Raw genomic sequence first — 143,318 nt, 5'->3', positions numbered from 1 at the left:
TCTCTTTAGGACTGCAGCATGAGGAATGGCATCATTTGGCCGGCCGACTGAAGCTGGATCCATTTAAAAGATAGCGAGATACTGTCGACAGCAATAGACAGGGTAATTGCAGAGCGACTCCCGGGGTATAAATTACATCACTCTAAGTGGTGGAATGGCCTGAAGAGAGCGGAAAAATTCCTGACAATTTACTTGTCCCGCTGCCCCTTTGACTGCTTATCACCAGTCAGCAGAAGAAAAGAGCTCGGGTTGAAAAAATTAAGTATTGATCAAATTAACAGTTTTTACTGATCTCTTTAAGGGGGAAAAAGGACTGGAACAATTAAATTTAGAACACAAAAGGCGAGGGAGGATAACTTTTGACCCCAGGGTGGCAAAGCTCCCTGACACCGACAAGCAGAAAAGAGAGGCTTGCGAGGGCATTGTCTCTCCGGTGGATGGCAGCCATTCGGCAGGGGTGGGAGGGAGGGAGGGGCAGGGAGAGCAGCCACCCTCGCCCAGGGACCCCTCTTTCCTGGGAGACATCGATGGATCCCACCTTCAATGGTCTTATAAGGAACACAAGGTGGCGAGTATATCTAATAAGCCTTCTTCCTCCTATTTTCCCCACAAGAACAACTCGGTGAGATGGGTTGGGCTAAGAGAGAGAGAGAAAGAGAGAGAGAGAGAGAGAGAGAGACTAGCCCAAAGTCACCCATGGCTAAAGCGGGACTAGAACTCCCAGTCTCCGGGTGATTGACAAAAAGTCACCAAGCTGGAAGGGAGGGAAAGAAAGAAAAAAGGAAGGAAGGAAGGAAGGAAGGAAAGAAGGAAGGAAGGAAGGAAGGAAGGAAGGAAGGAAGGAAGGAAGGAAGGAAGGGGGAGGGTGGGAGGCAGGGAGGGAGGGAGGAAAATGGAGGGAGGAAAGAAGGAAAGAAGGAAGGAAGGAAGGAAAATGGAGGGAGGGAGGGAGGAAAGAAGGAAAGAAGGAAGGAAGGAAGGAAAATGGAGGGAGGGAGGGAGGAAAGAAGGAAAGAAGGAAGGAAAATGGAGGGAGGGAGGGAGGAAAGAAGGAAAGAAGGAAGGAAGGAAGAGGGAAGGAGGGAAGGAGGGAAGGAGGAAGGGAGGAAAATGGAGGGAGGGAGGGAGGGAATGAAGGGAGGGAGGGAGGGAGGGAGGAAGGAAGGAAGGAAGGAAGGAAGGAAGGAAGGAAGGAAGGAAGGAAGGAAGGAAGGCTTATTCTCTTAAGCAATCAGATATTTGCAACAGCAGTTTGAGAAGAAGAGAGAAAGGCCGGCCTTTTAGACTGGCTGGCAAAAATGAGTGAGGGTCCCCCTCCATCCAGCCCATTGAGGAATGCACCAGGGTCTCATTCTCTGCCGGATCCCTTCTCTAAGTTCCCTTTGCAGGAAGATTCCGCCCAGGATCCGGGACTCTGGGCTTCCGATGGAGCCGGCTCTGATCCAGCTTCCTCGATGCAGGCTGTGAGGTGCGGGGCTTCTTCCTCCAGAGGGTCTTCTCCGTTACTCTTATCACTCTGGCATTTTTATGCATCGTTGGACTGAATTACATTTTAAGTAGCTGTTCTAAGTTTGACGACATTCATTCAGCCCGGAGTAATTAAATCAATGAAACTCAGCCACAATGCAGCTTTTCTGGAGTGACAGGAGCAGAAGACGGCCAGAGGGCCACTGCGCCAGTTAATGGGAATTAAAAACAGGAGAATAATAAGGGAGGGAGGGGGAGTCTTTGGGGGGGGTGGCGAATGCTTTTAAACAAGGACTTGTAATAGCAAACATTTCTCCCCATAAGCTGCTGGCTAGCACTGTGTTTTGCACAGACCTCACTCCCTGCAATGGAAGAGGTTCTTGGTTCCCTCTGGTCGTTTTGCAGAAGAGAATAAAAAGACTCGGGGCTTCAAATGCACAGCATTGTATGGCAGATCTGCCCTGGGGGGTCCCTGCCGTTCTCTATGCCAGGCAGAAGTAGCTGCCCTTCTGAAAGCTGGTCTTCGTATCTTCCCCCCCACCCCCTTTTGTTCTGGATTTGTCCTATTGGCATCTTATGACTCTCACTTTGTTGGGTCTGTCTTATGTTTTTTGATTCTATCTTTTCACTTACGATTTATCACTTCGTTGCTTGTATGTACACTGAGAGCTTCAGCACCGGAGACAAATTCCTTGTGTGTCCAATCACACTTGGCTGTTCTATTCCGTTCTACTCCTATTCCTACTCCTATTCCTACTATTCTATTCTATTCTATTCTATTCTATTCTATTCTATTCTATTCTATTCTATTCTATTCTATTCTATTCTGTAATTCTATTCTATTCCATTCCATTACATTACATTCCACTCCACTCCACTCTATTCCTAGTATAGTCTAGTGTAGTCTACTCTTTCTATTCCATTCCATTCCATATTCTACTCTACTCCACTCCATCCTTCATTCTTTCTGTTCTGTTCTGTCCTGTTCTTTGTTTCGATTGCACTCTATGAGTGACCCAGAGTCCAATGCAATAAAACTGTCTTCTGCCTTCTTAACATTCTCCAATCTTTTCCGTATTTTCCATCATAAATCCCTGCCAGTTGCCAAGCATCCAAATTTTGATCATGTCACCATGGGGATGCTGTGATGGCCATAAGACTGAGGACCTGAGGATAAGTCACTAACTTTTTCGGTGCCAATATAACTCTGAACAGCCACTGGCTGTAAGCCGAGGGCCACCTGCACCCCAGCAAACTGAATGGATGGAGATGGAAACCATCCTACAAAGGGTTTAGCCAGACATCCTTTCCTCCTTTAAAAAAAAAAAAAAAACATTTACAAGTCAGAAGATTCTTCTTTTAACTCTTCTTGATCACATAAATGCCCATGAAATCCAAAAGGGACCCAGACTGCAAAATGTTGCCTGGTTATATTACTTTACAATTAATTTACGGATCTGTAAACAGATCGTTACATTACAGGTAAGGGAACAGGACAGGACAGAGTTAGGACTGCAGAAAAAACACTTGCAACCAGCCAGCCTTCCATTAACAACCTGTATATTGTGTGGGTCAGAAAGAGGACTGGGGAAAAAACCTACAGACCCCTCATATCCTGGGCATAAACTGTTTCAACTTCTCCCCTTAGGATGCCGCTATAGGGCATTGCATGCCAAAGCAACTAGACACAAAGACAGTTTTTCCCCTCCTGCCATCACTCTGCTGAACACCTAATCCCCCCAGCAGCATCTTATGCCTAAGGATATTTACCTGTGTGGTAGGGCTGCATTACTATTATCCTTCTCATCTGTTCCACCATTCTCTTATTGGTATCCTTATTATGATTGTTATCCTTTGTTATGATAATTATTATTGCATTATTGTTTTGCAGGCACACCGAGAGCTTATGCACAGAGACAAATTCCTTGTGTGTCTAATCACACTGGGCCAATAACGTATTGTTTTTCAGCAGTAAATTTCTCCTAGGCTGGGAGAAAACACCATGGTAGGAGACGCTCTCTGTGGCTCACGAGTATGAAAAATGGCAGAAGCCGGATAATCCTGGAGTTCCCTCCGCCTGCGGTATTTGATGACTTTCCTCTGCATAGTAATGTGTCTTTAAAAAAGAGAGAGAACGAGAAAGAGAGAGAGGAGGAGGGAACCGGCTGATATATGTTACAAGGAGTGTATCTGTTTCACTGAGACAGAACATTTTAATTTCCTGACACCTTTTAGTGATTGCTTCAATTTCCAAAGATTTTGATAAAATCGCCAGTTGAAGAGGATCAGGATTGAGTACGCGGCTCCAGCAGCAATTTAATGAAATGCTCCCGTTTCACAGTGTTTCATTTGACATAACCTAGCTCAGAGGTCTAATAAATGCGGTGTGATAAATGCTGGAGCTACAATTGTCAAAATACACTTGTAATTGGGTTAATATGCCTTAAAATACTACCTATCCGTTATCTTTCTTCTTTCCCGTTATATGACTTGTGCTGTAAAGACCTGACAGTGGAGCTGACTCTATTTTAATCTGCTCCTTTCTCTGTGGTGGGAGATTTCTTCTACCATCTTCTAAGAAGATGGCCACGTTTTCTCTGCGGAACCAGCCGTGCCCAAGCATGTGGGCAGAGGCCTTCCAGATAAGGTGCATCCATGTTGGTTTCTTGGTATAGTTTTGATATCCTCCAAAACCCCTGGAGGCAGGACAAGAAGCAACGGATGGAAACTAATCAAGGAACGGACCAACCTAGAACTGAGGAGAAATTCCTGACGGTGAGAACAGCTTCCCTCTAGAAGTTGTGGCTGCTCCATCACTGGAAGTTTTTAAGAAGAGACTGGACAACCATTTGTCTGAAAAGGTATAGGGTCTCCTGCTTGAGCAGGGGGTTGGACTAGAGGTCCTCCAAGGTCCCTTCCCACTCTGTTATTCTGATAGGAATCTGAAAGATTAGGCTCAGCTCTTGAAACCCAAGATAAATGTAGTTTTTTGTGCATAGACTCGTTCATAATTGCACTCCCCTATACATACCATTGTATTCTGTTCTTCAACACAAAGGCCTAACGTCTTCCAAATTGATATTTATTTATTTATTTTTATTTTTATTTATTTTATTTTATTTAGATTTATATGCCGCCCTTCTCCGGAGACTCAGGGCGGCTTACAATGTGCTCAGCAATAGCCTTCATCCTTTTGTATATTTATACAAAGTCAGCTTATTGCCCTCACAAACTGGGTCCTCAATTTACCTACCTTAGAAAGGATGGAAGGCTGAGTCGACCTTGAGCCTGGCGAGATTCGAACCTGCAGTAATTGCAGGCAGCTGTTCTTAATAACAGGGTGCTTTAGACCACTGTACTACCAAGGCTCTTTTTATATGACAAATATCAGTGGAACAGCTTGCCTCCCACAATTGTGGGCGCTCCATCACGGGAGATTTTCAAGAACAACTATTTCTCCGGGATGTTATAAGGTCTCCTGCCTTGAGCAGGAGGTTGGACTGGAAGACCTCCAAGATCCCTTCCAGCCCTAGGATTCTATATTTCTAGGAAGCTAACATGAAGTAATGCCAGCATTTCCAAAAACAGGCATAACCCTATCATTGAAACAAAGAACTCCTTAACATGAGATTTCTGTTTTCTTCAAGGTGAACCTCACACTCCTAAAGCGGACCAGGCCAGAAACCCAAAGGAAGAAGATTGACAGATTTTGACGGGTGTGATGGTGTGTTGGTGGGTTTGACATCCACCAACAAGACAGGTTGCTTAATTTGGGATGGCTTTAAATCTTTCCAGCTGCAGAATTTCCTGTCTGTTCAAGATTTTGTTCTATTTGGGCTTTTCCTTTGAGGGTGTCCTCTTCCTGTCTCATAACTGGCATACAGTTATGTTTTTTGAATAGCGCAATTAGCACTCACTTCCTGTCATTTGTACCTAGCATTTGACATTCCTACCTCATCAACACTAATGGGCCAGCAATTAGTGCTGATTACTGGTTATTCTTTCTATTCCACTGATCGACAGATTGGCAGAAGCATCCCTGAAGCAGAGTCTTAATACTGGAACCAAAAGACAAGGAAGTTGTCTTTTGGTTCTTAATAATATAAGCTTCTTAATAATTACCATTAAAAAAACTGTAATGGTCCAAGGCAGGTTAAATATATGCAGAGTCAACTGGACACAGAAGAATTCCAGTCTTCATATGTAAGAGGCCAAAGAACGTAAAATTATTTTAATAGTTGGTTCGTCACACAGTCAGCCAGATGTTCAAACTGGACTTGGCATTTTTGTCCACCTATCCAGTCCTTCCCTAAGACCTGGGAGAGGCAGATGTGGATGTTTGATGGTGTTAGAGGCATCGTCGCAGGATTTAAGCTGTTCCGAGCAAGGCTGCCTTTTGTAATTGACTGACGGCGAATTTGTCAATGCCAACAGTGGTCAAGTGGTGCTCCAGATGTTTTAGGATTGTTATTATTTTATGCCTGGCATAAGAGTGTCTCATAAAAACAGGAACTTTATCAGATGCATCTTTATGATGGCATTCATTGCATGATACACATTTCATGTCTATCATGAAATCATCAATAGTAATAATAATCGTGCATCCACCACATTATTGTGGAAACCTTTTTATCACCTCTCGTGGATGAAAATTGTAAGCCGCCCTGAGTCTCCGGAGAAGGGCGGCATATAAATCAAATTAAAAATAAATAAATAAATAAATAAACCAGCTCCGTTTCCAAAATGAGGTAATGCCAACAGATTATGTAGGCACGAAACTGATAGTCTACATATTTTAAGATACGGTAGTCAGTCCAGATAGTCCTTGACTTAAAATCACATTTGTGGCCAGTTTTTAAGTAAGTCGCACCTGATTTTACAAAATTTGGTAATTACCAGTAATTGGTTATTAGGCAAATCACTGCGATTAAGTGAATCACAAAGTTGTTGAGCAAATCTGATTTCCCCGCTTGTCTTCCCTTGTCAGAGGCCAGTGGGGAAGGTTGCAAATGCCAATCTTGTGTCTCCAAGATGCTACGTATATAAATATGTACATTCGTATTGATTACCAGATGCTTGAATTTTGATCACGTGACCATGAGGTTGCTGAGATGGCAATAGACATGAGAACCAGTTTATAAGTCATTTTTTTCAGTCCTGTTGTAACTTTGAGTGGTCACTAACCAAATATTTGTAAGTCAGGGGCTAGCTGTGGTATATTTGCCTAGAATTAAAGGTTTAACTATTATGCAACTGAATACAGAATCCTTCTAGTTATAATGAATACACAAATTAAAGATCAGTACATATTTTTAAAAATTAAAAACCAGATATGACCAGAGGTCAGTGGTGGGTTGCTCCCGGTTCGCACCAGTTCTATAGAACTGGTAGTAAAACCGGTGGGAGGCTCCGCCCACCAACCCTGACGTCATCAAAATACTTCTGTGCATGTGCAGAAGCTTCTGCGCACACGAAGCAAGCGCAAGTGCGGCCCCATTGCAAACCGGTAGTAAAGGTAAGTAGAACCCACCCCTGCCAGGGGTGTGAATTTTATCTTCAGAAATTTGCAGAAAAAGTGGATATGATTTTGGCCATGGTTTGCTCTCCAAGCTTGTTTCAATTTGGTTTCCGAACATTTCGTTACCAGACTACGTAACGTCATCAGCAGGATTGTCTTGTCCTATTCTCCTTAGCTTATAAATGTCTTGTGTGCCAGTGTGGTCAGTTTATAAGCTAAGGAGAATAGGACAAGACAATCCCACTGATGATGTTACCTAGTCTGGTAACGGAACATTCGGAAACTAAACTGAAACAAGCTTGGAGAGCAAACCCCGGCCAAAACCTAAAACTCGAGCTACAAATATCTTCTATTATTTCAAAGTGGATGTGACTTTCGGCCTACGGGACAGTTTGAAACATGGCACTGCCCAGCTAGTGCATTACTAAACTGAATTCATTCCTTTATTTGCTAAAGACTTCAAAGTACCTGGGACATGCCATTTATGAATCTTCTGATAATTCTTTTTTTGTTCTCCTGGTTTTATTTTATTTTTTTAATACACCTTTTTTTACCTGCATTACTTGGCAAGTGATATCTCCTTGCAGGCTATCTTGTTGTTGTTAGTTGTGAAGTCATGTCCGACCCATTGCGACCCCATGGACAACGTCCTCCAGGCCTTCCTGTCCTCTACCATCCTCTGGAGTCCATTTAAGCTCACTCCGACTGCTTCAGTGACTCCATCCAGCCACCTCGTTCTCTGCCGTCCCCTTCTTCTTTTGCCCTCAATCGTTCCCAGCATTAGGCTCTTCTCCAATGAGTCCTTCCTTCTCATTAGGTGGCCAAAGTATTTGAGTTTCATGTTCAGGATCTGGCCTTCTAAAGAGCAGTCAGGGTCGATCTCCTCTAGGACTGACCGGTTGGATCGCCTTGCAGTCCAAGGGATTCCCAGGAGTCTTCTCCAGCACCAGAGTTCAAAGGCCTCCATTCTTTGGCTTCTCAGCCTTTCTTATGGGCTATCTAGAATATAGTGAATTGGGTAGGTCTAGCCTAATGAAGAGAAGGACTAGGGGAGACATGATAGTTGTGTTCCAATATTTGAGGGGCTCCTACAAAGATGAGGAGTCCAACTATTTTCCAAAGAACTAAAAGGCAAGATAAGAAGCAACAGATGGAAACTAAACAAGGAGAGAAGCAACCTGGAATTAAGGAGAAATTTCCTGACAGTGAGGACAATCAACCAGTGGAACTGCTTGCCTCCAGAAGTTGTGGATGCTCCATCAAGAAGAGACTGGACAACCATTTGTCTGAAATGGTATTGAGTCTCCTGCTCAAGGAGAAGGTTGGACTAGAAGACCTCCAAGGTCCCTTCCAAATCTATTATTCTATGTTCTTATGAGTTGCCATTGAATTTGTTGACAGCTGCTAAGTTGCTGATTTCACGCTGTAGAAATAGATGTAAATGCTATGATGTTTAAACTTTATGAAGTCCAATGGCATGCAACACTGACTGCATATTTTCAGTTAAAAGAAGAAAATAAACAAATATAAACCTTTTAGGCTGCATGAGACACATTGCGAACTTCGTGAAAAATGTTAATGATTATTTGTGCAATTTGTTACAACGAAGAGGTAGCAGTAGAATTGTGAGTTCTTATTCTTATTCATCTTTTTGTGAATAATCTTACTGATGCACGTAGTAAGGCTGTTGATTTATTGTTTTTATCACACTATATTTGGGGAAGATGCATGAATATGAAAAGCAATATTAATGGGCTGGTTTATGTAACTTATTTTATTTCTATTTCAGGCTGGTTAATATCTATTTCTATATTATTAATAGGTTGAATCACGAGGAGCTTTGTCACAGTTTAGTTCTACTAAAATCAATAGGATTTTAAATTAGTCATGAATAACTTGTCTCAATTAATTTCAGTAGAACTAAAGCCAACCCAATATTATTCAGATTAACACAGGTCTCTACTAATCTTTCCTATATTGTTTCTACTTTATTCATCTGCTACGTAGTCACTTGTTTGGTTGAATGAATTAGTTTTTCCTGCTAAACAAAAAGAGACATACATATATTTACACATGTAAACACAAACCAAATTTATCTTGGCTTAAAAAAAATTAGGATTCCTATAAAGAGACAACAGTGATTTTTTTCCCCCTTTGATCTATGGGGTACTACACAAAACGTGGCTTCTTTTGTGCAATTCTGGGTCTAAACTGGTCAGCAAAATTGGCTTTTAGCATGTTGTGGTAAACATTTGCAGGATCATGGAAACAGGGAGAATGTTTTTTTTTTTTCTGTTAATCTATTAGCGTATCTAATTTCAATTGATTGTCTCCACTGAAGTTTCTCTTTATATTTGCAGTAATAATGAAAAGAATTGGACAATGTTTTTTTCTCATTTGGGCCCCTCTAAGTGGGAAGTTGACCCAGATGCCATCTTCTTAGATCTGATCTTGAACAACAACAAGAATTACATATCAACCCAGGGATAAGTCTAACATTTGCATTCTGGTTAATGAAAAACTGAAATGGCTATTTGGTAGCTATGATTCACGGGTACGGTAGTTCTGTTAAAATGTGGCACCTTTAGCAAATATTAATTAAAACTTGCAGAAAAAGCATTGCTGTAACAGGTTTCAATAGCTTATTGCTTGGTTTGCACAGTATAAAATGGATTACTCTCAAAAAGATTACACTGGAACAGTTTCCGTTCAAGGTTGCTTTAATTGGCCATAAAATTCAAACCATTATTTTTAAAAAATGTCTGACTTTATTGTCTGACTTTTCAAACTGAAGAGTATACCGAGACAGCCATCCTCATCACTCTAAAACATTTTGGAATATTTTATCCTAGCCATCTTTCTATTTAGATTTCTTCTTCAAGCGTATATGGTATAAATAAGGCTCGCATTCCAGCAGACATCAATTTACGAAACGTGGGGGAAAAAAACTCCAAAAAAAGTACCTCCAGTTTCAGATCAAGGATGATCTGAAATGAATTGATGCGTTCTGACTGGTGAGTCAAAATAATTCACTTTTTTCCCACCCCAGTGTTAAACCAAGTCAATTTTACCAAACTATATTTGATATCTTATTGTTTATTTTCAGTTGGCAGGCAGCAATTTTCCAGAATAGCTCGTGATCTACAGCTCTGATATCTTACAGGTCACATGCCATTCAAGAAAGGTCAACGATTCATTTAAAGTTAATCATTCTTCACATAAACAGGCAAATACCGTTTCGTTCCCAGCGCCCTGAGCTTCTCTGCTTTGATAGGCCTTCATGCCCACACCGGGGAGGCTGCCTTATTTGATGCCTGAGAAACACTGGATCGAAATTATGATCAAATACCTTGATACATTTCCAGAAAAAGCAAATTCCCCTAAAGGGGATTTCATTTAAAGTCTCTTCCATGTAGATCCTAGACTTTTGCCCTGATCCTTTCTCATCAGCAGTGATGCCAAAATAGATCTGGGTTTAAGCATTGAGGCCTGTCCAAGACATGTCCGGAGACTGAAGAGGGGGTCAAACTATTTTCCAAAGCACCTGAAGGCAGAACAAGAAGCAACAGATGGAAACTAATCAAGGAGACAAGCAACCTAGAATGAAGGAGAAATTTCCTAACGGTGAGGACAATTAACCAGTGGAACAACTTGCCACCAGAAGTTGTAAATGCTCCAAAGCTGGAAGTTTTTAAGAAGAGATTGGATAACCATTTGTCTGAAGTGGTGTAGGGTTTCCTGCCTGGGCAGGGGGTTGGACTAGAAGACCTCCAAGGTCCCTTCCAACTATTCTATTCTATTCTATTCTATTCATCCTATCCCAACCCATCCCATATTTTCTATTCTATGCTATGCCATTCCATGCCATGCCATCCCATCCCATCCCATCCCATTCTTTTCTATGGCTTTATAAAGTGATAGTAACACGTCACATGATTTTGATTCTATGCCTCTGTTCATACACTCCAGGTAAGGTGTGTGTGGACTCGATGTATAACAGAAGAAGTTGGGAAGGTCCAACAGAGGCTTATTTGATATGCAGTGTTGGGTTTTTTGTTCCTCTTAATGTCCCCCCACCCATCCTCTTCATCAGAAGTCAAGCTGATGAAGAGAAATGGGATCTCACATCGGTTGTGTTCCATTGCTGGTGGGCTGATCACCCTAAAGGAAAGGATGTGAAGAGCCAAGGTGGCACAGTGGTTAGAGTGCAGCACTGCAGCTACTTCATCTGACTGCTAGTTCAGCAGATCAGCGGATCAAATCTCACCGGCTCAAGGTTGACTCAGCCTTCCATCCTTCCGAGGTGGGTAAAATGAGGACCCAGATTGTTGGGGGCAATATGCTATTTAGTATACTGTCTTTGGTGTAAGCTGCCTAGAGTCCTCGGAGAGTGGGCGGCATAGAAATATGACTAATAAAATAAATAAAATAAAAATGTGTATGTTAGGAAGGATGATGGATTGAGTTTGTTTAAAGCCAACATTACGTAGTTTTTTCTTAATGGATCTCAGTATTTATAACCCTTTGAAGGGGACTGAATAATGGGGGCTCCCTTGGTGTCCCTTGCTGGTCAATGGGTGGGGTGGGGTGGGGGGGATGGCCTTTGACAGAAGACATTTCTGTCCCAGAATTTCTGTTGCAAAATGAGACCGTTGTTAAGTGAGTTTTACCCTGCTTCACGACCTTTCTTGCCCCAGTTTGTCAAGTGAATTACTTCATTCGCTGACTTAGTAACTCGGCTATTCAGCTGGTTGTGCAAACTGAGCTCCAAGGAAAGAGGGCAGGACATCCGACAGCTACGAGAGCAACCCGGAATGTTGGCTGAAGAAAGAAAGAGAAGCCGCTAAAATCATTTTGTCCCTAAGGTCTTCTGAAGATGACATTGATCTCAAGATAAATTAGACTTTGATAAGATCTCACCACCTAAACACAAAGTTTGCAGCTTGTAGGCAGCTAGTGATCCAGAGCTCCTTGAGATGCCCTAGGAATGGAAGAAATGTTTCTTTAACTGCATTTGTATGGAGAAGACCAAAACTTCATCCAGCGAGGCCGTGGAGCACCGGGGGCCTCGCTTACAGACTGCCTCCTTCTGCAACCTTTTGAGGTTATGACAGTGCTGAAAAAAATAACTCTATGACCATTGAATCTTAGCAACTGCTAGCTATCTTTAATACGGTGTTCCATGGCCCACACACCCTCCTTACTGGTTCAATAGAAGAATTTAGCTTAGTTTTTAGGAAACCAAGAGCACAAATTATTTTAGTTTACCCCATAGACAGGTACAAAGTCCCCCCAAAAAGTGGCTGAATTTTGTTTCATTTCTCCATTCAGGTGTTCACAATATATGTTGAATTAGAGGTTGCAAACTTTTTCAGCCTTTGCTTATGCTATCTGGGGCTATAGCCTAGTTTGCTATGTGTAGTGTATGTGATCAGATTTGCTAGGGCAGATAATAAGGTAGTGTCCCAAGTAATTCCCATTTTACAGCTAGATTTACTGTAGATTATCATTCTAAAATATGAAGGCTAAAACACATGAAGGACCGTTGCAGGAATTGGGTATCTCTAGTCTAGTGAAAAGAAGAACTAGGGGTGACAGGATAGCATCTTCCAGTATTGAGGGGTTGCCACAAGAAGAGGGGGTCAACCTATTCTCCAAAGCATCAGAAGGCAGGACAAGAAGCAATAGATGGAAACTAATCAAGGAGAGAAGCAACCTGGAAATAAGGAAAAATTTCTTGACATTAGAATTAGCCAGTGGAACAACTTGTCTCCAGAGGTTGTGGATGCTCCATCACTGGAGGTTTTTAAGAAGAGATGGGACAACCATGTGTCTACAATGATATAGAGTCTCCTGCCTGAGCAGGGGGTTGGACTAGAAGACCTCCAAGGTCCCTTCCAACTCTGTTATTCTGATATCTGTAGCAATAGCCCTTAGACTTATATACTGCTTTACAGTGCTTTACAGCCCTCTCTAAATAGTTTACAGAGTCAGCATATTGCCTCATTTTACCCACCTCGGAAGGATGGAAGGCTGAGTCAACCTTGAGCCTGGTGAGATTTGAACTGCCAATTTTCAGGCAGCCGGCAGTCAGCAGAAGTAGCCTGCAGTACTGCCCTCTAACCACTGCGCCACCATGGCCCATCTATGTACAAAGTAAGACGTGTGCTTTAACTCAGGGTTTGGTGCTCCATTGATTTCCATGTGAGAGCAAAGCCCACATCTGGGCTGATACGGTGGATGATACCAGGCAGGGGACAATCTATGTGAGACCTTACGGTTCAAAGGATCACCCATTTCCTTCGGTCGTTCATCATCTTTTGCCTCGTAGCTCACAAGAGGCTGACAGGATGTGCCAGAACTGAGCAACATCACTTGCTGAACTGTAAATAATCTGGAAATTAAATCAATAAAGGACTGGCCTTCATTAGCACGGAATCTGCATAGAAACCTGTTCTGGATAGTATTAGAAGTTACAGAGACAGGGAGGGAGGGAGGGAGGGAGGGAGGGAGGGAGGGAGGGAGGAAGATGTTTGTATAATGTCAAGTTGCATTTATTATTTGGGAAAAAAAAACATCCTGAAATATTAGCAGGGAAGCAATAACTTTCTTAAGACCAAACCAAAGTCTAAAATTTTATTTTCTAGCTTTCACAGATACTAGAAGTATTTTGATTGCCTCCATTAGAATAAGCTGAAAGTCTTCCAGTCTAAATGAGAAGTCCTTCTTGAACTTTATTTATTTATTAGACTTATAAGTAGTTTTTAACATTTTAACCTGCATAGTTTTAATATTTTAATATATTTAATCATTTTTCCATCTGTTTTATAAACGGAAAGCCACCCAGAGCCACCATATAGAGGGGATGAGCACCATAAAAAAGTAACAAATAAATAAATTCCCACCCGTGTCACCTAGAGGTGACTATTCAGTCCATCTGTCTCTCTCTTTTTCTACAAGTTGAAGGGAATATACAGCATTCTGATGTCCCAAAGGTGCTTTTTTCAAAAGGCAGCTGGACTTTGTTTTTCCTTGAAGACATTTCACTTCTCGTCCAAGAAGCTTCCTTGGTTCTTTGGAACTGAAGAAGCTTCTTGAATGAGAAGAAAAATGTTTTCAAGGAAAAACAAAGTCCAGTTGCCTTTTTTTTTTAAAAAAAGGCACCTTTGGGACAACCATGACCTGGATGACCGAGAAATCTCCATAGATAGCATTTTCTGATGCTTCCCCCCAACTCTCTCTTAAGACAGACTCGAGATCTGTCAAATCTGTTAGACTTTATGATATAATATCATAGAGGGAAGTCAGATTTTTGCTGGTGAGTTGAGATAAAGATAACTGGAGGTTTCCAAAAAGAGATTAGGCAGCCATTTGTCCGGAATGGCATAGGGTCTCCTGCTTGGGCAGAGGGTTGGACTAGAAGACCTCTGAGGTCCCATCCAACTCTGTTGTTCTGTTATTTAGGCAGGATAGAGGTTGGGATGGGGGGCATCACAAATCGGTTAAGGTTTCCATCATGGCTGGAAGACCCTTCAGCCCATCAAGAAGGAAAGCCCTGAGCAACAGAATACAAAGGCCCAGGGTGGAGATGTCCAAACCGCAGCCCCCCGTTTCTCCTTGACTGGATCAGACCCTTGTCTTCCTTCTAAGCAGTTCAGGGTGAAGTCAAAGTTCATTGCTATGCGCTCTGTACTTGGCGCGATGATGGTTTTATATTAGCCATTGACTCAACCTTCATTGATCCTGGAGAATGTATCGCACAAATCATTTTGCACTAAACTGCTCAATCAATGAAGAAATCTCCTGGAAAATTTATATTAAAAGTCACTGTTTGCCTAAATGAGTTCCCAGTGCCCCGTATTGAATATTTTGCTGATGAATTGAGCGAGTTTAAATTTGAACATTGCAGACCCATTAAAGAATGAATTCTTAAATCAAATCCTGCCATTTATGATTGAAATGAGATTTCCTCTGCCATGGACTAGCTGCTATATAAATCAGTTGTGCATTTTATACTGTACTATAAACAAGATATAATTCTTTTAAATACACAACAAGTCCCCTAAATCTTTTGATGCATCTTGCTTTTATCTGATGTTGTTATTGCTATATTTACACCAGCTTTATGAAAGAAGAGAGCTTTTGAAGGTTAAGAAAACCAAAGAGTTCCTTATTAAGTTTCCTTAATTTTTCAGAATAAACTCATCAGCGCTGATTGCAGCTTTTACTGAGAACAGACCATTTCCACTCCTTCCTTCAAAATGTACCCACATCTGGGTAGGGTTGTAACTTCTACAGCATTTGTGATGTGTCTGTTCACTATTTTATTTAGTTCATTTAAGACAGGGCAAAGTTGACATATATGCACCATCAGTGGTCAGTAGCACCATTTACAATGTGATCATCTCATTTCTGATCAACTAATAATGCCTAAAAAGGCCCATTTTATTTATGTATTATTTCTAAATTGCTCCTGGTCTTTATATCTAAAAGAATAATTTTACATGTTAGGTTGTCTCCCAGTGCAAGAACACAAAGCTAATAAAAAGCCTTAAAGCATATAAAATATAGAAAAGAGCCACCCTCTCCAGCAGCTATCTTGGTAACCACTTCATGTGTTGAAGAATAAATCTCTTTTTGTGACAAAGAATGCAACTGAGTTAAAGGAACGTGTTGGTTGCCATAAGAAATTCTGCAGAAAGAATGCAGCTGTAAAATAATCGCACATCTAAACTGAGAGAATGAGAACATATCAAACAGCTCTGGAGCCCTGAGAAAGGGCTTGGTACTAGTTGGGATTCTGATTAATGATAGAGGAAGGAAAGAAGGAAGGGAGGGAGGGAGGGAGGGAGGAGCGTGGATGCATGTGTGGATGCATGGAGATAGATAGATAGATAGATAGATAGATAGATAGATAGATAGATAGATAGATAGATAGATAGATAGATAAGAAGGAAGGAAGGAAGGAAGGAAGGAAGGAAGGAAGGAAGGAAGGAAGGAAGGAAGGAAGGAAGGAAGGAAGGAAGGAGCGTGGATGAATGTGTGGATGCATGGAGATAGATAGATAGATAGATAGATAGATAGATAGATAGATAGGAAGGAAGGAAGGAGCGTGGATGAATGTGTGGATGCATGGAGATAGATAGATAGATAGATAGATAGATAGATAGATAGATAGATAGATAGATACACACAGACAGACAGACAGACAGACTGACTCTCCTCAAAACAATCTGAAGAGGTACATTTAGGGTTCTTCTAGTAAAAATTTTAAAATAAAAACGAACGAAGTCTGAAAACCTGGCTTTGCCATCCGCCCTGAGGTTCCAGCAATGTGGGATTAGAACCTGTAAGGTGGTTGCATTGGTAGGAAAACTGACTCTGCACTTCAGCAAATTATGTTTTAATGGTTTCATTGTTTTTAAGATTTTTAAAGCTCTTTGTTATGGTTTTGTTGTTGTTGCAGTTGTACTATTTTTTTTTTATTTTGTTTGCTGCCCCCTATGTGAGATGGGCAGCTATATAAATTTACCAGATAAAAATTGTTGCATCATTTCTAATAGAAATTATATAGAAAAGTACAGCAAGGGAAATACAGAAAGCTGCAGGCCAAACACAAACAACAGTCATAGAGTGAATGAGCCTTTTACGAGGAGTATTTTATGGTGGTTAAAATAAATGTGAAAAAACGAAGACTAATTAATGGAGGAAAAGAGATAAAAGCTCTTATAAAGTCCATTTGTATCAGTGTGAAAGTTGTTCGGTCCTTAAATATAGACCCCATGAAAACATTTTGCTTCATTTTCTCATTCTGGGACACAGAGAATTTGGAAACCAGGTTAACCAATAGACTCAGATCCTGAATCCATTCCTTAAAGTCGGGAGGAGAAGTTTCTTTCCATTTCCCTAAAAATTATTCATGAAATGACAAAGCCTCTGTTTTAGGAATATCATTCAATATCGCATTAAAGGCCCTTCACGGTAATATTTCTTTCCAAAATTAATCTGGCAGGTAATAATTTGAAATCAAAATAAGGTCACTGTTTGACAAGCTCAGACCACAGGCATTAAAAAGCTTCAAATTTTTCTTGGAAGACCAGTTCAAAAAAATGGAACATCCAACCCTTTTCAAACCTTATTTGAGGGCCCAAAAGTACTTTTTCAAGAGGCAACTAAACTTTCTGGTTTTTCTTTGAAGACATTTCGCTTCTCATCCAAGAAGCTTCTTCAGCTCTGACTGAATGGTGGGGAAGGGAAGGATTGATACTCCTTGCAGACAGCTGGTCATTTGCATCCTTTTAGAGGGTCGTTGAGGCCACTTGGAGGTTTATCTGTGTCATCAGGGTCACCTGAGTAGTGCAAATGGGTGTGGAGCCTTCTTGGAACTGTTGCAAAGACTGTGTTGTAGATCTAAAATCAGAGCTGAAGAAGTTCCTTGGATGAGAAGCGAAACGTCTTCAAAGAAAAACCAAGAAAGTCCAGTTGCCTCTTAAAAAAGCACCTTTGGGACAACCAGGACCTGGGTGACTGAGAATCTCCATCGACACTTGTTTGAGGAGATCCAATAAGCATAAAATCATATGTTCTGAGGAGAGATCTATTGAAATAAGGTGCTTGGGATGGCAATAACATTGCTTCTTCTACTGCCATCAGGTGCTTTGGAGACTAGGTTGACCCTGTCTTCTTTGTGGCCGCTCCTTGGATAATGCTTTACCAGTTCAGGACAACATCAGAAAAGCAAATCCATTCCATGTCAGGCATGGACGCCATCTTTTACGTTGGGCCTTCAGGCCTGCCACATTTTCTACTGTGGGAAAATGGGAGGGGGGATTATATGGAGTATGGGAGATACCTAGCCATAATAACACTCTTTTCTCAGAGAGTCAAGGACGTCTTGCCCTGGCACCTGGAGTCAGGTGACTGGGAGGCATCTCCAGTTGGGACAGTGCCTGATGGGATCATGTGATGGACATGTGGGTGCTGGGCAGGGTCTTGAACTTTTCTTTGGGTGGGGAAAACCTGGAAACCTTCAGATTCGGGTTTTTCCAGGTGTGCCAATATGACATCTCTAATAAAATGGAACTTTGAGGAACTTCAAGCCTCAGAGTCTTCTTTCGTTGGGGGTGTTACTTGGAACCCTGACACTGGAAACAGGAAGCTTCTTCTGCTGAAGGTGGCCCAACCTTGTTTGGCTCCACATAGTCAAGGCCTTGTTTCTTGGAATCTCAGTTTTAAACACAGAACTGAACGAAATCACAGGAAGAATGGATCTAAATGCCCAGTGACTTCAAAGAACCAGCTTGTTCTGCTGATCTTCTTTCAAGTAGAATAAACTTCCAAACCCTTAGGCAGGTGGGTTATGGGGTCTTCTCCATTTAAAGGCATTTCTACTTGAGGTTTGGAGCGTTTCCCACCCTAAAGACCCCTTTAAATCAGAGATGCCGCGGAAAGGTTGAATGGCTCACTTTAACCAGGTTGTAAAAATTCAGCACTGCAATTCTAGTAACGGATGTTTTTATGTCTCTGTGGGCCTCTTTCATCCAAGGACAAACATCAAGGGTTTTATAACTATCACTTGATCATTTCTGTTCAAGTAGAGGAGGTAGATTCTCAGGAAGATAAGAGAAGTATTATCTCTACCCAGGGACAATAGAAAGGATATTGAGCTGATAACATCTAACTAAAGGTTCAATTTTCCACATGCCAAATTGTTTTCATGATTAATTGATTTACATCAACTGGCCTCATTGGCAAAACATTTTTGTTTTTGTTTTGTTTTTTGTTTTTTTTAAAAAAAAACATTGCTTTGGGTATTTTCTTCAAATTAAATCATAGAAGCACAAAATCTAGAATCTCTGTTGAGACAATATTTTTTCCTAAGAAGCACTTACAATTTTGGGTCAAAAAACATTATGGTGATTTTCAGACTCCCAGATACTTTCTTATGAAAATATCATGCGACAGACAATTTTGAATATATGAAATTCAATCCTGATCCTATTAAATCTTCATTGCTGATAATGAGTCCTGAATGGAATCAATTGGCTTTTCAAACATGTCAGCTTTTGATGTTTGTTCATTTTAAACTAGCTTTCCGTGTCATCTGCACAGCTACTGTAAATTGAACTTCCAACATTTTTGATGCACAATGAATTTTGGATTTATTTGGCTTTTTGACAGGTGCATTTATCACAACCTCTGAACCTTTTGCCCCAATGAATTCAGCTCTGCTACAACTTTCACACTAATGCTTTCCTTTCGGTTCAAATTATAAATTCATTTCTTTTGCATCTTTCACATTCCTTGAGTTGAAAGATTAGCATAAAGCCCTGGTTTTCGGTTATAATGGAGCCGAATTTAACGCCTTGAGTACTTTAACTCATCACAGGATTAGATAATTATAGTTGAGTGGCCTAGCTATTCTATAACTTAAGCAGAAATTTCAGTATCATCCCAGTCTGGATTCCTTTTCCTGTAAATTATGGAGACTCTTTTTTTGTTCATTCTTTTTCATCCTAATTAAGAAAAAGCATGTCTTTTGAGAAGGAGTGGCCGAATAATAATTGCTTTCATGAGCTCAAGCCAATATATTTCCTTTGTCCTTTTAGCTTTCTAAATCACTTTACACGAATGGAGTGCTCGTGTGTAATTGGATGAAGGCGCTTAATTCACATTTTTTAAGAAAGTCAAATTGATATTAGTTCATCAATCTAATAAAGCCTTGGAATATCTGAGAGTAAAGAAGGATATCGGTTCTTTAATTAGGAAAGGAATTTATTCAATAAGTTATTGGAGGAACCAATTTACAGAGCTTAATTTTGCCACAGAAGCTGCCGGTGTCTTTCCCTCCACGTGTGGGGTGGGAGACTTTTCCAGAACTGTGAAGGTGATAACCTTGTGATAACCCACGTGTTCATCAGTCAAATTACTGTCCCCAGTAATGATAATGCTAAAGCTCTGGAACACCAGGGCAGCTAATCTGTATTCAAATTACACTCAATGAAACAGCCAGCACAATTCGAGTAATAACTCACTGGAACTGAGAGGTGAAGGGAGAGGCTCAGGCCCTTCATGCAGATTGGACATTATCATACATTTCTTAGGTGTTGGACAGGTCTGCATGAGAGGGCTGTTAATGAAAATATCAATCAAAACCTCTGCTGACTTAATGGTCAATTTAAATTAATTAATTGGAAAAGGGGGGAAAAAAGTTGAGAGGAGCCACATTGATTGTTTGGCTCAAAGCTGTTGGGCGGGAAGGAGAACAAGGAAGCAAACAAGGTTTCTCCAGGGTGGAAAAGGGGTACTTTCACATATATACACACATGCATACACATACCCAGGTGCACAAAGAAGTGGAGAGGTAGATGGGGGAGTGGTAAAAATCTAGGTTCCCAAAAATCCAAAAAATTGTTACAGGAAGGTTGAGGCTAAGGTGAAATTCTGTAAACAGAGCTCAGAATGCCACACTGGGAACTTTAAACATTTTGGGTTTGTCTCAGAGAAAAAAAGAAAAAAAATGTTCTAAAGGATGATCAGGATTTGCACATCATACTTTAAATGGCCAAATTCATCGGCTGTTTAAGACTTGCAACTCTGATCTTTGCAAGGAAAGCCTTGGAAAGTGGGAATCTTCTGGTGGAGATCCATGCATTTCTAGGTTGTAGGGATACAATACTCACTGTCTCGACTCTTTTCGCATCATTCTCTCCCCAATATTATGGTTCTACTACTGTGATTTTGGTGTATAAGTAGGAGGAGGGAGTCAGGGTCAGGACGCTAAAATGGATTTGGAGAATTTTTCTAGTTCTTAATTTATTTTTTTCCCCCTTCCAGGGATTATAGTCCTACAAAATATCCTTATACTTTGAAATCAGATTGTGTGAGTCACGAAGAATTGAAAATTCAATCCACTGATTAAAATGATGAATCCGCTGAACTAAACACTACCTTCTTAACATGCTTTTAAAATGGCAAAAATCACCCGCAAATTTTATATATAACAAGTAATGTCTTATTACACCTGATGTGGTTCAGAAGGAATCTGAAATCTGGACTTAACCAAATTTTGCAACCGTAAGATCAAACAGGACAATTAGGGTAAATTTTTTCAACTGGATTCAAGTGTTCCCTGGATAAACGTAGGCACTGATTTTACTGCTTATTACACAGGGGCAAACATTTTCAAAATTCACAACACCCTTTGTCATAACAAGGCATAAAACAAACAAATTGGTGCCATTGCATATGTGACATCAAGGAGTCTAAAAGCAGAAGATTTTCAAAAACCTTCAGTGGGTTTTTCAAAATTTGGACAGGATGAAGCATCATTATGAATACCTAGGCCAGATCATTGCAGTTTTAAACACATCAGATTTCAGATTCCTTCTGAACCACATCCAGTTTGAATAAAAAGGTTTGGTCAGAAAAAGTGATACTTCATTGTACAAGAGAGAAGCATGGAATTGAAGAAGCTGCTCCAGAAACCTGATAATAGTCCCTACTTCATCTAACAGAGGTTGGGAGCTTCCAGATGTACACACAGCTGTTCGCCTAACACCCTACAAAGGCCCTCTGGTGGCTTTGCTTTTCGTAGTCTTGTTATTTCCCATTCAGTTTTGAAAGAAAGAACAATATTATTACTCCTCATTCTGCAGGTGGGTAAGCCAAAGGCTTAAGCCAGGGAAAGAATAACTTGGTTGAGGCCACCGAGGAAGCAAAGCTGGAACAAGAGACTCGTGACCTCAAAGCACCAGTTGGAACTGCAATATGAGAACACCAGGAATTGGGAGTGGAGTGGAGTGGAGTGGGCCTTTAATTCTGAACTTAATTCTGAAATTGCTGCATAGAAAAAGGTTGCGAAGAATCAGAAAGATAAAAGTCGTTGGGTTCCCAGCCGTATCCTTGGAAATATCTGGAAACAAACAACCCAAAGAAAGACTTTCGCCCGTCCCTTGCATTAGGGGCACTGATGCATTTTGCCTTTCCCTGCAGTCTCAACCAAGCCAGCAAAAACATTCAAATTCTCCTGCCTCTTGGTTCTTGATTGCAGAACAAGTCCCACGACAGCTCGTGTCTCCTGCGAGTAACTGGCAGCATCTTCTGGAGGCATCTAACCAGGGGTGAAATGCAAAAATTTTTCTTACCGATTCTGTGGGCATGACTTCGTGGGCGTGGCTTGGTGGGGGGAGGGTCATGTGACTGGGTGGGCATGGCCAACTTTTTTTTTACTTCTTACTTTACTCTACTTTACTTTTTACTTTTTAAAGCATTTTTTGCTACCTATTCACCCGAATCAGTAGTAAAAAAAAAATGCTTTAAAAAAGTAAAAAAAAAAAAAAGGATCGTGTGCACAGCTGTGATCATTCGAACCTTTTTTTTTACTTTTGAAAGCATTTTTTTACTACCGGTTTGCTCAAACCGGTAGTTTTCATCACTACCAGTTTGCCCAAACCACAGTGAACGGGTAGTATTTCACCCCTGCATCTAACCATGGCTGGGCCAAAATAGCCGACTTTACCGTATCTCACTTCAGTGATTGCTGGTTGGTGCTCTGAAGACATTGTTAAGTCACTAAGGCAGAAGTGGCAAGTCTGCCCACTTTGTTAAAAGTTTCGCTGCCCTGGAAAAGAGGGTTGTGTTTCTCCAATATGACGTAGAATTTCCTTGGGCTGCATTTTTTGAGATCACTTGTGACCCAATGAAGGTCATCCATTTCTGACTTAGTTCATTGTGATTGACTTAAGACAGTTTCCGGGCATCCTCTGGCCATGGGAACTGTGCTCGGTTCCATCCTTTCATGCGTTCAGAAGCGAGTGTCTTGAGAAAGATATTAAGAGACTTAGGAAGACCCAGAGAGAAATGGCAAGATAGATTGTGATGAACATGGACAAAATAAATGTAAGATGATAAAAGAGTTTACGGCCTTGGTGGCATTTGTTGTACATACCGAGAAGAAATACGAAGAAGTATGATGGCTTTTGACTGAAAATTCTTTGTCCCATGTGGGTTGCTTTCGGGCTAATCCCTGTTAATGTCATGCTTGGTTAGTTGACGTCCATTTGATCTGTCTTTTGGAGATTTATTTTATCAATAAAGGTGATATTATGCCTCTGAAGATAGTTAGTATCATTTATACGAATTGTCTATTGACGGACACATTTAACAAAGGGTGTTTATGTGCTGAACAATCACATATTTTATTTATCCAATAACCACATGATCGATTTTTTTTTAAAAGGATATCGGGTTGAAGGACTTCTTGGAGATGTAAAGATTTGCCAGGATTTGAATACGTCTAAAACATTCAATTTGTGTCAGGACCGTGTTACATTTTATTAGTATTGTCCTTTCAGAGATCACATATTGATACCGAGTTTAAAAAAATCAAACCCAGCATGTTGACTTAAGATGATTGCCTCTTGTGCAGGAAAGTTAATTAGTGTACTTAAATTGATATCTACTGTATAAAGCGTGTTGAGGCCTCCAGTGCCCTAATCAGAATAAGAGAGTTGGAAGGGGCCTGGGAGGTCTTCTAATCCAACCCCCTACTCAAGCAGGAGACCTCATACAATTTCAAACAAATGATTGACCAATGTCCGCTTGAAGAGTGATGGAGCACCCACAACTTCTGAAGACAACTTCTGTTCCACTGGTTAATTGTTCCTCCTTAGTTCTAGGCTGCTCCTCTCCTTGGTTAGTTTCCATCCAGTTTCTTGTCCTGCTTTGAGGTACTTTGGAGAACAGGTTGACCCCCTCTTCTTTGTAGGAGCCCCTCAAATATTGGAATACTGTGATCATGTCACCTTTAGTCCTGCTTTTCACTAGACTAGGCATACCCAATTCCTGCAACCCTTCTTCATTTTTTAGCCTCCAGTCCCCTAATCCTCTTTGTTGCTCTTCTCTGCACTCTTTCTAGTAAACCTTCAGCAACAGCTTCTATGAAATTTGGTTAGATTTCATCTGAAGGGCTTGTTTCCAAAGACTTCCAATTCTGCAAGATATATAGGAAAAAAGAGAGCAAAAGACTAGCTCAGAACTTGGCATGAAGCAGGAGGTGGATATATTTTTCTATGATCTTTGATACCATCTGGTGGTTTCCATCCAGAAGTGTAAGAACACAATCATAGCCTAGATCCATTCCAGTTAAGTAGGATTATCCTCTGTGCCACATCCCAGGTCAGCAGAACCAAAGCTCTTCATGTGATCTATGAAATTCCATATTTTAGGAACATAATTCAGGCTCATGTTGAAGTCTTTGAATATATTTCCTTCCAAATATTGATTTGAAAGCAAAGGAAGCTTGTTGTGTTACTTACAGCCTCAATGGAGTTGGAGCAAATGCAGAAAATCAGTTTCCACAGTAGCCAATGCTAAGGGATCCCAAAAATGTTCGTGGATTTATTATAAAGTCACCCCTGAGTTCTCTGTTACACAATAAAAGGAAACACTCAACTCATTGCTTTAAAAACCATGTGCTCTTTATGCTGTTATTGTTTCAAATAGCCCGTCAGGAAATTTTTCCTTAGTTCCAGGTTGGATCTCTCCTTGGTAAGTTTCCATCCGTTACTTTTTATCCTGCCCTCAGGTGCTTTGGCAAATAAGTTGACCCTCCTTTCTCTGTGACAGCTCCTCAATTACAGGAAGATTATCACTCTTAATCCTTCTCTTCACTAGACTAGACATGTGCCTTGTTCAGGAAAAAAAATTCTCACGCAGAAGGGGAAGGCAAGCAAGGAAACTTCCATTTCACCTGCGATTATTCTTGGGTGTAGATGCTCCTGCAAAGGGTAGACCACAAAGTTGAATTTCTGGAACATTGGTGCCATCTAGTGGTGGATTATAATAGCATCCATTGTCCTGCAAAGATGGCACCTATTTTTTTGTAAAGCTTAACATTTGGGCCATACTGTAATGTATGTTCTTGCTCTCTGCTGTATGGAGTTATGTCAACATTCTCACATGCTGAAAGAGAGACTCTGCTCCCATCTTTGTTTCTTAGATACGGGCTGCAAAAAGGATTACTTCAGACTCGCCTTTTCATATCACTTGGGGTAAGGTTAAGTCAGATAACATTGGAAAAGTGGAATCCAATTTTCCTCTTTCTTCTAGCCTTTTTAAAAAAATTATTTTGCATTTTTTTCACAGCTTTCAATTTCTGAAAATCGTTTCCATAACTGACAAGAAGGAATGATAAAGTTGGCAAAGGGAGCGCCTGCTCATCCATCACTGCTCTATCTTGTTCCAACTCATTTTGCATGTCTAGATAAATATATTCGCATATTTAAAAAATGGAGGGAGCAGGGAAGATTCCATACTACCTACTTAGCCTCAAAAGCATAAACCAATTTCATGAGCTTTTATAGGAATCACTTTCGCAATGGGCCCTTACAGATACCTGACCCCAAGTCAACCAAGACACGAAAGGCACGGAGACTGCAGAAGAGAGCTTCAGCCAGGAGAAACCTGCCATTCAGTTACAGAAAGTGACTTATGGCAGATTTTAACCCTTACGACTGTCGTAGTGTCCCCATGGTCACATGTTCAAAATTGGCAGGGATTGATGATGGGTCATCATCTTTGCAACCTTCTAACAAGCAATTGGGGAAGGCACATTCACTTGACTCTTACTAATTTAACAACTGAAGTGATGAACGGAACAACTGTGGCAGGGATGGTCATAAAACAGGGCAAAACTCATTTTAACTGCCTTGCTTAGCAACAGAAATTTGGGGCACAATTGTGGTTGTGTCGAGGACTATCTGCACCTCCACAAGGCCAGCCGTTGTGGACTAAGTAGCAGCATTGGGAAATTCATTCTGTCATCAAACACCTTGGGGATTAAACATTTCAGTGGATTACCCATCACTATTGTTCTGTTTGAACGTTTGAGAAAAAGGATTTCATTTCAGTTAGCCAACCCTGGAGTCCATCACAAGGCAAAACGGTTCAAAGGTGTAGAAAGAAAAAGAAAAAGAAAAAGGCACCCCCCCCCCAAATTTCCCTGTGGATGCATGTAGAGACCCAGTGAGCTGAGCTTGGAGAGAGAAGGCAAAGGCCATTAGCCAAACATGAATTAAGCCCAGTCAGATAAAAATGAGAAAGGAAGCTGAAGTATGGCTAAACAAAAGCCGATTGTGGTTTGAGGTTGTTTTTTTTTACAGGCAAGGGGTCAATTTTCTCAGGGATCTTTTGCTGGTGTCCTCGCAAATAAAACTTTCCATATCATTCAGGTCAAAAGGTAAAAAGAGTGGTTGAAAACATGAGCCGAATGCTTCTAGTTGAACAACTACATAACATTTACAAAATTAGGAGACTCCGATCCAAATTAGCTTAGCTAAAAATCTCTGAAGGATTACCCCCACCCTTATCAATTAGTTTTGTGCAACCAAAATGAGACTTTGTGTGTGCGCGCATGTCCATAAACAATTTTAGCTGGCATTTGTCAGGAAGGCATCATGAAAGGATGGCGTCTCCTGAGGTGGTATCAAAAAAAAAACCCACATACAATTTGTCCCAATTAAACATTGGTATTTCCCATGCCGTTTTTTGGTGTGCCTGTTTAAGAGCAATAATGCACTTAAGCACAAATGCTCAACTCCACATAATCAAAGGACATTTCTTGAAGGGTGAATGGACTATTGATTCCAGAAGGCAGAAAGCCAATCAGTAATGGTTCAGCTGTAGCAAAACAGGCCAACAATGACCAGGAAAAGGGATTTTTTTTTTTTTGCTCTCCCACCTTCCAAGACCAGTCACGGCTCCTCCATTGGTTCTTGGAAACTTGTGCAGTTCAGTCTTGTGGGGGTTAGACTTAAAAAGCTGCTTTGGGGTCTGCAGATCCCAAAGCAAGATATAGTTTGAGTCAGATACTCCAAAAGTTTTGCACCAAAGGCATTCCTTTTGCAATCCAATTTCATTTCTTTCACTCAGAAATGCACCCATCGGATTAAATTCAGTGGAATAACCCAAACTAGGTGAACACAGCTGCAATTTCAAAGTAACTTTTTAAAGAATTAAGATATATCTGATCACTGGTATAGTCCTCTACTTACAACCGCAATTAGCCACACGAACAGCTGGTTTGAGTTACTTGGATCTTTATCTGCACCTCCTTTCAGAATGCTTGAAAACGGCAGACTTTTATTCATGTTATACAAAGACAGTCTTGCTTTATTTATATTTTATTCCATACAAAAACAGCAACAATAGTAAAAAAAAATTATATTAAGAATGAATAAAAATAACATTCCCAAGCTCCCTTCAGTCAGCCGTCCTTAAAAGTACACACAGCCCTGCAGAAAACTATTTACAAGTTATCGGCTTAAAACTCGGTGAGGTGTGCCACCCGAAAGAGGCCGTTTATTTCTCCAAGAGGCCTGCATGTCCTGGGAAAAGGTTATTGCCAATTGTTTGGTAATTCTGAAAGAAATAATTTGAAAAGCATAAATTCTCACATTGTGAAACTTACAGGGCAGGGTGCAGAACCACCTTGTGTCATGGTTAAAAGACATTAACCAAGTGCTAAAACTATTTTACTAAAATTTCATGTTTTAAAACTGCTAAAACTGTGGCAACGTTGCCCATTCGGGTTTTTCTTAACTATAATCCAGTCGCTTACAAAGCCCCGTTTCATATGCAGGTATATAAATTAGGCAGTTACTCAATTACATATGACTCCATTCTTATGCTTTCAAAGGAGGTCAGAGAAACATTGATTTTCTTCTTAAAAGTTGCCGCAGCTCTAGATGGTAACGCAGTAAAATTTCTTATTTCTGTTTGAATCTACTGGAGTTGCCCCTTCCTGAAAACGGACCCTGCTGGACACACGATTCTACCGGTGACATAAGCTTCATACCAGAAGGTGCCTCTAGCTGGATTTAGTCATTAAATCGATGCTCAATTCTTCTTCTCAGTTTGGTTGGTGTCTGTACAATTCACCTGCAATAAAAGGTTACCAAATTAACATACCAGGAACTTCATAATATTATTGGTTAATTTTACTCAAGAAATATGCTGCATTGATTGGGCACTACATGGAAAAGCATAGGCTCCTAGGGCTGGAGGGGGCTTTGGGGGTCTTCTAGTCCATGGTAGGAGCCCTTAGGCCATCCCAGACAAAAGAAAATTTGACAACATAGTTCTCAATACCCAGAAGTACAGGTAGTCCTCAACTTATGACCATTCAAATATACAACGGAACCCCCAAATGGGATTTACCGCATGGATTCAACGTTCTGGTATTTACTCACCCCCACCATGGCCATGTGACCCCGTTTTGGGTTATTGGCAACTGGCTCCAATGGCTGTCTGCAGCGCCCTGCGGTCCCATGACCATGATTGAAGGTTTTGCCAGAAGCCACATTTACCCCGGTTTTCCAGCAAAAACCATCCCATAGCAAACAGTGAGTCTGCTGAACAGTCATGCTGTTTCCTTAACAACCAGGATTCTTGCTTTAACTACCACCACAGGAAAGCAGGTCTGGTCATATGGTGACCTGTTTTACAACCGTCCCAACCTATGACCGTAATCGCCAGGCTCAATTGTAGTCCTAACTCAAGGACTACCTGTAGTGAACAATCTACCCTCAAGAAGTCACAATTATTCTCAATAAAACTGACAAACACCCAGGTGCATACTCTCACCTGATTTTTCTATACACACCACGGACTCATTCAACCTCCCTTCGCTCAGGAGGTATAACCTTATTTTTCCCCTGATCACTTCCCACCAAAAACTTACAGCCTTATTTAATATTTTAAACTTTACTCTGACAGTTGCAATGACCTACGTTAGTCAAGATTATTCCAATGGCTGAAGGGGTGTCACTGTAGCACATTCAGTACAGTTTCCACAACAGAAGCCCACTTAATTAAAGCAGTGACTGCACGAATGGCAGAAAACATAAAGAAAGGGAAGGAGAACAGACAGCGTGCATGATGATTGGGAAATGAAGCAAAAAGAGGAAATTAAATTAGGGTGAGAAGAGAGGCAGTTAGTAGATGGAAAGATAAGAGGGGAAAAAACTACTTCGGAATGGCCAGGGATAGACTACTCCTACAAACGCCACACATCTAGCAATTTATGCAAGCTGATGCAATATTACAACTTAAACCAAGCTTCGAATTACTTACATTGTTGTCTTGGGAACTTCCCTGTAGCACCAAGGAATTGCTTCCTACAGATTCTGTTTCCATATCACCGAGATCAACAGGGCTACTGCAAAAATAAAACATGGAATTAGCAATATTAGAAAATAAATCACTAATGTTGGGATTCAAGAGAGAATTTAGCTTAACCCATTTAGCCTCTCTTTAGCCACAAAACCTGCCTCCCGATTTACCCAATGACCTCAATATTTAGGCAAAGTTTAGGCAAGATTTAGGAAAAGTTAGGCAAATAGGAATTGAAAGTATAAATCACATGAAATTTCCAATGATTTTGGAATCATTGATTTCCAATGATTTTTAGTATTACATTTAAATAATTTAGAAAAGTATTCCAGCAACTTGTTTAATTGATGTTTTGATATAAACAAAACTTTCAGAAAAATAATTGTTTTAAAATAACTGCATGTACTCTATTGCACCAACTAGGTTCTGGAAGTGGCACAAAATTCTGATAACCGGCTACTACATCATGTTAAATGGTTTAGTTTATTTTTAAATAAAAAAAAGACAGTTAATTTACTACAAAGAAATCGTTATATCAACATGCGTAGCACTATAGCTGCCTACATTTTGTAGAAAATTACACGTAGTCCTCACTTAACAACCACAATTGAGACTAGCAGCAATCTTGCTAAGCCATGTGGGCCAGTGAGCAAAGCATCAAAGGGCCACAACGGACTTAAAAGCCTCGTCTCCAATGTGGCTGTTAAAAGAAATCACCTGTTGTCGTTAAGCGAGAAATCACACGACCACAAGTTGCCCTTTCACTGCCAGTTTCTCCACTGACTCTGCTTATCCAAAAAAGTGTAGGAAGGGCAGTCATGTGACTCTGTGATGCTGCAACCATCACAAATGCCTGTTGGCTACAAAGGGCCACCCACACCCCGGGGACAAAATGGAAGGACCACTCATAAAGTTACTGTTTCAGCACAGTTGTAACTTTGAATAATTGCTAAACGAGGCAGTCATTAAGTGAGGCCTAACCTGTACTATGGTTATTAAACTCAATTCCACAAAAAAGAATTATGCTGTCCTTAAGCTAAACTTGATAAGAAACAAGCCTGATAAATTTCAAAAACTTGCTCCTGCTGAATGATTCCTGAATTAAAATAACCCTCAACATTTAAAGGCTTACGATTTATGCGCCCTTAAGAGACACTGCTGCTACTTACAGTTCTTGTGCATCGGAACCTTCTTCATGGGGAGGGTCCCAAAAATGCAACGCAACTTTCCAAAGCCTGATCTGTTGATCCCAAGATCTCCGACTGTACTTTTTAAATTTATTTGGAGTCCTTGGATGGACCCCTGGAACTCGTAGACACCTTGGAAAAAAACAGTTCAGCTACTTTTAGTACACCACCAACCTTCAACAATTTAGCACTGCAGCAATTTCTGGATAAATTTTTCCAGAGCAAATAAAACAGGCCTTCATCCTCCAACGAGCTTACGCCACCCTCCCCTCAGATATGCCCTACTGCAGTTTATATTTGTTTCAATATTTACATAGAGGAATAATTTAGTGCAAATTTGACATCAGAGGCATCCAGTTTCTCAGAATATTCTGCCACAGCCTTCAATGTAGCCATTCGCGAGAACAGAAATGAGAAATTATAGTAGCAACTTACTACAAAGTGGGTGAGCCAGAAATCATTTGTGACATTATGGCCAACTTTCCAGGGACAATTTTCTGAGCTCTTATTTTATCCTTTTCCCTTTTGCTCCCCTGCCTCCATCAAAAGCAAGGATGTGTTTCTTTCTTAGAAGTATGATTTATACATCTGATTCATATAAATGCTATAAAAGATTCCGGTGATTTATGAGACTAAAAAAAGGCATAGGTACTTCTTGGGAAGAAAAATTCATTGTCTTTACTTACAAATTAAACGATATTTTGTACTGAAAAGAATCTCCACTCTGTGAGTAGAGAGCTTACCTAGGAACTTCTTGAATATATCTGTCATATGCCAACGTATTCTTCCCATAATTTATTTGTTTTTGTCTCCTCATTAGAACAGCCTCGTCAGTCTCCAGTTCCACAGCTGCTGTAGATTCCTTGGAATCCGAACTGGAAAATATAGTTTTATTTTTCATTTATTCTCGTTTCATGGCTTTGCATTCTCAGACACAAGCCAAGAGATTTGGGGGCCCACCCATGCTTTTAGTAAATGGTGGGATTCAAATTTAACAACCGGTTCTCTGCCCTAATGATTTCTTCCAACAACCAGTTCACCAAACTGCTCAGAAAGTTAACCACCGGTTCTCCCGAAGTGGTGCGAACTGACTGAATCCCACCACTGCTTTTAGTGCTATTCTGCCCTTAACATGGGAAATATCTCCCCTTTTCTTCATTTCCCTCATATCTTCTCATTCCCACTCACTTTTAACATAGCTGTACTTCAATTATTCATTCTCGTCAGCCTCCATTTCACAGATCATCCCTGGTAGATTTGCTATGAGCAATGATTTTTTTTACCTTCCAGTAGAGGTCTTCCTTTCTCTTCCAAATTCATTTATCAGCAGCTTTCTTTTGTATCTGTAAAACATTTGTTTTTTAAATAAAGTTATTTTCAGTGCATGTATTGCTACAGTGCTGTTCTGCTACAGCATTGTTGGTGTTTTATTATTTATTTAATAAATGTAACACTTAACAATATTCTCACATTTGTTAGATGGTAAGACTCTTACCCATATTTTCCTGACCTACTGGATTATCCACAAGAGCTAGCTTTTTTATAGCGCATTCTTCAACTTGTCTTGCAGCATAAAATTGTTTTCTATTTTGAACACAAGTGTCTGCTACATGGAAAAGGGGTAATACCTTCCCTACCTTACTAGATCTCCCTATCTCAAAGAATAAAGATTTGTTTTTGAGAAACTGAATTTAAACAAATTGCAGCTCTGTACCTTGCCATTTCTCTGTTGACGTTAGTCCTCATTTCATCTTCTTCAACTGCACTCCCCCAGTCTGAACATCTCGAATGGGGCTTGTGGCCCTCTGGGGTTGTGAAACTGTGAACACCAAGTTGCAGGAAAAACAAAGTAGCATCTTTGTCACAATATTCAAAACACACAACATAGCGTGCCCCATCTCAACTGTGTCGCAGGTTAAGCCAAGCCATCCATTACTGAACCCTTCATGTGTCATGAAGAGCTTTTGAGTTACTCTGTGCAGAACAGTGCTTATCCTCATCTGTTTGGGATAACACCAGTATGCTACTTAAAAATATTTAGTACAGTGCTAAAATATTACCAGCAACTAAACATTTTACGGCCACCTCTGCCTTAAGTAGAACTTCACTGTGCTTAATCGTGAGGAACTATTTCTGTACACCCACCTCTCTGATCTGCCATCTGCCAGGCTGTACGAATCATAGTCAATGGTTGGTCCGCTGGGCTCGTGCGTATTCCTGTGCTTCCCATCTGCATCGCGCTTCCTGCCTTGACTCCATGAAGCAGTTGATCTGCCAAGAGACAATGAAAAAGAAGGAACAGTCAAGGAAAAGCAATTACAAAAAATTATAATTTTTTACAATTAGAAGTTTCAGAAGCTGGCCTGGGGATCGGCCAGTTTGAATTGTTCCTAGCTCTTGAATGCAGGTAGTCCTCGGTTTAACGACAACAATTGAGTCCAGCTACTAAGTGAGAAAATTGTTCAGTGAGTTTTGCCCCATTTTACAAGTTTTCTTGCCACATTTGTTAAGTGAATCCCAGCAGTTATTACGTGAATCTGGCTTCCCCATTGGTCAGAAAGTTGCAAAAGGGGATCACCTGACCCTGGGGCACTGCAACAGTCATAAATATGAATCAGTTGTAAGACATTAGAATATAGATCACATGACCATGGAGATACTGCAAGGGTCGCAAGTGTGAAAAATGTTCGTAAGTCACTTTTTTCAGATCCGTTCTAACTTTGAACGGTCACTCAATGAGCTGTTGCTAAATCGAGGACTGCCTGTATGGCATAAAGGTGGGGGGGGGAAGAGCTCCATCCTGCTACAGCTGCTCCTCGCCTTACAAACCGCCACTGGGGCCGGAATTTCGGTTGCAGAGTGAGACAGTTGGCAAGCAAGTCGTCCCGTGCTCATATCCAATTCTGTCATGGTGGCTAAGTGAATCATGTGATGGTTACGTGAATCCAGCTTTCCCCAATTGACTCTGCTTTGTTTTCAGGGCGGTTGTAACTTCGAAACGGTCACTAAGCGAGCGACTGTAAGCTGAGGACTTCCTTATAATGAGGACTTTGGAGGGGGAAAAAGCAGAAGTGGGAGGGAGGCTGAAACTCCTCCTCTTCCTCCTCCCTTTTACGGAGTCTTACCCTCTTTGTTTTTAGGAACTGCCACCCAGAGCCAGGCAGCTTGAAATAAAGCCGTTTTCAAAACTTTCCTTCCCAAAGAAAGCAGCTTCTTCCCCCCCCCCCACCATCGGCCCCCATGAGATCCACCCGAGGGGCTCTTTTTTAACCTCACCTGAGGGGTCTCTATTCTATCTGCCTAGGATCATATATATATATATATACATATGCATTATATATAGCCTCAGAAAATATATTGTTTATGCAAAATACGTTATTTAACATGACGCGGGAAAACACCCGAGATTTTAATTTTTTGCATATACACACCCGCAAAAACTTAAGACATATATTGTACAATATATATAGCTGGACAATAGCTTGAATTAAATCCAGATAAAAGCTGTATGTATGTATAACCTATCTGTACACACCATTTTTATCTGGATTTAAATCAGGCGGTTGTCCAGCTTTTGGCATCCAAGACCCCCAACAACAACCCTGTGAGGAAGGGGCGACCCTCCCCCCCCATCACCCAGAGGACCGAGGTGCGTGAGGGGGGGATTTCAACACGGGGCTCCCCTCAGGCCATCCCCGCCAAAGCCGGGCTGATCTGAGGCGCCTTATTTGGGTCACAAGGAAGCGAGAGAGAGGGCGAGGATGAGAGGAAAGGCCTCCGGGGCTCCGCGGACGAACCGAGGCCGATCAGAGCCTCTCCGAGGCAGCCACAGGCCGTCGACGGCCCTCCCGGCCTTTACCTGCTACGAGTCCGGCCGGCCAAGGGGCTTCGCTGGCGAAACGACATGACGAGGGCGAGGCGTTTCCGACGATCCTCACCCGAAGCCGCCAACCTCGCAACTGAGGCGCGTCAGGTAGCGCCGCGCGCGCCAACCCGAGTGGCCGCTACCACCTCGAAAATGGGAGGGGGGAATCCTAGAGGGGAGGCTTTTCTCCCCCACGTTCACAGCTCTGGGACGGATTACCCAGCCGCCTTCCGTGGATGAAATTTTCTCCGCTTCCGAGCTCTTACCCTGAGGTACAAAAGGCCTCGGGGCGGCTTTTATCCTCCTCTCTTCAGAGCCGGGCTCCCCCCCCCCTATTAGCGGCGTGGCGATGGTTTGCTCCGGCGCGCGGAGCTCCGCCCCCTCTTCCTCCCGCCCCCCTTTTGCCTTTTTGAGCGAACGGCGCTTTGGCGGGAAAAGTTTGCAAGCCCGGACGGGCCTCTCTGCAGCCCCCCCCCCCGAGGTTGCACGCTTTTCTTTGCGGCTTTGCGGGATGCTTTCCTCGGCTGAAGCTGCTTCCCGACGAGGGATCCATTGCTCCTTCCTTATTGAGCAATTTTGCCAATTTATTTTGGTTTCCTAAAAGCATTTGAAGAGGGAATATTGCTGCAGGCTTTGGAATTCGGCCACCTTACTAATACTTGGTGCTTGCAAGAAAACAGGGCTGTCTTAAAGGCGGGCAGAATAATTGCATGCTGGACCCCGAAAGGGTGGTCGCGTGCCAAGATGCTGCAGATAGGATACTGCTGCAGCATAGATAAGAACAAGCTCCTTGGTAATGGATAATATTAATAATAAGACCCCCGAAAATAAGACCCTGTCTTATATTTTTTTGAACCCCGAAATAAGCGCTTGGCCTTATTTTCGGGGAGGTCTTATTATTTTGGGGTGCATGGAGGAACCCAAAGGAAATGGCGGGGACCGGCTGATCATGCGTTTAAATATTTTCAGGAGGGGCTTATTTTAGTGCATGCGCTCAGAAGCCCGATTGGGCTTATTATCAGGGGAAGTCTTATTTTAGAGGAAACGGGTAGTGTTTAAAAAACAGCATTGGCAGGAATTCTGAAAGTCATTCTGATTTTTAAAATGGTCTTGTTTTATTGGATCGGTGCGTCCCGTTTTTAGTTAGGAACCGAAATCTGGCATATATACTGTATTGTGTAAAGTCACCCTCTGGTCTTGTATAGAGGTTCCTAGATGCCTGGCCAAAATAAGAGCTGTTTGCTTGCATGGGATTTAAAAGTTGTGTCTTTCTCCTACACTGCAGGACATTCCCCAAAATTACAGGCTGAGATCGTCCCAAAGATGTTTTTTTTCAAAAGGCAACTGGACTTTCTTGTTCTTGAAGATGTTTTGCTTCTGTAGAAAGTCAGCACCCACCCACCCTCCTAGAGAATGAAATATTTTGGGGAGTATTAAAAAGGCAGGATAGAATGTTTTCCCTAAAGGAGAAATGGGGGGGAAATCCTAAGGGAGGCAGAAACCAGCCCCAGTCTCCCTGACCCAAGCAGAAACTGAAGAGGCCAGCTTTTAGAAATGCAAATTTGGTAATCCGGTCAGAAAGACTGGGTCAGACAGAGACTCCAGATAAGTAACACAATTAGGTAAGCGAAAGGAATTTTCAGGCAGAGCAATCAACCCATGGAACAGAAGTTGCCTTTGGAAGTTGTGGGAGCTTCATCACTGGAGGCTTTCAAGAGATTTGACTGCCATCTGTCAGAAATGGTGTAGGGTCTCCTGCTTGGACTAGATGACCTTCAATGTCCCTTTTAACTCTGTTAATCTGTATCTATCTAGCTCAGACAAACACCTAGGATTTGCATTTCCCCTTCTGCCTACAGAGCCAACAGCCATTAGAATATTAAAGGCCATGTTCTTGCACAGAACAGGAATCTCTAAATACAAAACCATTTTGTCAACTGTCCCAGAACTGCACGCTGTGTGTGTTTTGGTTCTGCCAATCAATAAATGGACATTTCTTTCTTAAGCAGCCTCCATTTTTTCCCCAGCTTTAGAACTGGATCTGGACTTTTCTTCCAACACTTCTCGTCAAGGAAAAAACAAAAGTCCTATTGCTTTTTGAAAAAGCACCTTTGGGACAACCAGGGTCTGGATGACACAGAATCTTCATAAAGATACAGGCTGAGATTCATCTATTACCCTAGTATAAACCCCATACAATAAGATAAAGTACTATCAGATACTATTTTATTATGTTTAACTATCACTAACACAATCATTAGTGTTACCAATACAAAATATTTGTAGCTAAGGGTTGAAATGAGGGCTCCTTGGTGCTGAATTTGCTTGTTTTCTTGCAGACATTTTATTACCCAACTAGGTAACATCATCAGTGTTAGTAAGGAGTGGGCTGTTCTCATTTTATATTGTGGTGTCTTGCCTGTTGGAGGCAGCCTTAGAGATTCCTTGGTTGGGCTGTTTACTGATGGTTCTTTGCCAGTTTTTTGATTGGGGTATTGCTTACTTGATTGTCTACAGAGAATCCCGTCATCCAGGTCATGGTTGTCTTGTCCCAAAGGAGCTTTTTCAAGAGGCAACTGGACTTTCTGGTTTTTCTTTGAAGACATTTTGCTCTTGGATGAGAAGGGGAACCGTTTTCAAAGAAAAACCAGAAAGTCCAGTTGCCTCTTGAAAAAGCTCCTTTGGGACATGCTTACTTGATTGTTGGTCTGACGTTGACCTTGGAGTTAATCTATGCATATTACTGGTGGAGAGGTGCTGGAATCTTTTTCTCTTTTGGGCTGGTTGAATGTCTCTTTTGCATAGCCTACAGAGATTGTTGATGTCTCTGTGTCTATTGATGGCTGATTTGTCAGGGTGCCAGTCAGGCTTCTAGAAAATCCCTGGCATTTCTGGATTTGGCCTGGTGTAGGATGGTCACATTTTCCCAATTGAAACTAGGGTTAAATCTGTCTATATCTTGTGAAATTAAAGAATTTTTGTCATGCCTTCTGACTGTCAGCTCTGGTTCCCTTCTGGTACCAAAGCAACAACCCAATCTCCCACAAGAGAAGCTGTGTAAAGACTTTATTTAGCCCAAACACATTGTAGGAACCCAGAACAGCAGAAAAAGGAAATGGAGCATCTATACCACACATTCCAATAAAATGGATACCCACACAACTTTGTCAAAAAGTCCCTGGAACCAAATGACCCAGCAACCCCAGAAGAAAAAAACAGAAGTCATCTACAACACACAATGTAAGGACTGCAACAACCTCTCTGTAGGGCAAACAGGCAGAAGTCTGGCCGAAGGCATCCACGAGCACCAACTGGCAGTCGAAAAGGCATGACGAAAATCCTTTCATTTCACAACATAGAGACAGATTGAATCTTAGTTTCAATTGGGGAAAATGTGACACAATCCTAGACCAGGCCAAGTCCCAAAATGCCAGGGAATTTCTAGAAGCCTGGCTGGCACCCTAACAAATCAGCCATCAGTAGACACAGAGACATTAATAGCCGGAAAGAGACTATGCAAAAGAGACAATCAACCAGCCCAAAAGAGAACAAAAAGGACTCCAGCCCCTCTCCACCAGTCAATCAGCACCCAGATCAGCATAGATGAACTCCAAGGTCAATTTCAGACCAACAATCAAGTAAGCAACACCCCAATCAAGAAACTGCCAAAGAGCCATCAGTAAACAGTCCAGCCAAGGAATCTCTAAGAGCACCCCTCACCCACCCAGACCAGCAAGACACCAGAATGTAAACTGACAGCAAACAGCATAATGTTGATGTTTTGATGTTTGATTTTGTAATGATAATGTTACCTAGTTTGGGTAATGAAAGTTTGCAAGAAAACAAGCAAGCTCAGGGAGCACCCAGGAGCCCTTCCTCCTCCTCCCACCCTCCTCTTCTCCCTCCTCCCCCTTCTCCACTCCACAATCCCCACTCCCTTCTACACTGATGATGTTACCTAGTTGGGTCATGAAACGTCTGCAAGAAAACAAGCAAGCTCAGGGAGGACCCAGGAGCCCTCACTATCGTTAGCGTGTTGTTGGGCCATGATGTGACATAAACTACCAGAGGTTAATAATATGAACTTCTGTACCTTGAAAGATTATTGACCCCTGAATATCCCCGCCACCATTCCTCCATTTTCAAAATATTTTTTTTGTAATTTTTATTTCAATATGTACTTGAAATTGATTGAAGGTTGGAGAGTTTTGCTCCTCAAACTTTTGTTCTAGTTTTAAAAAACGCCCTGGATTAATCAGCCTGCTTACATCCATTTATTTATTCATTTAAATGTTTCCGCCCCCCATATTCCCCTAGCAAATGGGCAGTTTGCGATTTATAAATAATAAATAAAAACAATAAGTGCTTTAATCTCCGAACTGGACCACGCGCATGCGTGCAAAACGCACAAAGGCTAAACATCAAACCGCTCGCCGCTTCCGGCCTTCCGCGTCCAAGTGCGGGCCACGCCTCCCTGGCAAGCTCCTCCCTCCGGTGGGGGAGGGGGTTTCCCGCGGATGTCATTCGGCGCATGCGCGAGCGCCCGGGCGGCTCCGCCCCAGCGCCTCGTGCGTGACGTCAGTCCATTCCAAGCTCTCCATTGGCGGAGAAGAGGCGACGTTCAAATTTGAAACGGGAGCTGGCGTTGAGGGGGGAGGGTCGGGCAGCGGCGCTCGGACGGCGGTGAGGGAGCCCGGCTGACACGCGTCTTCAGCCCGTTCCCACGTTGTTTTCTTCCCCCCGTCCCCGTCCCCGCCCCCGGCTGAGCGTAGAGGGGCTCCGAGCCCGCTTCCTCAGGTGAGTTGGTGGCGAAGGGAGGGGGCTCGCGGGTCAAGAGGGTCGTGGGAAGGCAGCCCTGGACTCTCTGCCCCCCCGGCCCTCTGGCCCCCCCGGCTGCCTTAACAAGCCGCCTTCCTTCCCCCTGGGGAAGAGTCGGGGTTAGGGTTAGGGTTGGTGTGAACAGACTCGGAGGTCCTAATTTATTTTACTATTTTTACAATAAAATAAAAATATACACACGCATACGTACATATATATACATACATATATTTTTGTTTTTGTAGATTTTCACGGGTACAAGTATACAACCAAGACTTGCATGAATATATATATATATATATTGTTTTAATTTGTATACCGCCCTTCTCCAGCAGGACTCAGGGCGGTGAACAGCCAGAATAAAACAGAACATACAAAATTTAAAAACAGTTTAAAAATAAATATTTTTGGCCGCAATTTAAAACAACCCAGTTAACCGGGCAATAAAAAGAAAAATAATAAAACAGTAACACTGCACTTTAAAAGAAGGACCACCTCCTGCCTGACAAAGTTATGCCAATTATTTATAAATATCAAAATACTTGTCATTTGTATGCTTGCAGTATAGAGTAGTAGGGAGTCCTTGCTGCTCTCTGAGTGTGGTTATTTTCTTGCAGCTGTTCCGTTACCCAAACTAGGTAACATCAACAGTGCTAAATGTATAATTATGAAATTTGTTGTTACCTTGAACTAAGGGATTAATTAAGAGTTGTAAAAAGGGAGCATTGTTGCCAATCATTTTCTTCCTGACCCCGGAATGTCTTCTTCTCCAGGAAAACGGCCTTGGGTGCATAGTCTGGCTCAAGCTAGAATTCCTTATTTTCAATTCTGTGTTTCAAAGGAGTATGGAGAAAGGCCCCGTCCTGACCGCTGATGGGGAAAGCTTATTAATGCTGTCATTTTTGCAAACCTGAAGGGGATGCAGGTTTCAAAGCTGCTGCCAGCAGTGAATTAATTGAAAGAAGCGGGGCACCTGTGTTCAGAGGTTGTTGCATTCCAAGGCTGCTATCCTGAAGCAAAATTCTCAGATAATGTGCTTTACGTGCTTTGCCTTTTAGGATGAGCCTGCACGCTTTAAATGGAGAAAATGCCGGTGAGGACCTAGCGGCCGGAAACTGTGTGATGCTTTTGACGTCTGCAGAGACCACAGGCAGGACTTCTATCCTTCGGCTGTCGCAGAAAGAAAATCTGCCACCCAAAGGAATAGTGAAGCCTATGAAGGTACGCATGGAGGTCTATCAGAGCCATTTTATAACAGAAGCAACAGGGGGAAAAGGCATCTTCGGTTTTGTAGCCGGGAGACAGAACACCATATACCAGAAGATTCGGCTGAATACCACTTCAGAAGAAGCGATTAGTTGGGGGGTTGCAAAATAGATGCGTTTAGGCCCAAGTGGGCTTGGATATTTGGTATTTCAGCATGTTTTATTTATTGTTTTTATTTATTTGTATCCCACTTTTAATGTTTTTACAAATAACTCAAGGCAGTGAACATTTATACATACTTATTTTCTCCACAACAACCCTGTGAGGAGAGAGAGTAAGTGGCCCAAAATCACTCAGCTGGCTTTCGTGCCTAAAGTGGGATTTGAACTCATGGACTCCAGCTTTCTAGCCTAGTGCCTTAGCCATTAGACCAACTGGCTCTAAACTGGTTTGTTAGCTCAGCACTGTGTAGAAGACATAGGGATACAAATAAATATTTATTTGTTGCTTAGTTTTTACTATAGCTCTGATTTGTGTTTAAAGTTTTCTGGATTTTTTTTTTAATTGCTGGAACTTTTAACAGAACTATTTTTGGGCTCCTGGCTTGAGTGTCTCTTAGCAATGGAATAGCTGAATATTAATGTCTTCTTAAATATGTAAAAAGAAAAATGCAGCTGTAAGATTTTTCCCTGCTGTTCTGAACAGGGTTATTCCCCCCCCCCTTTTTTTTTTTTTTTTTTTTTTTGCAGGTAACTTTCCAAACACCACTGCGGGATCCTCAAACTCGCAGGATCTTAAGTCCAGATAGAAAGAAAAAGGCTGAAATTTCTCTTGTCGCAGACAATCTTCTCTTGCCTACATGCACTGCTGTGTGAGTAATGACTTCTCTAATATGTGTTTGGAGAATTTTTGACCAAAAAAGTGGCAAGACGACAGTCTGTTTCCCCAAAAGCATGTCATTCCCTTACAGAATTCCCCCTCTGAAACAAGGAAGAGTTCCTTCCCTGTAGAAATTGGCACTTTTCTCCCTTGGAAGCCTACGCAGAGAAAGAGGGGCTTGTGCTAAATGTACTTAGTTGTTTAAAAGCATATTTAAATATGGCGGCTGTTCTTGGCCCTTCGGTCTGGAAAGGAAGGATAGTTGCCTTAGCTTGGACCTTCTGCGGTCAAACATCTTGATGCTTCTTGCCTTCTGTCCGATGGGCTACGGGAAGACCTTTTTCGTTTTTCCACACATGTCAGGATTCTTCTAAGATCATTTGTGAGTTGAGTCTAGGAATGGGTTATGCAAGGATGGTTTATATTCTGTTTTGAGCTGTTCGTTTTTACTTTACTAGACCAAATATTCTTTCTATACAAGTTAGTAAAGTTCTGGAATAATAGTGGGAAAATTTGAGTTACAGCCTGTCTTAGGTATGAAGCCACCTGTATGACTTTGCACAAGTCATTTCCATAAGTTTCTCCTTGTAGTCGCCAGAGTCATGTCTAATATAAAGACTCGAGAAAAACATTGTACTTTTTAGTCTTCCAGAGAAACAGTTCTTAATCTTTTATTCCGCCAATCGTGTTTTCAAAATTTTAATATATAAACTTAAAATCTGCTTTTCCTGGGGGTGGGTGGGAATATTATGATCCTATCTTGAAAACTGCACCAATGCATCAGATTCAGAAATTGGAGCATAATTATTCAATGTGGTACCTATATATTTGGTGTATATCTGTAGGGTCATTGTGCTCTAGGGTCTCCAACCATAGCCACGTTAAGATTTGTGGACTTCAGCTCCCAGAATTCCCCAGGCAGCTTGCTGGAAGCTGAAGTCCCCAAGTCTTAAAGTGGCCACGGTTGGAGAGCCCTGCTCTCTGAGGTTTGTTGTTTTCTTGCAGAGGTTTCATTCAATATTTATTTCCAAATTATTCCCATGGAGTTCAGATCAGATCAGCTATAGGTGTTAAAGAGTAAAATCAAAGCACCCAAGGAAACACAAATACTCTGCTTCAAAACAGGCTCTCAGAAGTGGGTAGCGTATGTCCTGGTCAATAAACAATGGGCCCCATGAATTACAGCCTCTTCTCCTTGGTCTTCCTGAGTGCCAAACAGAAACCGCCTTTTCTTCAATTTCCGTATCCTCTAAAACTAAGTAAAGTGAACGCTGTGTATCTTTTCAGCAGGAGTCAACCCACAATGACCACTGAGATTCCTTCAGGAAAAGAGAAGGTGCCCACAGAAGGAGAAGTCCTGATTCCTGATCTGTCAGATGATCTAAGCTTCCTGTCCACTGTCCATGATGTTGAGCCATTTCAGAGCTCAGGCAACCTCCTGAATTTTTCCAACGGCCAGAAACTGCCCCTTTGGGAAGATTTTACTGGATTTTCCCTTTCAGGTGGTTCGTCATCTTTTCCTCAAAGCGTTCCTGAAAATCCTCCATCTGAGGAAGCAGGCTGCACAACCAGGAATCTTTTCTCCCTCCTGGACTCCTTATTGCACGATGATGACGTTTCCAAGCAAATTCTAAGTTGCGATCATGCCCCAAACCTTGTTTCTACCAGAACTTGCAACTCTGAGCCCTTACCAATATTCTACTTACAAAATCCTCCCTTGCAGCCCATTCAAAAATTCGGGAGCTTTGAAAATCTAAACAGTGATGAAATAAAGAACATTGAAAAGGAGACTAGCACTGAAACGAGAGAGAGCTGGGCTCCCAAACTTTCTGACTGCATGATCTTTGATTCTGACTTTGACACTTTTGGGTGTGCGCCCAACATTCCAGCCACTGAATGTCCTGCACCCGGTTTAGAGAAATCTGATGTCCCAAAAGATGAAGCAGACATTCCGCAAACACAGGAACCGAAAGTACCAGATACATTTGAGACAATGGAATTAATCCCCAGAAGCCTGTAAGTGTTTGGGGACTGTAGCCGGGCTAATCTGAGCCTTGAAATATACTGTAGCGTGTATTGGTAAAGCCCTTGTAATCAGGGAAGGCCAGAAATTTACCTTTCGGTGTAAATGAAGTGGTGTGCATCTAGTCAATTGTTCTGGGTTGCATTATCAGTTTTTTTTAAATTTTGCTCAATATCCAGTTCTTTTAGCCAGTCCAAAGTTTTGTTTAACTTCATTATGCTAGATTTTGTCCAGTTTTTAAGCATAAACATGTTTCATCAATATTGCAAGCAATGCAAAGTTTCTTTTGAGCTGGAAAACAAAGATCTCCACATGGAAAGTTTTAGTCTGTTGGAACATTTTGATTAGTTTGGATTCCGATCGAATACAAATTATAATATGTTTTGTGTGTTTTACCGTGGGAAATAATTAAGCCTCTGATCCCATGTTTAGATTTTCAACATCACAAAAGTACATCAATGGATAGTACCTTCATAGTGTTGCCTGCTGTCTAATTTTTTGAAAAAAATGGTCAGAGGGCTTTTTTGAATGGAATGAACTGAAAAGAAGAAGCCTCGTGGCTTCTTCTGAACTCAGAGTACTTGAAACCATGGTTCTGAGCCTAGAACTTTTGGGGCATACTAGTAATTTATACTGCCAGTTATTTGAAAAAAGCTAATTTCCCCCCAAACCTTTCTTAGCTGTACGATACAGAGAAAGCAGGAGAACCACAGAGGTGTTGAATTGCAAATGACTGACTTAAAAAGCACAAAAGATTTGCCAGCCACCTCGAGTCACTTGGTTGAGTTAAGCAGCTACAGGAATGGAATAAAATGAAATGTCAAACATCGTTTCTGTCAAGACGTTCTAATATCAACCTTCTCTGTTGCTCAGGAAAGAGATTAAAGATCGGATTTTAGCGAAGAGCCAGGCTGTGGCTGAAAACGATGGCGGAAGTGAACCTCCAGAAGAAACCCAGGTATCGTCCCAAAACTCATGGTTGTGTTTATGCCACGCGGGCCTTGCAGAGAGAGAGATCGGCCCTGCTTCTGGGGGCATTGCAGAGAACGCCACTGTCTCCGATTCTGCAACACCAGGTCCTCCGTGGGTTCCCAGTTAAACTGTTGGTCCGATTTATTCCGAGGCTATTATTCGTCAGGTTCTTTGACACTTTCTCCACAGTGAAGTTGTGTTTGAGCTGCTGCTGCTTCTGCTGATTTCACGAGAGGCCGGGGGCTGGTCTGTGGGATTGGCAAAACGAGATTAGCAGGACAAGACTTCTGCTAGGACAATCTGCCTGCAGTGGAATAACCGCCCGTTGTGCTGTTATAGCACAGCTCAGCAGAATGAAAGGGAGAAGTTTAGCCATGCGTGCGATTGGAAACAACCTCTGCCTACTGAACATGTCTCTTCCCCCCCCCCAAAATATTTTTTACTTAGGAGAAGCCAAAAAGCATCTCACCTGAGGCCTGGGACCAAGGAGACGTGCCTCTGAATGGGCAGCTGCCTGCAGGTGACCCATTGCCCCAGGCCCTTTGCGGAAGGACAGAACCGGAGAGCGAGAGTAACCTGCTCTTTACAGAAAATGAAGAATTCAGATCCCCCATGGAAGGTAGGTGTGAGCCTTAAGTCAACATTGGAAGGTTCCCATGAGCAAAACTAAGTAAATAGTCACATGTCCCTGTTTATTTGTTTTTGCTTGTCCTGTTTCAAAGAAGCCTGGAACGTTATTTATACAGAGCACTCCGAAATCCTGTAGACAATAGCACCAGACTAATAAACCAAAAGATTTTGCCCACTGTTTCAAAAGAGAGAAGAAAACTAAGTGCTGCAACCATAAGCCCCCGGGCAGTTTCACCAGGCTGAAAATGCCGTTTTAATGAAGGCGAGAAAGCCATGGTCAGTTCTTCATTTAGAGAAGCAGTTGTGTTAAATCTGTTAATCCACGTTAGTAATTATTTCAGAATCGTCTTTGATTGGAAGCTTTGGCAAAGTACTTTCTGTTTGGTAACAGCAAATAGTGAAACGGATGACACGGCCAATGGGAAGAAAGGCAGCTATCAATTGCAGGAAGGGTTTACTTTTATTTGTCTCTGAAAGTAATTTATTCTGCAACAAAGTTTTGATCTGTATTGCGTCTCATCTGTTTCTCCTCCTAGTTCTCGGAACCCAAATAGACTATCTAGAGCAATTTGGAATGGCCTCGGTAAGTAAGATTACTTGTTCAAGGACACTGCCCTATGCACAACCGCCCACACAGACACAAAATAGGTGCGAAGTGGCAGCCTGTGTCGACTTCACACGTGCGTTTCTTCCAGCTGAAGGAATCTGTCTTGAGAAAGCAGTCCCTGTACCTGAAGTTTGACCCTCTGCTCAGAGACAGCCCTAAGAAGAAAGGCCCCGATCCTGACCAAGCGGCTTTTCCAATAGCTGCATTGCTACAAAATGGGTAGGGGTTGCCTTTATTTTATTATTATTATTTTTTTAAGTGAGAATTTTAGAAGCTCATTTAGAGACCTCTTTAAATGCAGTATTTACATTTCAAAGTTGCCTTTCTATGACTCGATTGATTCTATGAATCAATGGTTGAAACAACCTACCTCAGAAATTAAATGGAATTAGATGGGGGGGGCTCCATCAACCCAGGGGTTGGTCTTACAGGGGTCTGGGCCCCTATAAGGGCTCCACGGCTGCCATCCTAGGAAGTTGGGGGCCAGACTCGGCGACCCCAACGAGGAGGTTAAGCAGAAGTGTTAAAACCCCTCCGGCTTGGCTGGCTTCCTCTTCTGGGCAGGGCAGGGCTGCCAGCTTGACAAAGGCAAGAGGCGCCAGTGAGAGATTACAGGGTTGGTTGGTTTTCAACCATTGAACTTTTGAGCCAAGTTGAAGACAGGCAGGTGCTATTACTACTTTAAATCTAACAGGTAAGGGGAAAAAAAGCACACCTGATCTACAACATGTCTGCCCTTGTTTCTTTCTAAGCAGAACGTCTACAAAAACTGCCTCCACTGAAGTCAAAGCACCGGAACAGGAAGAAAAACTGGTGGAGCTTGACAGCCTCATTTTCCCAGATCTGGTAAGTGCCATCCAAATAGTTCTGGTGGTTTGTTCCCTTTAATGTTTGTAGAATGGAAGCCAACACATCATCAGATTTGTCTTGGGAGATTCTCAGTCCTCCGAGTCCTGGTTGTCCCAAAGGGGCTTTTTTCCCCAAGAGGCAACTGGGCTTCCTTGGTTTTTCTTTGAGGACGTTTCGCTTCTTATCCAAGAAGCTTCTTCAGCTCTTTATAACTCCTTCCATCCTTCAATATCCAGCCAGAGCTGAAGAAGCTTCTTGGGCTGAGAAGTGAAACGTCTTCAAAGAAAAACCAGAAAGTCCAGTGGCCTCTTGGGGGAAAAAGCCCCTTTGGGGCATTGTCAGATTTAAAACATCAAGGTATCGCTGACAAATGAAGTTTGGGCCTTCGTGCTTCCCATTTCATGCCATAGAAGATACATAGAAGCGTCTTTAGATCTGCTCAAGACGATTGGTCAAAGAAACCTCTATTCCCACATAGGAAGATGCAAGGAATTAGGTTTACTATTGGTAATCCTCGACTTATGACCACCATTGAGCCCAACATTTCTGTTGCTAAGCGAGCTGTTTGTTCAGTGAGTCACTTCAGCTGTTAAATGAATCGCACTGCAGTGGTTAAGTTAGTAACACCGTTGTTAAGTGAATCTGACTTCCTCATGGACTTTGCTGGTCAGAAGTTGCAAAGGGGATCATGCGACCTCAGAGGGACACAGCAGCCGTCATAAGTACATGCCAGTTGCCAAGCCTCTGGATTTTGGTCCCATCACCATGAGGATGCTGCGATTGTCCTAAGTGTGGAAAGCGATCATAAGTCACTTTTTTCAGTACCGTGGTCAGGAAATGACCTGTTGTAAGTCAAGGACAACCTGCAGACCATTGAGGAAATGAGCTTTTCTCGAGTAACACGGCAGCTGTTCTCCGTTTCTGGCCACAGGCAAAGGCACCTGCAGACATCCCCGCCGATCAAGAGGTGCCCCCGTTCTCCTGCGCTCAGCCTTTGGAAGCTGTGGCAGATGTGCTGAAACCCAGTGAGAAGGAGACGGAGGAAGCTTTGCAGCAGGTGAAGCTTGAGAGGGATGCTGCTGTCCAAAACCTCACTGCCAAGGTAAGAAATTTTCCGCTCTTTGTTTCGAACCTCCCCCCATGCCCATTCTACCGGAAATTGATACATCATTTTCTTACGTAAATACCATTCAATGGGTGGAGCCATCTTTTAGGCCAGGGGTCTCCAAATTTGACAATTTTAAGACTTATGGACTTCAACTCCCAGAATTACCCAGCCGGAAGACTTGTGGACTTCGACTCTCAGAATTCCCCGGCTGGCCGGCTGGGAAATTCTGGCAGTTGGTGGCCAAGTTTGGGGATCCTTGCTTTAGACCAGCCTGGGCATTCCAAGCCCCCCAGGCTATCTCAACCCTTTGGCTGTCCCCATGCGGCCCATGGCGGGGACCACAGTAGCAGCGTCCTGTGAGGAAATTAATTGGCCCCTCCTGCTGCATTCCACTTCAATGCAAGCCATTCCGCCTTTGTAAGCGTTATGGCTCTAAATTCTGGGCTCTTCTGGAAACCTAACACGACAAAGGACCGTCTTCCACGTGCTTGTTTTGCAAAGCCATCCAATTCCACGGCTGCCATTTGGTCCCCTCAATGGTATGCTCCAGGGCCTTGTGGTAGATTTTTATATCCTAGGGGTTTTATCCAGCTTCCCCAGTGGAATTTCCCTGACAAAAGAAGACTGTGGTCCTAGGACTGTTGTGCTTCTGTTGGAGAAAACTTAGGGAAGCCAGGGGAAAAACGTGGCCTAGCTAACTTTCATTCCCTCCCAAAATCCAACCACCCACCTCTTCTTGCTAAGGGCTTAGGGAATTTTTGCTGTTTCAGATCCAAGAAAAGCAAACAGAGGCTTTGGAATGGAAGAAGAAGCACGACAAGATCTATGCTGAAAAGAAAGAAATGGAGTAGGTATCAGTGGTGAGGAGGGTGTGTGCAAGAGAGGCTGCCCTTTGTCTTTCTTTTTTCTTTTCTTTTCTTTTTTGAACGTATGTTTTATGGGTTGGGCTTTGCCTTGTGATGAGCAGGAGGAAGAAACTCAGAATAGCTGCACCTTGACTGAGTTTTCAGTACAGGCAGTCCTCGACTTAAACCACAACTGAGCCCACAATTTCTGTTCTTAAGTGAGATATATTTTAAGTGAGTTTTGCCCCGTTTTATGACCTTTCTTGCTAAGTGAATCACTGCAGTTCTTAGTAACCCGGTTGTTAAGTGAATGGTTTCCCCTGTTGACTTTGCTCGTTAGAAGGTCACTGCAACCATCATAAGTCCATGCCAGTTGCCAAGCCTCTCAATTTTAATATGATGATGGGGATGCCACAATGGTCAAAAGTCACTTTTTTCACTGCCATTGTAACTCTGAAAGGTCACTAAACAAACTTTTGTAAGTCAAGGACTACCTGCATACGAGGGGAGGAAACTCAAGCAGGGGTGCATAGTTATACCATGCCCGCAACAATAAAAGGAGCATTTCTTTAATCCTCACGTCATGAAGAGCTCTGGTCTAGTTTTGTGATGCAATTATAAATTGGTGTTTCTCTCCACAAAGGCCAGCAAAAGACTCAGCATTGGATAACGATGGCCGGGAGAACGGCTGCATTAGGTCGCATGCTTTTGCTTTGCATTGTTTTTCCAGAGATGGATGGATGGGTTTATATCCCTCCTTTCTTATTTTTATATAAATAAGGTGGTAAACATACCTAATCCTCTTTCCTCCTATTTTCCTCATCACAACAACCCTGGCAGGTGGGTCAGACTGAGAGTGACCGGCCCAAAGTCACCCAGCTGGCTTTGATGGCTAAGGCAGGACTAGAACTCCCCGTCCCCTGGTTTGTAGCCAGGAGCCTTTAACCCCTGGATTTAATCTTCCTTTCCTCACCAGCAGTCGGTAACAGATGAGGCTGTAGATGCCTCTCCTGATTTCATTTTGCCAATTGTTTGTCTTGCCCACCTTTTGTTTTGAGAGGGCAAATGACCTTTCTTGCTTTGTCTTCTCTTCATCTCCTTCACCGCCTAGTTTTGCTAGGAGGGCCTGGGAGTGAAAGGAAAGGCCGTCTTCAGAGAACGGCGACGTCTCAAAGGCACTTGCTGACAGAAAGTGGGACCTATTCAGCAGTGTGACATTTGATTAAATATCCTGATGGCATGTTAATATAATTTTCTTCTTTCATTTTCAGAAAAATTGTTGCAGAGTTTGAGGACATCATCGTACAAGTGATGGGTAGGTTCAGATGAGGTGCTGTAAATATCTCTTTCTGAGGAAGGAGCAACATCCCACAATCCCCTCTGGACTTGGCATTTTGTGCCTGAGACTTGAACGAATGAAACTACCTCATCTGCAGTCGGCTAGAAAACAGACTGGATGGCTAGATTAAGGTGTTGTGACACTACACAAGTTGTACTGCCAAGTCGTTATGATGAGGGCTAAGGAAGACTGGGAACATCATTCAGTGATAGTGGGAGGGTTTCAGGTCGGGAGACCCTGAGATTAGATTCCCCTGCCCAAAATTTCTAGATTTTAAGATGTCCCAAAGGTGCTTTTTCAAGAGGCAACTGAACTTTCTGTTTTTTCTTTGAAGATGTTTTGCTTCTCATTCAAGAAGCTTCTTCAGTTCTGACTGGGTGGTGGGGAAGGGAAGGATTTCTATTCTTTGCAGGCAGCTGGTCATTTGCCTCCTTTTTGGAGAGTCGTTGAGGCTACTTGGAGGTTTATCTGTGTCCTCTCTCTCTAAAAGGACACAAATGACCAGCTGTCTGCAATGGATATAAATCTTTCCCCACCAGCCAGCCAGAGCTGAAGAAGCTTCTTGGATGAAGAAAAACCAGGAAGCCTAGTTGCTCTTGGAAAAGCACCTTTGGGACAACCATGACTTGGATGACTGAGAATCTCCATCGACATTTAGATTTTAAGATCAATAATTGAATAGGTAGTGTCTTAGTTGGGGGGAATTTCCTTCTGGCTTTTTCTATATTTCCTAGAACAGTGGTGCCCAACCTTTCTGGCACCAAGGACCAGGGAATTTTTCCCATGGACTGGGGGTGGGGGTGTTGCGGAACCTTAGATCCCACGCATGCGCGGATAAAGCTTTGCTCTGCTCGCCCTCTGCTTGTGCAGCCCAGTTCCCAACAGGCTGGGGGCTCCTGTCCTAGAAGGTTGTGCCCATTGAACTGACTTTTTTTCCGCAGAGGATTGTCAGACCCAGAAGGAGCTTGCAAAAAAAGAACTGCAGAAAGCCTTGGATGCAAAACAGCAGGCGGTCTCGGACCTGAATGCCTTGGAAAAGTCTTTCTCTGAATTCTTCAACCGGTTTACAAAACAAAAGGAGGCCATAGAAGGATTTCAGAAGGTGAGCGGATTTTTTTTTTCCTTCAGCTGCTCTGCTCTGAGCTGCTTTTGACTCCCTGAAACTTTCGTTTTTTTCATGACAAGCGTTTTGGCTTTAAAGGAAGGAAGCTTTAGGTGTCCTTTTCGTGAATGAGGATCTTTGCAATCGACAACAGAGCTGCCTACATTGCTAATAAAATATAAATAACTACAGTTGTGCCAAATATCAATCTTCAAACATTTGGGGATAATTGTATATTTGAAGGAGTATAAATAGATCCTAAAACACTTTGCTGTCTTTCTTTGGAATGCTGTTAATAGCTCTTTATTTTCAATAGGAGGGTGCTATTTCTGCTTTTTTTTTTTTTAAAGATATTTGCTTTTTTACATAGGGAACCAGTATTGTCTCCTGGTTAATTACACTAATTGGTCAGAAGAGAAAGGTGTCATTAAATGAACATTTATTTTAAACAAATTCCAGTTTCTGTATCTGATCAGATATCTAGATTTGCTCTACTGGAGAAAAACAGGTTTGCCTAAAGAAAGTTTTTGCCTCAAAAACAGGCAAAATGCTACCTTAAATATCCACATAAGAATGTTTAAGAATCTAATTACCAACAGTTTAGCAATGGTGATGATGCTGGTGAAAGGAGCTAAGACTGGCATTTTTTATTTCAAAATCTAAGTGCTTCTTAGCAGAGCCAGAATTGAAAGCCTCAAACTGAACAAAGGTATAATATTCCCATTCAAACGAAGAGGATTGTTTTGTGTGATGGCTTTGTGTTCAAGAAGACAGCGGGGAAGGTGGGGGCTTGTCCTGGCCAGTGAAATCCAAAGGACCCAATCTCGTCCTCTAGAATGAAGACACGCTGAAGAAATGCGTGGAGGATTACCTTGAGAGAATTAAGAAGGAAGAGCAGAGATACCAGGCCCTGAAGGCTCACGCAGAAGAAAAGTTGGATCAGTGAGTTGGGCGTCTGGGTCCTTCTGAGTTGGGGAGAAAGCAGAAACCTTGACTGAGTTAACGTGTGTGGCTGTTTTGTTCCTTCCCACGCAGAGCCAACGAGGAGATTGCCCAGGTGAGAAGCAAAGCCAAATCGGAAGTGGCTGCCCTCGATGCCAGCTTGCGCAAAGAACAGATGAGGGTCCAGTCGCTGGAGAGCAGCATTGAGCAAAAGGTCAGTCCAACCGAGAGCCCCCGCTCTTCCCAAGCAAGGAGGCCGACCAGGGAGGCAAGACTTGTCTCCCACGCTGGGTGGGGTTTTTAAAAGAAGAAAACCAGTAATGGCGAATTTATGGCACGTCCGTCACATTACGTAGCAATTCTAGCTAACTCTTCATTGATAAGCCTGCAAGTCAGTCGGACTCATCTGTGGGGCATACGAAAAAACTGCCCTCCAAGCTGACATTTGGAAAGTGTGGGCTATTAAAATTCAAGTTGAACTCTACTTAAAAGTGTACAGCTCCTTGTATAATCGACATATGCAACTACATTTTCTTTTTTATAAGTACCACACACGTACATGTACACAGAGAGAGCTGTTCCTATGAAGGAGAACTCCGTTAATATAAATGTTACTTTCTAAATTGTATTTATGCAACATCTACCATACGATGCTTTCTTTTTGTTTCTTTAACAGGTAAAAGAAAACAAGGAACTCACAAAAATTTGTGAAGAATTGATTTCTAAGATGGAAAAATTGTGCTAGATCTCTGCATTCCTCCCGTTTTGTTCTGTTTTCCAATTTTGGGGTAGATTATTTATTAAGTGTATTTCTACGCTTCAGTGTCACTAGTTTGACTAATATTATTTGATATGAAATAGTTTCTTTTTATTCCCACTTTCTGTTTCTAAAAAGTAATTGAAAAGGCCTACTGTGGCTCTTCTGTGGATAGCAAGGTTTGGGGTATTTTTGTTTTTAGCCTGCAGTCTTTAAACTACCCAATGTTTGATAGGATATTTTCTACATTCTTGAACTCAACTTTATTGTTTCCTTATATGTTTCTGATAGTCAGCAAAGAAAATTAGTTTCATTTTGTATGAAACAGAAAATTTATCTTTCATTTAAAAAATGAATGCTTCTGATATATTGCACAGACTCTATAATAAAAATTGTTCATTAACAATTTGATGTATTCATACAAATCAATTTGCTGAAATTGCAAAATAAGTCTCTGGTTGTTGAGCCATCTCTCTCTCTCTTTCTCTCTTTGGTCTTTAAAATAAAAATGTTTCATTAAATTTGTAAATTTACTGGGTTGTATATTTTATAACTAAATGAATAAATAGTATGCATTTAATGCAAGTAGAAAACTCAATTTATAACTCCTAATTTTTTAAGACCATGTCAATATTTGTTAGGGATGTTGAGATTTGTTTCAAATTTTTCCTAGCAAAGAATATACCATAAAACTAGTAACATTTATTATTTATTTGTTAAATTTATTTGCTGCCTATCTCGTCATGGGGCTACTTTAGGCGACTTATAACAATAAAAAGAAATGGAAAGAATGAAAGCCATAATAGAACCAATCAAAGGCACGAGTAGGAGAGGCTCGTCCTAGCGGGATGAGGTGGATCCTCGGGTGGCCTGGGCCTCTGCCATTAAGGACTCTGAAGGTCATAACCAACACCTTGAACTGCCCCCGGAAGCAGATGCGTGGCCAGCCAAGTTTGTTTAGCAGACGTGTGTCATGGGCCGCCTTGGGGGCCTCAGAGATGGCTCTCGCTGCCGTAGTTAGCACCAGCTGAAACTTCTGAATGGATGTCAAGGGTAGCTCCATGTAGAGTACATTGCAGTAGTCCAGAGAAGAGAGGACTGAGCTTTGAGTAACTGAGCGCAGGGGAATCATGAGCCAGGAAAGGTCACCGCTGGTGCAGAAACGAGCTGTGCAAAACCTCTCCTAGTCACGCCATCATTTGCTCTTCGAGTAGGAGATGTGAGTCCAGGTGAGCCCCTAAATTGCAAATTGGATCTGAACGGGGTAATGCGGCCCCGTCCAGAATTAAAGATGACAAAACCTCAGATCATGAGGTTCCATGCCCTCAAAGCCATTCAGTCTTGCCCAGCAGAGTTCCGTTGAAACCTATTGTCCCCCAATCCCAGGTCCTTACAACTTCCAAGCACCACGAAAAGGTAGTGTGACCTCATCACTCTGGGCACCAGGTGTGGAGCTGAGTATCATCAGCACAATGGTGATATGTCAACCATAATGACGGATGATATCACCCAGTGGCTCCATGTAGATGTTGACTAGGCAAGGAGAGAGTGCCACAAGTGAGCAGTCGCTTCCTTTTCCTCATTGAAAAGAAAGGAAAGTTACCAATTTCCTAAAGGCATAATTATGCTATTTTACACTTAAATAATTATTCCGTTCCCAACCAGGAGATGTCACTGTTGCCACACTGATCGTCTTTTGATTTCTCAAGAGACCAAGGGATCTCTGTTCTACTTGGGAAGCAAAAACCCCGTTGATTTCTAAGATTATAAAATGGATCCTATTTCCTACAGATCCTCAGAAATTTAAAGCATCAGATCTATATTCCGTGTAACAAATGCTATAAAGATACTTTACATTCTAACATCCATGTTGTTTTACAAGTCAGCATTCATGCATTTCCTCCTTTTGCCTAAATTTTTCAAGTCATGCTGGAGAGATGAGGGATGTATGCAGGTAAACATTCAACAAATGCAGTTCCACCATTATTTAAAAGAGAAGCTCTTGCTTAATTGTTTTCCTGAGGTGATCGCGTAAAGCAAAACTCTTACCCAAATCCATTTCTACCTCTAGTTAACAAACAGAAATTCCACAAAACGACCAGTTTAAAGATGGGGAATCTCAGCACGGGAAAGGACTGATTTTAAGATTCCTAAATGAAAAGGACTGGCCCCACAAACTTCAGATCCCTGGGTTTTGTTCAGACTCCAAAATCGGACAATGCGCTGGAGAAGGAAATGAAGTGGGACACTTTGCATGAAACCATTTTTTTATATCATAGAAGATAGAATAATAGGATTGGAAGGGATCTCGGAGGTCTTCTAGTCCAGCCCCCTGCTCAAGCAGGAGACCCAACACCATTCTGGACAAATGGCTGCCAGTCTCTTCTTGGAAACCTCCACTGGTGGAGCACAACTCAACACAACTTCTGGAGGCAAGGCGTTCCATCCATGCATGTGTCTACATCCTTTGAGGACATGCTTACCGCCTTCCTAGCAGATCAAACTCTTCAGTATGGTGGTGTTTGGTGCCTTAAGAACAATCTAAAAATGTTCATTGTGCATCCTGCCAGAATTTTCCAAGTTTTTTTCCCCCCCAAGTGATTAGCTTGAAAGAATTACTCTGCTCAAATCTAAGGTCATTGGTCCCCAAGGTGGTTCAGCTTGATGCCCCATTGCCTGTCACTAATTCTTCTCTAGGCCTGGATCAGACCACAATCCAAAGGGTACTCTGTACTTGGGGCCTTCTCTCTCTCTCCCAGATTCTCTTTTCTGTCTCTGAGAGATAGATTGAACCTGTGACAGGAAGAATATTAAATAAGCTTTTTTTCCCCTCTGTGGGGTCCTTGGTGCTCTCTGGACTTGGTAGAAACATTTCATTACCCCACTAAGTAACGTCATTAGCCTAGAAGGACGTGATATTCGTTCTAGCAAAGCCTCCTAGCACTGATGATGTTTGGATAATGAAACATCTGCAAGAAAACAACCATGCTCAGAGAGCACCAAGGACCTTTCCTTTCCTCCCTTCTCCTCCCCTCCCCTCTCCTCCTCCTCCTCCTCCTCCTCCTCCTCCTCCTCCTCCTCCTCCTCCTCCTCCTCCTGCTCTCCACAAACCCTACTCCATTCTAGTACTGATGATATTCTCTAGTTGGGTCATGAAACGTCTGCAAGAAAACCACCAGCTCAGAGAGCACCAAGGGCCCCACCGTTCAACCCTGAGCTGCAAATATTCTCTTCTATCAGTACCAATTTCTTCTTTCATTCAAGGGAACGGCTTTGTCCAACCTGCAAAATTAACCCGAATGTGTGAAAGCATCAAGAGGTGAATGCTTGTCTGATTCATACTTCCAGCTCCTAAATCTGACCGCTTGCGTGAGTAAGTTATTTTCCATTTAGAAGCAGCTTGTGCAAAAACCCAACTGCTTTCCCCACCCTTGGTTCAACGTGGGTATCTGCAGGCTGGCTTGAAACAAATCAGGTGACTTCAGAAAGGGGTCAGAGAGATTCATGGAGGCTCAACCTGCCTTTGCCTCTGAGGTGTGTTGAAAAGAGATCAGAATTGGTTCGGTGCTTGGTACCTGTTTCTAGGCGAGGAGGGTAGGAGGGTAAATTGTATTGATGTTTTGCTGATCTATTTTCCGGGCTTTGCGATTCCAGCTGCTTATAATAACAGAATGTTGGCTTAGAAGAGGCTTGGAGCTGGTCCTACAGGTTGCCACAGTTTTGATGCTGTGCTTTGCTCTGTGGAAAGTGAAAATACTGTAGGTGTGTTCTTCTTTTTAACGTTTTTCACTTCTGGGGTTATATTTAGGAAAGGTGTATGCCGTGCGTATTCATTTTATACTTTTCAACAAAACACACACACACACACACACACACACACACACACACACAAAAGCCCTTGGGTAATTTCACTTTTTAACTGAGCAAATGTTCAAAGGATTTTTAATGTGGGCTGGTTCCAACATCCCAAATTTATTAATTTTTTTTGATCCCTCAAAATAACTGGGTGTGTACCAGCCTCTACCTTGCAAGAAACAGCTTGCCTTTTCCAGTGTAATGTTGACGTTACCTTTTGCCAGGGAAATGCTTCAGAGAGATGCTGACACGCACACACGCCCTGCATGTATAGGGGTGGTTAATTAAGTAGGGAAGGGGGGGGGAACCGGTAGCATTCGGTTCATACATGCCTTAAGGGGAAAAATAATAATAATAAAAAGAGCAAGGTTTCCATTGGAGACGAACTATGCTGCTTAGGGAATGGAATGGAATGGAATGGAATGGAATAGAATAGAATAGAATAGAATAGAATAGAATAGAATAGAATAGAATAGAATAGAATAGAATAGAATAACAGAGTTGGAAGGGACCCTGGAGGTCTTCTAGTCCAGCCCCCTGCTTAGGCAGAAAACCCTACACCACTTCAGACAAATGGTTGTCCAGTTTCTTCTTAAAAACTTCCAGTGTTGGAGCATTCACAACTTCTGGAGGCAAGTTGTTCCACTGGTTAATTGTTCTAACTGTCAGGAAAATTATAACGTTATTATAAATAAAATACTGATGAATAAACCTGAGCATTTCTATACCTTTCAAAGTATTCAGCACTAGAATACAGGCAGTCCTTGACTTATTTAGTGACTGTTTGACACTAAGAAGGACTTCCCTTCAAGAAGCTTCTTTAGTTCTAGAACTGAGCTACAACTAGAACTGTTCAACTAGAACTGAAGAAGCTTCTTGGATGAAAAGTGAAATGTCTTCAGGGGAAAAAACAAAGTTGTTTTTTGAAGAAAAAAGAACCCTTTGGGAGAATGAGGGATATGCTTGACAAATTGTGCTCAAGTACTCTTGTTTTCACCATGGTTGTCTTTACAACACATCACATCTCATTCGGTTCCTTTGGCTGATTTTAGACTTTCACCCAATTTTACATCTCTACAACTGTTTTCACGAAGGAGTATTGTCAAAGAGGTGGATGTAGAGAGTAGTGTCAGGTTTTTGGGGGTAACCTGTTCTTCAGTGGCTCTTATTTCTCCAGATCTCAAGGAATGATTGATAGCCATGGTTTTAAAACAGCATCCTTGAAAATTGCCACTTGACGAATGATGGACAAGTGAGCCAAGAGCCAACAGCATTGCTATAGGAGTTGCGTCATTCGAATATGTTCGGATAAGTGTATGTGTGTGCTTGTACATTTCGTATCAAATATTTCTTGTGCTGAAAGTATTTGCTAGCAAGGAGCCCATTAATCAACTTGGTTTTCCTGTTTTGCCAGCAGCAACTTAATATTAAAGCAAGTGAAACTGTTTTTAAGGTTTTGCTTCAAAAACAAGCTATACCAATTTGATCATAATTTAATTAAAAAGTAAATGATTTATTTGCCTGGGCAAGGAACCAAATTGTTATGAGTGTAGTAAGGATTAACTCCTTGCTTTCATAACAAGTTTGAGGAGAATTTCTGCCAGTCTGAAATACATATTTCCAACTGGTGTTGTTTCCTCAGCACTGTGTGTTTCGAAATGCCATGGCTGCCGTCTTCTCTAGCATTGTGTCACAAAGGGATGCTGAAACCAGCAAGGTGTTGCCTTAATGTCCGTTTCCGTAAGGAAGATTCCACTGACTTTGGGGTCACAATAGCTCAAGGCTGGGTACCATTTGACAAAGGTCACAAAATCTGCTCAACCAAATGGGATGTGTGAGCCTATTGTGTGAACTCAATGAGGGGAACCGAGTGTGTCTTGGCGTGCAGAGATGTCAAGATGATGACTACACTGCATGATTGACACCCTGCCCCGTTTTAATGTGTGTGTGGCATGCAAAACGGCAGAGATTTTTATAACACCGTCTTTACTTTTTTGATCCTCTGTTAATAACCAGCCAGATATGTTGACATGGACTGCAGAGGCCCCTGGAGTGCAATGTGAACTCAAATATATTTAGATGTATATTTTATCACACTTCTGAACTCAGGTAGAGTTAGATTTCTCTCACCTTGTTCATTGAGAAGGTTGTTGAGAGTATGGTCGCGCAACAGTTTCCGCAATTCCTGGAGGAAACATCCTATCTAGATCCGTTCCAGTCGGGTTTCAGGTCTGGGCACAGCACAGAAACGGCATTGGTCGCGTTGGTGGATGATCTCTGGAGGGCTTGGGACAGGGGTTATTCCTCTGTTCTGGTCCTGTTAGATCTCTCAGCGGCTTTTGATACCATCGACCATGGTATCATGCTGCACCGGCTGGAAGAGTTGGGGGTGGGAGGCACCGTGTTACGGTGGTTCTCCTCCTTTCTCTCCGACCGGTCGCAGTTTGTGTTGGCAGGGGGGCAGAGGTCGACCTCGAGGCCTCTCATTTGTGGAGTGCCGCAGGGATCGGTCCTCTCGCCCCTTCTGTTCAACATTTATGTGAAGCCGCTGGGCGAGATCATCCGTGGCTTTGGGGTGAGATACCACCAGTACGCTGATGACACCCAGCTGTACATCTCCACCCCAGGCCACCCCAACGATGCCCTTGAAGTGATGTCCCAGTGCCTGGAGGCTGTGCGGATCTGGATGGGGAGGAACAGGCTCAGGCTCAACCCTTCCAAGACTGAGTGGCTGTGGCTCCCGGCATCCCGATATAGTCAGTTGACTCCATCGCTGACTATTGGGGGCGAGTCTTTGGCCCCCACTGAAAGGGCTCGCAATCTGGGAGTCCTCCTGGATAGGCAGCTGTCTTTGGAGGAACATCTGACGGCTGTTACCAGGGGGATCTTTTATCAGGTTCGCCTGATTCGCCAGTTGCGGCCCTTTCTTGATCGGGATTCCTTGTGCACAGTCACTCATGCCCTCGTCACCTCTCGCCTTGACTACTGCAACGCTCTCTACATGGGGCTCCCCTTGAAGAGCACCCGGAGGCTCCAGCTGGTCCAGAATGCAGCAGCGCGGGTAGTGATGGGAGCAACATGGCGCTCCCATGTAACACCGCTCCTGCGCGAGCTGCACTGGCTCCCGGTGGTCTTCCGGGTGCGCTTCAAGGTGTTGATTATCACCTTTAAAGCGCTCCATGGCATAGGGCCTAGCTATCTCCGAGACCGCCTGCTGCTACCGATGACCTCCCATCGACCCGTGCGCTCCCACAGAGAGGGCCTCCTCAGGGTGCCATCAGCCAAACAATGTAGGCAGGTGGCCCCCAGGGGGAGGGCTTTCTCTGTGGGGGCTCCCACCCTCTGGAATCAGTTGCCCCCGGAGATAAGAAGAATCCAGGACCTCTGAAAAAAGAATCCCTGAAAACCCATCTTTTTCAGCAAGCCGGGTTGGCTTAGAACAAATTTTTAAATTCTTTTAATTAGTTTGTGATTCTTAACTTCGGGCCAAAATTTATATATATTTTAAATGTTTTAATATTTGTATTCTATGTTTTTTATCTTGGCTGTACACCGCCCTGAGTCCTCAGGGAGAAGGGCGGTATATAAATTGGAAATTAAATTAAATTAAATTAAAATAGGGGGAAAAAACCCAAAATGGGTTAATCCAGAGGTATCCAGCCTTGGCAACTTTAAGAGTTGTGGACTTCAACTCCCAGAATTCCCCAGCTAGCAGGAACATGGCTTTTGAAGGTGACTGAGGATTCCTCTACCCTCTGAAAACAGAGCATTGAGTTGGGCTGGATGTCGTTGTTGTCATTCAGCGAGTTTCAAACTATTTCCTTGTTTTTTGGAGGAGCTTGTTAGCTGCTCAGAATCACTGCAATCGGAAAGGTATACAAGTTGGAATAATCACCATTTGATGACAAGTGTTCAGGGACAACATTTTGGGGGGCAAAACAGACTTGAAATTGTGCTTTTTGTGCCTGATGGCAGGAATAGGTAACTGAAGGACTTGGCTTCCAACCCTAGTACCCCCAGACCCCATCACAAATGGTGAGGGACTGAGGGTTAGGTACTTGTGTAGTTGTATTTCTGGAGGACAGGAGCTGAAACCAGCCAATCTGACAAAAGCTCTAACATGTTTCTGTGGGTTCTGCACACATCTGTACACATGTATGAAAGAAGCAAGAGCTTGTTGTATGTTGCTGTCTAAAAGCAGATGGAGATGTGGAAGCCCTTGGTGGAACCCAACTGTTGAAGACGATGCTAATCTTTCCTCCCAACAGAATCTCCTGGAGGACAGGCTGAGGTTCTCCTGCTCCAGCTGAAGGCCTTGGAAGTCAATAGAAGGGGGATGGTGTCCACTGCCCTGGCCAATAAGAGAAGGTCCCAGAGAAGGAGACTTTTCCAACTCAACCAAGGCTGCTTGTCTTAGCAAACGGTAGGGCCTCAGTGACCTGGGAAGTTCACGTTTGGGTTACTTTTCAGACGGGAGATCTCCAGAAAATTCTACAGAATCTGAAAATTTAATTTAATTTAATATAATATTTAAATTTATATACCACCCTTCTCTCGAGGGACTCAGGGTGGTGAAAATGCATCCAGGATGGCGCAATGGCCAGGACAAAAAGCCACACTTGTCTTCCACGTCAGTAGGAGCCAACCTTGACTTGAAAGAAACTTGTTAAAAAGTTCCATATCTCAGAGCTATCAGTGTTCAGCAGTTCCAGAAGTCCCGATTAAACACTCTCGTTTATTAAACAATCTGTTTACTATGCAAAGTGAGCATGGCTGGAGGCAAAGTGCAATTATTACAAGATAACACTTGTGGGGAAGAAAAAGCTTGACAAGAGTATTAAAGTGTATCAGATGTAGAGATTTCAGTGCAAAATACAGAAGCATCGACTTGTTCCAGATAGCAGCAGATACAACTGCTGATGAGGAGGGACTTGGCACCATTTATCCTCCAGAGACACAGCAGGAAGCCAAGAGATAACCCCAGTGCTTCATTCCTTTCCCGCTGACTTGCAGCCGGAGAGAAATTCTGAGTTTTCCTACCTGCGACTCAAGAAACAGAAGCTTTCTGACCTCCCCAGGTTCTTATTTTGCGCTAAAATTGAGGAGGGGGTTTCCTGGTGCTGCGGAGAAGAAGATGGCTACCTTGGGCGGCCTCCACAGAAAATACTTCTGCACCCCAACAAAAAAAGAGCTCTGTCTTGTAAAAAAAAATGCCCTCCTCTTGTCTCAAAAGGGTTGATTTGAAAAATGATAAGGAATTACAAGGGGAAAGGTTTGGAAATAAGAATAACGGAATAACAGAGTTGGAAGGGACCTTGGGGGTCTTCTAGACCAACCCTCTGCCCAGGCAGGAAACCCTAGACCACTTCAGACAAATGGTTGTCCACTCCCTTCTTAAAAACTTCCAGTGTCGGACATTCACAACTTCTGCAGGCAAGTACTTCCACTGATTAATTGTTCTCACTGTCAGGAATTTTCTCCTTAGTTCTAGGTTGCTTCTCTCCTTGATGAGGTTCCACCCATTGCTTCTTGTCCTGCCCTCAGATACTTTGGAGAACAGCTTGACTCCCTCTTCTTTGTGGCAGCCCCTCAAATACTGGAAGACTGCTATCATGTCTCCCCTAGTCCTTCTCTTCACTAGACTAGCCATGCCCAGTTCCTGCAACCGTTCTTCATATGTTTTAGCCTCCAGTCCCCTCATCATCTCGGTTGCTCTTCTCTGCACTCTTTCTAGAGTCACATTTGAAGCTTTGCATCTATTTATACCAGCATTTCTCAAGCTTGTCAACTTTAAAATGGGTGGACTTCAATTCCCAGAATTCCCCAGCCATGAAATTCGGGGCCCTTTTGTGTCTTTGAACGGTTGCTAAACAAATGCTTGTAAATCGACAACTACCTGTATCCTTTTCCAGTTTTGAACACAGGTGTTCCTCACAATCACAATTGAGCCCAAAATTTCTGTCGCTAAGCAAGACAGTTAAGTGAGTTGTGCCCCGTTTTATGACTGTTCTTGCCTCAGTTGTTAAGTGAATTAGTGCAGTTGTTAAGTTAGTAACACGCGTCTGAATTTTGATCCCATGACCCTGGGGAGGCTGCAATAGCCATGTGGAAAATGGTATAAATCCCTTTTTTCAATGCTGTTGTAACTTTGAGCAGTCACTAAACAAACAGTTGCCAATCCAGGACATATAAAATCTTAAAAGATTCACTCATAAATTAAAGGCAGGTGTGACAATAAATTATGTTTAACTTTTTTTTATTATTATTTTGGGGCCAGGTAAGCAAAAACAGAATAAGTTTTCTTTTCTTTTTTGTTTCACATCTTCTAAAAAGTTCAAAAGCCATACAGAAGCTGTAAGACACCGAACTGGGAAAATGTTCCCCCAAATGTCACAATTTGCAAACTTCTTGACTGCAACGTGGACAAGAATAAAGGTTGAAAGAAACATCCAAACCCTGGCTTTAAAATTATATAAGAAATATACCTTTGTAAAATTTTTCATAAATATATTATATATGAATATATAATATATTTCAGGTAATTAATGAACTCGGGCTGGGAGAGCAATTTTCAAATGCTTGGAATGTACAAAACTAACAGGCATTGTAAGAAAATAGCGCATTTTTTTTTTATTCCACCCCCAAAAGTATGTGTCTATAGAAATCTATTTTTAAAAAACCGTTTTGAATCTTCATTTCTATAAAGTAACTATTTTGAAACCATCTTGTGGTATTGCAAAAATATGCTGAATATTGATCTGGAATGTTATGAATGAACCCAATCAATACCAGTCCTTTCCGGTAAACCAGACCGAAAATTCAGCTAAAGGAGCTAATTCTATTTTACTGTAAAGTTTCCCACCTGCAGTTTTAACTGCCTGATCAATGAAGGCGAGCCCTTCCAAAGTTTATTTCTCTAACCGTTTGGGAGCAATTTCTAAGCAAGAAGCTCTTATTTATTACTTTTATTTATTTATTTATTAAATTTCTGTGCTGCCCATTCTCCTCATAAGGTGACTCTGGGTGGCTAACAGATTATAATAAAAGATAAATAGAAATTAAAATATTAAAACTATGCAAATTAAAAAGTTTAAAACTACACAAACTTCCTATGGAGATTCTCAGTCATTTGGGTCATGGTTGTCTTTAGGAACTCAAGAAGCTTCTTAGGTGAGAAGCGAAGCACCTTCAGGGAAAAACAAAAGTTCAGTTGCCTTTTGAAATATCACCTTTGGGATATACAAAGGTCCCCAAGGACACCTGTCCCTTCCATTACAAATGGGGCTCACCTTCCTTGTGTCCAACTTCCTCCTTAATCCTAGTTCCAAAACTAGAACCCCGGTCTCACTCCATTTTATATATCCCTGTTTTTTACTTCCTTATTCAACAGGTATGTCCCTTGGTCTAGTCCCGCGATGGCGAACCTATGGCACGGGTGCCACAGGTGGCACACGGAACCATATCTGTGGGCACGTGAGCGTTGCCCTACCTCAGTCCAACACGCATGTGCACACTGGCCAACTGATTTTCGGACCTTCCGGGCCCATCAGAAGTCGGGAAATGGGCTGTTTCCAGGCCTCCGGAGGGCCTCCGGGGAGTGGGGAAGGCTGTTTTCGCCCTCCCCAGGCTCCTAGAAAGGCTCTGGAGCCTGGGGAGGGCAAAAAAAATGGTCCTACCAGGCCCACCGTGCTATTGTGTGCCAAAAGCAGGGGGAGAACGGGGGGTGTCACGCACTCATGTGGGGGGATGGGGCACATTGAATTATGGGTGTGGGCATGGGCGTGCACAATCCCCCCCCACTACCCCCGCTTTTGGCACACGACGGCAAAAAGGTTAGTCATCACTGGTCTAGTCGGTCCATCGCTTTGGGGTCAGCTCTGGACTTGATGGGTTCCATAGAGTCATCTTCAAAATTGATGCGTAGCAGAATCACCATCTTCCGTTCACTTGTGGTGGTTCTGCAGACCTTGGAGGACATCCATTTCCTTGTGCAGGGGAACATCTGCCTCCTTGCTTTGAGACCTAAGCCGGCCACTATATGCCCACCCACCCAAATTAAAGGCTCAACCTCTTGAACCAGGAATCTGTTCTGTTTCCCCTGAGCTACTGGCAAAAACAACTCTTTGCAAAATTGCTGACTTGCTTCCATTTCATTTTTCACAACTCTGGGGGCTTTTCAGTGCAAAAAGGAATGATGGAGAGGAAGCTGGGAAGCTTATTGTGGACTTCCATGCTTTTGTTGATTTTTCAGTCTTTAACAATGAACTTCCCCCTCTCTAGCTTCCCCCTGCACAATAACCTCTCCTATTGGAGTTTAGCAAGCTACCCAACACACCTCAACAGATGGAATGAAAAAATATGGAGGAGAGCTGTAGATGCTCTCCTCTTAATGTGAAACAGGGCGGAGGGCTTTTTGACCAGTGATAGATCAGGAAGTTGGGAATTGATTGGATTATGTCCTTTGCATTCTCCTAAGGGTCAACTAGAGGAAAAGACAGGAGGGCTCCCTGCATTTTCATGTTTTGGGACCAGCAGGAATGGAAACCAGCTTTCCGTTTCAAATTGTTATGGGAGGCACTAGAACTGCTCCCGAGGAATCTAAAAAAATCTTGCAACAACTCACAAAAATGCTCTCAAGGTATCTAGAGAGTTTTGACCGACTTATCCACAAAACCCAACATTTTCCCAAGCAACATGTGAGGTTCAAAGTCTATCTACAACCATCAGAACTCTCTCTACATATATTTTGAGTTATTATTTTGTTTGGATCCTTTTCTCTACCATAAAAACGCAAATGGGAACACACACATGTAGTGGATTAGTCATTTGCAGTCAACATTCAGCTCTGCCACATATTTGATATTTTTTCAACCATGAAGAACACCTTCATTCAAAGAAAAAAAAACCCCTGGAAAAAAATCCATCTTAATGCACAGAGGCAAAAGTGATGAAAGATTTCTTAGCTCTCACAGAGATGGAAAAAGGATTATTTCGGCTGTCAAATGTTTGGATTTAATATTAACATATTACAGAATGTATGTCCTGATAATTGTTGCAACTCAGGAAAAAGCAGTATTTTTTTTGTTTTTTGTTTTTTTATAAAGAAAAATTAGTATTAAAGTAATGTGTTGAAGGACTATACAGCTATACATTTTTCTAAGATTTCTCAGGAATTCAGAAAAACAATCTTGAATAATCTTCCTCTATTTTTAATAAGTTAAAATCCTTAAATCTGATGAAAAAATTAAATGTATACATTAATGAACATATGTTAATATCTATAAATAATTTTACAAATATACATGTTAAAATATAAATTTTTAAAACAAAACAAGCTGACAAGATAAAAGAAAACCTTTGCCTAAATCAGTATGTCCTACTCTGGAGGAATTCTTAACTGGAATAAATTCCTCTTCAGTCTTGTCAGCCATGTTAATATCGGAGATATTATATACACACAAGAGCTATTTATAGATATATGCACAATTGTAGGAAATAAAACTTTGCGATTCGTTGAAAGGCGTTCGACTATGGGGTACCCGTAATATCTTTTTTTCTCTCTCTCCAAGTGTTTGATAACAGATTTCTGGGAAAAATTTATGGACCTCCATTACAAATATATTTAAACTTTATCTACAAAAAAACTCACCCAGAAAATAGCTAAATAAATGTAGCAAATAGCAGAATTTCGGTTTGATGCACATTACAGTTCATAGAAATCCCCTGGAAAAATTAGCCAAAGTCACTGCTACATGCTCATTAACAAATGACACACGCGCACACCCCAACACAAACACACACACACACACACACACACACACACACACACACACTTTTCTAGAGCTTGCAACACCTCCAGGCCTTCACGTCTCGTCTTGCCTGCACACACTCACTTATCCAGCCGTTAGGGCAAGAGGCAGCGTACTTCCCACCGTGAGAAAAATGAAGGCAACTTTGAAAGAGGTTTAATGCTTTCGAGAGTGATTAACTCCTCAGAATGGCTTTGAATGAGTCCTTAAGTAGATGGCTTCGTTTTATATTTATTAAATATAAAACCAGTACTTACTTAAGATTCCCTGCAGGCAACGTGGCTACGGAGCCCTACCAAAGGAGAGTTGTGTACGGATTGCACGAGGGCAACGTTTCCTACATTCTTTGCACACGGGGGTTGTTGTTTTTGTCATTTTCCCACCCACTCCTAGAATTTGCAGGCACAGAAAACGGACTCGAAGGCCGGAGGTTCCCCATCCTCTCCTTTGCCTTTCAAGGTTTCCGGGTGTTTGACAAGAAAAGTAGGAAGAAAGTACGTCCTGTGTGCCATGGCTTCACGGCAACGCAGGCCTCCGTGCCGTGGAGCAGAACAAGGCATCTTCCTCCTCAGGATCTTGTTCCAAAGCTCCCCTCAGACATACATTCACGAATCTCGTTTTTGAGGCTCAGTGTCTGTCATCATGTCTTGATGACGCCGTTGCCCTGCTGTTTTGGAAGGCAAGGCTCCTCTGAGAGCAGCTCGTGTGCAAATACGGAGTCGTCTCCTGAAGAGCAGGCACTGTGGGTGTCGTGGCCTTTGGGGGAGTATTGCTCGAAGGCCACGGACAGGTCGATGTATTCCTGTGAGGAGGAGAACAACGGCATGAATATCAGCACGAAGCGCACACTACAAGTTCCTCATCCCAAGGACACCTTCTTCTTTTATTTTCTTGGGCAAGAACTGAAATTCTACCTCCAATGGGTGAAACCTTCTGCTCTCCACACGCTAAGGGCTGCCCTGCTTTCAAGAATCCAGCTGTGGTTTAATGTCAGCTTGGTAGGACTCAAAGTAGCGGTCCAAAGGCATTATGGAGGTCCATCCGTGGTCCTTACCAAGCTGAGGCAATTATTCCATTAAACAGCCATGGTGCAACCACAGACACGGTTCCTCCTACATAACCCTGTCCAACTACTGAATCCCCCCTCGTGGGCACCTATTTGGAGAAAGCTCACCTCCACCTTGGAGTGGAGACACAGCTTGTTCGGTTGTGGTATTAGGGCTGTGGGACACATTCTCTAGTAGGTTTGCTTTAGGATATCTGAAATAGTTTACAAAGGATGCTCAATTCTTTCTGGGATTTGGGTACTTTTGCTATTGTTATAAGACAGACTTTTTTGTCCCCGTAATTCTTTTCTACTGACCGTCTTTTTTTATTATTATTATTATTATTGAAAATGCACTGTTTTTAAAATTCTGCCTGAGGAACAGAGAGGCACGTTAAACTGTTCCAAATAAAGAAACTGAATGACATTAATAGTTGCATTAAAGTTAAGTGTTACTCTGCAACACTGAAAATGCCCTCTCATGTGCCACTGGGCTGCAGCCTCTCCCCTTAACTGCTCACTGTAGCTCTCCATGCTCTTAAAACGGCTGCAAAGCTCAAAAATGCTCAAGAATCTGATCTCCGAGTACGGGGTGGGGGGGGGTGGGGGGGAGGGGCACAAGAGCTCTCCTGAGGAAGAAAAGAGGAGATACGCACGTCCGTGGAGGTCACCGTCAGCACTCGGTCCAGGTCTTCTACCAGCTGCTTAAAAGTTGGCCGCTGAGAAGGAACCGCATGCCAGCACTCCCGCATGATCATGTACCTGGGCAAGAGAAGGGGCTGATCAGCACCCCTGATGGAAGGACCCTGGAGAGCCCACAAGCTTTCCCTCAGCACAGCCGAGAGAGGCCGGCAAGACTTTTGACGGCTGCCCATGTTTTCTACACAGCTACACTCCAAGAACAAAACCAACTGACTTCAAATAAGTCAGAGGTCAAGGGTCACGCAAGAATAGTTTTTAGATTTATAACCCATATTGGTGGCAGGAAAGTTCAAGGGAGCATTCACGTTGGTCCCGCTTCTTGTTTTTCCTCACACCCCTGTGAGGTGGGCTGGACTGAGAGAGAGGGAGAGAAGGAGAGAGAAGGAGAGGGAGCAGGAGAAAGAGCAGGGAGAGGGAGAGAAGGAGAGGGAGAGAGGGAAAAGAGAAAAAGAGAAGGCGAGAAGGCAAGAGGGAGAGAAGGAAAAGGAGAGAGGGAGAGAGGGAGAGGGAGAGAAGGAAAAGGAGAGAGGGAGAGGGAGAGAAGGAGAGAGAAGGAGAGGGAGCAGGAGGAAGAGCAGGGAGAGGGAGAGAGGGAAAAGAGAAAGAGAGAAGGCAAGAAGACAAGAGGGAGAGAAGGAAAAGGAGAGAGGGAGAGGAAGAGAGGGAGAGAGGGAGAGGAAAAGAAAGGGAGAGGGAGAGTGTGTCACTTCTGGATGAGTGTGAATCTGGATCTTCTTACTCTTAGCCCACCGTTCCCCCATCATTCCCCACTGCCCCTGGGGCTCAGAAGGAGGGATTGGCCCACACCCTGAGCAACAGGGTAGGGTTAGAGCTGATCACGAGGGTCTTCCAGAAATACCCCCAACTCTGCAATTGTCAAAGTCGCCCAGAGTGATGGTATTGCCGTGGCTGTCCTGAAGCAGGACCTTTCACACCTGAGGCAAGCCCACTGAAGGGCTGGCCAAGAGCCTCCATGCTTCGCCACAGAATCTCGGATGGGTCTAACAGGCTGCCTAGAAACTTGACTGAAACCTTTTGGCAGCTTTAATGCGTCCTCATCTAGCTGTAGAGATGGAATAGAAAGAGCCCATTTGGGATAAAACCGAACTTGGGTTGGACTTTTTTGGAGACCAGTCCCGACCTGAGGAAATGGGCTTAAAGCATCCAAAGACCATTCTGATGATGAGAAGACACGTGGTTGAGTTTTGGGTGGCTATAGAAAAGAAGGAAGGAAGGAAGGAAGGAAGGAAGGAAGGAAGGAAGGAAGGAAGGAAGGAAGGAAGGAAGGAAGGAAGGAAGTTATGAACAGAAAATAGAGAGGTGAAGCAACTGAATTAACAGGAATCCATCCTGACAGATGGAAAGACAAGCTTCCCCAACGCATGATATTCTCAGGTAGAAAACTTACAAATCTGGGGTACAATTTGCAGGCTTGTCCATTCGGTGGCCTTCCTTTAACAGTTTGAAGAGTTCCTCCACCGGGATTCCTGGATAAGGAGACCCTCCTAAAGTGAAGATCTCCCACAGCAGCACCCCAAATGACCACCTGAAAGCACCAACGTTGAAAAATCCAGTGAAAATTTGGGAGCAAAAAAGAGAGAAGAAATTAAGATGTATCCCCCCCCACTACGAAGCCATGTAAAGTAACTTGTCATCAAAGCTTGATGACTGAACTTATCCGATGACTGAATCATATTTGTTTTTTCAAACCAAACACTGGCCAATCTGTTGATCCAGCTGAACCGAATCCCGAATTAGATAAGCAGTTAAATAGATACAGCTCCTCTCTTTGATCTTTGTGGAAGCCTCCACAGAGGCCAATGAATGGAACAAGCCCGTTTATTCATGGATTTCGGGATATCTTCTCTGCATGGCATCACAACGCTTTCCCTGAATGGGTGTTTTGTTCCTTTTTTATTTGAAAACTGTGGGCATTGCTTACACATCACTCTGATGAGTGTAGACACGGTCGAACAATGCTTCGGGAGCCATCCATTTCACCGGCAGCCGGCCCTGGCATCAGGGACATGAAAACAGAATATTATCCATCAGCAATTCTTGTGTCTTACTGCTGTCACCACCATCTGATCCCCTCTGCTACAAGTGAGTCCAAATAATGTTTAATCGACCTAACCCCAATTCATCTAATCATTGTGAAGACGCTGATCATCTACCTGACCCACCATCCAGAGTTAATGTATGTGGTGCCACCTTCTTCCCATAAAGGAGAATATTTGTAGCCCAGGGTTGAAATGAGTGGTCACACTGATGCTCTCTGAGCTTGGTTGTTTTCTTGCAGATGTTTCATTATCTAGTTCAGAGGTCTTCAAACTTGGCAGCTTTAAGACTTCAACTCCCAGAATTCTCCAGCCAGCTATGCTGGAGTTGAAGTCCACAAGACTTAAAGCTGCCAAGTTTGAAGACCTCTGATCTAGTTTGTTCCAAAGGTGTTTCACTTTTCATCCAAGAAGCTTCTTCAGTTCTGAAGAAGTGAAGAAGCTTCTTGAATGAGAAGAAAAAGTTCTTCAAGAAAAAACAGAATACAGCCGTCTTTTGAAAAAGGACCTTTGGGACAACCATGACCTGGATGACTGAGAATCTCCACAGAGATTCTCGTTTGGGTAATGGAACATCTGCAAGAAAACAGCCAAGCTCAGCCAACACCCCTCACAACCTTCTCCCTTGTAAGTTTCAAGTTTCAAGTTTATTAGATTTCTATACCGCCCTTCTCCCGAAGGACTCATGGTGGTGTACAACCATATTAAAACACATAGATTTATAAAATTTAAAACCAATTAAAATCGAGTACAAAAATTTTGGCCCGCGAATTAAAAACACACATACACCCATTTTAAAATTCATACTAGGCCAGTCCGGCTTGCTGGAACAGAAGAGTCTTAAGATAAACACAAGATTGGTTGCAAGATCAATCGACCCATTTTCTTCCCATCTGTCTTTCTTCTGGCCTGTCCTCTTACCAAATTCCAAATCTTTTACTCATCCCTAACGTATGCGCTGTCACGGCTTTATTTGACAAATAAGGTAGCATAACAATTAGAAAGACTTTCCCTCAGAATAAGAAGCTTTAGTTAGTATGATTTCAGGGATTTTTGATCAATGAATGATTTGTTTATTGAATGATTTAAATAAATAAAACTATTTTGGAGCTATCCAATTTACCCTTCCTTGGCTAGGGATTCTGGGAGTTGCCATTCCAGCACATCTGGATGGCCAATAATTGTCCCTTCTCTCTTTTTTTTTAGAAACTTTCCACTTACATTAGTTGTTTTTTTGTAATAATCGATGTTGTGAACATCTCTGGCTAGGCCAAAGTCAGCTATCTTCATCACGTTGTCTTCCGTGACTAGAACATTTCTGGCAGCCAGATCCCGGTGAATACACTGCAAAGAAATAGTTTATAAAAAAACCAAAGTTGAATCAATAAACAGCTCTATTCTTCATTAGAGCCTTGGTAGTACAGTGGTCTAAAGCACCCTGTTATTAAGAACAGCTGTCTGCAATTAGTAAGTTCGAATCTCACCAGGTTGACTCAGCCTTCCATTCTTTCTAAGGTAGGTAAACTGAGGACCCAGTTTGTGGGGGCAATAAGCTGACTTTGTATAAATATACAAAAGGATGAAGGCTATTGCTTAAAGCATTGTAAGCCGCCCTGAGTCTCCGGAGAAGGGCGGCATATAAATCAAAATTAAAATAAAATAAATAAAAAAATTACAAATCTGAAAAACAAATCTTTTTAATTCCTTGTACCTTGGTTGTATAAATTGGCTGCAGCAACACCGAGACTCTCAATTCAGTAGAAACTCCTTATATCTTGTTTGTAACTACATTAAGTCTTCTCTTACAACAATTCATTTAGTGACAGTTGAAAGTTACAACAACACTGGAAAAAGTTATGACCGTTTTCCACGTGACCATTGACCAGGGTCACGTGATCCAAATTCAGGCGCTTGACCACTGACTCATACTTATGACGGCCGCAGTGTCCCGGGGTCACGTGATCCCCTTTTGTGACCTTCTGACAAGCAAAATCAATGGGGAAGCCAGATTCACTTAACAACCACATTACTCGTTTAACGACTGCACTGATTCACTTAACAACCCTGGCAAGAAAACGTGAAAAAATGTGGCAAAACTCAGTTAGCAACGATCTCCCTTAGCAACAAAAACTTTGGGTTCAGTTGTGGTCATACTTCAAGGAGTAGCTGTACGGATAAAGGCATATCATAGAGGTCACTAAAACATTAAATTTCCTTTGTCGGAGATACGTAAAAAAAAACCCTGAAGCTTCCTGGTTCCATCTGATTTGATCTCTGAATTACTGGATTTTGCAGGCAGGAATAACATTTTATTATGCAAGAAGATTTACAGGGAAGTCCCTCAATGTTAAAGATGTGGTTATGTTGAATTATATTCCAAAACTCTGGAATCTGACCGTCTTTGAGGGATGATGGTTATGCTCGGATTGGGGCATTGCCTAAAGAATTATTTTGAGAAACAGGAGGCAGGTAATGAATGGATCTGTTGCTTTAAAAGGCCATTTCCCCACTAAACAGAAAACGAAGCAATATGTTTCCCGTTGACCCAGATTTCACAATATTTTACAATAGAGAAAATTGAATGAATAGAGAAAATTCATCATTTTCTATTTAACAATAAAGGGTATTATTTTTCTGTATAGCTTTATGATATATAAGCGATATATTTAAATCCTTAGTCATTTTTTTTTGAGCTTCTTTCTTTCTTTTCTGTTTATATTTTTCTTATAATTAGTTGTTTTCTGCATTTTCATTGTTGTGGATTTTTAAAAATTCAATTGCCAACATCAAGGACTCTTGCTCGAATCCCCCCATATTATGAAAGGGGCAGATCCCACTTTGCTTATGAATCAGATCAAGAGGCCCATTAGGGAAAAGTCTCTAATGCCAGTGAACCCATTAACAGTCCTTCACTCTCGTTAAACTTACCTGTCTCCAGGATTTGTTCTTTACTTCCATGCAGGTAGTCCTCGATTTACGATGGCCTTGGGACTAGAATTCCCGTCACTACGCGATGCAGTTTTTAAGTACAACTGCATCATTTAGCAATGGCAATTCTGCAGTCCTGGTTGCCATTGTTACCCAAATCCCACCGTCACAAGGCGAGGCGACTTCCTGCCGGTTTTCCACAACTCAAATCGATGGGGAAGCCAGCAAGAAGTTACAAGTCCCAGGCTGGGAGGCAGGTAAAGGTGGGGGAGGGAGGGAGGGAGGAAGGGGGTGCACGAGGCGTGGCATGGATCAGAGAGGGCGAGAGGTTTGGGGCAGGTCAGGCATGGGTGGTGAGGCACAGCGTGGGTGGGAGGGGGTGTTCAAGGTGCAGGTCAGGGAGGGTGTGAGAGGTATGTGCGAGGGACAGTGTGAGGGTGTGTGTAAGCTGTGGGTTGGTGGGATACACAAAGAGGTGCACCACAGGTGAGGGAGGGTGCATGAGGCATGGCGCAGGTTGGGGTGGGTGCACAAGAGTGGAAGGTGGCCCAGGACAGGTGTGGTGTGGGGCAGGGAGGGGGCAAACAGGTGTGCGAGTGGCACTAGTGCAGAGGGGCTGCGTGAGGGTGTCTGGGTGTCTTTCTGGGGAAGCTGGCAGGGAATAGTGACCACGTGGTTGAGAGGTGCTGGCACCGGTTGTACGTGTGAAATTGTTGCCAAGCATCCAGATGGCATTCATGTTACACAAGGGTGCTGGGAACACCTGTGTAGGCATGCACGTCAACCTCAGTCGGCTGCTCAATTTTGTTTGAGGCCTCTGACCGTGAAATTAATTAATTTCGGTTAATTTTTCATGCTCTCTTCAAGGCACAGTACACCTTGGATCTAGATGTCCCATATTTTGTGCATCCTTTCTCTCAGTTAACCAAAGGAATAAAATTTATCATCTTCAAACCAACTTTTAGCTGTTCCATCTCCAAGAAGAAAGGAACTGTGTACGCTAATTCTCTTCCAAATAAATATCATTTCAGCTTCTCCTACTTCTAGAGTCTATTTATCTTCTCTTCCGTCTGTTATTCTTGTCTTCCTTAATACAACTTGGTGTCTTTGTTTCACGTTCCCCACATAAGCCATCTTCTCTAGTCTCTGGGAGCCTCCTTTTCGCAAACGCTTTGCTACTCACCTTTTGAGATGCCAGATACTCCATCCCACGGGCCACCTGGTAGGCACATGAGACCAAGTCTTTAAAAGTCAGCTGTTCCTCGGGAAGCTTGCAGGTATCAAAGGAATAATCCATGCCAGGTAGCCGACGAGCTCTCAGGTATTCCCTTAAATTCCCCTTGGATGCATATTCCACAAGAACGTAAAGAGGACCTGGAAAAAAACAACCGATGATTGCTTGATATGCCCTCTCATTTCTCTCTTAAATTTCCTGGCAGCTTGCTACTCGTTTTAGGACTGTTGTGTCCTTTCGTTCAGATTCTAGAAGAAAGGACCTTCAGTTCCATCACAGATACATTAACCTTGGGAGGAAGAGGAGCTGCACCCTAACAATTTAGCAAGGTGACATGGGGTGGGTGAAGATGGGCATGGTTCAAACTACAGACATCAAAGCTGAAGCTGGGAGAATCTGCCATCTTCCAGCCACTCATCAGAAAGGAACCCCGATGCCCACACCGTGGCAGGAACTTCTAAGCAAATGGAGATTTACTGACTAATCCAAGGCCTACTCTTCACGGTTGCCCTGAGGAGGTCTCATTTGAAAGGCCACGTGCGTATTCAGCAGAAATGCCTTCCTGAACACCCACTAAGCTTCCAGTTCAGAGAGTGGAAAATTTGAGCTCATGTGGGAACTTCCACCCATACAGCTCTACCGGTGAGGTTTCCTCATGCAGGTGTTTCTCCAGATTAGAGTGATTTTGAAGAGGCAGAATTTACCTCCTTTGCTTTGAGAAGGACCTCAACAGGAGAAAGCAGAAGGCAAGGACACCGAGGGATATCAATAGGCACAAAGAGGCCCAGGCTGAGCAGCCGCCTGACTAACTTTACCCAAAGCTCCACAGCCGTCTGTCTGTTTTAGGAACGTACCGTCCTGCGTGCAGGCTCCCAAGAGATTAATAATATTTTTGTGCTTGCCAATCATCTTCATCATTTCCATTTCTGAGACTAAGTCAGAGAGATCTTTGTCTGTGGCGTCATCTGCAGAAGAGAGGAGAAAAGCAGCAATGAGACGGAAGCATTTCTGTCATGTTCCACACAAATGGCGCCCTGATATTTTAGCTTGCAAGTCTACAGCTGCCCCAATCTTGGTTGTGATTCTGCCCTATTCCTGGTTTTAGGGATCAGGGACTCTTCCCTCCTCCTTTCCTCCAATTCTGGACAACAAAGGATGTTTCCAAACATACACATCTGATATTTTGCTGGTTTGGCTTCACGTCCAGGCTTGGTCAAGGGAACCATCCAGACGTTCTCCAGAAGTGAGCAGGCTCCTTCTGCTCCAAAGATGGAGTGGGACAGAAGCTCCTACTTTTCTGGAATGGCACTTCAAGCCAACCCTCCCCATCCCACTTCCTCTCTTAGAATGGGAAGAGAAGCAGTTGAAGGACCGAGAGGTGGAATCAAAGGTGAATTTGGAGCCCACAGTCTGTTGTCTTGGTACAGGCAGTCCTCGACATACGACCACAATTGAGCCCACCATTTCTGTTGATAAGCGAGAGAGTTGTTATCTGATTTGTGCCCCATTTTATGACTTTTGTTGACACTGCAGTTACGTGGTCGTGAAGTGAATCTGACTTCCCCCATTGACTTTGCTTGTTAGAAACCAGTTGGGAAGGTCACAAACGGTGATCACATGACCCTGAGACAGCGGCATTGTCATAACTATGAAGCAGTTGCCGAGCGTCCAAATTTTGATCACGTGATCACGGGGATGCTGCAACAATCGTCAGTATGAAAAATGGTCATAAGTCACTTTTTCCAGTACTGCTGTAACTTCGAATGGTCACTAAATGAATGGCTATAAGTCAAGGACTACCTGTATAAAGGCCAGGGAAGAGACCCCTAAAAGCCTGAGATGACCTAAAGCAGACGTCAGTCCATGGAGGCAAAGCATGGGAGGAGAAGCGAACCAGGATTAGAAATCAGAAGTGCAAAGAGGCGAGGCTCATGAAAACACCCGTGTCCTTGCACCCGGGGCCTTCGGTACCTTTCAGCATCTTGACGGCTACAGTCACAGGCCTGCTTGGCTTTTCCTTGTCGATCCCCATGGCTTCGGCCATCACCACTTGCCCGAAGCAGCCTTCGCCCAGCGGCTTCCCAAGAGTCAAGCTGAAAAGCAAGCCAGTATGGATAAGACTGAGACAGCTGAAGGACCAGGAAGTGGCCCTCTCAAATCCCTGCCTAAATCCAGTTTCCTCACCGAGATCTCATCAGTTCCCACTTTGGATCTGCCGGCAGTTCCAGCTCGGAGACGTTGGCCAGCATGGCGCCCTCGCTGGAGGAGAGGCGGGTGATCCTCACCAGAGGAGTGTTGGAGTTCATGGATGAGTTGGACTCCAAAGACACCTGCTTGAGTAGAGCAAAGGAGCGGTTACTGGCAACAGCCTCTCGCGGGGGGGGGATGGGGGGGGCAGCCCAAGGGACCGAGGGGAGGGAGGGCGGGGAGCCTCCGTGAGCCACAGTGCGATTCAGAATGGTTATCAACCTTGATGGGAAGCCACTGAGGGCCTCCGCCAAGACCTTCGTTTTCTTAAAAAAAAATGCTTTTGGGTTTAAATGGTCTAACTTCTAATTCCTGGGAGTTAGCGACTCTGCTCCTTTGGAATTTATTCCGAAGCACATCTCTTTTTTTCTTTTTTCTTTTCTTTTTTTTTTTTGGCCTGCTCCTGGAAAACAATCATGATCTCTGGAATATAACTTGGTTGCAGTAGAAAGCAGTGCTACTATAACGCTTCCTGTGAGGCAGCCTTGAATCATGCTGGCTTCTATTTGGCATGGAGAAACAGCAGCTGAGGGGGACGTGCATGAGATGGAAAAAAATGAATAGGGAAACATTCTTTCTCTCTCTCTCCCCCTCGCTCTCTTTCTTTCTCTCTCTCCCTCTGTCTCTCTGTGTCTTTCTGTGTCTCTCTCTTGCTTGGTCTCTTTCCCTCTCTCTCTCTCTCTCTCTCTCTCTCTCTCTCTCTCTTTCTTTCTTTCTTTCTCTCTCTGCCTCTCTCTCTGTGTCTGTTTGTCTCTGTGTGTGTGTGTGTCTCTGTCTCTGTCTGTCTGTCTGTCTCTCTCTCTCTCTCTCTCTCCATTAGGATCATTCAATGAAAACTAACTGAAAACAAAATTAGAGGAGGTCAAAGAAAGCTCTTCTTCAGACAATACTTATTACAAATGAAGGCAAATATATGTGTCCCAGGATAATGTTGAAGGACCCAATCTGACTCAGTCACAAGACCAGAGGTTTAGTCTTCTGGGCTTTTGGACGCGTGCTGGAGCCCATTCTCAGAGAGAAGTTCTCAAGGAAAAGAGAGAGAAGATCCCCAAGGATGGGCTCCAGCATGAGTCCGAAAGCTCGGGAGACTAAACCTCTGGTCCCCGTGACCGAGTCAGATTGGGTCCTGTAATACTTAATTAAGTTGTGGAACTGATCCCAAGATATGATGATGGCCCCAAGTTACATGAAATTCAAGGTGGGCGCGTCCATCAGTTGGCTGCTGATTCCGAAGACTCTGTATATTATTCAGAGTCCCAGGATTATCTGTCTGACTTCTGTGAGGAAAATGATACTTGGCTTGATCCAGAAGGCCCGTCCTTATCATCTCAGTGCTTCCCATTTCATCCCCGGAACCCAGGAAGCACTAACGGTGTTAACAAATAGCACTGATGGGGTCCCTTCCTAGCATGCTTGCCCAAGAGAAAGCCTCCAGGTGAATTATGAGTCGCATCAGTAAAAACAGGTCCTTTGTGCCTTTTCTTACGATAAAGAGAAGCATTTTGGGAAGCCTGATTGTGGTCTAAGTCCATTTTACATGCCATGTTAATGTAACATCATGGAGAATTCAACAAACAGCTAAGATCTGGAAACCAGAATGTTGCACAACTTTAAGGCCATCCTTTAAGCCAGGGGTGGGGAACCTGTGGACTTCAATTCCCAGAATTCCTGAGCCAGCAAACAACATACGTTAAGTCCCCAGAAACAGCAACGCTAGAATGAACCCGTATTCTCCATAAAGTGGCCTGGTGACCCCCTTGAGCCCTTCTCTGGGTCTAAGAAATCAGGGGGGCCTAAGGAATAGAGGGGAACAGAGATCTTGTATCTACTTTCTGTTACCTGTCTCTTGAGGGGGAACTTGGAGACTTTCTGGACTGCGGTGGCGTTCATGGCTTTTTTGGCCGGCCTTTTGATTTTATAAATCATCACCATCACGGCCACCAGGATGGAAAGAGCGAAGGCAATCCCGTAGCTGAGGATGCCGGCGTAAAACGAGCTGGAATCCTGTCTCGCAACCCGTTTTTCTGCTGCAGGAGGAGAGACGCACTTTAGGAACCAGGAAAATGGCAGCCTAACCATATTCTGATACGTTTCAATACAGATCATCCCCAACCTAAAATACACAACGGCACAAAATGCTCGTGGCACAGCACTAAGTGGCTGTCATCTCCAGATTTCTTTAAATTTGGGGGTCGACCCTGGTGCGGAAGGGTTCTCAACCAACGAGACGTGAAGGTCTCTCTTCTGAAAATCTAATAGCTTTCTCCGCTAGATCCTTTATTTAGGAGCAGCCGTTTAAATACTGTATCAATGGACGTGTTGACATTCAAACGTAATTAACACGCACAGTAACGCCAAATGACTGTGTATTAAAAGAATAATGCTGAAGTGCAAAATGTCAGTTCGTGTTGCAGCACTGAACGAGAAACGTTCTAGCATTTCTGAGATGAGTTGGCAGCCAGCAGACTTTGTGGAGTTGGGGTTGAGAGTGGCATTGTTTAATTTGGGGTTGTGTGATTCATTGGCCCAAATCGTGAAAGCTCCTCCCTGCCAAGAGACACCCCAAGGCAGAAGAAGGGGTGTGGGTGGGGGTGAGCCAGCAGGCCCTTCGTCAGGTCCACCTTGTGAGAAATCGGCTACGGAGGCTGAGAGCCACAAGTGACTCACAGGGCTTCCCAGAAGGAGTCTTGTGTTTTCCAACTCAAATGTGGGTGCAATTCAGCCAGTGAAAGTTGGAATCCAGTAATAGGAAACTACTCCATTAGACTGGGCATTTAGCATTCAGAAACGCTCCAGCTTGTAAGTGGTGTGGAACAAAGACTTCTGAACTTCTCGGAGGCCCGCCCCCAGGAGAGACCCCAAAGTCACAATGGGCTTTGCAACAGTTCAACTGAATCCGTGGCAGCCACTGTCTTCTCACACACTTGTGGCTGTCTAAATATCAGTGCTGCACCCACAACAGTTCTGAAAGAGGCACCACCAGGGCTCCCCAGATGGAGAAAGGCTAATAATTTGCGCTTACTCCAGAGTAGAAATGTGTCATTTATCGCCACTTATAATGAGTTGCATGAAACGAAATGTGTTTTTGGTGACTGAAGATGATCGTCCCGTCTTGAAACGCAAGATGCACCTCCCGCTCAAGAGCTGCACCTTGCCCTTTAGAGGCAAAAGGGGGGAAAGGAGACCAAGCAGAAATACCTGGTAATACCGTCAGCCAAGCAGAATGATGTGAATAACCAATAGAATTCCCCGCCAGGCAAGTATATTCCCCAGCGTCTTCAAAAGTAACATTGTGCAAGGACAGAATTTCTAGCTCTTTATCCGTTTTGTTAACACCTGCTGTCTACGGAGGAAAGAACAAAACAAAAAGAGAGATAGGAAGGAGGGAAGGAAGAAGGAGAACAGGATAAGCAAAATTCCCAGAAAAGATCACCCAGACAAATTTCAAAAGCAAGCGGCGATCGGAAGGGCCTCTGTGGCCTGTCCTGGTTCCCTTCCACAACCACAGTTGGTTTCCAAAGCAATCAGATCCCTTCACCAGCCTCTGACTCTGTCCCACTAAGGATGCATGCAAGCCAAAGCGTCCGGACGAAAAATCCCCTTCACAAGATGACTGTCTTGGGGGGGAGGGAGGGCGAGGAGGGGGACGGAGGGGTGGAGAAGGGAAAGAGGAGAGGCCGAGACAAGCAAGGAGGATTCAAGGCCAGGGGGCAAACGCAGCTTTACCAGAAAAAAAGCTTTTCATCTTTTAAAAATTTGCAGAATTCATCCAGAGATTGGGGGAAACCCCCCATCCAGAAAGCCCTTGCTCCTCTTAGATCTGTTAGGAAGGTTTCAGTACATTTCCTGGCCCGTTTTTTTTGGTGGGGGAAAGGCACTGAAACGGAGGAAGGGCTTCATATGCGTGGCCTTGGTGGCGAAGGGCCTCAATGGGAGCGCCTGACAATGGCTGTCCCGAAGTGAGCTCGATGAATCGTGAGAAGAGGAGACGGAGAACTTGATCAGGCAAAGAGCCGGTTAAGAACACAACTGGGAGGAAGAGGAGTTTCTAAGACAGTCATTAATGTGGGAATTTTTCTTAGCGAATGATTCATAAAGCGTTTCGTTATTCTAAAAGTTAGGGAGAAAAAAGTCAAAGACGTAGAGGAGAGGAGAAGGGGGGGGAAGCACCCCAAGAGGAGCAGGAATGGAACGACTAGCAGTTGGGAGCTTTTTTTTCGGCTCGTTCGTGCAGCTGCGAAGCCTCTGGGACAGAGTTGAGGAATTACCTGCTTCTGGTTTGTGAATGTGGAGCCAAAATGATTTTTCGGCTCTGCCTATGAAATTGTTGGCTCTACAAAGATATTCGCCTTCGTCTTGTTTGGTCACATTGAATAGATTTAGGTTAACATCGGCTTCAGCGTTTTTACTGATCCAAGACTGCAGAACAGACAAAAACTTGAACTTCAGTAACCCGACAATCTCTCTCCGTCACAGGTTAGACAGGCAGGGCTGGCTAGCTCTCACTCGGCTTGGCTTCACTTTTTGGTAGAACTTCCGTGTTGGAAGAGGACGGCTCCTTCTCTCGCTGCAAGAGACCACCTTGAAGCCCTCGAGAGAGAGAGACGGTGGCTGGGTCTCCTGCTTGGAGCTATCCAGGAGGAAAGGCCCACCTTCTCTCCACGCCAGGGGTCTCACTGCCCCAGGGGTTTTGCCCCTAAGAAAATTCCCCCAATTGGAACCTGCCTTTGGATCTCTTGGATCCAATTTCTTTTTTTTCAAATTCTGCACTCTAGCATAAGGGAGGACTGGTCTTGATATTCTTCTTTGAGGGGTCCTATTAGACATTTGAAGGGGGATATCCTAACTCCCCCCCCCCATCTTCTCTTTCCAAGGCTCAGCAGGCCAACCCCACTCTTCAATCTCCTTCCACAGCCATCCACGTCTACCCTTCTCTTTCCCTCACTGTCTTTCTCCCAATGTCATTGGTCAATTCTTAGGCTGCAATCTAGAGGCATTTACTGCATGACCTATTAAAGCAGTTAGTGGATTAAAGAATGAGCAACACTTATTCTTGCAAAATTTCTCCTTGATAAATAATAGGGATAGAATTCAAGGTGCTCACAGAACCAATGACTTTATGATCTGTTCAGGAGCTTCTTAAGGACTGATGCCAGGCAATGTACATCAAATGATCGATGAATCGTCCTTTCCCCCTTTTTTGAAGATTGAAGGACATTTTGTATTTTCCAATGTCTCCAATTTGATTCAGAGATCAATTCATCCATGGACCAATGACGGAAACCAGCAAGGCATCATTTGGCTTTGCTAAGGAACTGCAATCCAGTGTTTTTCTAAAGCAATCTCGTCTTGCTGCTTGGTCGTGAAAGATGAAGATCCTTTCGGGAAGGCTAAGGTATTGCGAAACAGCTGCCCCCCCCCCATGCAAATAATCCTTATATTAATTCTGAGTGATGGTTATCTCCCCTATCATTAAGCCTGACAAGCAGTAACGTCTTGAGCACACTAAACAGGTTCACAGTTTCAGATTTACACCCAGCCTTTCCCAAAGGTGCTTTTCTAAAAGTCAACTGGACTTCTTTGGGTTTTTTTCTTGAAAACCTTTCACTTCTCATCCATGAAGCCATTTTCAAGGAAAAAACCAAGAAAGTCCAGTTGACTTTTGAGAAAACCATGTCCTGGATGATGGATGATCTCCGTGGACGTCAAGCCTTTCCCAATTTGTGGTCCTATCTCTCAGACATGGTTATACGGTCAGTTCCTCTGCAGGATTAAACCCTGCCTCTTCCAACAGATCTCAAGGTTAATCTGATAGCAGTTGTTATGTGTGACTTCCTGTAAATACCTCCTCATTCTAGTAGATTCCAGCTTTAAAAGTATGTAACGATGTATACCAACCTTTAGGACAGACACGTAAGGAGTCCCATCCGGCCCGTATTTGCTTCCGTTGACTTCCACATGTTTCAACCACTGGATGTGAGGCTGAGCATCACTGTACACTTTGCAGTGGAATTCCACGTTGCTCCCAACCACCACCGTTTGATTGGCAGGCAGCCCTGCCTGGAGAATGGGGCGGTGTGGAGATCTTTCTACAGAAAGGAGAGGACGCTTACTTATTATGGGCAAAGAGTAAACCCCTCTAGCCAACATTTGTCCAATAAAAGCTCCCTCTTAGCACACCACGATGCTGCTGCTAGTGGTTGCAAGAGGCCTACGTAACCACAATACCAAGGTGCGATATAATATTTGCACCTGTTGCAAATTTGAGCTGTTGCTAAATTCCCATCGCTCCTGTGGAAACAAAAAGGTGGACTGAAACCGGAATGAAAAACCACAAAGTGCCTGGGTGCCTTGCTCAGTCTGGCTTCAGAAATGGGCAGCCAGGTTTGCTATCATCAGCTACCATCAATATACTAGGAGTAGAATAAACCGGATGTAGCAAACTCCTCTGAAGAAGTGTAGATGTAATTTTTGAAACGTGTTTGGTGAGATACCAATTTTCTTGAAGTTTTATCAGTTGGATTAAAATGCTGTTTTAGTTCAGTCAAAGGAAATGTAGGATATAAAACTGTGGCTGCAATGGAAGCTATAAAGCTATTATATGCAGACTTTGACTACATTTTCCCCTCAATAAATTATCAATTCAATAAATTGTAGTATATCTTAATACACTTCCAGGTCTAGAGTATCTGAGGAAACTTATAAGAAATCAACATTTTTAAAAAAAATATGAATCCTCTTAAATGCTTGGAATATGTCCCGGTATTGTTTGTATCTTTAACATCTAAACAATATAAAGTTTATATTGATATAAACAGCTTATATGGACTAATAAAACTAGTTAAAGTGAATATGGCATCTGGACTGATGCAGATAGTCAGAGTAAGCCCTACTTGAATTCCTCATTGATATTTAAAGGAAATCAATAAGATATTGAGAAAGTTTTCATGGGACAGATATTTCCCATCCACCAAAAACACTTATTTATACAGAAGTAATAATTTAAACAAAGGGTTTGCAAAACAAGAGCCTTTGCTAACTGGGACTACCTCTATGTGTAGTTTTTTAAATTGTATGTGCGTTAATTATTAGGTTATTTTTCTTTTGAGGTAGAGATACAGTATGGTACTTTTTTTAATTACTTGCCACCAAGAAAATCCTGCTTCCTCTAAATTCTGAAACCTGAGGTTGAAGGGGAACTAGCATTCCGGTTCTCAGACTCCTTCAATTCTACTTTCCAACTGTTTTTCCAACTTTAGAAGTGGAGTAGCCGAGAGGAATTCCTTCTTTCTTCAAGAGGATGTAGTTTGGGACAGATGGGGAACAGCTGTCCAGTCTGTGAATGCCAAGTGACACTGCATGGATCTTGGATGCAAAGTTTAAAACAACACTTACCAAGAACATCCAGTTGGTAAGTATGCCAGATTACACCGTATTTGTTCTGGACCACACAGGTGTAGTTGCCCCGGTCTGACGGAACAACACTCTCCATGACGAGACTCCACTGCTGGTGCCGCAGCTGAAAAAAGGAAAAGATCAGTAGATAGAAGCTTGCCTTGGTCCTTCAGAAAATGACTTAGCAAGAACATCCTTTTTCTAGAATTGAAATGTGAGGTCCATAAAAGTGTTCTCTCTCTCTCCCATGTGCTCCAGAAACAGGACTAGAATTAGATCTCCTTCCTCAGTTTCAGAATGTGAACCCAACAAGACAATTCTGAGAGTTGAAGTCCACAGTATAATGAGTGGAAGATCATCAAAGGGAGATCCCAAGTTGGAAGTAAGGAGAAATTTCCTGACAATGAGAACAATGAATCAGTGGAATAGCTTGCCTCCCAAAGTTGTGGATGCTCCATCACTGGAGGTTTTCAAAAGTAGACTGAACAACCAATTGATCAGGATGGCCAAAAAGCTCCTGTCCGCCCTCTGTCTTCTAAAGTCACCCATGTTGGCAAATCCTGATCTGGACTATGTTCCCTCATTTGCAGCATAAAGGTATTAACTGTGCAGATATGCTAATGAATACCCAACAGCATCTTGGCACATTCACAATAACTTTCCATAAAATCCATAACAACACTGTGTGTTTTCTTGAATAATACAACTCAACTGGATGAAAATGATGAAGCCAAGTACCATACTTGGATTTAAGTTGGAAGTTGGATTTGTGTTGGAAAACCTAACACTTACATTTAAGGAAGTTCACATTAACATATACCATATAACAAATCAATCTCTCTCTCTCTCTCTCTCTCTTTCTTTCTATCTTTCTATTTATTATCTATATTTATCTTTATCTCCCTATCTCTTTATGTCTGTCTGTCTATCTATCGATTTATCAATCTATCTATCATCTATTTATTATCCATCTAACCACATACATGCTCAATAAATAGATTACTTTTTTTCTATATCAACACTTATTACTGGTGTAACCTCTGGGTCTAATTTACAAGTTTCTAGAGCATCTGGTGCATTTCAAGAATAACCTCAAAGCAGCTTACTGAGTTTCAATAAGCAAATGGGGGTGGGGGGTGGGGAGGCTTATACTTACTTATCCTAAAAGGCTATCCCATCAGAGAGAAACAAAGGGCAGCTCTGGGTCTGAGTAAGCAAGATGGGTGGCCACCAAATCCCACCCACGAATGAGGACTTACTTTAATGCCTCCAATACGGTGCTCCCCTTTGAATTCTTTGCCATTTTTCAGCCAGTATATGGAAGGAAGCGGCTTGCCAGCTGCCGGGCACCGGAAACGAACAGTATTGGCAGCTGGTACTGCCAAAAGCTTCTTTTCCATTCTGTCACGGTGGGTCCAATAAGGTGCAACTGCAAATACAAAGTAGAATGAGAGATGTCAGCTGAGAAAGATGGCAGGTCCTCAGCTACTGAGGTAGGAGGTCTTATCTCCACCAGCTTCCTATCAGGGATGGTCTTCTAAACTTTAACTGAACATCACCATTCAGCAGTCCTAGGCAGCATGACCAAAACTGAAGGTTGATGGAGGTTTGGAGGACTACATGTTACCCATCCTTGGGTAAAATGACCTCTCCATGTGTGTAATTAAGCATAGGATGAAGATGAGAAGAACAGGTTGAATGAATGCACCACTAGCCACTTGAAAAACCCAATGTCTCTGGAGATTCTCCATCATCCAGGTCATGGTTTTTTCTTTGAAAACATTTTGCTTCTCATCCAAGAAGCTTCTTCAGTTCTGCAGGATCCAATCTGGGTCGGTCACCAAGACCAGAACTTTTGGACTCGTGCTGGAGCTCATCTTTGGGGAACTTCTCTCGCTTCAGTTCTGACTGAAGCAAAACATTTTCAAAGAAAAAACCAAGGAAGTCCAGTTGCCTTTTGGAAAAACTCCTCTGAGATGATCGCAAAGCCAAAATCACAGAAAACAAGCTGACCTTTTTCTTTTTAGTGTTGGTACAAACAAATGGGTGAACAGTAAGTTCCCTCAAGTAGAGAATTGGTCAGAGGAAAAAAGACAAGTCAGCACCTCCAGAGAAGACACCATTGCATTGCTGGAGCTGAACTGCAGACAACAAGGAAATGAAAGTGGATGGGACCGGTTGTATAACTGCCTTGCCCATACCAGGAAGGGCAGGGTTTGGTGAACAGCTACGTTGGCTCACAAGTCCTGTTTTTACACTCCAACAAATCCCACTATCCACTATTGTTAAAAATCAAGTGTCAGTTTTCTCTCTTTTTGAGGGTTAATTGTTCCTGACACAACAATTAACCAGTGGAATGGCTTGCCTCCAGAAGTTGTGGATGCTCCATCACTGGAAGAAGAGATTGGACAGCTACTTGTCTGGAATGGTGTAGGATTCCTTGTTCAAACAGAGGGTTGGATTAGAAGACCTTCAGGGCCCCTTTCAACTCTGTAATTCCATTATTTATTAAAGATATGGTCCCTAACCACCAGGAGGCTGACCATGTCTTGTCCTAGCAGTTGTCCAGTAATTGTCCAGTAAAGTCTTCTGATTAGGCCTTTGTGGTGAAAGCCACTTCAACTTCATTACCGACTAATGGGCAACTCCTATCAAGCCACCCTCCTACTCAAAGGAACAAAGGCATTGAATTCTACAGCACAGCCAGGAGAAATGATGGAAGTACAAACTATCATGGCTAAAGGGAGAAATTCCACATTTCTGCTGCATCTCACAACTTTTATTTTCTGTCTAAAGCATTGTCAATGTATGTATATAAGAAGCGTCTCCATCAAAAGGGAGATCTGTAGATTTACAAAAAGAAGCAAAACATCAGCTTTGGGCCAGATTGGCTGACCTGAGCTCCAGATGATAATAAGTTGTCCTCTTTCAGTCAAAAACTTGGAAGGGAAGCTTCTTTGCAAGAATAGGTTTGTAGCTCCGAGATCCTCTGAGTGTTTGTCTATGAATGAAGCAAATTTGTCCCCAAAGTATGGGCAATGCACCCTAGAAGCATGGTAGCTTCTTCTTCTTCTTCTTTTTTTTTTTTGCTCTTATAGCTATCCCAAAGGTGCTTTTTCAAGAAGCAACTGGACTTTCTTGTTTTTCTTTGAAGACATTTCACTTCTCATCCAAGAAGAAGCTTCTTCAAAGCGAAATGTCTTCAAAGAAATCCCAGAAAGTCCAGTTGCCTCTTGAAAAAGCACCTTTGGGACCACCATGACCTGGATGACTGAGAATCTCCATAGACATTTATCATAGCTATCATAGAATAAAATTTCAGGCTGGGATTTCAAGTGAAAAGCTGGTACTATAATCAAACTGTAATCATGTTCCTGAGTGGACCCCATGAGTCAACAGAAGGAAATAAGCAGACCAAAGCATTCCCTTCTTCATCCCTTGGTGATCAAAGCTGAATCTCAGATGATGGACAGGAAATGTGACCTTCCTGAGGTCAGAAGGTCCTGGGGTGGAGCCATTGGCTGAAGAGGGCAGCGAATCTGCTGAGTTGGCTCCAACAGTCCCAACAAAGGAAATGTTTGGGGCAGCTATAATTACTGGCAAGGGATCTCGCTGTGGGATTTGCCAATTAAGAGTCAATTCAGAGCACAGACCCAAAGCAATTTCATGGGATGGTGGCTTCAGAGAACAATCAGCAAATGCCAGACTACATCCCCACAATGAGCACAAAGCCACGAAGATTAGCTTTGCCGGCTGGACAAAATGCTGACCACACGGACACATCTGGGCAGTCTGTCTGCGGCCCAATCGCAGAAATAACATGAAATGCCATCTGCGGCTGAGAATGTAAGACCACGCAATCTATGCTTTCTGAAGTGAATTTCCTGGCCGGAAGCCTAAGGAAAGACAAGACAAGACAAGACAAAGCACCTAGAACATCTATAGATGTTCAGCAAACAGAGAGGAAGAACACACAGAGAGAAGATGACTAAAATAAGAAAAACACTTGGTGAGAACACTTCTTAGATGATCTAGAAAATGCTCAAAGAGGATAGGAAAGCAATTTCCTTCCAAAATCTTGTTCTAAAACAAGGATGGGCAATTCAGAGTTTGGATATGGCCTCCAGCACCTCAACATCAGACTGTCAAACCTGGTTTATCAAATGACAAGGTTTCAGGAGGGAGCGTGAATTGTTTGTCCCAAGAGCCTCCTCTTCCCATTTTTATCTTTAGTATCTCTCCCCAAAACAGTTCCCAAACGTTTCCAAACTTCCAAGCTTGTCCATGTACAGACCTCTCTCTCAAAAGAACCATGGAACAAATAAACCAAGAAAACAAAATGCATTTATTTCTAAGAGTGCTCCTGGAGAAATTTGCTGATGACCAAATTTGCTGATTGGCCAACTTGTAACAAGCGACAATGTAGTAAGAACGACTTCCTTGATTACCACAAATTGTTGGCCGGTGCTGCCATCACTGGACTTATGCACGCAGTTTCTGCTAATCCACACCAACCTTCAACCTGAAGTTTTAGGTCATGTTGCTACATGTTGTACATTCAATAACTGCACACGTGTGTAATATATGACACTGCAATCATTCAGTTTGGCTGTACCAAGTCATTACCCAGCAGCCTGAATTTTGCAAAGCACCCATCTCACTTGTTTTAACTCATCCCTAGAAAGCCTTTTATTCTGAGATTTTATGCTTGCACTCTTTAAAGGGCTATTTGTACCGGGGAACTAATCTGTGATTTTAGGTGCAAGAGAGACCACAATAATAGACAGCGCCTCCTCTTTCCAATTTTGTAAACGGTTATCATTAAGCGATAAAACTTTCTCCAGACTAAGGCTGCCCAAGCATTCTGCTAATATTTTTAAAATGAAACTTTTTTTTTTTTAAAAAAAGAGATCTATGCCTAATGCAGTGTTACTCAACCTTGGTAACTTTAAGTCATGTGGACTTCAACTCCCAGAATACCCCAGCCAACTGGCTGGGGAATTCTGGGAGTTGAAATCTACATGCCTTGAAGTTGCCAAGGTTGAGAAAAACTGGCTGGCGTAATGAATGGCTTCCTTTTCTCTGGTGACAAGGGAATAAATAAGAAGCAGAAAAGCAGGAGAAGGGAAGGGAAGGATAGGCTGACTGGGTTACTCGGCTTCCTGGCTCAGGAACTCTTTTCCCAGCTCCGTAGCTTTCATCCTCCTCTGTTTATTTCCTCCCACGGAGGCATCTGTAGACCACAGGCCATCTTGGCTTCTCCAACTGCTACCTTCTGAGAGAGGGAGCAGGAAGCCTGCCATCTTCATCCGTGCAGCCAAGGGGCTCTCCTGTTTCTCAAAGCTGAAACTCCAGCCGATTAGCTACTCACAGGCCTGCAACGGGTGGGGAGAGCAGGTTTTACCCCCCACCCCCACCCCCACCCCATCCAGCAAGCACTCTGACAGAGAGAGCAGGCAATGCAGAAGGGGGAAAGAAGGGAAACATGTCTATACATGGCAAGCGGATTATTTTATCCTTGGCAAAGTTTTTCAAAAATTAATTCAAACTCTATCTACAAACTGTGGGGAATGGAGGTTGTTTTAAAATTTGGTGTTTTAAAAAGAAAAACACACAACTTTATCGACACTCAGATCTTGCAAAACGGAAGGCCTAGAGAGATTGATGGTGGCCTTACTAACTCATAACTGGCTGCTTACTATTCATCTCCTCCTTTGTGCCCTTCCTTCCTTCCTTCCTTCCTTCCTTCCTTCCTTCCTTCCCTCCCTCCCTCCCTCCCTCCCTCCCTTTCCATCCATTCATCCATCCATCCACCCACCTGCCATCTTCTACTTCTTCCTTCCTTCCTTCCCATCCATCCATCCATCCATCCATCCCTTTCACAAAGGAAGAAGGAACTTCAAGAAGGGAAGAGGATGGCTCTAAACTCTCTTTGGGTGTTCCTTCTGAGCAAATATTTTCTCCTGGGGGCTGAAAATCAGCACCGCAGACTTGGTCTTAACACCCAGGAACTCCCAACAGAGGAAAATTGGAAATGCTTTATTGGAAGGATCTGATTCAGGATTAGCCTTTATAAATGCTGGCTCAGGAAACCGGAAGCGTTGCAGCGAGACCGGCTGGAAAAATAGTGGGCTCCGATGAGCTCCGCGAAAATCCAGCCGGACAAACCGCTGTCAGGGGATCTTCGGACCGGAACCAAGAGGAACAGGCAAGTTCCTCGAAAGGTCAGAGGCTGCTCTTCGAATCGGTGGCAGGGGTGGCAGCCATTGAAAAATGACCGCTCTGAAGCTGGGGCAACCGGACTACGTTTTTTGTGCAGGAGCGGTGTCTGAATGGAGTGCTGGTACTGGGCGAGTGATTGGCCAACTCATCTTTAAAAAAGAAAATTTTTAATAACTTTAAAAAGTGTCCCGGAGCAGAAATGAGCAGCTAATTGGCACTTGGGAAAGTTAATGGAGGGAGAAGAACAAAGAGGAGGTTAAAATACCAAAGCCCAAGAAAGAAAATTTTACAACTAGATTTAAAATTGGATTTGGAGAAATTAAGCCACGGGAGAAGGGCGTCATATAAATCAAATTAAAAAAAAACAATAAAAGAAAAAGAAACCCGAGGGAAAGTACTTTTTATGTGGATTAAAAATATTTTTGATAATTTTCACATTTGAAGAAGAACAAAGAGGAAGTTAAAATACCAAAACCCAAAAAAGAAAATTTTATAGCTGGATTTAAAATTGAATCAAAAAGAATCAATCAAAGGGGAAAGAAGGAAAGAGTGGAAAGAGATTAGGAGAAAGCTTGGGGAGAATTACTCGAGTAATATATCTAAAAGTGAGAAAAAGGATTCAGGAGAAAAGATATAATAAATACAAAAAGAAGAAGAAGAAGTTAAAAGAATGGGACAAAAGGAGGAAATTATTAAGAAGTGGAATTTTGGAGAGACCAAGAGAAAATGGTTAAAGAGGGGAAGAATAGGGGAAAGGAGGAAGGTAAATAAGATATATATTAGTAGATTTAAGTGAACTATTAATATTGTGGATCAAATAAGTTAAAGGGTTTTAATGTAAGAAGTGAATGTGATGACGTATACTGCTTATAGCAAAACAGAATAGTAGATGAAATGTGAAATGGCAATGGGGTTTAATTATGAAGACAAGTTAAATTAAGAGACAAAATTGAAATGTTAAAAAGTGGGAAGGGGATTTTGAGATATATATTTTGCAAATGGAGAAATAAGATAATTAATTGATGTTATTGTAAGAAATTAGGAATTAAAGGGTGGATAGTGAACTCATTTCATTTCATTTATTAAATTTTTATACCACCCCTCTCCCGAAGGACATACTGTTTATGTATTATGTATTAAGAAGAGATTAAGATAAGATAAAGCAATGTGGAAAAAGAATATTATAGTCGAAATTGGAAATATGTAAAATGTACTTGGGGAAAACAAAAAAAGAGATGAAATAACAAGATATGGTGAAAAATGAAGAATTTGTGATAAAGATTTATATAAAAGGGATGAATTTGGAAAAAGCGGGAAGATTGGAATAGATTATAAAAATTAAGATATATAAGATGTATAAGATGTAATCCGGTCAACACTCTCTTCATAAAATACGTACAATAAAAGAAAATTTTTAATAAAACTTGTTTACAAAATAAATAAATAAATAAATGCTGGCTCTATCAAGCTTTGCTTCTCTTCGTGATATTTACCTCTGTCTTCAGAGTCGTCATCTTCATCATCATCTTCATCTTCATCATCACCCGATGATGGGGATTCTTGGAATGGAAAGAAAAACTGGTGAGTATTGTTTCCGAAAATAACATTCTGAACATACTTTTGCAATCATCAGAACATAAAATTAGTGGGACCTCAGCAAATATTTTCTCAATTAAAAAAGATCTTCTCCATGAAGCTTGATTTTCTTCATGGCCTCATCACACGTCTCCAAATATGGCCAAGATACAAAATGTCACCAAAAATGGATTTAAAGCACAGAGTCATCCGCAAGCAGGAGGTTAGACTAGAAGACCTCCGAGGTCCCTTCCAACCCTGTGTTTTATGTTCTAGCCTCCCCTGGCCTGTGTCTTAGAGGGCACCTTTGCTTTTGAGCCCATATTAGACTGAAATGCTTCCATTCAGGGTTCAAATCGGCCCACCACGTTCTTTTCCCACCCATTTCATTTTTATGTTTTCATTCCCCCCCCCCCCGCATCCTCTTTTCCCCTTCTTCTCAGAAAACTGACTGCACAATGATAGCCAGCTCCCTGCCTCTCACAGCTTAGAAAAGCAACCTACAAAAGAATAGAATAAAAAAGGTACAATAAAATTAAATCAAAATTATAAACATTCTAACTCACAAGTTGTTCAGTTAGAGACTTTCCATTTGGTTAGCATATTGTTGTGATTTGGCTTTCCAAATCTGGAATAAGCTTTAAATAGGGTTGTTGTTTTTTGTCCGTGTTCAGCACAAACATTCTTTTCATGAAGAAAACCCCGCAAATGAAATGCCAGGATACTCAGTCCCAGATTTCAATCTGTATTGTCGCCTGAAACTCTTTTCTACAGCTGCCTATTGAGAACATGTGAACGCGCTTGCTTACAGAGGCTTTGGAAATATTTATTAAGAAACCTCAGCGTTCCTAGGAAGGGTGTGCCAGCAGTATATTATTTATATAGTATTTCTTTTCTCTCTCTGTACGGTCACGGTTGCATTAGGTCATACAAAGTAAAAAGGCTTCCAGGGAGCATTTTTTAATTAAGCATTATTTTTCTCGGTTTGAAACAGTCATTTAGAAGCTGAAGCAATTTAAGCTTCATTAAGATGTACTTAAAGTCCTGGGGAACTCCCCGCTTTGGAGACTGATGCTACCAAAAAAGGAGATTTGGTAACCTAGATAGGACAACTTTTATTTTTCTGTTCTTTTGCCTGGGACTATAAGTTACCTCCCCCCCCCACTCCATGCAATGTAATGTTTGATTTGCCTACACCAGAGGCTTCCTCTCCGTAGAGATCAGGTTTCAAGAGGAAAGAGAGGATTCTAGGTTGGTTCCGGATCTGCAAACCTTCTGATCAGTCCTGCCTGCCTGGGCTCCTTTTGAATGGCGGTACAATTTTGCTGCAAAACGTTTTGGAATAGTTACAGTGGCGGTTGGTGAAAAACAAAAGAATTTTAATTAAGTGACTAACGGGTAGAAGATTATTAAAGAGAGATCCAAGCTAGAGCTAAAGAGAAATTTCTCAACAGATAGAATAATTAATCAGGGAACGATTGGCCTCCAGAAGTTGTGGGTCCTCCTTTACTGGAGGCTTTTAAGAAGAGACGGGACAACCATTTGTCTGGAATGGTCGAGGGTCTCCTGCTTGAGAAGGGGGTTGGACTAGAAGACCTCCAAGGTCCCTTCCAGCTCTTCTTCTGTTATTCTGAATTCGGCTGCCCTAAAGATTTGGAAAAATAAAATCCAGTAGATTTGATGACATCGCTCACTCTCTCAATTTCTCAATTGAGAGAATTTGTCAAGAAAATTGAGAAATCTGTGAAAACAAAGAGCCCTTCCCCCACGGAGCCGATAAAGTGATTAAATCAAGACTTGAGTACATATTACGGGCGGCCTTCCTGCTATCTTTCACGTCTGAGATCCTGGGATTGTCCCACTCAGCTTCAAGGTCTTTGTTCTATTCCTGGTGCTTATCTTCTTCCCATTCCTGTTCACTTTCGAGGGAGTCAGGCGGATCATGAGCAAATCAATGTAGTTTTGGCATGGAGCAACATGGAAAGAAGAGGGAAGGCAGACTTCCCTGCGGTTTCTGCTGACAGATGTGTTCTAACCCAAGCGTTAGAACCAAAGCAGCAGAAGCCTTCAACCCAAAGGGCCATAAGTCCCCATGGGAAACCTCCTCGTCATGGGTGGGCAGGATTAATTTATGAACTGGGTTATCTTGGTATATGGAAAGAGTTCCCAACCGGTGAAAGTTCTAGCTGTCCGGACTTCAACTCCCAGAATTCTCAGCACTGGCCACCCCGAGTGTGGAATTCTGGGAAGTAAAGTCTGCGTGAGTGGAAGTTATCCTGGCTGGGAAACACCAGTGTAGGGCATCAAAATGTAGATGATGGGTTGCACAAGGCTATAAAATAGTGGTGGGACATCAGTTGGGCAGTTGTGACTCCTAAAATGGCCCCATTAATTGATCTGCTCTCCATCTTTCTTTCTTTCCTGGAGATTAGAAATGGATGGACAATGGGTGCTTTGAGACAGAGGACACCCAAAGAGATGGATTATCCATTTATCCCTCCACAGAAATGTCCCCCCCCTTTTTTTTTAAATGCCCCCAGGGACTCAGATGGAGGAGTTTTAAAAGTTGTAAATTAAACCAAGAGGGTACTTCCTACTAAACTCCACATTAAGCGACTACTGTGTGCTAAATATTAATTTGATTCAATCCTTTGCACATTGCATGAGATACATGGTGCAGCAACAAAACAGGATTTTTTGGGGAGGGGGTTTATGACTGCATGTTTCCACTCTCCAGCACTGCTCCTTGATGCCGCCTCTCCAATGAAATGTGGAAAAAGCCTTTATTTACAGTCCCAAAGCTGCTTGTTCAGCTATGACTTTTCAAGGATCCAAAATCATTTATACAGACCTATTTAAGAAGCCAGGGAAACTCATTAAAAGCAGATTATGCTAATGTAAAGCTATTGGTAGCAGTTGCAAACGGAGGGATTCTCCAGGGCAGCCAACCCTCCTCAGCCAGGCCAAGGGGAAGCAGTGTCCGCCTCACTTTCCTTCTGCCACCTGACTTTTTACAAGATGGTTTTCAATCAGAGGCCTTCAAACTTGGCAGCTTTAAGACTTGTGGACTTCAACTCCCAGAATTCTCCAGCCAGCAGAGCTATTCTGGGAGTTGAAGTCCACAAGTCTTAAAGCTGCCAAATTTGAAGGCCTCTGATTTAAATGTTTAAAAAGGAAACATCTGTCTGAGGAGGTATAGGGTTTCCTGCTCGAGCAGGGAGTTGGACTAAAAGACCTCCAAGGCCCCTTCCCTTATTCTGAAGCACCAATTTCAGCACAGCCCCAACCACATCCTCTCAAAATGAACAAGATGGCTGGCTGAACGTAAACTCGGGTGATCCACCATAAAACCTCCCCTCTGCTATGTACTACAGGGGTGCCTTATATCCAGCCAGGCCCAGCAGAGAATCTGTTTTCTGAATAAGCAAGGGACGGGCATGTTGGAGCCTATGTGTGAGATCGCTAAGGAAGACCCTCGATGTGTCCACAATGGTTGTTTGGGTTCACGCGACAACAAAGTTGGGCTTTAGCCCTGGTCAAGGTTGAGGCTAGAGTCTTGACCTCAGGCTGTTGAGGGCTACAAGTCCCCTGTTAGACTTCAGCCCTCCTGATGCTGCCTCTCCTTCTTTAAGCAGCTGACACTCTGAAAAACTGCAGGCAGCCGAAGAGACTTTGAGCTCTGAAGAAACGGTGGGTTGCAAATAGAGACACATATTTCTGCCTCCACTCTGGGTTTGGTTTCTCTTCAGATTGTATAAATCTTCTTCATTCAGCAGCAACAATGGGTTTTGGCTCCTGGTTTGTCTCGCACCATTTACCAAATATATTAAGCTACTGGATGCTCCGGTTCCAATTCCTCTTGGCCTGAAGACTCAATGCGGGGCCCAATCGTTTGTCTAAACAAGGAACTGAAGTGTATATATGCCTCTTCATTCTTTCTGCCTCATGTCTTCATTCATAAACAGAGGACTGTTCCGTTCAATAGCCTTCACGTCGCCTGCAGAATGCGGTTTAAGGCAGAGAAAGAGCCCGGGACGTGGCTTAACTTTGGCTTAACTTTGGCCTACCTCAATTCATAAATCTTACATTCAAGGGAAGTCTCTTTTTACAAGATTTTACGCCACTTTATAAAGGATAAGAAGGTAAGAGACTGGGAAATTAAACAACCCCAAAATCTATGAAAGAATGCATGAAGGTTTTTTTGAACTACAAGGCTTAGTTATTCTCACCTTTAAAGTTCATGTCCTATCTCAATATTTTATCATTTGGAGTCTATTCGGATTCACGTCATTGGATTATAGCAATAATTTTCTTAGTTATGTATATTAAAAGTTCAGATTGTTTTTTCAGTCTTTTGTTTTCACTTGGTATGCAAATTCTTAGGACTCATTCTCGACTGGTAAGTTTGAATAGAATAGAATAACAGAGTTGGAAGGGACCTTGGAGGTCTTCTAGTCCAACCACCTGCTTAGGCAGGATACCCAAAGCAGTGTTTCTCAACCTTGGTAGCTTGAAGATGGGTGGACTTCAACTCCCAGAATCCCCCAGCCAGCACTGCTGGCTGGGGGATTCTGGGAGTTGAAGTCCACCCATCTTCAAGCTACCAAGATTGAGAAACACTGCCCTATAGCATGACTTGATTCCATTTTAATGCAAATGAATGAAGTAGTATTCCGATGATCCAGGTATCTTCTGAGTGTTTGGGGAAAGAAATAATCTGATGACACTGAATTTAGCTTCTGGAGGAACTGACAGTGTGAAATGCCCTCCATTCATTCCACAAGAGTACTTGAAATCAGTTGAGAGAACAATGAGCCTATGGAATAAAGAAGTTTTAATCTAATCAGCCTGAACTCCTGAGACGTTATTGGAGTTCCTGCTGGGTTGGTGATCAGTTTCAATACTTGTGCAATAATGCAAATTTATGTTGTAAACCGAAACACTAATAAGAAATATATAATGTTGACCCTTTTACCATGAAGAGCTTTCATTACGGGGTCATCTACTTCTTAAAATAGCAGGTAAATATTTTGGGGAGGGTAAAATGACTTTCTTATCTTACTTTGCATCATGTAGATTTTGAACAAGCTTTTTTAAAATGTGCAGAATTAAAACAGAAAGAGTTGGATTCAGACTGTTTCTTGGCAATTAAACTCAAACTTTTCCTATTCAAATTATTTGCATCAGGTTACGGACAAATTATCTGCGGTTCCTAAACCAGTACCCTTTTTCAACAGAAAAGCAATAAAATGTCCTATTTCATTAATGAAACTGATTACTAAAATTAATAAACCACCCTGTAATTATTTACACGACCTCCAGAACAAGGTTATTAAAATGCCCTGCCCTGGTAAACACATGAAAGAATGCTTGAAATATCATGAACTCTACAGTCTTAAAATTAGGTTAAAACAATAACTGGTTTGTACCAGTTAGGATATCTTGGAGATTGTTTGGTAACGGTTTGAATGTGCTCCTGTGGGATATTTTTATGATCCCTGCCGTGTTGCAATGGGAATAAAAAATAGGATTTGAATAAAATGTTCAGACATCTACCCTGAATCCCTATTGCCTTCCTTCCATGTTCCACAGTGCATTCCACAACCTGCATGGACATAAGCCTAAATTTAACTTATTTTAGCTTAGAATTCAAGGATGCATAATGTGAAATTCCAGGTGCAGGGTATGCTCCTGGCATCTTTTCCAAAAGTTGCTCTTGAATGCTGCTTTTTAACATGCTGAAGGGGAGAAATATTACAGATGCAAAGGAGAATTACATTAACCCACCTGGCACAGAGATTGTATGTTGGACTAACAGACTGGAGACCCCACCCAAATTACGCCCACAGCCTTGAAGCTCACCAGAGGCCATCATTTCTCAAACCCAACCTATCTCACAGAGATAAATTAGGAGGAGACAGGGCTACTATTTTGAATTCTTGGAAGAGACATGGGTTAAAAATCTGATCAATAAATACAAACAAAAATGAAATTGATGTAATTCAGTTCCAATCCTGCCCGTTTCTGTGTCTTTGCTCCTTTACTTACTAAAATGCATTCAATCAATTAAAAAAAAAATTGTACACTCTGCTGTCACTCATAGAAAGAACCGACTTTATCCGAGAGCGTGTAAGAAATCTATATATTAATCCTTTGGATCAAAGCAGAGTTTGACCAAAGTACCAAGTCACATCGCTGGGGTAAAACTCTTCAAAAACAAGCCTTTAAGTGGGATCAAGAGACTTGTGCGAACACAAACATAAGGAATGGCAATAACCTCTATTTACTGTCAAAAACTAGCTGTCAAAAGGAACCCAGACTTACCAGTAAGAAGCGCCATACACAAAGTGAAACAATAAAAGGATTAAAATTCACAAAGAGGTAAGGGAACTGGTTAATCTGAACTCTGATGCAGCCGGATTGAACAAGTGTAAATATTTAACGATTTGGAAGCCTTCAACACTTTGCCCTGTAAAGCAAAGCCAATTGTGCATTTTTCTTCAGACAAATCCGCCAATAAGAGGCAAACTTTCCCTTCACCAAACCTGCCAGGATAATTTAGCATTAAGGAGGCTATTAAATCTGTGTGTGAAGCAACAGAAAAAGGGCATCACAACAGAACAGGCATAACAGGCTTGATATCTCCAGCTGGCACAGCCACAACGGATCCTGTATTCAAATGTTATTGTGTCTCTCCTCTCCTCAACGTAGATGATACAGTCCTGAATCTTGCCAGGGTGAAGCAGGCACTCCAGCACAGGACATGTGAAATGTTAATTAGCCAGCGAGACTGAGCGGCCTTTCATAGAGACCACCCTGGCAGGCAAAGACAGGTTGTTTCAATAGCAAGTTGGAAGAGGAGGGAATCCAAATGTTCAATTGAAAGACCATCAAAGATCTGATTCAATGGTCCTCCTCTGGCTCCAGATATGGAGAACCATTTTAAGAGTCACCAGGGAACCCTTATTGAAGGCAAACTTTGACTGAGACCTGAGGTGGAACTCCAACATTTGTGACCATCCCATGACAAAACTTAAGAAGAGATAAGACTGACAGGACTGACTTACCTGCGGGTGGTTTTGTTGCAGATGTTTCATTACCCAAACTAGGTAACATCATCAATGCTGGTGTTACTAGCTAGTGATGATGTCACCTAGTTTGGGGAATGAAACATCTGCAAGGAAACAACCAAATTCAGAGCATTAAAGATCCCACAGTCCTCCTCCCCTCCCCCACTTCTCCTCCTCCTCTTCCATTCTAACACTGATGATGTTCCCTAGTTGGGTCATGGAACATCTGCAAGAAAACCACCAAGCTCAGAGAGCTCCAAGGGGCCCTCATTTCAACCTTGAGTTACAAATGTTCTCCTTTATTGCTACTGACTCACCTGTAACTCGAACCGTAAAGTTCCTGAGCATTTCCACCGAATGCCTCTTCTTACAGCTGTACAGGCCTGAATCATTGTAGGACACATTTATAATCCTCAAGAGTTTTTGACCAATGTGAGTCCGGTTGGTAGGTGAAATCCCAACGCCGTCTTTATACCAGAGGAGAGATACAGGTGAGTCCGGAGTATTGCACTGAAGTTCAACTGCATCACCACTTCCAACCACCAACTCTTCCAGGAAACCCGTTTTACTTCTTAAATCATCTGCAAGAAAGATATTTTTTAAAAAAGATCATCAGGTTCTCGAGCCGTTGAGATACATTAAATCAGATTATACAGTAGCATTGATTGTGTACCATCATAAGAACATTGACTGATTATGTCCTATCATGTCCATGTTGATTCTTAGCAACCACACAGGTAGGTATTCTCCAGGATAATCCCATCAGGTCACGGGGTAAAGAGCAGTATGTAGGTGAGCTTCTCTCCAAATGATTTTTCACAATTTTCTTTTTAGCTAGCTACTGGCTTCCAAGAAATCTTTGGTTGCTTATTTAGAACAATCAACCAGTGGAACAACTTGCCTACAGAAGTTGTGGATGCTCCATCACTGGAGGCTTTTAAGAAGAGACTGGACAGCCACTTGTCTGGAATGGTAGAGGGTGTCCTGCTTGAGCAGGGGGCTGGACTAGATGACCTCCAAGTCCCTTCCAACTCTGCTACTCTGTTATCATTGCATCCGCTCATTTTGCTTCTCACTTAAGTCCTTATCTGGATTTTTAAAGCTCTTATTAGCCAAACCTGTACACACTGCACCTCCCTTCCATCTTCCAAACCTGCTTCCTAAAAACAGCTCCATCATCCCCTTCCTCATTCCTCTGGTTGCTATTTCCTATCTTCTATACTATAAATTGCTTTTCCATTCCAGGGTTGATCTGCAGAACGTATGCAGCATAAGGAATATGATTCTCAGGAATACAGGAACGGCTTTTCTCCCCATAATTAAAGAATTGCCTCTCATGCATGCATTCCAGAAGTCCTGCGGTCCATCAGATTGATCAAGAATTTCAGTTACCAGGCTAATATGTCATAGGGTAACGTAAGGTTGAGAAGGATCCCTGCCTAACATCCCAATGGCAATATGCTAAATAGTATCACTGTTTAATTACAAGTGTGACCTTGTGTATTTTGTTTTTTTTTCATTCATCACTTCCTGAAATTCTACCTCTGGACACACGATCCTGCTTTTTACAATACGTTTTTCAAGATAGGTAGTCAGTCCTCGCCCCAGTTTCAGTGAAAGTGAAACAGTGGAAGAACAATACTCAACAGATTTGAAAATCTCTGCATCACGGATAGTAAAATTGTCCTCCCAGGAGATTACAGGTTGCCTGCAAATCTACCACATTTCTCTGGGGAAAAAAAAAAAAGAAAGCTGCATATTTTCCTTCCATACTTACTCAAGAGACAACGCATTAGATTGGATCAGAGTTCAGCCAGAGCAACACAATCACAATCCTCTTTCCGGAGTTCCAGTTTTGGCTCCTGAAGCATTTTGTATGTTCTCTGCACACCTCATGTTAGTAGATGTTTATGGGGACCAGAAAGTCCAGCCACCTCTTGAAAAAGCCCCTTTGGGACTCATATTAGTAGGATGGCCAAACAACAGATATGAACGCTTATGATTTCATGGGTGCTTTGTCCTGAGAAGTCTTATACCACATGGAGCCTTCTCTAAAGTTCTCCTCAAAAGTCCCTCTTCCAAGCAATCCATGGCCTGGGAGGAGGGAGGGGGGTGTTGGGAGACCTCCCTTCCAGGTGTGTCCAGGTGTGTGGATCAATTGCAGATACTCATCATGGAAAAGTATGGCCAAGAGTGAAGTCTGCTGCCATTTTTCCTCACACCTGAGGCACGTGGACCAAACGCATGGAAGAGTCCAAATGTTTATTGATGCAATGGCACAGAAAGCAACGAGCCAGAACAAAATTTAATTTTAAAACATCCGTTAGAAGTTTTGCTCTCATGTTAGTGACTTGACAGTCCCAGAGAGAGCGAAGGTGGGGGGGCACGTTTGTGTGGCTGGCTGTGGTCTCAGTTTAGAAGGGCCCCGTTGTTCTTAAACTCCGTTTCCATAATGGTTTGAGACAAGATTTAGCGCCTACCGTCTCTCCTCAATTTTTCAGTCCTCAAAACGTGATTAACAGGCTTGCTTGCTCTGTGCCACTTTGCAAAAGGCGTTTTTTTTTTCCCTTCCCCCCTTCAGCTAGCAACTCTGCAGATAAATGTTCTCCATTCTTATGGGTCTGCATGCCCTTTTGTTCCCCCCCCCCCAGATTAAATCTTCCCTTAAAACGGACAGCTGGCCTCCAACATCTCAAGACGAAAATGCAGGATGCTGCAGGGCCCCCCCCCACTCAAAAAAAAGCTTCATTAGAAAAAAAAAACAAGAACAACCTTTGGATCATGCAACAAAGGACACAATGCCCAAACTTTTGCTTGGCAAGCTAATTAAAACGGAAGCCACCACGGTCCAGAGCCAACATCTAGGGCCAAACCAGGAAAAGGGGGCCGGGAGAGAGAAAGAGCCAGGGGGCTTAACTCCATTCAAAAACCAGCTACCAACAGGGATTATGCTCAGGGCACATTAATTGTCATTCCAACTACAACCGTCCTACTTTCAGCTTCTGTGAAGTTTACTCTCCAGTGCACAACGACTGAAAATCGGCATTGGCTGCAGGGCCCAGACAGCCTGCAGTATTTATTTTTTTTTCCACAGCAAGTAAAAGAGAACTTTTAAGAAGCATAAAAGCTCTCAAAAACTTGGCCTGGTTTTTTTTTTTTCCAGCTTTCCATCATTCCCATTCATTCCCAAAACATGTAATCTCATTGTCGCTTGAGTACATAACAGTGTTTTTATACTTGCCCAGGCACAAGAAATAATGAATCTAAAATCAACAGCAGAAGATAATAAAAATGAGATGGAAGCAAAGGGGAAACAGCGGGAAGATTTAAAATATGGAGAAGTTTCTATGCCAAGGACTAAGAGGTTCCTCTGAACACAGCATAACCTCTTTAGGATAATAAGTCCTTTGATTTCTATGCAAATCTCCTGCTGAAGGAGATGAACATCAGTTCATAAGAAAGAACATCAGTTCATGCACTGATCAGCTGGTTGGTGGTAACATCTTGAGAGAAACCTCTGAAGAATTGCACCCATTCCCCCTATATATGCTGAAAAGCTTAAGGTGGCCCCTAAATCTTGACCACCAAAATGTTCTGCTTTTATTCCTTTCTAGAATCTGTCGTCCGGGTTGGAGGAGAACCTCAATAGTGCAGAACTTGAAACTTCCAATTCAGAAGACCACAACGAAGGGCAGCCCTGAGTGCCACCTGGGAAATTTGTCCCAAAGGTGCTTTTTTCCCCCAAAAGACAACTGGATTTTCTTGTTTTCTTTTGAAAATGTTTCACTTCTCATCCAAGAAGCTTCCACGGTTCTTTTTGGAAGAGAAGAGAAACATTTTTGAAGAAAAAAAAAACAAGAAAGTCCAGTTGCCTTTGGGGAAAAAACCACCTTTGGGACAATTATGATCTGAATGATTGAGAATCTCCATAGACACAGAGAAATGTATATTTATTTATTTATCAAAAATTTATATATCCGCTTTTCTCAAGAGAAATGTCTCAAAACCCCAAGGGAATAATAAGTCTGGAGAATCCAGATTGTTCAGGAGCGGGTACTCTAATGACCACATCTTGATCCAGGAAGGGAATGTTGGTAACTGATTTTTGGTGCCTTCCTTTCTTCAGAAGTGGACAACTCGGTGCTTCTCTAAGAGAGATGATTACCAGTTCTGCTTAAGGCTCATCTTCCAAGTCTTGCATTCTACTTTTCTGTGATTCCCAGGACAAGAACTGTGTGAGACATAGGCAGGTATGCAGACAATCTACTTTGCATCTAAAGTCAGCCATGCATGTTCTACCTGTCAGCTGAGCCTTGAAAAAGTCAGTGATAGCATCACGCAAGACCAAGGTGAGGCTTTCGGGAATATACCAACACTGGGTCTGTAGCAGCTTTCCCATTCTGAATCTGAATTCCACGCACCTCTGCTTTCATTCCTTGGTGCAGGGTCATCTCATGTACAGCTTTAGAGTTGAATCCTTTGTATTCATTATTCTGGACTCTATAATTATCCTTGAATCCTAGCTAGTATAGGTATAGGCATGTTTGTTTGCAAGTATACATTCTTGTGGAGTTTACCTCAATGGTAAGCAACAACTTCAATTATTTCTTAGACCACCATCTCTTCTGATCCTTTCTTTCTATTACTCTTCTTTCTGCTCCACCCCAATTTCAACAACCACAATTTCCCAATTTCCTGTCTTTTAAGAAATGTCTTGTTTACATTTTGCCTTGAACTCTCAATGATAATCTCTGGGCAAACAACTGCAGAGTCCAAAGCTTGGTGCTATCAAAAGCCATGATAAAGAGGGGAGGTAAATCATTTCAAGGTGAGATAAAATGCATACATTCCAAGGTTTGAGAAAGAAAGAAAGAAAGAAAGAAAGAAAGAAAGAAAGAAAGAAAGAAAGAAAGAAAGAAAGAAAGAAAGAAAGAAAGACAGAAAGAAAAAGAATAGAATAGAATAGAATAGAATAGAATAGAATAGAATAGAATAGAATAGAATAGAATAGAATAGAATAGAATAGAATAGAATAGAAAAGAAAAGAAAAGAAAAGAAAGCTACCTAAAATTTGAATAAGCAAAATCTTGGAGGTGCCTCTCCATCTTGTAAAGATTCAGCATCTGTTTACCAGCAATGGCATTTCAATTTCAATGGCTTTGTTCACCCAACACACTAATTCGTGGTTAACCAAAGTAAAGTTAATGAAGTAATTCAGTTGCTTTGCACAACACAAAGAATAATAAGCTGGTTGAATAAAACACTGGGCCACATACTCAAGAACTGGGCTTTAGCCTAGTAAGTTATTCAAACCCAGCCGTTGAGAAATAGAGACCGATGAGTACACCCGTTGCTCTCACTCTTCCAAAATTTCTTTTTTCCATGTAATTTTGGCTTTCCACTCAAGCGGTTACAACATGCCAATGTCCACATAAGAACTTTCTGTGCTCATGTCCTGCCTCAACGCACTTCTAATTGCACAAAAGTGGGATTCTACCATTAGATGCATTTTCAGCACAGAATTATTTTACGTACGTTCAGTTTAGCTATTGCTGGTTGACTTAACTCTTTGAAGATAATTTTCAATAATAAAAGTATTTCTGCTTTAGGTTGAGAGCCTGAGGTACTTGCAATTTATGTTTCCAAGGAAATAATAATGTAAGAAATCCAACTACTATTAGCACTAACCAGCACTGATGATGTTACATGAAACGCCTGCAAGAAAACAACCAGACTCAGAGAGCACCAAGGATGGCCACCTCTTCCTCCTCCTCTTCCAACTCCTCCTCCTCTGAAATTAAATTTCCCTTAGACTTTCAGTCCATCTCTAGATTGGAGAAAAGCATTTATTTCATGGGCCGGACTTCACACTTATAGAAATGTTCAGATGAAATCTGCCTGACGCCTACCTACCAAGCATGGAGTTTTCTAGCTATTAAAGTAGGAACATACACAGAAAACGTAAAGGGGTCCAGAACTCATCCATTAGCACTTCACACAAATATATCTGATGGATTTCCACAGACACGTTCTTTCTCAGTGTCCTCAGTGAAAATAATATTCTAACTATTTTGATCTTTGTTGTTGCGGTATCCTTCATCAACTTCTCTCTGTTAGTCACTGTCTTCGTCATGAACACAAAATGGGGGGGGGGGAGAAAAGAGTTGCTCATAACAAACACCCACACTCACATAGTTAAAAGCTTTTCATTCACCATAGAAATAAAAGTTGGAAGGGACCTTGCGGGTCTTCTAGTCCAACCAACTATGGAGCTGTTTTGCACCAGGAGAACAAATTTCATTCCATTCTCTAAATATTCAGTTACATCATACATCAAATTTCACACATCTCCCCACATAAATCCTTTTCCTTTTAGCCCTGTGCAAGATTTACTGCAATACAGTGGTCATTATTTGCTGGAAATATTATTTTTTTTTTAAAAAAAGAAATCCTTGTTTTTCGAGTCCCAGGAGGGACACAAATAAAACCTTCAGCCGAGTTGTTCTTTTGGGTGTTCTTCAAGTGAACGGTGCTCTGAGAAGAAGTCCCCAATTCCCACCGCAACCCAACCTTTCTCCTCCTTCCCATCCATGGCTGCCTCCTTTGGGGAACCTCTGCTGAAAGTACACAACGTCCCTTGTCTTTTGTGTGCTAGGTAAAGATGCAGGACACAACACATTCCATTCACCAGGACACAAGGGCCTCCTATTTCGGGGCTAATTAAAACGGTGTTTTGAGTCTTCCTTCTTGCCTCCAAGTATGGAAACGGCTGAGAATTATATTTCCTGCCATGTAGCTACAGCATGAAGTTTGCCAATAGCGTTTGTCAGACTCATTTCGTGCTGCTGTCCGAGGGGTCTCCAAACTTGGCAACCGTAAGACCTGTGGACTTCAACGCCCAGAATTCCTCAGCCATGCTTAAAGTTTTAAAGTGGCCAAGTCTGGAGATCCCTGGGCTATAACACGGGAAACCAAGCTCTGTGCAGGCAGTCCTCAACATACGACCACAACTGAGCCCCAAACGTCTGCTGCTAAGTGAAACGTTTGTTAAAGGAGTTTGTTAAAGGAGTAACAAAGGCCATTTTACGACCTTTCGTGCCACAGTCGTTCAGTGAAGCACTGCAGTTCACACGGTTGTTAAGTGAATCTGGCTTCCCTGCTGACTTTGTCAGGAGGTCACAAAAGGAGATCACGTGACCCCGGGACTCTGCGACCGTCATAAATGTGAACCAGTTGCCAAGCATCTAAATTTTGATCATGTGATCATGGAAATGCTGCAACGGTCATAAGTGTGAAAAATGGTCGTAAGTCACTTTTTTCAGTGCCGCTGTAACTTTGAACGGTCAGTAAACGAAGTGTTGTAAGACTACCTGTATTTCTTCTTCCTCGAGCAGAGGAACCAAGCTGCTGTAAGTCAGGCTCCATTCTCACAACCCAAATGCAGAGATCTAGTAGTTGATAAGTATCTATATATAGTCCGGGGGGGAGGGGAATGAACCCAATGGTCAAGCAGTATATTTCCCCTACCCAAGAATATTAAAATATAGAGAAATACGCTTGGAAGCCAATGAGAAGTTAGCGCAGACTGCGAGGAGATCCAGTCAGTCGATCCTGAATCAACCCTTTCTGTAGGACAGAGGGTGAAGCTGAAGCTCAAATACTTTGGCCACCAGATGAGAAGAGAGGACTCCACGAGAAGACTTTGTTGTTGGGAAGGACGGAAGGAGAAGGAGGCAGCAACTAATGCTTGCTGGACATGTATCTTCACAGAGGCATCAAGAGCTTTTTCAAGCCTTCAGCATCATCGTGTGACTTCACATCACATGGTGAACAGCCCTCTGGAGAAACTGCTGACCAAAACAATTGAAATGAGAGGCCCTTGGTACTCTCGGAGCTTGAAACCTCTGCAAGAAAACAAGCCTGCTCAGAGAGCACCAAGGAAACCTCCAGTAGTTTTTATATATATATAAATATATCAATCTACACGAGAATGCAAGAGAACTTGTGGGAAATGTCTATCATTCCAGTTTTAGGAGTTTTCCAATGCTTTTATTAGAATTTCGGAGGTCAGTTGGTGCCATCTGGTGGCATTCTGTGGCCAAGCCAAAGCATCCACATTCCCCCCCTCCTTCCCCAGGACTTCGGCCGAGGCTGCAGTTGCACCAGAGCAGAGAAGAAAGCGGATCGTAGCAGCCTCATTATCTGCCATTAGCCAACGCCACCTGTGTGTGTGTGTGTGTGTGTGTGTGTGTGTGTTTTTGATGGCCTCTAGTGAGATTCTTTCTCTCTAATGGGTTCGCCTTCACTCTTGCGCTGCTGCGTTCGGTGGCTGGATTGTTAAAATTCCTGCAGCTACCTGCCCAGCGCTGTCATGGGGGGCAGGAGATGAAAAGGGCCTTTAAAATTACACGTTGATTATACGCTTGACAAGTTTGCATGGTTTTTCCTGTACAGAAAGAGCTGATAAAAAGGTAAACTCTCCGCCCCCCCCCCCCCAATCCTTTGGAGCAGAGAGCTTCCCTGAGGCTAAACCCAGGCAGCGTTTTACAAGTAGTCCTTGACTTACAACAGTTTGTTCAATGACCGTTCGAAGTTATAACGGCACTGAAAACAGGGACTTCTGACTGTTTTTCACACTTACGACCGTGAACCTGATCAAAATTCATCAGCTGGGCAACTGATTCGTATTTATGACGGTTGCAGTCTCCTTTTTGCGACCTTCCGACAAGCAAAGTCAATGGGAAAGCCACGTCGACTTAACAACGGTGTTACTATCTTAACAAATGCAACGGTTCACTTAACAACTGTGGTAAGAAAAGTCGTAAAATGGGGCAAAACTCACTTAACAAATTTTGGGCTCAATTGTGGTTGTAACTTGAGGACTACCTGTACTGTACAAGAGGAAGGAGTCCCGTTCTCCTCCTATCCTCACCTCGTTTCTTCTCTCCTGAAAAAGCAGTTGGTAAAAAAAACACCTGAATAATAGAGAAAAATGACAAAAGTGGGCTTGGTGCCGAGTGATTCTCCTTGCACAGTGATGGGATAAAATCCTTGTGAAGGCCATCACCGGTTCTCTTGAGAGCACACGACTTTTTCCAAAGAAAGCACAATTTCACAAGACGAGAGAAACCAAGTTGAATAGACGTTCTCTCTTGACTTTTGAAGACCTGGTTTGGGCCTGCACCTCGTCCTTGAATGATGACCGTCATGGAGCCTGCCCATAACTCAAGACAGTCGTAAATCAGGGCACCCACGTGACTGACCTGATTTTACAACCTTTTTTTTTTTTTTGCAGTGGTTGTTAAGCAAACGCTGCAGTTGTTAAGAGAGTCTGTGGCTCTCCGTGAGCCAGTTTTATAAAATAAAATAAAAAATAGAAATAAATGCCAGTTTTTTTATGTGGGTGCTGCAAATGACAGTAAGTTTGGCTCAGTAGCCGAGTGACCAAGGGACGTCCTATGTCTGCAGGGGTGGGGGTGGGTTTGGGCCAAGGATGAAATGCTACCGGTCAAGATGAACTGGTAGCTTAAAAAAGCTACCGGTTGGTCCGAACCAGCATTTCCGATGATCAGCTGTGCTGTGCGGTTTATATTTGCTAGAAAGCAGGAAATCCTCCTTTCTAGTGAAGCTAAATCACGCAGCACAGCTGTTCCCCCCCTCCTGGCTATTCTACTTACCTTCCCAAGCCTCCTTTTTCCACGCAAAGCATGCGTTTGGCGTGCATTGTACATGTGCACACAGTGTGCTTTTGGTGCGCACTGCGCATGTGGGGGCAGCGAATCGGTGGCAATCTGCAGAGGATTTCACCACTGGTTTGGGCTCAACCGTCAGAACTTCAAATATGAATCGTATTTTCCCCAGGTAGGTCTGTCATAACTTTGAATGATGGCTAAGCAACTGATCGTAAATGGAGGACATGCCTGGATTAAACCTGCAGAAAAGGAAACGACCTTCCTGGCTCCCTTTGTGCCTTTTCCTCCAAAATTAGGGAGAGAGAGAAACAAGGCGGGTTCAATCGTTCGTCTCAGTTTGCCCAAGGTTTAGCTCTTCCCTTCTCTGCATTCCTGTTTGCTTTTGCTGTCCTGGTGACCAAAGGCGATGTTGCAACCGTCAACTGTATTGAATCTCAAGCTCACTCTGTGAAGCCTCCCCTGTGGACTGGCCACAGCTCCACACAAGGCAGCCATAAAACACAGTTCAAGCAACACTGCAGAGAGAAAGCTAGAGGTTCAAAAGGAAGATTCATGCACCACGACAGGGGCGTTAAAACGGCCCAATTTTCTTAAATTCTGTGTCTCCAACTCTTCCTCTGAAACAGCAAAACTGTCAATAGAACTGCTGGAGTCTTGCCTATATTCTGCTCAAGGATTTTGGACACCTTTTGTATAGCATTCAGCTCAGGTGGGAGATGATCAGTAAAGTGACATGGGGAAAACCTGGCCAGGCCTATCATCTTTCAAACCTAGGATCTCTGGGAATGAGAAATTTGCATCTATGTGATGTGATGTGGGGTTCATAAAATCTGAGGAACATGGCCTGGCATCATATTTATGTCTTCTTCCTCTGCCTTTATACCTGAATTATAACAAAACCCATAATCACTCGTATCCAATTGTTCTGCTTAGCTTTGACACAAAATAAGATTGAAACTATTTCATTTAAACAAGTGTCGCGTTCAGCCAAGAGGAAAATTGATTGGGGGCCAAGATTCTTGGCACCCCTCAGCATATGAGCATAAGTGAGCCCAGAATTAGTAATAAGTGATACTGATCAATAAACAGTCATCAAAATGCCACATCTGGGTCATAAGTATCCTGAGGAAGTCCGTCATAACTTTGAATGGTCTCTAAGCAACCAATCATGAGAATCTCCATGAAGAGCCAGTTATAAATTAAAAACTATCTGTACACTTCGATCCACCTGAGTGGACTATAGGACACTGAAACTATACTACTTTCTACTTTCCTACTTTCAGTACTGTGAAAGGATTGAGTATTCCCCCGAAAAAAATATTTTTCTAAGCCCAATTTCTTATTTCCGGACTCTGCATCATGATTAAAGTCCCCTTAATCTTTTTGGCGTTTTTTAAGTTTTGAGAATGGATTATCAGCAGCTAAATCTCTGTATTCCTAAAACAACTGAAGGCATCTTTTTACAAGTGCAGCTTCTGGAGCAACTACCACAAAGAGCCAGTTTCCGAACAGGAGACAAGTGGAGGAAAATGTGTGAAAAGCAAGAGGGAATTCGAGACAACCAAATAAAGTGAGGTTTCTCATACCTGAATTATGTTTTGTGATCTCTCCTCCCTTTCACTTCGTTTAAGTCTTATGCTGATTATTATTCACCAGAGCTCTCCTGAATACTCCCCCAACCCACACCTTTTCTGGGGAAGTTTCCTCTCCTTCCTGGTTACCATGGGGCCAGGTTGGCAGAGCCGAGAGAGTCCTTGCCTGCTCTCTTGGAGGAACTACTTCTTCTTTGCAAACACACCGCAGTGAAAGGCTTCAGAACAGAACAGAGTCTCAATTGGCTTCTGAAAGCTTTGCCATTTCTTCCTAAGGACCTAAGCTTGCCCACGTAAACCCTAGCTAGAAATGTTCTCACCCTCCTTGCAAGTGGGAATTGCAGTTTGGGGAAACGATTCTGAACAAGCACGGGAGGTGGTTTGGATTCCCACTGCTAAATTACAGTGAAATTTACCAAAGCAGAGTAAATGCCCCCTGAACTTTCAACCTGAATATTTGAACAAAGGTGCCCCGGTTATCTACTGTGGAAAGGGGAGGGAGGCAAACATTAACCTGGAGAAACATAAAATATATAGGAATCAGAGAAGTTCAGTAGGCTACAGCCAGATCATCCAGTGGGCATATACTCAACACAGGTAAGTTATCAAGAAAATCTCATACTGTGTTTCATCACCTCCAATGGCCAAACCTACTAGAGATACCAACAGTTTACTGAGTGACAATCAAAATCAGATGATTAAATCCACAGCGGCTCAAACACAATGCTAAGAACAAAGATTTGTATCTGTGCAACACTTCAAAGGGATGATTCAGAATGAAGGAGATTGAATCAACTCGCTCCTCCAACTAAGAGGTGATAGCAATATCTAGATGCCTTCCGATTGCTTCAGAGAGACATGAAGGGCAGCCTTGAGCTTTCCCCAAACAAAGCTGGAGGAAGAAATAACACTGATATAAGTAGTAGCCAATGTATCAATAGCCACAGCCTCTTAGAGAGCATGGGAGAAGGGTGCACTCTTTCCATCTCTCATTCTTCTACCAGAATTTAATTGAGGCAGGTCAGACGTCCTTCAGAGCCTCTGCTTTTTCCATCCTCTTCCTCTCCTTTTCCTCCTGACCATTGGCCTGAATGCGAAACACAAAACAACACAACTTCTCAGAGAGCAGGTTTCCAAGGTTGCTATTGACCGAGGAATTTATTTCTGGACAATCTCACTGTGTGAGATAATACGTCTTGGTATTTATCTAGGTTATTTCTTCAGAGTAGACTCAAACAATTCTGCAGCAGGTATTGTATAGTAATATACTGCCTATATTCAGTGGAGTAGAGAATCTGAAATCAAACGCCAGCCCTCTTTATGTTACACTTAATAGCTTGCCTTTTTATTTAAATGATTTGTAGCCATGGGAGTACATAAAGTGCATTGCCATCATGGGGACAGCTACGCTGGAGATGCCACCCTGGAGATACATTATGGTTTATAACACTGATTCTCAGCCTTGTCAACTTTTAAGACGTGTGGACTTTAGCTCCCAGAATTCTCCAGCCAGCATAAGCTGAAGTCCATACATTTTAGAACATAGGGTTGGCAGGGACCTCGGAGATCTTCTAGTCCAACCTGCTGCGCAAGCAGGAGACCCTATGCCATTCAGGACAAGTGGCTGTCCAGTCTCTTCTTAAAAACCTCCAGTCATGGAGTACCCACCACTTCTGGAGGCAGGTTGTTCCACTGACTGATTGTCCTGACTATCAGGAAATTCTTCCTTGGTTCAAGGTTGCTTCTCTCTTGAATGATCTTCCTGCCATTTCTTCTTGTAGAGTTAAGGCTCTTAAGTTGCTCAAGTTGAGAAAGGTTGAGAAAGCTCAACAGGGAAGGCTTTTCAACAATAGCCTCCGCTGAGTGTCAATCAAATCACAAAGTGGGTTTGACGAACGTTTCTTTCTTGGCACCACAGAACAGAGTTTCCCCGTTAGAGACGAATAAATTTAAATAGGGGGGGAGAAAAGTTTCTCAGTTGGTGGCTGACATTCAGCTCCACAGAATCCAAGCCGTGGACAAGGAGGGGACATCTGTTGCCAACTTGGCTTCCAACGCAGCCCCAGAGAAGCAAGCAGTGTGTCTCTCAAGGCATCAGCCAGTCGCCTTTGTCTCCTCTGGAGTTACCCAGAAGCCACTTTGCCCGTCGTTTTCTGCTTTCCTTCCACTCTTTGTCCCTGTCTGGCTTTGCCTGATACTTTTTTCTGTACCAGTCAGGCCGAGATAAGACGTTTATCATCATATTGATACCGCTATCAATCGACCTACAAACACCAAAATATTTGTGGCTAAGTGAAACATTTGTTACATGCGTTTTACCTCATTACTTGTCAGAAGGTGGCCAAAAGGAATCACTTTATGATCTGCAACCGTCATAAATACGAATCAGTTGCCAAGCATCCAGATTTTGATCCTGTGACCACAGGGATGCCGCAAGGGTCATAAGTGTGAAAAACGGTCATAAGTCACTTTTTTCTGCACCGTTGTAATTTTGAATGGTCACTAAATGAACTGTTGTTAAGTCGAAGGCCGCCTGTATAGGAACTCTTAATATCCTTGTATTTTATACCTGGAGAAATAACACCACCAGACGCACCCTCTCTTCTCAGGGTTTTTTTTTCTTTGTGTTGTGCAAAGTCACACCCACAAGTTTGCCAGCTCAAAACCCAAACACTGATAATTTCCTTTGCTAGGCTTGGAACTCTTTTTGATTGGAACAGGACACACATATATTTTTGCACTAGTTCATTATAACTGATCTATTGGCTCCTTGACAGACAATCGAAGAAGGTGACAATGTCGTCCTTCATTATAAAATGGGAAATATTTTAAAAAAGCATTGAAGGGAACTCCTGAAAAAATCACGCAAAGCATTGCGAGGTTAATATGGACGATTTTGCCTGGCACCTTTATTCCTATTCTGACAGGCAAGGGAAAAACTGCAGGCATTTTGACATGTCCTTACCGAGGCCTATGATTAAAACTGTTATCGGTTCGAATGGAACTGAATCTTGGTGCCTCAATCTAAAATAAAACGAAGTCTGGCTCATTCCGGCAGCCAACTCCACGGCCAAGATTTGGGGCGAAAACCAGGATAAATTCCCTCATGGAAACAGTTGGATGCTGAGTGAAGAATAAGATGACATATTTTCCACTATTCCATCTTCAGAAGCTGTTGGGACTCCTAGCTGCATCGTATCATTTCGTTCCCTGGTTTTATATATTGCCTTTCATTAAGAAGAAATACTAGGGCAACTTTTCAGGATGAAATACTAGGATCGGGTTAAATTAAATGGTTGGACAAACCCTTTCATGCATCTTGCCCGCATTCTTAAGCCACAACTGAAAGCAACTCCATAAAATTAGACCAGATCAGACCTCAGATACTGCTCCTTTTAGTATCCAATGGCATCCAAGTGGCAGGAAACCTGAATAATGTTGCTCAGAGTGCCTAGCAGGGTGTTTCAAGTCGGTCCACACTTCTTAAAATTACAGAGGTTGAGAAGTCAGAGAAGGAGGACTTGGCTGACCAACGGGGACTCCGGTTACCCAGACAGATGACTGGAGCTATGCACCAGAGACACCAATTCCTTGTGTGTCCAATCACACTTGACCAATGAAATATTCCATTCCACTCCACTCCACTCTACTCTACTTTATTCTTCACCATAAGTAGCTAAGGTAGAAATCAAACTGAGATCAGATGTTGGTTGAGAAGATGCGTCCTCATCCATCACTACTGTTACCATTACAGAGGTGGAACCATGTACCATGACTATCCTACCACTAGTAAAATTTCAGCTACGGGTAATCCTCGCTTTATAGTATGAGTGTAATGAAGCCTACCCATCTGACTGACCCAATTTTATGTCCTTTTTTGAGGTGGTGGTTAAACCAACTCAACACTGAAAATTGGACTGACTTTGGACCAAGCGACCAAGCTTGTGGGCGCACTCATGCTTCTGCACATGCGCAGAAGTGTCCGGGCAAGTGGGTGGAGCCTCCCGCCACTGCTGCTACCGGTTTGCCCGATCCAGTGCGAACCGGTAGCAATCCACCACTGATCATAACTCAAAATGATGAGCAGTCTCCTTTACAGTCATAAAATGAGGCCTCCCAGTTCAGACACATACTGTAGCAGCTTAACACAAAGCTAATAAATGCTCTTTTTCCATCCTAACACAACACAACCTTTTAAACCAGGACCTCAGCATTCCACAATCTCTTTGCTCTTATCTCTCACGTTTGGTGTTTTCTTGTCCCTGCTGTACGATCCCCAGGGACAAGGCACTTTATACTAAGGCTGTTTTTACTCATTAAAGCAGCAGCATCTTTAATGAACCTGGGGGGGGTGAGGAGAAGCTTTTTTCAAAGTCATTTTCGTAGTGCACATAATCTTATTTTTTTTTAAAAAAAAAGATCAATCCCGTATTTGTTTTAAACTTTTCTCTTTTTTTCAGCACTGCTATTTCTAAACTCTGCTTCCTGAAACTTCTAAGCTCTGGGGCCTCCTAATCAGTTTTGCAGGGATATTTTCCGGATCCAGTCCTTCATCCAACTTATGAAAACAGCCCTGGACAGTCATGTTGCAAGCTTCACCCCTTTTTCATCCCTGCATGGAATATCGCAACGCACAAAAGAGGCTGGGCTTCTGTCCATCAATGCAACCTTATTTACATCATCCACTCCTCCGTTCTCAAGTCATCCTGAGTCTGGGGTCTCTTGATGGCCCTCAGTCTCTAAATCAGGGCTCTCCAACCTTGACAACTTTGAGACTTGTGGACTTCAACTCCCAGAGTTCCTCAGCCAGCTGGCTGAGGAATTCTGGGAGTTGAAGTCCACAAGTCTCAAAGTTGCCAAGGTTGAAGAACCCTGCTCTAAATCACTGGAGTGTCCCACATCCTCACAACAGCTGGGGCAGAGATTGAATTGATCAGCCTACTAGTCCTCAACTTTTTCCCCATAAGAACCAAGGTCTCATCACTGGATGCTTTCACGAACCTTCACACAAGCCATTTACACTCTTAAGAGTTGATCACTGATGACGTTACCTAATTGGGTAATGAAACGTCTGCAAGAAAACCACCAAACTCAAAGGAGTCCACACTCTTTCTTAGCCACACCAGGCACTGATTCATACTTGGGCTGCCACATTCTAACTGCTGAAGGGTGCAAAACGCACCGTTTCACATTTGTGTCGCACAAAAGTGCCCCTATTTGGAAGAAGAGACTGTTTCATTGAACAAGGGCGCCTGCGAAGGAAACTGAACTGCAACTAACGAAATCACGCCAAATATGTTTCAAATATTTTCTTTCCATTCCCCGCGAATCACAAGATCATTTCTACAAACTACAGATCGGGAAACACTAAGAACCGTAAGTATAATTAGGAATGTTGTTTTTCTCAGCTGTTGTTGTGTTTTAAAAAAAGAAGACTTTTCTCACCCACAGCAAAAAAAACAAAAAACAAATTAGAATTAGCAAAATAAGAAATCTTGTGGGTATCACATAGCAGCATGATTCAAAACTGGTATGATTTGGATCACAATGTCAGGATAATCCTGTTTAAAACAAGACAGCGATGCCAAGCAAGATAAATAAAACCATAGCAGTCATCACAATTCTCTTGAAATGTTTATACTAACAGATCAATTGTTCTCATTAACAAAACGCAAATGAGGTGATCAGGGAACTTTCCGCACTGATTCCTAAGCAGAAAAACTAGAAGGACACGGGAGCCCATTTGAAGCTAAAGACACACACACACACACACACACACACACACACGGGACAATTTCAGATCAGAATGACAGCACCATAAAAACCGTGTCGTGGCCTGTGTGGAAGTTACCTACAAAAGGTAACCTCTCACGCCAAGAGTCTTCCTCCCATTCCAAAGCAATTCTACTGGTCAAGGTTTGAGCCATTCTCCACCAGAGTGTTTATCCTGCCAGATCCGTCTTGAGAACTTGGGATTTTGAGGAGGGGCTGCCACAGAGGAGAAGAGGAAGGGGTCGACCTATCCTCCAAAGCACCAGAAGGCAGGACCGGAAGCAATGGACGGAAACCGACCATGGAGCGAAGCAACCTGGAATTAAGGAGAACATTCTTGACAGAACAATTAGCCAGTGGAACAGCTGGCCTCCAGACGTTGTGGGTGCTCCATCACTGGAGGTTTTGAAGAATGGAGTGGACAGCCATTTGTCTGAAATGGCACAGGGTTTCCTGCCTGAGCAAGGGGTTGGACTAGAAGATCTCCAAGGTCCCCTCCAACTCTGTTATTCTATAATTCCGATTTGCCGGACATCGACTAACCTTAGAAATGAACTAAACTCATTAAAAGCAAGAGCCTCTTAAGGAAGCTAAACTGGATTCGGAGCTTCTCCGGGGCCTATCATGTACCTCAAGTGGATTTGCCCATGATTTAAACAGGGCTTATTTCAAACAAGTCATAGTTAGTTCATCACTACAGCTTTAGATTTAAGAACTGCAGTTAGCCACAAAGGAAAAGCTACCATCCAAATCTGCTCAAACCTCCCTGGTTGAAGCCATTTCTCCTGCTTCTTCCCTATTTCTTTCCCTTTGGCTGTAAGCATTTGTGAAATGTTACTTTGTGTTAATGTGCTGTAGGTTTTAAAAGAGCAAATATTATTTTTAATTGCTTTTCAAAGTCATATAATCCCGCCAGAGCCTGGAAAGTGGGCACAATTATCCCCAGCTAAAATAAACACAAGATGCAAACAATTTCTCTCTGTGTACAGAGGCGTGGATCTGCTCTCTTTGGTGCCCTTGTACCTTTTGTTTATAACTGCAAATTAGCAACAAGTTGTCTCAAGCAGCCCTTCGGTTGTGGAGCTGTAAATATGGAGGGGGAAAAAGATACGTTCCCTGCTAAGCAGAGTAATTTTCCTTCGGGGGTTTTAAAAAATAATCATAATGGGCCACAACTGGAACCCAACCCCTTGTGGGTCTCTTAAGAGTCCCCCTGGCTGCGTCTGAGTCCGCCTGCTACTTGTCATGCACCAACCGTACCGAGTTATATCTTTATCTGAATGCGAATGCAAATTTGAATGCTTTTTTATCTCCGTGTCTATTCTGTGGCGGCTGAATAGAGTGGCCGCATGTTCCCGGCTGCAAAGGAGTTCAGTGACCTCCCTAATCATCACTGCCACTCTCATGAATGACCTACACGGTCCATTCTGTCTTGCCTCTCTACTTTCATTCATAAAAATAAAATTGACATGGTCTTTGCTGCAGGCTGGAGAAAAGGAGCCGGAGGGGAAAAGCTCCGCTCAGAGGAGGCCCCCAAAGACTTCGGTTTGGACCGTATTCAAGAACGGCCCCGCCATCTGCCTTCTTCTCCCTCACGGCGGAATACCTCCCTGGAAGATGCTAGAATCTGCACCACCTTTACTAATAGCTAGTACTCCTATGAGCAAACACAGGCATTCCTACAGAATGCCTCCTTTCAGTGCGGCTGAGTGGCAACACAAGGCAGGAGCTGTTATAACCTTCCCAGCCCTGCGTGGAGAATTAGATCACAAGCGGAGGGGGGGGGATGTTTCCAAGTCCTCCCCTCTTTTTTTTTTTGCAAAATAAGGCCTTGGACAGCGAAATGCAAAGCTGCTGAACAACCCGCCTTAGGAACGGACCAATGACCGGCAGCCCCTGTTTCGCCCTGAAAAAGTCCCCGTTTGCCTCCCTCTGCCATGTCCTGATCAGAAAGTCAACATTAGTGCTGTGTCTGCGGCTGAACTGTCTCCTTTGTTCAAGCTGCTCAACAGAAGGTTTTCACAAAGCTAAGATTTATATCAGGCCTGTTATATTTATAGCATTTATGGCCTGTTGAGTGCAGAGTTTCGCTACCCTAAAACGTTTGGCCAGCTTAATTCATGAAATCCAGGTTTGCCTCCAGTGCTGGGGATAACTGCTGTCAACAGTCACTCAAATTAAGGCTCTTTTGTCTTTGGGAATTAAGTCTAATTGTTGTTGTTTATTCTGGTGGGACTGTAACCTACTCACACCCAACAAATTGGTCTTTTGTGTATTTGTGTAATTGTGTCTTTGACCACATTTTCTTCTAAATAAGTTGTGCTTGTTTACACACAACACAGCAGCAAAACCAAATATTGGTGTTACTTGTGTAGCGTCTTTAGCTGGTTTCATACACGGACAACTAAACAAACTCCTGGTAACGTAATACAAGGAGAAGTTCTCGGACTCTTTCTTTCTATCTCTAAAAAACCGAATTGAAAAGCTGAAAATGACTGTCAGCAGAACCAGGTAAACTCAGCCGGACTATTTTATTTTTACATGGCAAACACTGGGTCTTCCAGCCACTGAGATTCCTTGGGACAGTAACTCTCTCCTGAACATTAAATGAAACTGCTAGGATGCACACACAGGACTACCACCTTAAGTCTCTTTCAACATAAGAAACCTTTTGAAAAAGTCCCTTCGGTTTCCATCAGGAGTTCACAATTGCTTTTATTGATCATTTGGTTGCATAACAAGCAAAGGCAGCGGGGAATCTAAACCACTGACTGCAATCATCCATTTTTCTGTTTCCTAGGTTTTAATATCCCAAGAATTAAAACCAAACTTTATCTGTTATTTTCTGCGTCATCTGAAGGGAAAGATGCCACAACAGAAGTACACGCTGCTTCTTCACTTTTCAAAGGTACAAAAAGCCCTTTTGATACAGAGCTGGTGGCTGCCATGGCTACTATTTTGAGACCAGGAGGCACACCTTGTGTTGCTACTCGGGTGTACAGGCAGCTGAGCTGGACAGACTAATATTTGCTCAGGGTTTGAATCCTGCAATACCTGGAGGAAGTATTACTCCTCTACCTTCTGCCTTTGCCTTTGCCCAATTTGTCACCCAGCAGACTCTGGAAGGAGAAGTCGGGACTGCAGGGCAGCAGTTTGCAAGGACAGAAAAAGTTGCCCAGAAGGACTAAGATGCCTTAGGAAGGGAGCGGGGGGGGGGGGATTTGATGGTGATGATGATTTGAATGCCGGTGCAAAGGAGGGGAGCCCCGCCGCCGTTTTCTCGCCACCGAAGGAGTGGAGAAAGAGCGCGCAGCCAAACGCCTCGGCCGGACGGAGGCCAAACAGACCCCGGGCACGCTTCCCCAGCCAGCCTGGGCCAACTTTCCGGGGTCCGGGAGGAGCCCCATTCGGAGAGAGCCCAGGCAAAGCGAGGAGTCTCCCAGGCTGGAGAGCTCCGTCCATCCGTCCATCCCCCCGGCCGTTCCGCCCAAGCGCCCAAGTTCCCAAGCCACGGAGGCGCTGGGTGCTTGAAGCGGCGAAGGGGCCGGGGGGGGGGGGCTTGCCGGTCCCCCGGGGCAGGGGAGACGGGGGAGCTGCGGGGCTTCCCCCTCCTGGTCGCGCGGGCTGCTTACCTGAGGGCTGCCGGGTGGCCATGGGCGAGCCGGGGGCCGGGAGGAGCAGGCAGAGCAGGGCGGCCCAGAGCCCCAGCATGCCGCCTCGGCTCCAGGGCGCGGGGGAAGCGCTGGCCCGGCCGGCCTCAGCCATCCTCCAGATGCATCGCTGCCCCGCCGCCGCCTCAGAGGCTCTGCTGCCTCCGCTCCGCTCCGCTCCTGCCCGCACAGCGCTCCCGCGAGGTAGGCGGGACCCCCCCCTGCCCCGCCCCGCCCGCCCGCCCCGCCCAGCCCCGCCGACGCCCCCGCCCGCCGCGCCTACCTGCCGCGCCGCTCTGCGGAACAGCGCGCCGGGCTGGGCTGCTGCTGCCTGGCCGGCCGGCCCTCGGGGGGAGGCTGGGGGGGCAGAGGGCGCCCCCGGCGGCGGAGAGCAGGGCCAGCCTCTCGGCCGGGGCGCCCGGCGGGCCGTTGCGGGGCGGAGCATCCCGGGGGGGGGGCAGGAGCTGGGCTGCCCCTCCACCTGTCAAGGGCGGTAGAAGCAGAGCAATCCTTGGGGCATCTCTTGGGGGGATCCAGCCGAAACCATCCCCCCAAAACGCCCTCGCACCATCCCCGGAGCTTTGCCAAGAAGAGGCTGAGCAGGCATTGGGCCGGAACGGTAGAGAGTCTCCTGCTTGAGCAGGGGGCTGGACTGGATGACCTCCAAGGTCCCTTCCAACTCTGTTATTCTGCATGTCTCCATCAGAACCATCCACCATTCCCCGTGCATTTTTTGGGATGGAGTCCAAGAGAAACACACCTGGAAGCCACCCCGTGGCCAAAGACACCAGGGGGTAAAAGTAGTAGATTGGGGGTGACTGTGCCCCTCTCGGCCCAAGCTCAACCCTCGGTGACGCCATCCAGGATTCTTTCACCAGTTCTCAGGAACTGACCTCCATTCCTTCCTTCTTGATAAGTAACTAAATTGACTGAGGCTGCCAGGCCATTTGGGAAGAAGCCAGAGGTGGGTTGCAGCAGGTTCTGACCAGTTCTGGAGAACCGGTAGTGGAAATTTTGGGTAGTTCGGAGAACCGGTAGTTAAAATTCCGACTGGCCCCGCCCCCATCTATTCTCTGCCTCCCGAGTCCCAGCTGATAGGGAGGAAATGGGGATTTTGCAGTAACCTTCCTCTGCCACGCCCACCAAGCCACACCCACAGAACCTGTAGTAAAAAAAATTGAAACCCACCCCTGGAAGAAACGGCCACCCCAAAACGGTCCCATTCTTCTAATCAGGGAGACCCTCGATGGGATGGGAATGGGAGGCCCAGCTGTGATGGGAGAAGAGGCCGAGCAGGGCGGGGTCCTTTGTGCCCCACAATTGGGTCTCTCCCCTGTCTCAAAATTGGCCTAGAGGAAGCCCTTTGGGGGAAAGGCAGGTCGTGCCAGAGAAAACTTTGCAAACTCAGGAGCAACGGGACTCCTGGAGGGATAAAAGGGTCCCAGCCCGGGAGTTTAAACAAGAGGGAAAGCTTGAACTTTTTTTTTTTTTTTTAAGTTATCTTGGCTTCCCGGTGCTTTCTGCTTTCTTTTGGGAGGGGGGGCTGAGAAGGGGGCCTGAACTGAAAGGTGCAGCCGTTGTGCTTGCTTCACCAACCTTTCCCTGTTGTTACAGGAAGGCCCGGATAAGTTCCTCTTCCTAGAGCTAATTTGTGAAGGAAAAGAACTCGGATCAGGAATTCAAGGGGAGGTTTTGGGAAGCTGCCTTGCTGGAGGTATTCCTGGAATGTGGACTCCTAAAGTGATTATCAGAATTTAATCTTAAAACAGAAGCCTCAGAGGGAATAGGCAAACGTTTGTCCTTTATTGGGGGGGTGGGGAGGTGGAGGGCAATGGTGAGGGGCAAATCCCCTTCACCCAGAGTGCCCAGAGGTGGCAGAATTCCTGCAAAAGGGATTTGTTTTTCTATAAAAGAGCTTCCATCTCCGTTTTTGCCTGTATGGACAATCCTTGACTTACAATCATTTATTTGGCAATAGCAATAGTCATAGCATTTATATACCGCTTCCCAGTGCTTTTACAGCCCTCTCTAAGTGGATTACAGAGTCAGCCTCTTGTTCCCAACAATCTGGGTCCTTATTTTACCAACCTCAGAAGGACGGAAGCTGAGCCAATCTTGAGCCTGGTGAGAATCGGACTGCTGAACTGCTGGCAGCCAGCAGTCAGCAGAAGTAGCCTGCAGTACCACATTCTAACCACTGCACCACCATAGCAACCATTCAAAGCTACAAAGGCCCTGGGAAAAGTCACTTATGACCGGTCCTCACACTTATGACCACTGCAGCATCCCCTTGGGATCAAAATCCGGGCACTTGGCAACCAGCATGTATTTGTGTCCTCTTTTGTGACCTTCCCGGCTGGCTTCCGATAACAAATGGGGGAAGCCAGATTCGCTTGATGAACATGTGGTTCACTTAACGACGGCAGTGATTGGTTTAACCATCATCGCAAAAAAAGGTAGAAAAATGGGCCATGACTCATTTAGCAACCGCTTTACTTAGCAATGGAAATTCCTATCCCGATTGCGGTCGTAAGTCGAGGACTCCCTGTGTAATGAAAGGGTTGAGTTTGCTATGACATCGGGGGGGGTCAAAAAAGGCAAGATGGCGGACTCTACGATCCGATCCGATTCCAGCTGGGCTTTTTTGACCATATCCTGGTTTTTATTGGTGTGGGTGTCACTGTGCTGGAAAGTAAATGAATGTTTTACAGGCAGAGCAAACACAACGCTGGGCTAATTTATTTTTCATGAATAATCCAAGAGTCCCAAGGACGAAGGCAAAGCACGGGGCAAAAGTTGAAGGTCTAATAAATGAATCCTTTTTTGGGGGGGATAAAAAAAGAGAGAGAGAGAGAGAGAGAACATCCTTTGGAAACATATAGGAGGTGCTGCGTTTCCTAATGAAAGGGAACGTTTAATAGGAAGTTATATTGGGAATCAAACACTTATTCTAACCAGCAGAAGTAAACAAGGCCCTTCTGGACAAGGGACCGTCTGTGGGCAGCCCTGGGACACTCTCAGCCAGAGGCACCGCCGTTCCTGCCCCAACAGTTATTTGGGTTGAAATCGGTAAATAATGCATTTCCTTGGGAATACAAACCCCTTTGTTCTGAGTTTGTTTTCTATTTGCCTACGTGAGGTTTACAATGGAGAGTTCCAGAGTTCTGGAATTTTTGAAAATTGTATTTTTATTTCTCACATTTGAAAGAAAAAAACAATCACCCACCTCTCTCACACTTGTGCTCCTACTTTTCTGATGGAAACAGTAGATGGACACTGAGATATTAAGCAAGAGAAGCTTTTCCTATAAAGGTAATCCTCAAGTTATGACCGTCCGTTCAGCAATGGTTCAGAATTACAACTGTTGCTTGGTGCTCTCCGAGCTTGCTTGCTTTCGAGCAGATGTTTCATTACTAAACTAGGTGGCATCATCAGTGCTAGAAAGGAGGGGGGTTTGCGAGGAGGAGGAGGAGGAAGTCATCCTTGGTGCTCTCTGAATTTGATTTGCTTTCTTGCAGACATTTCATTACCCAACTAGGTAACATCATCAGCGCTAGAATGGAGAGGAGGAGGAGGAGGAGGAGATATTCTCTGAGCAGGCTCCATCTCTTGGGTGAAATAATTCAATAATGTATTAAATGATTAGCTAAATTACTACTTAACGATTTAAGTTTCCTGAGTATTGTGTGCAATGCATGCGTTTATCTTTTTTAATGCAGCCGCCTGAAACTTTTTTGAAGTGGTTTGGGTGGAGAACATCTCAGGAGATTGTAGCCAATGTTGGCATAAAATGAGATTAAGGAGAAATGTTTCTGGTGATGTTTGCAGCATACAATCCATCTTTGTCTTAATAAAGCACCTCTCTCTGATTCAGTGGCCTTAAAATTTCACTTTTGAGGCTCAGACGCTTCCTTTGACTGTTGATTTACACGGACAGGTAATCCTTGATTTATGACCATAATTGAGCCCAAAACACAACAAGACAGTTGTTGTGAAATTTGCCCCTTTTTACAACCTTTCTCACCACGGTTGTTAAGCGAATCTGGCTTCCCATTGGCTTTTCTCATCACAAAAGGGGACCAAGTGGCCCCAGGACACTGCAACCGTCATAAATACAAGTCAGTTGCCAAGCGTCTGAGTGCTGATCATGTGACCGTGGAGATGCTGTAACAGTCATAAGTGTGAAAAACAGTCATAAGTTGCCTTTTTCAGTGCCGTTGTAGCTTCCAACGGCCATTAAATGAATTGTCGTAAGTCGAGGACTATCTGTAGCCCGTGCTCTGCTTTCAGTAACAACCAGCCAGATTCTTCTAGGAAGCAAAGGCAGAAGATGCTCTTCAGCATTAAGCGTTGGAAAAATAATTCTTTATTGTATATGTAAACTTCTCAAACATCGAGTTTTAGAGCCATTCAAGATTTCCTCAAAGCACAGGTGCAGAGAGAAGTCTAGAAAGGAATGCATACAAATATCAGGATGGAACCGTTTTTTTCCTTTCCAGATGGAGGCCTTGACTTGCCAGAAACACCTGGTAGGAAGGAAGGAAGGAAGGAAGGAAGGAAGGAAGGAAGGAAGGAAGGAAGGAAGGAGAGAAGCCTTTGGAGGTTGCTGAGTTGCACAGCTCGGATGCCAGCCTACCTTGCCCCAGAGCCCAACGGAGACCTGCCAAGGTTGTGCCAAGGAAAAGGGCTTCTCCCTCAAGAGGAGGGGGGTGGGGAGATGTGGGAAGAAGGGACGCGGCCATGGACAGATTGCTGATGGAAGGCTTCTCACTGGGCAGCTTTTCAGGCAAAACCCAGCTGCAAAGTGGGCTATCCCCACCGGCGGTTGCAGTTGTCAGGATTAAGCTCAGATGTCAGGATTAAGTGGGAGAAAACACCGCTAGCAGAGCGGAACAAACACATGATCCAAAGGTTAATCTTATTTTACGAAAACATAATTTCCAAGAGCCGTCAATTATTGCCTCCGTCAAGAAGCCATTCCCGCCCACCCCACCCGAAGAAGCGATCCTCGAGTTTTCGGGTGCCTCGACGGGCTGCTCGAAGGAGCCGTATCACATCTCCATTAAAAGGGTGGGGAGCCTGATGAAGGCCCACCTTGGGGTGCCTGAAGTTCCAGCTGAAGCAGCAGAAGGAAAAGCCTGGGCTGGGATAAGCATCCGTCGCTGCCCTCAATGGCACTTGGGGGGACCCCACTGGGCAGAGCCAATCAGGGTTCGCCCTGCAAAGGAGAGTTTCCTTTGCTCAGGGCCAGGGGGTTTCAAGCACCCCAAACAATGCCTGTCTCTTCACCCCCTTCCTTTGCTCCTGAGGCTGCAGCACTTTCCATGGGCTCAACCGTCATTTACTAAAACAAAACGACTCCTTGTCTTCTAAGCCGCCGCAGTAGCCTCTTGCCCAGGCAGGAAGCCCAGCTTGCATCTACGGCACATATAGGTCGACCTGAGGGGGCCTCGGTGCCCTCTGAGCTTGGGGGTTTTCTGGGAGACGTTTCATGACCCAAACTAGGTAGCAGCGTCAGTGCTAGAAGGGAATGGGGTTTGCAGAGGGGAGGAGGAGGAGGAGGAGGAAGGCTGTGGGGTTCTTGGTGTCCTCTGAGCTTGGCTGATTTCTTGCAGATGTTTTGTGACCCAACTAGGGAACATCTTCAGTACTAAAGGGTGGAGTTTGTGGAGAGGAGGAGGGGGAGGGGGAGGACTGTTAAGTGTTTCTAAGGATCTAGCCCAATAACTCCAGCACAAGGTAAGTTTGAATCAATACTTGTTTATTGATACATGTTACTTATCTCTTGTAGATACACTTCTGGAATACCACATGGACTCCTGGACAAAACCTTATATACCTGGAAGGCGGGGTCAAGGTAAGGAGGGGTCAAGGGAAGTGCTGGGTAGGTTGGGTGGTATTAACCCTTGCCCTGCCATGGGCGCACAATGTTGGGCATTTACATGTAACAAGGACTGGGAGGTCCTTGGTGTTTTCTGAGCTTGCAGATGTTTCAACACCCAAACCAGTTAACATCATCAGTGCTAGAAAGGAGTGAGGTTTGCAAGGAGGAGTGGGAGGGAGAGGAGGAGGAGGAGGACCCTAACCCTAACCCTTGGTGCTCTCTGAGCTTGGTTGTTTTCATGCAGGTTTCACTACTCAACTAGGTAACCTCATCAGAGCCTCTGTTCCCTAGTTGGGTCAAGAATACAAGCAGGCTGAGAGAGCTCCAAGGGCCCTCACTTCAAGCCTATGCTACAAATATTTATCGATACGTAGATTTCTTGCCTTTAACCACCTAAAGCACCACCAGTGGCCCAGACGGTTTAGGATAGTGGGACACAGTCTAGGTATTCTGGTCATGGATGTGAAAAAATCAATTGGTGGCTGTCCAGTTGACCATCCAAAATTCCCACCTCCTCTTATCTTCATTGCACCCTGGCAGCAGGAGAAAGAGAATTAAATAGGGCCAACTCAAGCCCCACCCCCCACTAAAATTGATGTCAGCCTCCCCCTCCCCCTCTCAGCTAAGGGATCCAGTGACCGAGGTGTCTCTGCGCCACGTTCCTCTCCCAGTCTCTTCTCATGGTGGCACCTACAATTGCTATCACCTGCAGAGATTTTTTTGGGGGGAGGGGCAAAACAATTATGGAAAAATTTGGGACAATCATGACTTGGATGATGGAGAATCTCCGTAGACGTTTAGCTATGCACTTTGGGATGGACCCCCTTCGAATGGTATGTGAGTATGAACGGATTTCCAGAAAAAATTGCAGACCACAGGAACTATTTGTGTTTCAGTTTGAGATGCAGACAGCACAGCCTCTTCCCCAACAGTCTGCACAGGCTCCACACCCATTTGCACCGCTCAGGTGACCCTGAGGACACAGAGGAACCTCCAGGTGGCCTCAAGGACTCTCTCTAGAGCAGTGTTTCTCAACCTTTGTAGCTTGAAGATGGGTGGACTTCAACTCCTAGAATCCCCCAGCCAGCGCTGCTGGCTGGGGGATTCTAGGAGTTGACGTCCACCCATTTTCAAGCTTCCAAGGTCGAGAAACACTGCTCTAGAGGAATGCAATGACCAGCTGCCTGCAAGGAATGTAAATCCTTCCATTCTCCACTATCCAGTCAGAACTGAAGAAGCTCCTTGGATGAGAAGCGAAACATTTTCAAGGAAAAAGCCAAGAAAGTCCAGTTGACTTTTGGAAAAAGCACCTTTGGGACAGCCGTGGCCTGGATGACGGAGAATCTCCCTACATCTGATCTAACGTTCAGGTCAGACGGATCCTCCTTGCCATGAGAAGACCCAATTCCTCCTTGACCATTTTCATTTATTCCCTGCCATGCTGCTGGAGACTTGTGCTCTAGCACAACCACACACTTCCCCTTCTGGCTGCCGGATCCCCTTCCCGTTGCCAGCTCGTCTGACAGGTGGCAATATCTGAATACCAATGAAAGCAGACGGGGTGGGGGGGGGGAGGGGGTGTCTTTTGGCAGAGGTTCGGATAGGAGGAGGGATGAGGAGTCCCAGGGTATTTTCCCTTCTAGCTCTCTTTTTCCTAGCATCCCGTTGGAAGCCTTGCATTCCAATTCAGGAGGGGCGCTGTAGGAGGTGCCCCCGTTCGTATGAATCAAACATTCAGCTCCCAAATCTCTCAGGTCACCCTAAGTGTCAGGTGGCAGCAGTTTCTCAGGACTACAAAAACAGCGGAGAGCAGGGCGAAGCCTGGGAGCCAAAGCAAGGAAGATTTGCATGGAAGCCACCGGTGACAGCTTTACTGCCTGCCACACAATGGTTCCATCAAAGAAGCTTTAAGTGATGATCAAATCTAGCCTGTCCTGGCCGTGGCTGGGCCCCCGCCGTCCCTCCAGGGCTGCTGTGAAGAAGGAGAAGACGCACAAACCCACAGATCTCACATAAAGGCCCCCGTTGGAAAAACACACCTTTGTGATGCCCTCTAAGAAAAGCGGCTACTTAGCAAAACAAAAGGCATTTTATAATCTGCTTATTGTGCTTCATTAGGTCGGAAGGCGGGCGCCGGATCCTAATAGGGAGGCGGGCTCCGCAACCCCACGTTCCCCTGGGTGCTAATAAAGACATTTCTCGCTTCACGTCCAAGCACGACAACAACACGCTCTTGTCCTTTCTCAGGGACAATTTGACATCTTCATCCCCTTTGCGGGAGGAAGAGTCCTTCTTGGACTGAAAGCAAAAGAGCGCCTTCAAAAGGTCCGTTTCACCACCGCGGAAGGAGTTTGTTTTGACTGCGTAAAAGTTGGAAAAAAGAGTTTGGGTTTGTCTGAATGGCTTCAGGCTGCCCTTATCAATATCACTGGAGAAAATGGGTATTTAATCCCCTCCTCGGAGTTTTTATGGGGGGAAATGTCCTTCTGTATAAGGTGCCCAGTGTTTGTGCAGCAGTTGTACAGCAAAAGCACATTTTTATATATCTGAGTTGAGCCCCTGACACCCTAAGACAGCTGACATTTGTGTTTAAGTGCCTCCATAAAGCAATTTAAACAAAGAGACTCTTTAAAGGACTAAGTTGAATTCAAATTTGTGTTTAGAGCAAAGCTATTAAAATCTCTAAAAATAAAAAAATGTCCCCTTGGACTCATTCACCTTATATGATTTTACTTATTTATTTGTATTCTGAGGGGTTTTTTTTTTGTTCATAAACCCATGTTTCTCTTCATTGCCCTGCATGTTCTGCACACTCTTTTCCTCCTCCACGTCACCCATAAAGGAGGATATTTGCAGCTCAGGGTTGACATGAGGGGTCCTGGGTGCTCTCTGAGCTTGCTGGTTTCCTTGCAGACGTTTCATGACCCAACTAGGTAACATCATCAGCGATGGAAGTCGTCGTTCAGGTTATTTGTGCCCTGATGCTCTGACACATAACACACCACAATGGATGTCCGGTTTGAAATAGAATTCCATTCAAGCATAATTAGGAAAAGTTGTTTTTGGGGGGGTGGGAGTACCATTTTCAGAACAATTATTTTAAGGAAGGGATTACGCTCTGCTCCATTAATCCCGCTATGAAGTAGAAGAGCCCCAAGAAACCACTTCAATCTTATTGAAATCAATGGGATTTAAGTAAGCCAGTTAGGAGCAGGGCTGCAGTTAAGACCACCTCTTCATCCTTTGAAAATGACTCAAGGGTAGAAATCTGGACCACAAGATAGGATTTAGGCAGAGGCTTGTCCTCTGAGCTTGCTGCTTGGCTCCCGGACATTTCGTTACCATACTAGGTAACATCTTCAGCAGAGTGAGGTTTGGTAATGAAACGTCCAGCAGTCAAGCACCAAGCTCGGAGGACAAGCCTTTGCCTAAATCTACAACCCGAGCTACGAATGTTCTCTACAATTTCTAACAACATAGTATATTTCGTTAGGAATGCCTTACTAAATATGTCTTTATTCTGCAATCTGAACAGTTTCTTTGAATTGAATGCCAAATTTCATGTTCCCTAAAAGAGGAAGAGCTGCCCTATAATTATGTTATCATTCTGCAGTTACACCATCACATACACCAGAGTTGTGTTTGTACTTTGTCAATTCTCAAGTTACCATGGCTGTGAATTGAGCTCTTTTCTATGTACACTTTATAAAAGTCACAGGCTTTGGTTTCCATTACTTCTCAGGCCTCATTGTCTTCTATTTTTTTTAAAAAAAAACAACAACCCTTCTTATATCTATGGGTGCGTGGTTGAGAGATTGGCAGATTTAACCCTTTGTAGGATCTACTTTGATCTTTCCCGGAGTCCCCAAATAGACGAGGCCCAGGGAGATGAAGTGGAGGTGGGATTAGAGAGTTTCTGATCCCAGGAATGGCTTCCAACTACATGAGAACTGAATGGAGTCCAAGTCCTTCCACTCAAACAATTTTCACTGCGACAGGCGAGTTTGGAGGGAAGTTACAGTATTGATAACAAAGGTAAATAAGGAATAAGGACATTGTTTGCTGATTCAGAGATCTCACCATAGAACAACTCAAATCAATCTTCGGCCCAGCATTGTGATCAACACTCTTGTGCTCTGGAGTCAATGTGAGATTAACACACTTGTGCCATAAAAATATGCTATTGATGTGGCTCAACACCACCGCTTCTACTATGATGGACTACAGAGGTCAGGTAGGGACGGGAAAGTAAATAACTTTTTTTTTCTCAATAACTCTTTTGCTCCTGTCACTAGGACACAACAAGCCGGCTGACCAAGATTTGATGTCTTCTACAGAAGAAATCCCCTCTCCCCAGTGTGGGCAGGGAAGGCATTTTGGATCTGAGATGACACCACACCTGCTGGTTAGTTGTACATCCTCATGAATGCCATGTGGGATACATTTTACTTGCAAAATATGGTTCTCTTGTATGAGGGGGGGGAGGAAGGGAGGGGGGAAAGGAGAGAGAGAGAGAGTCTTCTGCTGATATCTCCATTCATTTCTGGGTACCCTGATGGCAGCATGTTAAATGGAGGCCCATGTTGCTCTGCCCTCCCTGGGCCTAGCATCTACTAGCTGCTTCTCAGCAACCTGCATTCACACAGCCTCTGCTGGAAAGTCCTTCAGCTGCCTAACATTCTGCTGGCTTGCAAAATCAGAATGAGAGACTAACAGAGTTGGAAGGGACCTTGGAGGTCTTCTAGTCCAACCCCCTGCTCCAACAGGAGACCCTACAGCATTTCAGACCAATGGCTGCCCATTTTCCTCCAGTGATGGAGCACCCACAACTTCTGAAGGCAATCGGGTGTATCCCTCCTGGCACCGATTACCTCGCATGGAGAAATGCAACGGGAAAGACAACCAGCTCAGCCACGTAGAAACCAACAAGGTTGTCACCTGATCTCTGGCTCAGGAGGGTGGAAAGTGCCGAGGAAGAACCAGCAGCGTAGCTGAGGCCAACGTCCACCAGGCTCTCAGCATCTACCAGCATCCACTCTTCTGCCTGAGGCCACCAATATGTCATAGTGTGTTGATGTGCTTTACAGATGTACAGCTTTTAAAGGAAGAAGGGGTTGCATTTCCTTGACCTGTGGTCAATCCCTAATCTATACGAGCCCTTTTTTCTTTCCACATACAGTAAATATGTTTAGCGCCACACTCCAAAAGCTGGAAGTCAGTGTGGGGTTACTACAAAGGTAGATTCAGTAATATTTTACTGGAGTCATCACAGGTGGCTTTAAATTACAATTCTTCCTCCAAGCCATATTCTTATCTTGTTCTTCTGGTTTTTCAGGAAGATAGCAAACTATTTTTATAATCAGGAACATTTCAAAAGCCACGCCTCTGTTTAATAAAAAACAAGAAAACACGGAGTCAATAGTTATCTCTGAAACACGACAGCAATCTCAAAAGATAAGGACTGCAGATCGAGTTCGGAGGCCTGCAAATTCTGTACCTTTAAGGGACTCTTCGCTTGCCTGAATTCTGCGTACTTGTAATTGAGGAAACTTAATTACACAGACCTACGTGTGTGCATGCACACCCACACCTACACACAGATACACATTCTGCAGGCTTGAGCAATGGGCGTGCAAAGAAAAAACCCAAAGCTTTTGCTCCTAAGGGCAGACATTGTGGAGAAAACTGCAGTCTTAGAACCTATCTAAGTTGTGTAGCTGCCTTAGAGAGTCTAGGACACCCAGCAACAGTCAGGGCAAAGACCAGAGTTTAACTGCAGACCCTGGACCTTTTAGGAGACCCTGGCCACCGGGCAGTTTTCACCAAGGTGACTCTACAATAGTATCCAACAAGGTTCTGGAGCAATCTAAAATGGACTCTATATAGTAAAAGGGTAGGACCCCAACTCTCTCTCTCCTCTGCCCGTGAATTAGAAGTTGTTCTTCCTGCTCTGCAAAGTACCTTTTGTACTACCACAGCACCACAAGAGTTGTAAGTGTGGTTTTTGAAAGGATGATTATCCTCCCTCCCTCCTTCTCTTTTCCTTCCTTCCCTCCTTCTGTTTTCTTTTCTTTTCTTTTCCTTCCTTCCTTCCTTCCTTCCTTCCTTCCTTCCTTCCTTCCTTCCTTCCTTCCTTCCTTCCTTCCTTCCTTTCCCATCACTGGAGGTTTTTAAGAAGAGACTGGGCAACCATTTTTCTGAAACAGTATAAGTCTCCTGCTTGAACAGAGGTTGGACTAGATGACCTCAAAGGTGCCTTCCAACTCTGTTCTTCTCCCTTCCTTCCTTCCTTCCTTCCTTCCTTCCTTCCTTCCTTCCTTCCTTCCAAAACAACCTGATGTCCTTCTGTCCATTACAAAAAGAAAAGAAAAACCAGGTGGAAAGCGAGGGGACTGGATGGATGTTTGTAGAGTTGCACCCCCAAGAAGCAAAGGAGCTGCTGCCTCTTTGGGATGAGTGCCTGGTGCCCCATCAATCACTCGGGTGAAAGCGCCATCCTGCTGTGGCACCACAAGCATCGCAAAATGCAACGCACATGCAAAGGGGCCAGACCCGGGTCACAACTCCACGGCGGCTGTTTTGGTCAGACCGACCGGTTTGATTCTCCCTCCTGGATGGCCCAGTTTGGTTAAGAAGAGGCCGAAGCCTGCTCTGCTCAGCCAAGCCGAGTGAGGTTTCAGGCTTCCTTTCAGAGGCCGATGGGACTGAATTGTCACTGGTCATGGGGGGTGGGGAGGGGGTCTGGAGCGCCCCCATTTTCCCACCTCAGGACCAGCCCGTCAGGGTCTCCTTGCAAGGGCCAGTAAAGGCCCATCTACGGATTTCTCCCCTTGAGATTTCATGGGAAAATTCTTCCGCTACGAAGCCGAGGACAACGTGGGCTCCGGAGCCTGCCTTGCCCCAAATCGCTTAATAGCCATGGCCGACCCCTCCTCGGGGTCTTCCCCTTCATTTAGCCAGAAAAGGCCAGCCTGATGAGAGAATGAGAACCCAGCCGAGTCCCGGGCTGAGCGCACAACAATGAGGCCTCTCTAAATGAACCCTTCAACCACCATTTCCATGTGGAGGCTAATCCTGCCCGCATTCTTTCTCCCCGCTGCAGATCTCGGGACAAAGACCTGCCTCTCTGAAGGATGCCATTCGAGGGGATTAAGCAACTTTTGTTGACAAAATACAAATTACAACTTCTTTCCTGGGTAGCCTGCCTTCTCGGCTGGGGCCGGCTGTCTTGGGAGCAGGTACGGACGGTCACCTCTGCCTGGCTGGAGAGTCCTGTGGTGACAGATGTCATTAGCCACCCCGGTCTGAACGAGAGGTGTCCTTCTCCGCTCTCCGTTAAGGCCTCCGCACGGTCCCTGGGATGCTGCTGAATCCCTGGACAATACATGGGTTGTGTGAAGGGGCGAAGGGAAAATGCCCGGAAGGCTGTTTTGCTCTCCCAACACACCCAGCTCACTTTACACACACCTAACGTTGAAACTGGCAGCCCTTGACCTCCAAGGGTTTATTTAGTGACAGTTCCAAGTTGCAAGGGTGCTGAAAAAAGTGACTTGTGACTGTTTTTCACACTTGTGATCATTGCACCCATCCTGGTGGTCATGTGATCAACATTCAGACGCTTGGCCACCAACTCATACTTATGACGGTCGCAGTGTCCCGGGGTCACGTGGTGTCCTTTTGCAAAAGAAGGAAGAATTGTGAAGAATTTATTCCTGCAGTTATTCCAGATGTTTTTTTGTTCGGACAAAAATATCGGATTTTCTATAGTCTGAGAAGTGACAAAAGGTTTATGGGAGGGAATCACCTGAGGCTGACCGCTAGAAGGTGAATGCACTTCTACTGAATAATTCAAAATCCCATATCACCACTTTTCTGAATTTTTTTTTCTCAAATTAGGATTTGCCAAGGATTGAAAAAACAGCCATCGTTTGATTCTGCTCCTAAGGAAACCCCATCCTCAAGCCAGACTCGAGAGCCAGAACTTCGATTTCACTTTGTTTTGCATTTTCTCCTAATATTTGTTTCGTTTGACTTGACTAACTGCTTGTTGTGCTTTTCTGCTTTGGCTTGAAAATGTACTGCTGTGATGAACAGCCGCTCGAGTGTAGCTGGTCCTGTCCGCGATGGGTGTTCCTTATTTTTATTGTTTGTTTCACCTCATTTAAAACAGCCGGAGTGTGACATTCAGCATGCATCCAGCTGGTCTTTACAAGTGTTGAGCATTTTCTTTCTCGGAGTTTACTTTCGCCCTTGGCGTTCAGAGATTTACACGGTAGTCCGGAGCTGCGTCTCTGGCGCTGAGGGGCCAGGCGCTCTGGACTCATCACCTTATACGGTGGAAGCTTTGCTAGACGGAGAGTCTTGCTGGGTGGCTAAAGTTAGCCAAAACCACACAGAGCTCATTCTGTTACTGTCATTCTGTTTACTTCTTATTTCAACAAACCAACCTGAATCCTAAGTCCAGAAGAATAAAACACTAAACATGAAGTCCATCTTGGAGAGCTGTCTCAACAATGAGTTACAATGCCACATACGTCAACGCTGAAAACCCTGTGGAGACCATCTGCATGTCACAGGCCTAATACAGCATACATCCCTGGTTGATGTAGCCCCTATAGAATGTATATTGTCTGGGGTGTATGCATTGCCTGGAGAGGCTGGGGAAGCATTGTTCCTTTCCTTGAGTCTGATTTGGATCAGGCACAGGGTCAGTGCATTTCTGAAGAGTCTCCAAGCTAGCTGGTGTCTCCATTCAAGCATGAACAAGAAACATTTCAGGGAACAGCTTGGCCTCTTCACAGTGAAGACCACGGCTTTAGTTAGGGGCCATCAACAAAGCAGAAGAGAGATCATGTGGGTCCTACAAGTAATAAACCACACTTGAAATTAACCAGATAAGATGGAGCCCACAGATGTTCTGAATGGAGATGGATTTTTGTGGGCATGGAGATAGGAGCTCTTTCTCTCAAGAAGTACTAGTTGGTGCCCAAGAGATGATGGCTGAAGATAATGGTTGACAGCTCAGGTATTTAGGATCCAATTTTTCTCTCTCCTACCACGCCAAAAGAGCTTCAATCTGTTTAGAATACAAATCTTCTCTCTCTTAATTTATCTCCACCACTCCTCTCTAAATCTGGAATGTTTCTGTCCTGTCTCCTCCAGAACTTCCATGCCCGGGAAAAGCTTTAAAGGGAACATCCTAACTCCAGATGCTAAGAAGTCATGGTTATTAAATATATTTTGGAATAACTTCTAAGACATTGTCTAAAGAGCCTGGTTTCTGTGATCTGTTGTCCCTACCTCCCTGGCCTCTCTTGTTTTGCATCTTAATTTTAAAAAACGATGGCCACTAAGTGAGCAATGGTAAGAGGGTTAATAGGATAAGAGGGTCGGAAGGGACCTTGGAGGTCTCCTCATCCAAACCCTGCTCGAGCAGGAGACCCTGCCCCATTCCAGACAAATGGTTGACCCATCTCTTCTTAAAGACACTTGAGAGGAAAAACAAATCTTATTTATTTCTTAAAGGTTCTAGAGCCTAGTGTGGAGATGTTCCGCTTATCTTCCAGGCTGATCGTAAGGCAGTTGCTATAATAGTTCAAGAGGCTGGAAGCTATGGAGAATTAAGGCCAGAGTTAATGGAAATATAACACTTTTAAGCATACCAAGCTAAAGCAAAGGAATTAAAGAAAGAAAAATGTCTGGAGAGTGGCAAAAATGCCCTTTTTTCTGGTTTTAGGAATGTGCTTCATTTGGCTGGAAAAACGAAATGCCCAACATCTGTCGGCCATTTACACATGAATCGGAATCGCACTGGCTGCGAATTCAAATGCCACCCAGGCCAGGAGGGGAAGAAACAGCCCTCTGAGCAGGAGGAGGTTTGATTTTCCCAGGTGAAACATCCTGAGGCCATTGGACGGACGAGGGGCAAACAACCCCCCCCATCTGTCCTCCTCCTTTCGGTTCCTAGGAAGGTATGAAAGCCGCCCTGGAGGGCCAGGCCAGCCCTTCCCCTCAGCGGTCCCAAGGCCTTCACTGGGGCACCAGGAGTGATGGGAGGCTCTCCGGAGGAGCCAGCTCCTTTGTCATGCAGGGCGACTCATTTGCAAACACTCCGAAAAGGGGAGGTGTCTTCTGCTGCACAGATTGACCCACCAACTGACTAAATAAATAAATAAATAAAACCCGGAGAAAACAAATAGATTTCGGTCAGCCCCCCCCCCCAACCCAACCCCCCTGCTCCCGATTCCCCAAAGCCAGGAAAGGGGGGGCCTCTCCTGCCCCACTGCCAGCTCAGCTCATTCCACACACACACAAAAGAGAGAGAGAGAGAGAGAAACAAACTTTTCTCAGTTTATTTTGCCAAAAAACAAAAACAAATCGAGTGTGTCATTTTAAGCACGCTCACTTGGGCTTTTTTATTTGCTTATATTTAATCTACTTATTCGCTTTTTATTCTGCTTTTATTACTTGATAGGTACCTCAAGGTGGTGAACATCTTAATACTGCTTCCTTTTCCTCTTTTCCCCACAATGACAACCCTGTGAGTGGGATGGGAGGAGAGAGATGGTCCAGCTCAAAGTCACCCAGTTGGCTTTCAGGCCCAAGGCAGGACTAGAACTCACAGTCTCCTGGTTTCTAGCCTGGTGCCTTAACTGCTACACCAAACTGTCTCTCTTTTAAGTCTCTTTTCCCCTCTTTTACGTGGCTTTGAAATTGAGAATGCTTACTCTGAAAAGGCCCATTGTTCTGCTGGAGAAAAAGAGGCTATTGGTAAAATAAAGATCATAACATCTCTGGCCACAAACAACCTGGTCACGAAGAACATTTAAAAGTTAGATCAAAGAAGGCTAGACTGAGCAACATGGGCTACAGAGTCCTTAGGACAGCCAGGCAGGCTTTGGTGCTTCTCTTGAACTGGGCTGGTTCAGTTCTTGGGGTGGAGGGCCAGAGCTGATCTGGGGTTGAGTTCAAAGTGGGCCACCACGCTAGAGTTTAGATGTTTGTTTAGATCAGTGTTTCTCAAGCTTGAAGATGGGTGGACTTCAACTCCCAGAATTGCCCAGCCAGGCAGGAGTTGCCAAGACCGAAAAGCCCTGGTTCAGATGTTAGTTAAGGTGGCAGACACTTCGTTTCCAGATGTTTCCTTACTGTCCTTGGCATTCGGGGATGAGAAGAGGGGCATCTGTCATCTCATTTGAGGGGCTGCCACACGGAAGAGGGGGTCAAATTATTCTACAAAGCACCAGAAAACAGGACAAGAAACAATGGTTGGAAAGAGCCTTGATAGTACAGTGGTCTAAGCACCCTGTTATTAATACAGCTGCCTGCAATTACTGCTGGTTCGAATCTCTCCAAGGCTCAAGGTCGACTCAGCCTTCCATCCTTTCTAAGGTAGGTGAAATGAGGACCCAGTTTGTGGGGGCAATAAGCTGACTTTGTATAAATATACAAAAGGATGAAGGCTATTGCTTAGCACATTGTAAGCCACCCTGAGTCTCCGGAGAAGGGCGGCATATAAATCAAATTAAAAAAAAAAAACCAAAGAGAGAAGCAACTTGGAATTAAGGAGAATTCCTAACAGTGAGGACAGCTTGCCTAACCAGTGGAACAGCTTGCCACCAGAAATCGTGGGTGCTTCATCACTGGAGGTTGTTAAGAAGAGACTAGACAGTCACTTATCTGAAATCCTACTTGAGTAGGGGCTAGACTAGAAGACCTCCAAGGTCCCTTCCAACTCTACTCTACTCTACTCTACTCTAGTTCATGTCTGAAACAACTGGGCTGGGTTCAGCGGGGGAAATCTTGACTTGAAGGGCAGAGGAGAAAAACCATTGCATGTTCTCGGTTTAGTCCATTCATTACAGGATTTATTACACACACATACACAACCTCAGAGATCTCGATCTGTAGGGAGGGAGAAACAATAGTATGAAAGCTTCAGTCATCAAGGTCCACAAAACAGTCAGATCCAAGTACTCTTCTGAAATTGCTTTTGATTTTAAGGATATGAACTATATAATTAAAAATCAGTGGCAGTGAGGATATTGAAATGACTTTGGCTTTCCCATTCTTAAGGCTTTACGTGTCATTTGGAACAAACTGTCTCCACAGACAAGCTAGCTAGATCATGTAAAAAGTTACTCACGGTTAAGAGCTTCCTTGAATTTATTCCTTCTCCTATTAGGTGCAAATCTGAGCATGAAATGGGCCAACGTTTGATGGATTTGTATTTGTTCAAGGTGAAGCAGGGGTCTCTTGCTTGCTCTGTCCCAGGTGAACAAAACTCATCACCTCTGGAGCTGTCTCCTGCCCTATGGTGTGCTGTGGTGTGCTAGGTAGCCACACCAAAAAGGGGGTTAAAACAATATTTTGGGTGTTGACTTTGATAACATACTTTAGCGGAGAGGGAAAAGCATGGAAGAGGTTAAGGAATGTTGGGTTTAGAAGGCGACGGGGTTGAGAATCCAGGAGGAGTCTTGTGATTAGGCCACCATCTGTGGACACGTGGCAAGATCATTAGACCCAGGGTTCCCACGCACTGACTGAAGGCTGTGGGAATGGGTTTATTCACCTGCCACTTTAAAAAGACGATTGGGAACTGGGGGAACTGATGAAGCGGTCTAAGGACCAGTCAAGAGTTGAACAAATAGAACACAAGATAAGCTTTTCCTCCTTTCTTATGTAAACAATATTTCCCCCTCCCTCTCTCTCTCTGAATTAGATCATATGATGGAGGCCACTTCCTTGTTTTAATACCTCCCCTGTGCAGAGCTAGTCCTGATAAATATTTTATAGTTGGCCAGCTGGGAAGCAGTGGGACAGAAAGGGTCTGTCTTTGCTGTGGCTGATGCCAAGTCACCATCTCAGGTCAAAATTAAAAATAAGAAGCAAGGACATCATCCCTGCAGAGATTGTCTCAGGAAACCTGTTGAAAGGATGCAGATCCTCTGGTTACAATTCCCAGTTTTGTCCCACAAGTGCCTTTTCAAGAGGCAGCTGGACTTTCTGGTTTTTCTTTGAAGACATTTCACTTCTCATCCAAGAAGCTTCTTCAGGTATGGAGCTATGGAGCTGAAGAAGCTTCTTGGAGGAGAAGCGAAACATTTTCAAAGAAAAACCAGAAAGTCCAGTTGCCTCTTGAAAAAGCACTTGTGGGACAACCATGACCTGGATGACTGAGAATCTCCATAGACAATTCCCAATTTTGTTCAGTATGCTTTTTGGAATCTGAAAGAGGGATACCTTCATATCCAAACCCTGGGACTTCTTATTGTTGTTGTTCTTTGGGTTATTACTGTCACATCACAGGGTCCATCATTCTGCGTTTCGCCCACCACTGATGGAGCATACAACTATGGTTCTCATGTCTTCATGCAGGCAGTGGTTTGGGGAGGCAGAAGTTCAGTCCAGTTTTGAGTCCTAGTGACTATATGGGAAGCCCCTGAAGTTTTCTCAGTAACGTTTTTGGGACGTAGTTTGCCCTAGTCTTCTTCTTCCAAGGATCAAAGGAGAGAAACTATCACCAAAATGCCATGGTGCCTGAGGCAGGCCTTGGACTCAGGGTCTCCTGGTTCCTAGCTTGGTGCCCTAACCACTACACCCAACTCTCCCCTCTTACTGTAATGAAGCTGCCTATGAAAATAGTTCAGACGTTTCAGCTAGTACAGGCTGTGGTGGCCTCGATGATGCAATATCAGTTTTATATCAGTTGTGGGATCCTTGGTGCTCTCTGAGCTTGGCTGTTTTCTTGCAGGTGTTTCATGACCCAGCTAGGGAACACCATCAACCTAGATAGCAGTTGGGTCATGAAACGTCTGCAAGAAAAGAAGCAAGCTCAGAGAGCACCAAGGACTTTTCATTGCAACCCTGAGCTACAAACTTTCTTCTTTATTGGTTAGATCAGTTGCATTTCTGTGCAAAGTTGAGGTCAAAAGGCTGGCATTGATCTTCAGATAAGAGAATAACAGGGTTGGAAGCAACCTTGGAGGCCTTCTAGTCCAACTCCCTGCTCCTGAAGGAAACCCTAGATCATTGCAGACAAATTGCTGTCCAGGCTCTTCCAGTGTTGGAGCACGCACAACTTCTGGAGGCACGTCATTCCACTGGTGAATTGTTTCCACAGTCAGGAAATTTCTTTAGGTTGGTTTTCTCCTTGATTAGTTTCCATCCATTGCTTTTTGCCTTGCCTTCAGGTGCTTTGGAGAATAGGTGGACCCTCTCTTCCTTGTGGCAGCTCCTCAGATATTGGAACACTGCTATCCTGTCACCCCTAGTCCTTCTTTTCACTAGACCAGACATGCCTTATTCCTGCAACCGTTCTAGCCTCCAGCCTCCTAATCATCTTTGCTGCTCTTTGTACTGTTTGTAAAATCTCAACATTTTTTGTATTGAAGCGACCAAAACTGGATGTATTACTCCAAGTGTGGCCTTATCATGTTAACCTGTGTAGCCAGATTCCCAGCAGAGCCATAAACAAGTCTAAGAACCGTCCAAAGCATTAACCATGGATTCAGGGCCTCCACTTAGATATCAAGAAGGAGAGATGGATCTGTTTGAAAAACTGCCCTTTTCCAGCTCTGGAACCTCATTTAATGCCTCTCCTGATGTCTTTTTTGGCACACCTTAAAATGGGTCCAGGCTGCTTTTAACAGAAAGAGGAAACAATGCCTGTTTTGTCATTAGTGGCCTTGAAAGAGAATGATATGTGTGGCTTACAGTTTAAAACATTTGTCTTTGAAGTCTGATAATGCTGTTCCTTTTTTTTTTTTTGCCTTCTCTGAGCGGCTATTTTTTCATTGTTTTTGTGACTTGCCAGTATAATTTTACTGAACTTCAAACGCTTAAGCACGCTTTCGCTCTTCAGATCTGTTTTCCTTTCCTTAAAGGAGGCTGCAGATGTGCCCAATTGAATCCATGTCAAATAACTGGAAAGAAATATTTTGGTTTACTTTGTCTGAAATTGTTTGTGATTTGTTGTTGCAAATCATTGATTCTGGCAAGGTTGCCCAGTTTAATCACAGGACGAAATTAATCATCTGAATGGGGGGAACCCCAGAGATTATATTCTCCCTTCGTTCAATAAAAGCATTTATGGGCATGAGAATCTTCTCCACTCTCACCGTGAATTCCCTGTAACTCTTAAATCTTTTGCATATACCATTTTTCTTTTTAAAAAACAGTTCCTCAAATGATTTAAACATTATATTGTAATGTTTATTTATAATTATGATACATCATTATAAATAAAAGCTTAATATTTGTTATTATAGTACATTTTAAAAATTAGAAAGTGTTGATAAGGTCCCCTGTTTTATGCAGAGCACCTGATAAAAATATTCTGAGAGAAACCTGTATTTTTCTGAGGTTGTGGGTTTGCTTGCTCTCATCTCACTATTTCTATCCATTCTCTAAAGTGGTTGTCCTGTTTTTAAAAAGGAGATCAGGTTGGTCTGACACCATTTGTTCTTGATAACTCAACTTTGCTTGGCTCCTGGATTTCACAACCTGCTTGCTAAATTATTTGTCTAGTATCCATCTCAAACTGACCAATTATAGACTGGCTGGTCTCTTTCTGAAGACTGGAATAATATTTGGTGGTCGTCCATCTTCTGGCACTGGTCCTCTTCTCCCCGATTTCTTAAAGATCAGAGAAAGAAAGGGGCTTGGAAATGACATCTGCAAAACCTTTGCTCACCAGATATTTTTTATTTCTACAGTTCCCAATAGTTTTAATGTTCTAACATAATATTTTTCCTTCTTCTGCATATATTTTATATAGCAGTGATGGCTAACCTTTTCCGGACCGAGTGGCCAATGCGTGCATGTGTGCAAATGCGCACTGCACACCCGAACCCCCCAAATATAATGCGTGTGCAGCCCCCGTGCATGCAGCCCAGCCCTGTGCATGCGTGCACACACCCCCCATGCATACACACGCGCCCCCCTCACACATGCCCTGCACATGCATGGCAGAGACCCAAAGACCAGCTGGCTGGTGGGAGGTGCTCTGTATGCGCAGCAGAGCTGAACTGGGGCGATGGCTCGTGTGCCATCAGAGAAGGCGCTGCGGTCCACCATCATGGTCCATCTGTCAGCCGAACAAGGTAAATCAGACCAAAAAACCAACACCATCATTGAAACTGAAAATTTCAACTTGGACCATTTGTGGTAATGTAAGGACTCTAATCTGATGACATGTTTAACTCCGCCCCCTCCCCGCTCTGCCTCCTCTTCACCTACATAAATTGGTTCCTGGATGCTGCTCCATTGAACAGAGGACATATAGAAAGAGGTGATCTCTGAGCAGAGGTGGGAGTCAGCCAGTTCGGATGGGTTCAGATGAACCGGTTGTTAAAATTCTGCCCAGTTCGGCAAACCAGCTAATCCCATCACTGGCTGGCCCAGCCCCCACCTGTTTTGGGGGCCATTTTCCAGGCCATTTTTGGCTGTTTGGGGGCTCTTTTGAGGCCCTTTTTCAGGCTGTGTTTTGGGCCTTTTTTGGGCTGTTTTCAGGCCATATTTCAGAACGTTTTGGGTGTTTAGTAGTAAATAAATAGAGAAGGAAATTGAGTCAAAGGCCTCAACAAGGTACAATTTCCCTCTCTATTTATTTACTACTATTGAACATCCAAAACGGCCTGAAAAATGGCTTGAAAATGGCTGAAAAACAGCCCAAACAACAGCCTGAAAAATGCCAAAAAACAGCCCAAAACAGCCCAAAAAACAGCCAGAAAATGGCCGGAAAACGGCCTGAAAAACAGCCAAGACATGGCCCCAAAACAGGGAAGGGGAATTCGTAGCTTGTGTGGGCACACACTTCAGACCTCTCAATGCCTCACATCCATTGTGCTTTTCCCTGCCCCGCTGCCCAAATCTTTTAAACATTTGTTGGCAGACACAAAGTGAGCCTTCACCACAAAGCATATTCCCCCTTCTGAATTTGGATTATTACACAGCCATATGAAATAGTATAAAATCGCACTACTAAGCACAGTAACACCTGGACTAAAGCAAAACTTTGTGGGAAAAAATTGATATAAGTTCCCATACCCCATAGATAGCTTATGTTGAACAAATGTAATGTCTTTGGGTTGATTTAAAGCCGAGGAAAATAAGGAAAACAAGAAAACTTCATCAAAAATTTTTGCCATAACGTTGTCTTCCTAAAGCCCACTGCTTCCTTCTTCGCCCCAACTACAATTTCTGTACTAATAAACTTTACATCCCGTTTTAGAACCAATTCTGAGAAAATAAGCTTGTAAGAGGGTCAAAAATCCTTCCACCCACTTGGACCTTTTCCTCATATCAGTACATCAGTACTGGGGTGGGGTAGGGAAGGCATCGTAAGTATCAGTGTAAAAGTCCCTTTTTTCCAGTGATAACAGTTCTAGGATAAATCAGATCAATAATAATATCTGTCCATAAATCTCTCCTGCTCAGCTTTTCCTCGTTATCTGACTATTCCAGAATAAAGACAGAGGAGGACAGTTTTATGATCGGGAGAACTTTGTGTCTATTTTTAGGGCCAGAATGATCACAGCTCAATGACAGAGCATAGATATTGCATATTCAGGCAAAGCAGAGCTGAGAAAAACTTCTGTTGAGATCATTGCGAACTTTTTCTCATATATTATGGTCCATGAAGGTGGGGAGAATAGTGATCCTTAGATGCCTTTCTATATTTTTATGCATAAAGCATGATTCTATTACAGTCTTCCTTCATAGATATATTGCTCAGGATAATCTGTAATATGTAACCCCTAAAAAGGATCTTAATTTGCCCATTTTTGACAGGGTTTTTCAAACTTGCAATCCTAAAATGTGTGGACTTCCAGAATTGCCCAGACAGCATTCTGGAAGTTGAAGTCTACACATCTTAAAAGTTGCCAAATTTGAAATACACTGATCTATCAGAACATCTAGCTCAGGGGTATCCAACCTTGGCAACTTTAAGACTTGTGGACTTCAAAATGGGCTGAAAAATGGGCGGGGGTGGGGCCAGCCAGTGGTGGGATTAGCCCGAACCGGTCTGAACCGGCTGAATCCCACCTCTGCCTTTGAGGCGAGTGGCCGGGAGGCGGGACTGGGTGTGAAGAGTGACGTCGAGTTGGCCACGCTCACCCAGTCACATGACCACCCGGCCATGCCTACCCAGCCAGTCATTAGGGCAGAGAACTGGTTGTTAAATTATTTGAATCCCACCACTGTCTCTGAGGAAGTTTTGTATCTGCTCCGAGGAAGCAAGCAGCATGGCCAACAAAACATCACTATGCATTCTTCGTCTCCCATGGGATAACCCAGAG

The 143,318-nt window shown here is 43.6% G+C and overlaps 3 protein-coding genes across 8 annotated transcripts; 1 reads left to right on the top strand and 2 right to left on the bottom strand.

Moving 5' to 3' along the window:
• Positions 1 to 27,125: 27,125 nt before the first annotated feature.
• On the bottom strand, positions 27,126 to 34,289 carry SLBP (stem-loop histone mRNA binding protein). Of its 2 annotated transcripts, XM_070943171.1 has the most exons (9): positions 34,205 to 34,289; positions 32,491 to 32,616; positions 32,060 to 32,164; positions 31,629 to 31,688; positions 31,089 to 31,220; positions 30,328 to 30,477; positions 29,120 to 29,204; positions 27,843 to 27,925; positions 27,126 to 27,406 (listed from the first exon to the last, which is right to left on the bottom strand). In XM_070943171.1, exons 1-8 carry the CDS (start codon positions 34,249 to 34,251, stop codon positions 27,884 to 27,886), a joined length of 747 nt encoding a protein of 248 aa, XP_070799272.1. In that variant the 5' UTR covers positions 34,252 to 34,289; the 3' UTR covers positions 27,126 to 27,406; positions 27,843 to 27,883. The 2 variants fall into 2 exon arrangements, with proteins under 2 accessions (XP_070799272.1, XP_070799271.1); XM_070943170.1 differs by having other exon boundaries at positions 27,126 to 27,925.
• A 4,679-nt stretch (positions 34,290 to 38,968) lies between these two features.
• Positions 38,969 to 52,694, top strand: TACC3 (transforming acidic coiled-coil containing protein 3). Its single transcript, XM_070943192.1, has 16 exons — positions 38,969 to 39,007; positions 40,087 to 40,249; positions 40,984 to 41,105; positions 42,404 to 43,129; positions 44,010 to 44,094; positions 44,556 to 44,727; positions 45,275 to 45,321; positions 45,434 to 45,564; positions 46,101 to 46,191; positions 47,126 to 47,296; positions 48,073 to 48,149; positions 49,419 to 49,462; positions 50,428 to 50,588; positions 51,424 to 51,530; positions 51,624 to 51,744; positions 52,207 to 52,694. The coding sequence occupies exons 2-16, from the start codon at positions 40,088 to 40,090 to the stop codon at positions 52,273 to 52,275; spliced, it is 2,286 nt and encodes a 761-aa protein (XP_070799293.1). The 5' UTR covers positions 38,969 to 39,007; position 40,087; the 3' UTR covers positions 52,276 to 52,694.
• A 9,728-nt stretch (positions 52,695 to 62,422) lies between these two features.
• Positions 62,423 to 119,247, bottom strand: FGFR3 (fibroblast growth factor receptor 3). 5 transcript variants are annotated; one of them, XM_070943275.1, is made up of 17 exons: positions 119,115 to 119,247; positions 98,744 to 99,007; positions 91,275 to 91,340; positions 84,819 to 84,988; positions 83,560 to 83,683; positions 82,063 to 82,253; positions 80,433 to 80,583; positions 78,004 to 78,191; positions 76,102 to 76,250; positions 75,889 to 76,010; positions 74,772 to 74,882; positions 73,867 to 74,057; positions 70,977 to 71,099; positions 69,641 to 69,711; positions 69,107 to 69,244; positions 67,653 to 67,758; positions 62,423 to 66,753 (listed from the first exon to the last, which is right to left on the bottom strand). In XM_070943275.1, the coding sequence occupies exons 1-17, from the start codon at positions 119,245 to 119,247 to the stop codon at positions 66,592 to 66,594; spliced, it is 2,460 nt and encodes an 819-aa protein (XP_070799376.1). In that variant the 3' UTR covers positions 62,423 to 66,591. The 5 variants fall into 5 exon arrangements, with proteins under 5 accessions (XP_070799376.1, XP_070799377.1, XP_070799378.1 ...); XM_070943276.1 differs by having other exon boundaries at positions 76,102 to 76,247; positions 119,115 to 119,141; XM_070943277.1 differs by lacking the exon at positions 80,433 to 80,583 and adding an exon at positions 79,363 to 79,507 and having other exon boundaries at positions 119,115 to 119,141.
• Positions 119,248 to 143,318: the final 24,071 nt, after the last annotated feature.

Source organism: Pituophis catenifer, unplaced genomic scaffold, assembly GCF_029215685.1.
Source record: "Pituophis catenifer annectens isolate HBS135680 unplaced genomic scaffold, rPitCat1.0.hap2 SCAF_4, whole genome shotgun sequence".
NCBI classification, from domain to species: Eukaryota; Metazoa; Chordata; class Lepidosauria; order Squamata; family Colubridae; genus Pituophis; species Pituophis catenifer.
Note: the sequence above shows the minus strand (reverse complement) of the source record. Positions and strands in the feature narration are given on the sequence as shown.

Bases quoted from the DNA above. Each gene is read 5' to 3' on its own strand.
- SLBP (XM_070943170.1), bottom strand. From the start codon at position 34,251: ATGTCGTTTCGCCAGCGAAGCCCCTTGGCCGGCCGGACTCGTAGCAG. The intron at 32,617-34,204 runs GTAAAGGCCGGG...GTCTCTTGGCAG, and splicing joins GCCGGCCGGACTCGTAGCAG to ATCAACTGCTTCATGGAGTC. The intron at 31,689-32,059 runs GTACAGAGCTGC...AATGTTTTACAG, and splicing joins GTCAACAGAGAAATGGCAAG to ATACAAAAGAAAGCTGCTGA.
- TACC3 (XM_070943192.1), top strand. From the start codon at position 40,088: ATGAGCCTGCACGCTTTAAATGGAGAAAATGCCGGTGAGGACCTAGCG. The intron at 44,095-44,555 runs GTATCGTCCCAA...TTTTTTACTTAG, and splicing joins AACCTCCAGAAGAAACCCAG to GAGAAGCCAAAAAGCATCTC. The intron at 48,150-49,418 runs GTAGGTATCAGT...TTTCATTTTCAG, and splicing joins GCTGAAAAGAAAGAAATGGA to AAAAATTGTTGCAGAGTTTG.
- FGFR3 (XM_070943275.1), bottom strand. From the start codon at position 119,247: ATGGCTGAGGCCGGCCGGGCCAGCGCTTCCCCCGCGCCCTGGAGCCGA. The intron at 99,008-119,114 runs GTAAGCAGCCCG...TCTTTCTTGCAG, and splicing joins GGCCACCCGGCAGCCCTCAG to ATGATTTAAGAAGTAAAACG. The intron at 80,584-82,062 runs GTTGGTATACAT...TCTGTTCTGCAG, and splicing joins CTTACGTGTCTGTCCTAAAG to TCTTGGATCAGTAAAAACGC.